Here is a 143,570-nt window from a genome sequence, read left to right on the forward strand (position 1 = left end):
TTTAATTAAGTCTCTAAATTCTAATTTGGTGCACATTGTTGGAATAGAAAGGGCTTGCCTCAAAAAAGCATTGGACTTCTCGCTACCACTAAATGCTCAATCAAGTCTAAGATATTAAAGTTCTAAATTTATATATATAATATTTTCTCTTTTAAGGAAATTACATCAAAATATAAGCCTAAGTATTAAAAAAAATATCCAAATATATGATAAAATATCTTAAAACCTTATATATCTTTATGAAAAAAATCCTCCAAAAGCTTAAACTTGATGATTCTAGCTTTTTTTAGATGTATTAATAAAAGAACCATCATCAGCACATATATTGAATACTAAAAAAAATAAAAGAATAGAGGCCACAAAAATATCTTTCAATCTTTAGAAAGAAATCCATATAGTATGGATTTAAGTACAATTCACTCAAATTGATCCATAAATAAAATTTGCTATTTAAGCAAAAAATTATGGTACCAAAATTTAACTTTAAGAAAATAGTTGCTTAAAAAAATTATGTTAAAATTAAATTTTTAAAAATTTACTTACAAAAAATCTTCTTAAATTATATATATATATATATATATATATATATATATATATATAATACCAACCTATGTATATATAAACAATGTTCAATTGACATATATTTCTATAATTTTTCTTAAATAGCCAAATTAGAAATTTGAAACATAGAGCAACATAGAGCCTAATAATTCTCCTTCTAAATACATATATTTTCACAAACATATATAATTATCTTAATAAAAAATATTAGATAAGAAATAAATAAAGATAAATTTAATAATATCTTATAGAAAATCTTTTAAGAAGCTATATATCTATCAAGGACATGAATTAGAAGAAGATGCATAAACTTGAAAATTTTGTATCAAAAGAAAAGTGGCAAAATAGAAATAAAGTAGCCTGTATATTAAAAAGAAACTGGAATGGCCATTGCCAAATGACAAAAAAACTAGAGACTCTTAATCTAGACTAAAAGCAAGAAAAGAGTTGACAAGAGTGAAGACGGCTTCACTCTTGCCTCTATATATACTGTCTAATTAAGAGCTACATGGCAATATTCTATAAAACCTCTAATATGTGTTGACTTTACAAGATACATGCTTTAGTTTATAAGGCAAGTTTTTTATAAGTGGGCTACATAGTTAGCTTGTTCTTTAAGCTACTAACATGTCTGATACATGGCTAACTTGTTGATCACGTTTCTAATCTAAAAATTCAATTAAAGACACTTATAAAGTCAAAACAGATCTATAAAGCTTCTAAGAAGCTTCAATAGAAGATATTATGGAATTGATCTATTTTTATCTATTATTATCTGAATCATGTAAGTAATTATTGGTTTACATATGTATGTTTGTGACATTACTCCGTCTTTTAGGAATGAGTTCCACAAGTAGTGGTCTTCATACATTGAAGAAATTCAAGATATGGCAAATTATATTTGTCACATACTCCAATCTTCATTCTCTTCAAAGGTAGTTGATAAGCCCTCTCAGCCATTGATTGTATTCCAAATCAGGGCAAAAAGACCACCTTGTTATTTGGTTGTTGTTGAGGCCATTGTAACTTCTTTCAAATAAAACATTTGGAACATCGTCAAGAGTTGTTTCTATCTCTAATAAAATCACCAAACAATGGGAGTCTCTTTTAAAGTCGTGATACCAAATATGTTGTCGTATTGTAATTTATTCATAGTGTAAAAAAAATGGTTATTATATTGATGTTATTTAATAATGACCTTAGAAAATAATGAATTATTTTGTATAGAAATCTTAAATAACTTGTGTAAGTTTTATAAGTAAAAGTAGAAGTATTAGGATTATTTAATATGAAAGATGTAGAAAGATATGGATATTGATATTATAGTATTGTGGCCTTAGGCCATCTACGTGGATAGATAAGGCAAGGATAAGAGGATCTTCACTCTCATTCGTTGTAGGTCATGATCAATGAGCTTCAAGGGGCTGTCCGAAAAAAAACCGAAGGAGAGGCCACTTCTTTGGGAGAATTCGAGGATTTAGAGGAGAGATTCAGAAATCTTGTATTTTGGGCTATAATTTTGGTATATAAAGTTTATTATTTGAGTTTTTTATGAAGAAGTTAAGGTTAGTTGAAGTTAGGGTGTGAATTGTTTACCGACTGTCACTCTTTTAAGTATACAGAAAGTTGTAGAAGGTTTTCTACAAAACAAAAGGTGTTTTTGGAAAGCTGGTTTGAAGGAATACAATTTTTTTACAAAGATTGTTAACTTTGAATCTGCAATGAGAGAGTTATGGCTGTTTAAATCTAGATGTGAAATTTGTACCTATTGTCACTCTTTCAAGCATACAAAGAGTTATAAAAAGGCATTTAACAATCAAAAGGTGGAGTTGAAAAGCTGACTTAAAGCACTTCAACTATTGTGCAAGATTTGATGAAATTAGATTTGAAGTGAGGAAGAAATGGCTGGTCGAAGTCAAAGCTTGCAAATTAAGATAGTAAGTGAACTAAATTGTTGATGGTTATATTTTGAGCCATTTTTTTTTAGCATTTTTGAATGAATTTCGGCTCAAACTTGACAAAGGTGTAGTTATAATATTGAGAAGCTACAAAAAAAAATCATATCATTTGAATGTTGGATTTGTAAGAAATTACAAAATCAGTACATAAGTGTTTGTAAGTCAATATGTAAAGGCCGTGCTACTAAAATTGTGTTATCTAGAGTTTTGTAAAGAATCAATAGTTGAAAATTAGATTTAAAAGAGTTAAGGGTACTACCTTACTTCTCAAATAATTTGAGCTTAATCTAATGATTGCATTGAGAATTATCAAATTTTAAAATTTAGTGCATCAAAGGGATTTGGTATTGAAGGAATTTTGGTATTACAAGGATTTTAATACTACAAAAAGAGTTTTAGAAATTACAAAATATTTGAAAATTATTGATTGATTTTACTATTATTGGAAGTCTAATAATTATTATTTATTGCTACAACTTTTACTATTATTGGAGGTTCAATAATTATTATTTATTACTATAATTTTTACTATTATTAGAGATTTGATAATTATTATTTACTACTATAACTTTTACTATTATTAGAGGTCTAATAATTATTATTTATTGCTATAACTTTTACTATTACTAGAGTCTTGATATTTGTTTTTTATTGCTACTATGTTTAATATTATGGAAAGGAATAAAAATAAAATTATAAATAATTTTGGAGTATTTTTTATCTTATGATTAATTGAAGATTTAATATCAGCCAAAAGTCCAGTGTTTTCTCAACGCAAGCTCTCTTTCCCTCGACAACATTGTATCTCGCCATCTATTTGAGGAAGGACATGACATTCTTCAGGATCTTCATCTTGATTTCATCGTCTTGATAGTTGCAATAATTGCAATGTCTCATCTAATAAGTCTACAAATGAGAGCTCTTGAATTGAATCTACTAGTTGTTGATTTTCTATCTCCTCAGCATCACAAATACACTGAAGCTACAAAAAAAGATTGAAGGTAGAATGCAATCTTCCATAGACCTTGTTTTTTATAGCAAAGACTTACTATTCTTCATCTTGATTTAGATGGATGTCGTTGATGAAAAGCCTCCATTGCCTTTATTGCATTTGTAAGGTTCTTTATTGGCTCCTACTTGCGCTCACTAATATCATATTTGTGCCAATGAATAAGATATTTTAATTTATTTTGGCACCACCTTGAATCTAAAACTTCTTCTATTTCGAACTCTTCATTATTGTCTACTTTTATAAAAAGAAGTGGAGCTTGTTTTTTTCTTGCTATATTCAGTCTTGTATGATTCAAAAAGAGACACATGGAAGATAAGATGGACCTTTATTATCCTAGTAGATGTAATCGATAAGTAATTGGATTGATTTATCTACAAATAGAAAAAGGTCCAAGTTTGTATTAGTATAACTTATCACAAGAACGAATAGTCTAGATATTATGACAAAGCAATCATACCTTATTATCCATTTTGAATTGTGGTTGTTCCTTTCCATAGGCATCTGCATTGATCTTTTGTTATTCTTGAGCTTCCTTTAATTGTACCTTCATTGTTGCATGTAGCTCTGAAAAATGATTTGCTAAACCTTTTGCTGCAAGATTATCAACTTTTGAAAAGTCAAAAGTATCAAGTCATAGATGGTAATCATAATTGGCAAAGAAAGGTGTTTGTTACATAGAAGAATGATTCGTATTATTATAAGTAAATTCTGCCAATGGTAAAAGGATTCTCCAATTATCTTGTTGATAATTGATGGTACACCTTAAGTATTGCTCTAAAACTTGGCTTATGTGCTCTGTCTGTCCTTCAATTTGAAGATAAAAGATTGAAGAAAGCTTTTTGTCCATCTTTAAAATCTTAAAAAGATTTTTCTAAAATCTTGATAAAAATTGAGTCTCTCTATTTGATATAATATCTATCGGCAATCCATGATATTGATAGATATTGTCACAAAATAATTTGGTAATTTCTTCACATGTGATAGATTTTGTGTAAGGTATAAAATATGCCATTTTAGTAAAACAATCTACTATCACAAATATAGAATTATATGAACTTGAGACTGAAAGATCTATAATAAAATCCATAGAAATAGAAGACCATGGTTGTTCTAGAATAGATAATGATTGAAGAAGTCCATAAAATCGATGCCAAGGAGTTTTTAAACTTAAACAAATGTCAAATAATTAAACAAAGTCTTTTACAACCTTCAACATTTGTGGCCACCAAAAATCTCTAGATATTAGCTTCAGAGTCTTATTGTATCCAAAATATCCTATTGTTGGAAAGTCATGATGTGCTTCTCTTTTTGGCACATTTAGGCATCTTTTGAAATCAAGTAGAACTCAAACTTTAGAAGTAACACAAGACTTAGAAGAAGTATTCTTCATATCAAAAATGAGAGGATCAGAGGACATACTTGATTGAATTTGTTTGAAAAAAGTTTAATCAAGAATTAATGTTGATTTCATTACTTGAAGATGAAATTGTTCTAGCTTCAATTAAATTGTCTTTTGTTGATCAAAAGTTGCATTTCTTTCTTTAGATGCAAGATAAAAATATCTGAAAAGGGCATCAAAGAAACTTTGTTGTTTTTTTAGCCGATAAGAGGTATCAAACTCAAATCTTAACAAAGATATACTCCAACGAGTCTTGCAAAGATTCAAAATATAAGCTGGCATGAAATATTCAAGGTTCTTGTGATCCATATACATAGTGACTAGATTAGAAGCGCCTTCTAGATAATGATGCCATTCTTGAAAAGAATCAAAAATTATAAAAAGCTCTTTGACATAGACCTCATAATTAATCTTGGTTGATAAAAATTTCCTAGAATAAAAAGCTATTAGATGAAATTTATCATCTATTCTCATTTATGATTATACAACATTCAAAGCAAAGTCCAATGTATCTGTTTCTATAAAAAAATGCCTTAGAAAAGTCAATGTAATACAAGATTGATGCAAAAAGAAAAATTATCTTTAAAGCTTTAAATGTTGCTTCTACTTCTTAATTCCATTGAAGTTTGTCTTTACAAGTCAAATGTGTAATTAGAGCTGTAATTTGATAGAAGTCTTTGATAAAGATGCGATAGTAATTGGCAAATCTCAAGAAACATTAGACATCTTGGATCGTTTTTGAGATCTTCCAATCTATATTCATTTGAATTTTTTTAGGATCCATCATAAGTTCATCATTTGAAATGATGTAACCTAAGAAACCAACTTAAGTAATGTGGAATATATACTTTTCTATCTTGATATAGAATCTCATATTTCTTAATTTTTGTAAGACATGACAAACATGAAGTTCATGTTCTTCTATGTTCTTAGAATAGATGAAGATATAGTCTAGATAATTGACAACAAAATCGTCCAAAAATTCTCAAAAAAATATCATTCATAAGATATTGAAAAGTTACTAGTCCATTTGTAAGTTCAAAAGGCACGACATTATATTCAAAATGTTTTTATTTGTTTCAAAATATAGTCTTCTATTCATTTTCTTTTTTGATGTGTACCAGATTATATACTCTTCGTAGATCTATTTTTGTCTGGATCTTAGCTTGATTCAACTGATTAAAAAGTCCAAATCTTAAAGATAGTGGATATCTATTTTTGATGGTGATCTTGTCAAGTTATCGATAATCAACACACATCCGCAATGATTCATCTTTTTTTTTCACAAATAGAATTGAGGCTCCTATTGGAGATTTGGAATAGCGTATGAAGTTCTTGGTTAGATTTTTTTTCAATATACTCCTTGAGTTCAGCCAACTCATTTTGTAATAAATTATAGATTGGTCCAAATGACGGTTATACTCCTTCTTGAAGGTCAATTGAACAATCATTGACATGATGTTTTGGAAGAGTATCTGTATTCTTTTTCTCAAATATATCTTGAAAATCCTGATATTAGCTTAGAATACCACTTGAAGTCTTTGCACCATTAGAAATGGGTGTAACATATATGATACAAAGTAATCCTTCTTCTGCAGTATGGAAGAAAGCTCTTGCATCTACAAACATAGGTTAAATTGTACTAGACTTGTGATTTTTTATTTAATTAACTAAATTTTTAATTATACTTTTAAAAAAGTCGAGAATATAAGAAATCTAATCTATTTGATGATTGTATTTTTTTTACAATGATAAACTTAAAATGATTGAATTAGATGAAGATCTAATGATATTAAATACTACAAAGCTATTATGACCATTAGTTATTACTTCTATAGGAAGGATTTTGTGAGTAACATCTTCCAAAGACAACGGATAATCATCTATGACTTCTATGTGAACAAGTTTAGTTTTCTTTACTAAAGATATGTTAAGTCTATTAGCAAATTTTTCATGCTGAGGCTCCTAAATCTAATAATATAAAGGCTTTGTAATATATAGGTCTTCAAATAATATTTAATGTAAAATAAAGAGAGGATTCTGAAATGAAAATAGGACCTTCATTGGTATTATATAAGGTTCCAACTGCATGATTCCTATTATAGTTAGATAAACTTCTTTTCAAAAATATCATCTTCTTTGACATTTGTACTCTTCATTTTATAATTGCGTTGCTTCTTTGAATGATGTTGAGCAGTGTGCTTAGATTCTCCACAATATGAGTATAATCCTTCCTTACGGTGACAAGTCTTTTCTTTCTTAGTAAGAGATTTGAAACATACTACATCAATTTGCATATCATCTACTTTTGAATGTATGTGTTGAGGAGGTATTGGTGTTGCCATTGAATTATAATAACATTGAGGCCTAATTGTTTGACTCTCAAATCAAAATTCAAAAATTTGATTGTCACATTTCACAACAAAGTCAATTATTTGACTCAATGTTTGAAGATCAGATAAGTTGAGGATCAATTTATTTACCTCATATTATAATCTATAGAGAAATTGGCTAATCAATGCAACATCATCCCACTTGATATCAATTTTAAGTTGACAAAATTATAAAGCATATAATGTTATGGATCAATTGCCTTGTCATAAAATACATATCATGTTGGTTCCAACATGAGTTGCATCATGTTCACCATACATAGATCAAAACTTTGCTAGAAAAGCCTCCAAATTATCTAATATTGGATCTTATTGTTCAAGAAAAGATGAAAACTACGATAATACTAAACTTGAAAGAAGTGTACTAATGAATCTAACTTGTGATCTTGGAGTTTGATAGCTTTGGGATTGAAGTTCAATCACAACTTATACTTAATTGATAAATCTTCAAAACTTGAATCTTGTACTATCAAATTTTTCAGACAAGGCAACTCTTGGTTCTCTAGTACTGAAAGGATGTTCTATCATAAGAGAAGGAACATGATTGGGTACAGATATTGAAGCAGCTCTAATCATATCTATGTCTTCACTTTCTGCCATTCTTATTATTGCTTATGATGGTAAACTGAATTGATTCATCCAAGTATTAACTCTTTCAATTGTTCTTGCATTTGTGCCATTGCACTCTTCATTTTAAGAAGCTTTGCCATAATAATAATTAGAAAATAAATGTCTAATATTACTCAAGATAAATAGAAGAGGAAACTTGAGAACAAAGAAGATAATAAGAATAATATTAGTTTAGAAGAGGATAATCTCTAACTTCTAATAAGCTATTATTTTATTTTAAAAAAAATAATCCACTCTTAATGAAGAAAAGATAAAGCTCTAATATTGTAAGTATATTCTTATCAATTTGATAAGAATATGAACTAAAAGAAGATGCATAAACTTGAAAAATTTGTATCAAAAGAAAAGTGAAAAAATAAAAATAAAATAGTATGTTTATTAAAAAGAAACTGGAATGGCTATAGCCAAATGACAAAAAAACTAGAGATTCTTAAATCTAGACTAAAAGCAAGAAAAGAATTGAGAAGAGTGAAGAGGGCTTCATTCTTGCTTCTATATATACTATCTAAGTAGAAGCTACATAGCAATGTTCTATAGAAACTCTAATATGTATTGACTTTGCAAGATACATGCTTTAGTTTACAAGGTAAGTTTTCTATATGTTGGCTATATAGATAGCTTGTTCTTTAATCTATCAACATATGTGATACATGGCCAACTTATTGACCACGTTTTTAATCTAAAAAGTCAATTAAAGATACTTATAAAGTCAAAATAATATCTATAAAGCTTTTAAGAAGCTTCAATAGAAGATATTCTAGAATCGACCTATTTTTACTTACTATTATCTAAATCATATAAGTAATTATTGATTTACATGTGTATGTCCATAAAAATAGATGCAAATTTGACTTTGTACATAATTGTGTTATAATATGACTATAAGATGAAAGATAAAAATATGGATTTTTTTATAAAAGAGCCTAATTAAAAGATACAATGAACCAAAAACAAACTCTTAGATTCAAAATCATGCATCTACAACAATTTTGGTAGTTTTTTATAGATCAAAGAGTGGAATTTGAAAGAAAAACTTTAAAAAAAAAATTTAGCATTAGTTTGAGTGATTTAGAGACATATTGAGCTTTTGAGAGTTTTTCAAAGTGAATAGTATATTCAAAGGTTTTAGATTTTAAAAAATAAAAAAAAACTTACATATTTGAGAATTTTGTGGCTATTATAGTAAATTTATCAATGAAATTTTGTAAGTTTGTTATTATGCTTGTTTTAATTTTTTTTATAAATTTTAAATCAATAAAATGATTAGATTAAAGGATATGGAAGTTTTATTATATTAAGGTCTTATATATTTAAATTTTAGGATTAGTTAGGTTTTTTGTGATTTTGAGAAATTTGTCGGTTTGATTAAAGTAAAGATTTGTGGGACCATTTTGAGCTTGGATATCTATATTTATGCTAATTTAAAAAGAAATTGAATGGCTCAACAAGGAGTAATTGTTGGATGAAGATAAATAATTAGATTAAAGAAGGAGAATGATTTACATCCAAGAATATTAAGATCTCTTTATTCCAATTAGCAAGTTCAATTTTTCTTTTAATTTTTTTTCTTGATGTTTGCTCAAAGATTGAAATATAAAAAAGTTTTAGTTAAAATCAATAATTCAAGTAATTCCTATTAGAGTTTCAGAATAGCTCTAGAAAATTGATTAAGATTTATTTGGAATTTATTTAGAATTTATTTAGGATTTCACTAGGATTTTATTAGGATTTTATTAGGATTTTACTTGAAAGTTTTTTGAGATTTTTTTAGGATTTTATTAGGATTTGTTTTGGAATTGCTAAGGACCAAATTAAAATTTAAATAAGATTTATTAAGAATTTTATTTAGAATTTTTATTTTTAGTATTTCTTTAATACTTCTATTTTAATATTTTTATTTTTATTATTTTTTAGAATTTATTAATTATTTTTTAATATTAATTTATAATTTTTTATATTTCTTCAAGACTTCTTTTAGATTTTATTAAAGTTTGATTATGATTTTTAAGGTTTAATTGAAGTTTATTTAATACACTATTAGAATTTTTAGGACTTTCTTGTTGCAATATTTAATCCACCTTCTAAAATCAAGTGCTTGGTGCATTTTCAAAGAAGAATTCACATAATATGGCTATATGTTTGTAGTTGATTTATAGGTTGAAAACTTTGGCTAATAAGTCATGTGTTGCACATGTAGGAAACTTATCCTGCAATGTAGATATTTGTCTCATAAGTTGGACATATATTAGACATAATTTTATTATAATATGGTCATTAGGTGAAAGAAGAAAAGAAAAATTATATTATAGAAGAGCTTAAATCAAAATATTTTAACAAATTATCTTAGAAATATAGTTAATAGATAAGAAGGTAGTAAAAATTAATAATTTTTAATACTCTCTTGTAATAATAAAATATTTTATTTATTTTATAAGACCATAAATAAATATAAAATAAAATTTATTAAAAAAATAAATCATATAGACAACTTTAAAAGAAAATTAAGAATAGATTTTAGGAAAATTTATTCCAAAGTATTTAGAATTGATACCCATAAAAGACCACTTGTGAATTAGAATCAAAATTAGATTCTAAGGCACAAAATTATATATCTATGGCAATTCCAAGGCTCTTTGATTGATTAAAGAATAGAATTTAAGAGCAAATTAGTAAAATTTTTTGAGAGTTGGTTTTATGCAATTTGGAGACATATTGAGTTTTTGAGAGCTCTTCAAAGTAAGAGATATACTCAATGGTTTTGGATTTTGAGAAATAAAAAGAGGTTTATAATTTCAAATATTGTATGAATGTGTAGAATAGATATTAGTTTTTTTTTGTAAGATATTGGTAAAATAAACTAATAGTCCATAGAATAGTCAGTTTAGGAGGACGGATGATTGATTCAGTTACTAAAAGTGGTTATTATAGGATTACAGTTAGAATCTGGAAATCAGTAGCAATTATATAGGAGATGTAGAAGTTTATCAGGGTGCCAGACTATGATAGTCATGAGTCGGGGTTAAGCTTGGTGCTTCGTCTTTTTTTTGTTTTTTTGTTTTCTTTGTTGTTGAAGAGTAATGGAAAGTTTTTGAATACTGAGAAGTGAGTCTGTGGAATAAAACAGAGATTGATTTATGAGTTATTGATTATGTAATTGGAGCACTGAGTGATTGAATTATATGAGAAGTTATTGGAAGATTGATTATGGATGGAAGATTATGATTGTTGTTAATTGAGAGTTGTGTGTGTGTGTTTTGATAGAGGAAGTCTGTGATTACAAGAATTCTGTGAATTCAAATTGGTTGGAGTGAAGTCTATTATTCCTAGTATTGGATGGAATTTATTGAGTTTTGAGTGATCTTTTGAGAGTGCAGGATTGCACATTGTGGTTATCAGTTGATGAAGGAGTATTGTTATTGGGAGGAAGCATTGTAGTGTTTCTTAATGTTTTAGTGGTTCAAAATACAGTTAATTGTGTGATCCTAACAAGTGAAATTCATGTGCTTAGTCTTTCTTTGTGTTCGAATTCTCCTATACAAGTTTATTCTAGAAAGAATTGTCGAATAAGTAAAACGGCAATTACATTTTGGCACCACTGCAGAGCATTACCAATAGCATTGAGTATTATGAATTAACTATCGGATGAGTAGATGAGAAATAGGAAGCAAATTCAATAGTATATAATGAAAGATTATGGTTATTAAGAATGAAAACATTGTAGTAAAGAAAAGAAGCCAGTTGAAAGAAAGATAAGAGAGAGCACAAGGAAGAAAATCATTGCAAAATGAGCAAGTACGCAAGTTAAAAAAGAAGCATGGATAAAGTTGGATTAAGCCATGGTTGCATCCCTGTCGACATATACGAGTATATCCAGAAGCTAATCGACATCAAATATTTCAGCAATATATACCGTTAAGAAAATTGCCAAGAGCACTCATAGAAAATTTTGTCAACAGCCCAGCGTATCTCTTGAGCTCGTTAATTACAAGTGGAGGAAATACAGAAGAATTGGGTACTGTGTTGGGTACCTTTCCAATAGCGGAAACTACCAATTCTGTAAAAATTGGTTCCGTAGAATGGCATAAATTGCTTATTAATAAAGGCCAATTTAGCATATTTCAAAATCTATCATTTTCACCTCCAATTCAACCAATAAACTTATTCGGGGCTAATAATAATAAATTGAGGAGGTTAGAAAGTTTGGAAAAGACAATTAGAAAAGGCAAAGGTAATTTTATTAAGAGATTAAGCAGCACTTTGTCCTCTTTAATGACAACGGGTGGTCTAACGGTTCCAATAGTAGTACAAATGGGTGACATGAGTGATCACACAACGAGCGTGGCTCCATTACCTACTTTTAAGGGTTTTCCGGGTGCGGATCCCAATCAACATTTGTCTCAATTTTTGACAGCATGTGTAGCCAATAATAGAAGAACCAAAGATATTTGATTACAATGGTTGCTAGCAACCTTAAAGGACACGGCGTTTGAATGATACAACCACCAACCAGTGGATCAATTTCTGAATTAAGAAGCATTGAAGAATACATTTTTAACCCATTTTCGGCCAATAGGTTTTGAGGACTGTCTTTGAGAGAGGTTAATGAACAACAAAATGATCCTATGGGAGGCGGTGGAATCGTATTATGGCCGGGTAGCTGATATACTCAAAAAATGGCCGAATCACCAAATGTCGGAGACATTTATCTTATCCATATTAATCAATGGTTTGCAACTACCAGAGTTAAAAATGTTTGTGAAAGAAGATCAACCCATTACGGTATCTGCATCCCTTAATAGAGCCAAGGTTTGGAAGGAATGCCATTATGATCAGATTTTAACTATGGGAGCTACGATGATTCCAATTCAAGGCAGTTATCAAAATCCGACTTAGAATGCATCAGTGGGTGCTTATCCATGGATGTTAGATATAGGGGCCAATTCCAGTGCCAATATTCAAGAGCCAGTTAATGTCACCCCATTGCAAGCTATATCACCGAACGTGACAACAGCATATGCTCCCTATTTTTCGTATCAACAACAAGCGTTAACTATGGCAGAGTTACCAATAATACCAACCCCAAAAGATTTCAATGAAGCCTTGTTGTTGAACCTGATGAAGAAAATGGAAGAAATAGTCGTCAATATAATCAAAGATAAGGAGAAGAGGTAAAAGCCTACCAATACTTGGACCAATGTTTGGTGCAGTAATTATAAGAGCCACGGTCAATTGATAACAGAATTTCCTTCACCCTCAAAAATGATGGATCAATGTACATTTTGAGGAGGAAAGCACTTAACAGCTAATTGTTGGAATTTGCAAAGGCAATAACAATTCAGTAATCAGACCATGATTCCACTAACTCACTAGAATGTGAATCAAGTTCAATCGAGAAATACGTTTGGATGGAATGGAAATTGATCTAATCGACAAAATTGAGCATTCAATAACTTTCAAAGTTCTAATTTTAATCATGGGTCTGCATCAAACCTCCCATAACTACGGGAAGGAACAATAGAGGTATCAGTAATATGCTCCGTTGACGTCATTGAACCAAGTTTCCTCCATTCCAATAAGACAACCAAGATCATTTTCTAATCCTACATGGAACAAGCCTGATAGGTATATATCAGTGGAGACACTCAATATGCCTGATGGGAGTGCAAGAAGACCACTTCATTATTTTTGTTGCAGACAGATTGGCCATTATGCTAGTGAATGTCCCAATCCCAGAGCTAGTGACGATTATGCACCAATTTGTGGGAATTGCAAGCAGTCGGGACATACTTATCAACAATATGTCAAGGACAAGAATTCGATGAAAAAATGATTCAGACAAGTGAGCCTTCACTCAAATAGAGGTAACAAAATATATATAAATAAGTATATATATTGAAAGAGAAACAGGAATGGCTATTGCCAAAAGACAAGAAAACTAGAGACCCTTGAAACTAGACTAGAAGCAAGAAAGGAGTTGACAAGAGTGAAGAAGCCTTCACTCTTCTCTCTATATATACTATCTAACTAGGGGCTACGTGGTGACGTTCTATAAGACCTCCAATATGTGTTGACTTTGTAGGACACATGCCTTGACTTACAAGGTAAGTTTTTCTACGTGTAGGCCACATAATAAGCTTGATCTTCAAGCTAACAACATGTGTGGCACATGGCCAACTTGTTGACCACGTTTCTAATCCAAAAAGTCAATTAAAGACACCTATGAAGTCAAAGCAGCGTCTATAAAGCTTCTAGAAAGCTTCCATATTAAATACTATAGAATTAACTTACTTTTATCTACTTTTACTTACTTCTACCTATTTGTATATATAATTACTAGCTTACATGATTATGTCCATGACATTACCCCCCCTTCTAGGGACGAGTTCCATGAGGAGTGGTCATCATATTTTGAGAAAATCTATGATGTAACAAATTGTATTCGCCACTTACTCTGATCTTTATTCTCTTCGAAGATGATTGATAAGGCCTCTCAACCATCGGTAGTGTCCCATACTAGAGCGGAAAGACCACCCAGTTATTTGATCATTATTGAGGCCTTCATAACTTCCTTCAAATAGAATATTTGGAACACCATCAGGAGTTGTTCCTACCTCTAGCACAATCACCAAACATCGCGAGTCCCTTCCCAAATCGTGATATCAAACACGTTGTATCTCGCCATCTATTCGAAGAAGAACATGTCGTTCTTGAAGATCTTCATCTCGATTGTGTCGTCTTGAAGGTTGTGACAATCATAATGTCTCATTCGATAGGTCAACAAATAAAGGCTCTTGAGTTGAATCCACTGGTTGTTGGTTCTCCATCTCCTGAGCGTCACTACTACAAAGAAGCTATGAACAAGAATTGAAAGTAGAATGTTATCTTGCCTAGATGTTGTTTCTTTTATAAAGAAGATTTTTATCTTGATTTTGATGGATGTCGTCGATGAAAAGCCTCCACCGCCTTTGCTGCAATTACAAGATTCTTTATTGGCTCCCATGTGTATTCACTAATACCATATCCATGCCAATGGACAAGATATTCTAATTTATTTTGGCGCCGCCTTGAATCTAAGACTTCTTCTACTTCAAATTCTTCATTATTGTCCACTTCTATAGGAGGAAGTAGAGCTTGTCGTCTTCTTGGTATGTCCACTGTCTAGTATGGTTCAAGAAGAGATACATGGAATACTGGATGGATTTTCATTGACTCCGGTAGATGTAAACGATATGCAACTAGATTGATTTGTGCAGAAATAGAAAATGGTCCCAGTCTTCGATAGTCCAACTTGTCAAAAGAATGAGTGGTCTTGATATTATGATGAAGTAGCCATACCTTATCACCCAAGACGAATGATGGTTGTTCCTTTCGATAGACATCCGCATTGATATTTTGTTGTTCTTGAGCCTCTTTTAACTGCACCTTCATCGTTGCATGTAGCTCTGATAAATGAATTATCAAATCTTTTGCAGCAGGATTATCTACTATTGAAAAGTCAAAAGTATCAAGTCGTGGATGATAACCATAATTAGCAAAGAAAGGTGTTTGTTTTTTAGAAGAATGTATCGTGTTATTGTAAGCAAACTCGACCAATGGCAAATGAGTTGTCCAATCATCTTGTTGGTAATTAATGGTATATCTTAAATATTGCTCCAAAACTTGATTAATATGCTCTTTTTGTCCATCAGTTTGAGGATGGAATATCGAAGATAGTTTTATATCCACTTTAAGAATCTTAAAAAGAGTCCGCCAAAATCTTGATACAAATTGAGTTCCCCTATCTGATATAATATCCTTGAGTAATCCATGATAGCGATAGATATTGTCAAGAAAGAGCTTAGTTGTTTTTTCACGTATGATAGATTTTGTACATAGTACAAAATGTGCCAACTTCATAAAACGATCTACTATCACAAATATAGAGTCATAAGAACCTGAGATTGGAAGATCCCTGATGAAGTCTATAGAAATAGAAGACCATGATTGTCCTGGAATGGGTAATGGCTGAAGAAGTCCAAAAGGTCGATGATGAGGAGTTTTCGATCTTGAGCAAACATCACATGAATGTACAAAATCTTTAATTGCCTTCCACATTTGAGGCCACCAAAAATCCCTAGATATCAACTCCAAAGTCTTATTATATCCAAAATTTCGTGCAGCTGAGAAGTTGTGACGAGCTTGAAGAACATGTAAACGTGCTTCTCCTTTTGGAACATATAGGCGTCCTTCGATATAGAGTAGGTTGTTCTTGAATTCAAATTTAGATGGATCATGAGATTTACAAGAATTATTCTTGATATCATAAAGAAGAGGGTCTAAAGACATACTTAACTGGACTTGCTTAAGAAAAGTTAAATCAACAATCAATGTTGATTTTATTGCTCGAAGATGAAATTGTTGTGGCTTCAAGAAAACCGTTTTTGATTGCTCAAAAGCTGCATCTCCTTCTTTTGGTCTAAGATAAGAACGTCTAGATAAGGCATCGGACAAACCTTGTTGTTTTCCTGGCCGAAAAGTGATGATGAACTCGAATCTTGATAAAGACATACTCCAACAAGCTTGGCGACGATTTAATATGGGTGTTGACATAAAATATTTGAGGTTCTTGTGATCCGTATATACGGTGACTAGACTAGAAGCGCCTTCTAGATAATGATGCCATTCTTGAAAAGAATCTACAATTGCAAGAAGTCCTTTGTCATGGATCTCATAATTGATTTCTGCTGCTGAAAATTTTCTTGAATGAAAGGCTACTGGATGAAGTTTGTCATCTGTTTCAATTTGTGATAAAATCACACCCAGAGCAAAGTTCAATGCATCTATTTCCATAAAGAATGCTTTGGAAAAAACAACACGATATAAGATTGGTGCAGAAAACAAATGTTGTCTTCAAAGATTCAAAAGCAACTTCCGCTTCTTGATTCCATTGGAGTTTTTCTTTACAAGTCAAACATGTAAGTGGAGCTGCAACTCGAGAGAAGTCTTTGATGAAGATCGGATAGTAGTTGGCAAATTCCAAAAAACATTGGACATCTCTTACTGTTTTTGGGATCTTCCAGTCTATAATAGTTTGAACTTTCTTAGGATCCATCATAAGTCCATCATTTGAAATGATGTAACCTAAGAAATCGACTTGAGTAGTGTGGAATACACACTTTTCTATCTTGACATAGAGTCCTACATCTCTTAATTTTTGTAACACATGATGAACATGAAGTTCATATTCTTCTGGATTCTTAGAATAGATCAAGATGTCGTCTAGATAACATACCACAAAATCATCCAAAACTCTCGAAAAACATCATTCATTAGATGTTGAAAAGCTGTTAGTGCATTTTTAAGTCCAAAAGGCATGACGTTGTATTCAAAATGTCCATACCTAGTTCGAAACGTAGTCTTCCATTCATCTCCTTCTTTGATGCGTACTAGATTGTATGCTCCCCGAAGATCTATTTTTGTATAGATCTTAGCTTGATTCAGCTGATCAAGAAGTCTAGATATTAAAGGTAGTCGATACATGTTCTTGATGGTAATCTTGTTGAGTCCTCGATAATCAACACACATCCGCAATGATCCATCTTTTTTCTTTACAAATAGAATTGGAGCTCCTGTCGGAGATTTAGAATGGCGTATGAAATTCTTGGCTAGATTTTCTTCAATATACTCTTTGAGTTCAGCCAACTCATTTTGTGATAAACTGTAGATTGGTCCGAATGGTGGTTGTGTTCCTTCTTGAAGGTCAATTGAGCAATCATAGGGACAATGTTCCGAGAGTGTATCCGCATTTTTTTTTTCAAATACATCTTGAAATTCTTGATATTGGCTTGGAATGCCACTTGAAGTCTTTTCACCAGTAAAAATGGGTGTTGCATAAATAATATATGGTGATTCTTTCATAGCAGCATGCAAGAAAGCTTTTGCACCTATAAATACGGGTTTAATTGAACTGGACTTATGACTCTCTACTTGATTAACTACACTGTTAGTTATACTTTTAGAGAAAGTAAGAGTTCGAGAAATCCAATCTATTTGAGGGTTGTATTTTTCTAACCACGATAAATCTAAAATGACTGAATTAGAGGGAGATCTAATGATATTAAATACTACAAAACTATTATGACCATTGATTATTACTTCTATAGGAAGGGTTTCATGAGTAATATCTTCAGAAGACAATGGACGACCATCTATGACTTCTACATGAACAGGTTTAGTTTTCTTTACTAATGATATGCTATGTCTTTTAGTAAATTCTTCATCTAAAAAACACGCTGAGGCTCCTGAATCTAACAAGGCAGAGACTTTGTAATGTTTAGATCCTAAAATAATATTTAATGTAAAACAAGAAGAGGGCTCTGAGGAGAGAATAGGACCTTTACTAGATGTTGTGCAAGGTTCCAACCGCATGGTTCCTATTGTAGGTGGACAAACTCATTTTCTGACATATTGTCTTCTTTCACAGCCATACTTCTCATTCTGTGATTGCGTCATTTCTTTGGACAATGTTGAGCAGTGTGCTTTGATTCTCCACAATATAAACATAATCCTTCTTGACGACGACGAGTCTTTTCTTGCTCAATAAGAGGTTTGAAACATACTGCATCAATTTGCATATCCTCTACTTCCGAATGTATGTGTTGAAGAGGTGTTGGTGTTGCCATTGAATTATAGTAACGTTGAGGTCCACTTGTACGGTTCTCAGATTGGAATTCAAAAAGGTGATTGTCACACTTCACAGCAAAGTCAATTGCTTGACTCAATGTTTGAGGATCAGGTAAGTTGAGCATTAATTTTTTTACCTCATATTGTAATCCGTAGAAAAATTGGCTAATAAGTGCAACATCATCCCACTTGATATCAGTTGTAAGTTGTCGAAATTGTGAAGCATATAACGTTACTGATCGATTGCCTTATCGTAAAATATGGATCTTATTAGTTGCAACACGAATTGCATCATGTTCTCCATATATGGATTAAAACTCCGCCAAAAAAGCCTCTAGATTATCCTATATTGGATTTCATCGTTCAAGAAAAGATAAAAACCACGATAGTGCTGAACCTGAAAGAAGCGTACCAATGAATTTAACTTGAGATCCTGGAGTTGGATAGCTTTGGGGTTGAAGTTCAATCACAAGTTGCACTTGATTGATAAAGCCTCAAAACTTGGATCTGGTGCCATCAAACTTCTCGGATAGGGCAATTCTTGGTTTTCTAACATTTGAAGAGCGTTCCACCATAGGAGAAAGGACATGGTTTGGTGCAGATGTTGAAGCAACTCCAACCATTTCTATATCTTCACTTCCTGCCAATCTTGTTGCTCCTTGTGGTGGCAAATTCAGTTGATGCATCACAAGCATTAACTCCCTCAATTGTTCTTGCATTTGTGCCATTGCACTCTTCATTTCGAGAAGTTCTGCCATGATAATACTTAGAAGAGAGAAGATGTCTAATATTGCTCAAGACAAATAGAAGAGAGGACTTGAGGACAAAAAAAATGATAAGGACAATATCAGTTTAGAAGATGGTAATCCGCAACTTCTAATATGCTTATATCTTATCAAGAAAAAGGGGTAATCCACTCTTAATCAAGATTAGACAAAGCTCTGATATTGTAGGTGTACTCTTGTCAATCTGTCAAGGACAAGAACTCGATGAAAAAACAATTCAAACAAGTGAGCCTTCACTCAAAGAGAGGTAACAAAATATATATAAACAAATATATATATTGAAAGAGAAACTGGAATGGCTATTGCCAAAAGACAAGAAAACTAGAGACCCTTGAAACTAGACTAGAAGCAAGAAAGGAGTTGACAAGAGTGAAGAAGCCTTCACTCTTCTCTCTATATATACTATCTAACTAGGGGCTACGTGGTGACGTTCTATAAGACCTCCAATATGTGTTGACTTTGTAGGACACATGCCTTGACTTACAAGGTAAGTTTTTCTACGTATAGGCCACTTAGTAAGCTTGATCTTCAAGCTAACAACATGTGTGGCACATGGCCAACTTGTTGACCACGTTTCTAATCCAAAAAGTCAATTAAAGACACCTATGAAGTCAAAGCAGCGTCTTTGAAGCTTTTAGAAAGCTTTCATATTAAATACTATAGAATTAACTTACTTTTATCTACTTTTACTTACTTCTACCTATTTGTATATATAATTACTAGCTTACATGATTATGTCCGTGACACAATATAATGCTCCGTTCAATTTCAATAATCGAGATCAAGAAATTCAAATCCAAGAAAAGATGGAGGAGATAAATCAAGGTCCTCAAGATTTTCTGATAAATCGGGTAGAATATGTCCAAGCCGTGCTTACCAAGAGTCAACAGAAACGGAAATGACCAATTTAATATTTAGGTGATCTTGAAGCAAAGGAACAATGTGAATCAATTACGGAGACATCTAATCCAAGTCTTGTTACGGGCCTCTTACCCAGTATAAGACCTAACTCGATTGAGCTACTCTATGAGGTACTGATTACGGAGGCTTCGAATCTGTTTCAAGCTATTCCGTTCTCTATGTTGTTTCAAAAAACATCCTTTCCATTGAAAGATCCTCTCAAAAGCAAGAGTTCCAAGGAAAATTCGTCTATTATTTCAATTCCGAGTCCAAGGCGGAAGAATATCTTACCTCAAGGAGTTAAACTCCAACTAATGAAAAAAAAAAGGGCATTGGGTATTACCCTAAATATGGAATCCTATGACATATTGAAAAATCTGGATGCTATTCCGCCTTCTATTTCTATGAAGCAACTTCTAGCGGTCACACTAGAGTGCCATTCTATATTGAATTCATCGTTAACACGACATACGTAATATAATAAAGAAGTTTGTGAAGTCAGTTTGAACCCTGATCCAAGTGCACCAACCATCGATGTTTCGATTGACGGTGTCATGAACTCTGGTGTTCAAGTGGATGGTGGTTCCAGTGTCAATTTAATGAATGCTCATATAATGGATGCTTTAGATTTGGATCACTTAATACCGACAACATTGATATTACAGATAGCAGATCATAGCTGGATTAAACCGATGGATATTTTACGGAGTCTTCAAACTATAATTGTTGGTATTGCATATGCAATCGACTATATCATCTTTCAGCTACAACGTTTGACTTTATTGTATCCAATTTTATTGGGACGATCTTGGCTTTATCAAGCGAAGGCCAAGAACAATTAGAATCGGGGTATCTTGACAATTGGCAAGGGCGACGATAAAATGGTATTATAAATGTACCCAATACACTATCATGGGAAGTCTCAATTTCCAGCATCTGAATTGACGTCAGACAATGAGCTTAGCTCCAATAATGATGCAGTTGCACCGATTACAGAGGCATCTGTGGAGGTAGTGCAATACCCTAGAGTGGTGTACAAATGTGGAGGTCCGAGAGAGTACTTGATATACTTGACAGATTCAGAAAACTCTGAGTATGTTAGTATTGATTGGATGACCAAGTATGATGTGCAGTATGTAAGTGCTCTAGATAAAGGATTCAATACTTCGTACATGTTGGATGTATCGATTGATTTTCAACCAGCGCGGGAATTGAAATAGAACATCGCTGTTGCACCTTTATGTCAAACTATTAACTTGGTGAGCATAGCAGAACCTTGGACAATTAAGGTCTACAAAGGTATAAAGGAGCAGGAGTAGACTTGTTAGATAGAATTTTTCTTGCATCATAAGTCCGCTTTTGCTTAGACTTATGCTGATTTAAAGGATATTCCCACTGACGTCTGTGAGCATCGGATCATTGTAGAGGAGAATGCTAAACCGGTATGGCAAAAGCAACAAGTCCTTAATCCTAAATATTCTCTTATGGTGAAGGAGGAATTGGACAAGCTTCTTGTAGTTGGTTTTATTTATCCGGTACCGAATAGTGAGTGGATTTCTCCAATCATCATGGTGCCAAAAAAGAATGGAAAAATCCACATTTGTCATGATTTCCAGAAACTTAATGCGGCCACAAAGAAAGATTACTTTCTGTGATTGTCGTTTTACTTACTCTAACTTATCTAATCAGAGTAAACCTGTATAGGGGAATTCGAACACAGGGAAAGAATACCGCATGAGCTTACACGTTAGGGTCACACAATTAACTGTATTCCGCACTACTTAAAACATCCAGGAAACACTACAATGCTTTCCACTTCCTAATAATACTCCACCATCACTGATAACAAACAACATGTAATCCCGCACTATCCTAAATGACAGGACATAATCATACTATAATCCAAATTCTGGAGTTCTTCACCATTAACTGCCTTCACATTACAGTGTTTCACACAAACACAGACTCATTCTCTCTGCTGAACTACATTCAGATTTCAGCATTCAATCTCTCTTCTTCTCATTCAATAACATATAATTCCATTCAAACTTTCATTCCATGATTCACTTCACAATATTCAGAAACTCTCAATACTCTTATTTCAAAGAACATAACAACAAAAGAAAAGAGGTAGCACCAAGCTTACCCCGGCTCACACTATCACAGTAATGGCCCCTACTTCCTCTCTCCCATCCTCCTTATGCTACCACGAGATACCAACTGCTACATCTCTAATGAAAACTGCTTTTCCTAACTATTCATCCATTTTACCTACTGAACTACCTTTTCAACAGTCATCTATCCCTGTTTACACTATGAACTAAGTATCTACAATTCAACAAATAACTACTTATTCTACATAGCCCCACTCCCATCTGTGCAGCGTCCTCGCAAACATAGAACCGATACATAACTAAAAAAAAACTTCTCCAAAATTTCTATTTATTTGATATATCCAATTGATCAATTACTACATTATCCATTATTGGTTCCACCGATTCTGGCTGTAGTGGTACGTCTTCATCCTCTTCCAATATTTCAAGCGACTCCTTTCTCAACTGGGCTGAAAGATCTTCATTGTATTCTCCCAATTCACGGATCTGAGCTTCCAGTTTCAGGATCTGGGCATCGCGAAGTTCCAACTGATGTTGCTGCGAACTCATCCCTTCTGGGACATCTTTAATCGACACTTGAGATTGGCTCCTCACAGTTAACTCTTCCGTCAGTTTTGACACCTCATTTTGTAAAACTTCAATTTCAGACCTCATTTTCCCCGTTTCACATCTCAATTGGTCACACAATAACGCTTTCTCTGTCGCCAATAACTCTGTCTTGTCCACTTCCGCTTGCAACTGGCATTTGAACTTCTCCCGTTCCAAATCCCATGACTTCCTATTCTGAATCAATTCGTCCCGTTGTCCTTCCACAATCCGTGAAATCTGTTCTTTTTCCTTTGTCCAAGCCTCATATTGGAGAACCAATTTCCGCTCCAGGACCAACTTGACTTCTTCAATTTCTTGAATCCTCAGTTCTTGCTCCCTGATTTTTTGATTTTGATCCGATATCCTTTTTTTACTGTCCTCCCAATCCCGTTTACTTCTGTCTTCGACATCCAATGCTCGTACCATACAATGTATTTGCGAAATGTGCTTCAATACGGCATTTTTAAGAGATACTCCTTCAGGGAATCGACCCTCTGGAAATGCCAACTGGTTGATATCTATCAATAATGGGACTTGATTCTCCTCTTCCACCGCAAGACCACTTGGAACCCGTCTCGCTTCGATAATCGGAGCTACCCCTTGAACCACTGTACGACTTGATTCTCCAATTTCGTGTATTACATCCGCTACATTGTGATTCTGTGCCAACAAATTTCGTTCTCTCTGCAAAGGTGCTGACACTGGTATAGGGTTTTCCTCTTCTGACGGTGGTTGACGCAATGTGTGCGCGATGACAGCATACACATAATTTGAACAAAGCAAGGATGTGAACTTCCCCAATTTGAACTTGGCTCCTATCTCCGCATGAATACGAGTAGCTACGTAAGCCGCCCAGTTGAACACCATCCCCTCAAACGCCCCTACTGCTGCATACAATAATCGTTTTGACACATATGTGGGGTGTCGGTACAATCCTAACCGCCTCAGCACGAACCGCAACCATTCCACATATTCTGGTGTAATCGCCTCCTGAGTCCGCCATCCTTAGCTCCTTTCAAAGGATGACATTCTTCCCTTGAAATATCTACCTGGGCTGAAATCGCCTGACTCATCAGTCCCAACTGCCATCTCTCCAATGGGAAGAAACAACACCTTTTCCAGGATTGTTTCATCAATCCCAATAATTCGCCCTTGAACGACACTCGATCCATCCTCGGGGTCGTAATTCTCAATGTATTCCTCCACTAATGACACATTGATTGATGGTAAACGCTCTGAATGGTGCAAAAACTGGAACAGCTTCGCAGTCCGAAAATCCCTTATTTTTCTCTGCGTCCAACAGATTTCTAACTTCATCGGCTCCATATTGGTAACGATTATCACAGCCGGTGGTTTTGCTGTGCGTTTAGCTCTCACATTCCGGCCACTTTCATCTCTGTCTACAGCTCTCTTGGTACTTTCAATCGCCATGACTCAAACGCTTACAGGTCCTAACCGTCAATGCCACTCTCCAGTCTGCCCGAAACACTAAAATGAGACACAAATAAGCAACAACATAATATATCACCACAGAATAACCCTTAGTAGGAGCCCCACTCCTATTCTATTACCTAGTGATGAGAGCGACAACATGGTACCCATACTGTCCATTTCTCACTTCCTTCGCATCTGACACAATAGTGATTACTACATATCCTTGCAGCCGCCTCTACGTCTTATACCATAATTAGGTCCCTCCTGAGTCCATTCGAAGTCCCCTCCCCTCAAATGAAATAAAACCCGTCCCGGGTTTTAGGTATTATATAACCGTAAACGATTTCCATTAATGCGGGTACTGAAACGATGGCCCGTGAAATCCTCCAATTGAACAGACCCATTGGAAAATCCTTCAATTACGCGATATGGCCCATGCCAGCGAACTTGAAATTTTCCCGGAAAATGGTTGAATCGGCTGTCATACAGCAATACCAAATCATTGGGCATAAAACACTTCGGCCGCAGTTTACTATCATAGTAACTCTTCCTCCGTTTTTGAGTGGCTTCCATGTGGAATAGAGCGACAGCCCGTATTTCATCCAATTCCTCCAATTTCATCAACCGAGAGTGTAATGACTCAGTGTCACTGAGGCGTTCGTCTAAGGCAATTCGTAAACTGGGAACCTCCAATTCGATAGGTAAAATTGCCTCTTGACCGTAAACTAATTGGAACGGAGTAGAGTGGGTAGTTACCTTATAGGCGGTACGATAAGCCCACAAAGCTGCAAAGAGTTTGGTCTCCCAATCAGTACCGGCCCCTGAAATTGTCTTAGTCAAGACTTTGCACAAAATGCCGTTGGTCTTTTCCGTTTGCCCATTGGCACGAGGATGGTAGGGAGTGGTCTTACGATGCTTGATCTCATATGTGGTCGTCAAGGCGGCGATGGTAGCATTGATGAAATGGGTGCCTCGATCGCTGACCAATTCCTTGGGACACCCAAAGCGAGTGATAATATTCTCATACAGAAAAGTTGCCACCGTACTGGCATTATCGGTGCGGGTAGCAATCGCCTCTGCCCATTTGGTGACATAATTGGTGGCGACTAAGATATACCGCTTTTGACCAGGTTTTGACGCTGGTGCAATGGGACCAACAAAATCAATACCCCATTTTTCAAACGGAACCTGGGCCAAGATTGGGACTAACGGCATGGCGGAAGTACCCGTAGGTCGACCAATTCGTTGACAAGGATCACAACGGCGAACGAACTGGTGGGCATCAGAAAACATTGTGGGCCACCAATATCCGGCCATTAAAGCCTTGCGGGCAGTGCTGTCTCCCGCAAAATGACCACCACAACTATCCAAATGACAACCTGTAAGTATCGACTGTACTTCACTGGGAAAGATACAGCGCCGTAAAAGACCATCGCGTCCTTGTTTATACAAAGCATCACGAATCATCGTGTATGGGGCACTCTTCAGAATAAGGCGCTTCTTAAGCTTGTCCGTGAAAGTCGGCGGAAAAGTATGGAAGGTCAGAAACTGAATAATTTCGCTATACTCGGGGGATATCACATCCACCACAAATAATGCGGCGTCGGGAAGATCATCGAGAACAGGCTCGTTGCCGAGAATATTAGACAACCGGGATAAATGATCTGCGTTCGCATGTTGCTTCCCAGGTCTGACAACCACCGTAAAATTGAACTCCTGGAGGAGTAAGACCCAGCGAGCAATGCGCCCACTCAATTGAGGCTTATTAATCAGATATTTGAGGGCATCATGATCCACATAAAATACAAACGGATACCCAAGCAAATAGTGCCGAAATTTTTTAACCGAGTATATCATACCCAACGCCTCTCGTTCAGTAGTAGTATAGTTGCGTTCGGCAGCCACCAATTGTCGACTGGCATAATATATTGGATGATCGAATCCCTTATCATCCTTCTGGCTTAACACCGAGCCAATAGCAGCATTGGATGCATCAACATACACATGAAATCGCTTTGTCCAACAAGGAGCCACCAATATTGGTGCAGAGACCAATTTTGACTTTAAGACCTCGAAGGCTACGGTACACTCCTTGGTCCAAAGGGGACTAGTACCATCGGACGGAGGTTTCTTCAGTAAGTTCGTTAAAGGTTGACAAATAACCGCAAACGAACTTATAAATCGTCGATAATAACTGACATGACCAACGAACCCTCGAACACCGGAGACTGTCTCCGGTCTGGGCAAGTTCATGATATGCTGCACTTTGTCAGGATCTGTAGCAATACCACGACTGGAAACAATATGGCCCAATAATTTTCCGGACGGAACACCAAATTGGCACTTCTTCGAATTCAACGATATTCCAAATTTGGCACACTGAGCCAAACATTTGCCTAAACAATGAAGATGATCTTGTTTGGTACTGAATGTACAAAAGTCATCTAAAAAGATCTCCATAAACAGTCGGAGATAATCTTGAAAAGCCTGAGTCATCACGCGTTGGAACGTGGCTGGGGCGTTACATAACCCGAAAGGCATCACGCGATAAGCAAATGTGCCCCAATCCGTAGTAAAGGTTGTCTTGAGCTGGTCTTCTTTTGCAATTTGAACTTGATTATACCCGGAGAAACCATCGAGAAACGAATAGCATTCGTGACCGGCGACGGCGTCCAATATACTATCCGTGAATGGTAACGGAAAGTAATCTTTCTTGGTGGCTGCATTAAGTTTTCGGAAATCTTGACAAATTCAGATTTTTCCGTTCTTTTTCGGCACCATCACAATTGGAGAAACCCACTCACTATTCGGTACCGGGTAAATGAAACCCACCGCAAGAAGCTTGTCCAATTCTTCCTTCACCATAAGGGAATATTTAGGATTAAGGCGATGTTGCCTCTGGCGTACCGGTTTAGCGTTTTCTTCCAATATGATACGATGTTCACAGACATCAGCGGGGATACCTTGTAGATCATTATAAGTCCAAGCAAAAGCGGATTTATGATGTAAGAAAAAGTCTGTCCAACAGGTCAACTCTTGTTCCTTAATACCTTCGTAGACCTTAATTAGCCGAGGTTCGGCCGTGGTCGCTAAGTTAATAGTTTGACATACAGGGTCAGCAACAATATTCTGTTTCAATTCCCGCAGTGATTTAAAGTTACTCGGTATGTCCGACATATGCGAAGTAACGAATCCCGTCTCGAGGGCACTAACATGGTGCACATCGTACCCAGGTTTCCAGTCAATACTTACATAAGCAGAGTTTTCCGAATCCTTCGGGTATATCAAGTACTCCCCCGGACCTCCACATTGGTACACCACCTCAGGGTGCTGTGCTGCCTCCACATTGGCCTCCGTACTCGGTACTTCTGTGTCATCATCGGAGCTAAGCCCTTCGTCCGACGTCAATTCAGATACTGGTAACTGAGACTCCCCGTGATAGCGTACTGGGTACATTTGTAACACCATTTTATCTACGCCCTTACCAATTGTCAAAGTACCTCGACCCCAATCGTTCTTGGCCTTCGCTTGATACAGCCAGGGTCGTCCCAATAAAATAGGGTACGATAAAGTCGAACGTTGTAAGCGAAAGACAATGTAGTCAATTTCATAGGCAATACCTGCAATTATAGTTTGAACACTCCGTAAAATACCCATTGGCTTAACTCGGCTATGATCTGCCATCCGTAATACCAATGTCGTGGGGACTAATTGTTCCAGACCTAAAGCATCCATTGTATCAGCGTTCATTAAATTGACGCTGGAACCTCCATCTACCTGGACGCCAGAGATCCGAACACCATCAATCGAAACATCAATGGTTGGTGCACCTGGATCAGGGTTCAAACTAACTTCACAAACTTCCATATTACGATGCCGATGTCTTGTTAGGGATGAATTCAAGGTGGAACGACACTCTGGTGCGACTGTTAGAAGTTGCTTCATAGAGATTGAAGGCCGAATAGCATCCAAATCCTTTAAAATGTCATAGGGTTCCATATTTAGGGTAATTCCCAATGCCCTCTTCCGTTTCATGGGTTTGAGCTTAACTCCGTGAGGTAATTTATTCTGCCGCCCTGGACTTGGAATTGGAACAGCAGATTGAGCTTCCTTGGGACTTCCTTTCCCAAGGGGATCTTTCAACGGGTATGATGCTTCTTGGAACTGCGGTGGGAACAGACCGGTTCGAGACGGAACTGAAGACTCCGTAATTGGGACCTCATTGGGCTTCGCAACCAAATCAGGGCTCAAGACTTTCCCAGTTTCCGGGCCTGAATGGGATTGGTCCGTAATTGGGTGTGATTGGCCCTTCGCTTTAGGATCTTCCAAATGTTTAATTGAGCCTTTCCCTTTTTGCTGGCTCCTAGTAAGAACGGTATGGACACATTCCACCCGATTTACTGGAGAGTCTTGAGGTCCTCGATTTATTCCCTCCATTTTTCCTGGACTCTGGATCTGCTGATCCCGATTATTGAAATTGAATGGAGCATTACATTGCTGATACGTATGCCCTGACTGCTTGCAATTCCCACAAACTGGGGCATAATCATCACTGGCTCTTGGATTGGGACATTCATTGGCATAATGACCAATCTGTCTACAACGGAAACAACGCAATGGCCTTTTTGCACCCCCATCAGGCATATTGGGTGTCTCCACCGGTATATACCTACTAGGTTTGTTCCATGTAGGTTGAGAAAACGATCCTGGTTGTCCCGGTTGTACTTGGTTCAATGGCATCGATGGAGCATATGGCTGATACCCATGCTGCTCCTTACCATAGTTCCGAGGATTTGATACAAACCCCTCACTATAAGTGGAATTCTGAAAATGATTGACTGCTCGATTTTGTCGGTTAGATCGATTTCCATGCCATCCAAACGTATTTCCTGTTTGAACTTGATTGACATCCCATGGAGTTGGTGGAATCATGGTCGGATTACTGAATTGTTGTTGTCTTTGCAAATTCCAACAATTAGCGGTTAAGTGCTTGCCTCCACAAAATGTACATTTACCCAACACTTGTGAAGGTGACGGGCATTCCGTTACCAAATGACCGTGGCCCTGACAATTACTGCACCATACATTGGTCCTAGTATTGGTTGGCTTTTGCCTCTTCTCCTTATCTTTGGCCATATTAACGGCCATTTCCTCCATTTTCTTCGTTAAGTTCAATAACAAGGCTTCATTGGAATCTTTTGAAGCTGATATTATTTGTTTTTCCGCCAAAGTTGACTCGTGTGTTTGATATGGAAAATATGGGGCATACGCTGTTGTTACTTGCGGTGGTAAAGCTTGCAATGGGGTAACATTAACTGGCCCCTGAGTATTGGCACTTGACTGGGCAACTGTTTCGATCATCTGTGGATAACTACCCACTGATCCGTTCAAAGCCGGATATTGATAATTGCTTTGAACTGGTATCATCGTGGCACACGCAGTTAAAAACTGATCATAATGGCATTCCTCCCAAACCTTGGCTCTATCAAGGGATGCAGATATCGTAACTGGTTGAGCTTCTTTTACAAACATTTTTAGCTCTGGTGGGTGCAAACCATTTATTAATATAGATAATATAAATGCCTCCGGCATTTGGTGGTTCGGCCACTTACTAAGTATATCAGCCACTCGGCCATAGAACGATTCCACCGCCTCTCCTAGGATCATTTTGCTGTTCATTAACCTTCCTCGAAGACGGTCTTCAAAACCAATTGGTCGAAAACGGGTCAAAAATGCATTCTTCAATGCTTCCCAGTTCGAAAATTGACCAACTGGTTGACGGTTATACCATTCAAACGCCGTATCCTTTAAGGTTGCTGGCAACCATCGTAACCAAATATCCTCGGTTCTCCCATTATTGGCGACACATGCTGTCAAAAACTGCGACAAATGTTGATCTGGATCCGCACCCGGAAAACCCCTAAAGGTAGGTAATGGAGCCACGCTAGTTGTGCGATCACTCACAGTACCCATTTGTACTGCTATGGGAACCGCTGGACCTCCCGTCGTCATTGAATTTGACAATGTGACACTTAATCGTTTGTTAATATAGTCTGCGTCTCTCCTAAATATATTTTCCGAACTTTCCACCCTGCTCAATTTGCTATTATTATCCTTGAACAAGTTTATTGGTTGAATAGGAGGTGAGAATGACGGATTTTGAAACACACTGAATTGGCCCTTATTGACCAATAATTTATGCCACTCTATGGAACCAGTTTTGACGGAATCGGCAGTTTCCGCTATTGGAAACGTACCCAATGGAGTACCCAACTCTTCTGTGATTCCCCCACTCTCAGTTAACGGTCTCAGAAGAAACCCTGGCCTATTGATCAAATTTTCAGCAAGTGCTCTTGGCAATTTCTCTAACGGTATATACTTCTGAAATATTAGATGTCGATTAGCTTCTGGGTATGCTCGAATATGACGACAGGCATGCAACCATGGCTTAATCCAGCTTTGTCTATGATTCCTTTTTAACTTTCTTTGTTGCTCGTTTCGCAACAAATTTCTTGCTTGCGATCTCTCTATTCTTTCTCTTGACTGCCGTATTTTCTTTACTGTTAAGTTCTCATTCTTAATAACCATACTCTTTCATTATATTCTTCTGCGACTGCTACCTATTTCCCATCTACTTCAACCGGCAGTTAAAACCTAACACTCCATGCTATTATCAATTTCCCCGGCAGCGGCGCCAAAATGTGATTGTCGTTTTACTTACTCTAACTTATCTAATCAGAGTAAACCTGTATAGGGGAATTCGAACACAGGGAAAGAATACCGCATGAGCTTACACGTTAGGGTCACACAATTAACTGTATTCCGCACTACTTAAAACATCCAGGAAACACTACAATGCTTTCCACTTCCTAATAATACTCCACCATCACTGATAACAAACAACATGTAATCCCGCACTATCCTAAATGACAGGACATAATCATACTATAATCCAAATTCTGGAGTTCTTCACCATTAACTGCCTTCACATTACAGTGTTTCACACAAACACAGACTCATTCTCTCTGCTGAACTACATTCAGATTTCAGCATTCAATCTCTCTTCTTCTCATTCAATAACATATAATTCCATTCAAACTTTCATTCCATGATTCACTTCACAATATTCAGAAACTCTCAATACTCTTATTTCAAAGAACATAACAACAAAAGAAAAGAGGTAGCACCAAGCTTACCCCGGCTCACACTATCACAGTAATGGCCCCTACTTCCTCTCTCCCATCCTCCTTATGCTACCACGAGATACCAACTGCTACATCTCTAATGAAAACTGCTTTTCCTAACTATTCATCCATTTTACCTACTGAACTACCTTTTCAACAGTCATCTATCCCTGTTTACACTATGAACTAAGTATCTACAATTCAACAAATAACTACTTATTCTACACTTTCCATTACCTTTCATGGACATCGGATAGACCTAATTATGGTATAAGTGTGTTAGAGTATAGAGGCAGCTAAAAAGATAGTTAGTAGTTATTAATGTGTCAAATGGGACAGAGGTGAGAAATGGACAGTATGGATAATATGTTGTCATGATCACTGGTAGTAAGAGAATAGGAGTGGGACACCAATTAGAGGTCATTCTGTGTTGTCATTCTTGGTTATTTTTTGAGATTGCTATTTCTTATTTTTCTTACATTTTTGAGCGTAGTAGTTCCAGTTAAGAGTTTGAGAGAGGGAGCATCATGGCAATTGAAAGGGCAAAGCGAGCTACAAACAAAGAGAATAGTGGCTGAAATGTGAGAGCTAGACGCACATCAAAACCACCTTTTGTGATAATCGTTACCAATATGGAGCTCATGAAGTTGGATATCTGCTGGACGCCAAAAAGAATAAAAGACTTTCGAAATACGCAGTTGTTCCAATTTTTGCACTTGTCAAATTGCTTACCATCAATTAATGTATCATTAGTGGAGGAATATATTACAAAGTACAACCCGAAGGATGGATTGAGTATGGTACATGTAGAATAAGTAGTTATTTGCTGGATTGTAGATACTTAGTTTATAGTGTAAACAGGGATAGATGACTGTTGAAAAGGTAGTTTAGTAGGTAAAATAGATGAATAGTTAGGAAAAGTAATTTTCATTAGAGATGTAGCAGTTGGTATCTCGTGGTAGCATAAGGAGGATGGGAGAGAGGAAGTAGGGGCCAGACTGTGATAGTGTGAGCCGGGGTAAGCTTGGTGCTACCTCTTTTCTTTTGTTTGTTATTTTCTTTGAATAAGAAGATTAAGAGTTTCTGAATATTGTGAAAGTGAATTATGGAATAGAAGTATGATTTTTATTAAATGGGAAGAAGAAAGATTGAATGCTGAAATCTGATTGTAGTTCAGCAGAGAGAATGAGTTTGTGTTTGTGTGAAACACTGTAATGTGAAGGCAGTTAATGGTGAAGAACTCCAGAGTTTGGATTATAGTATGATTATGTCCTGTCATTTACGATAGTGCGGGATTACACGTTGTTGTTATCAGTGATGGTGGAATATTATTAGGAAGTGGAAAGCATTGTAGTATTTCCTGGGCGTTTTAAGTAGTGCGAAATACAGTTAATTGTGTGATCCTAACGTGTAAGCTCATGCGGTATTCTTTCCCTGGGTTCGAATCCCCCTATACAGGTTTATTCTAATTAGATTAGTTATAATAAGTAAAACGACAATCACAGTACAAGAGTAAATTATCGAGATTGACGGAACAATCTTGGAAAAGGTACTGTATCTTCTCATTGGAGAAATTGCAATAGGAGCTGATGACTCAAGCGACTTTAGTCGAGGAAGATATTTTAAGGGAGGTATGTCGGCCTTTGAGAGGAGCCAAGGTTGGCAGACTGTTGAGGTAATTTCACCAAAACTCGTGGAATAGTTCTGTTTTGTAGTGAGGCGATTAGGATTGTATCGACACTCCACATATATGTCCAAATGGTTATTGTATGCAGCAATAGGGATGCTAACAGGGATGGTGTTCAACTGGGCAGTGTACATAGCCACTCGTATTCATGCGGAGATAGGAGCCAAGTGGAAATTGAGGAAATTCACTTATTTGCTTTATTTCAATTATGTGTATGCTATGATCGCACACACATTGCGTCAAACAATGCCAGTAGAAGAAAGTCATGTATCAGTGCCAATGCCTCCACAGAAAGAATGAAATTTATTGGCACAGAATGTTAATACAGCGGATGTAATATACAAAATTAGGGAGTCAAGTTGTACACTGGCACAAGAGGTCGTTCTTATTATTGAATCAGAACGGGTTCCAATTCGTTTAGCGGTGGAAGAGGAGAATGAAATCCCAATTTTGATGGATATTAATCAGTTGGCATTTCCACAAGGTCGATTGTCCGAAGGAATACCTCTTAAGAATGCTTTATTGAAGCACATTTTACAAATACATTGTATGGTGCGAGCATTGGATGTAGAGTGTAATAGCAAACTGGATTTAGAGGATAGTACGAAGGTGATATCAGAGCAAAATCGAAGAATTAAAGAGCAAGAACGAACGATAAATAAAATTGGGGAATCTAAGTTGATATTAGAGCGGAAATGAGTTCACCAATATGAATCTTGAACAAAAGAAAAAGAACACATCTTACGGATTGTAGAAGGACAACGGGACAAATTGATCCAAAATTGCAAGACATGGAATTTGGAATGGGAGAAACTCAAATGCTAGTTGCAAGCGAAAGGAGACAAGGTAGAATTATTGATAAAAGAGAATGAAGCATTGAGTGACCAATCCAGATGCGAAACGAAGACGTTGAGGTTCAAAATCGAAGTTTTACAAGCTGAGGTGACAAAATTGATGGAAGAATTAACAGTGAAAAGCTAGTCACAAGTGTCAATTGAAGATGTTCCAGAATAGATGAGTCAACAACAGCATCAGTTGGAACTCCATGATGCCCAAATCTTGAAACTGGAGCCTCAAGTTCATGAATTAGGTGAGTATAATGAATATCTATTAAACCAGTTGAAGAAGAAGTCGATGGACGGATTGGAGGAGGAAGAAGATTTGAATTTAGAATCAGATTTGGTGGAACCTACATTAGATAATGCAGCAAATGATTAATTGGCTGGGCCAAAGGAATTAGTAATTTTATAGAATTTTGTTAAGTAGTTTTTAGATAAGAATCACTTGTGTATTTGCGAGGATGCTGTAGAGATAGGAGTAGGGCTATGTAGAATAGATATTAGTTCATTTTTGTAAGATATTGGTAAAATAAACTAATAGTCCATAGAATAGTCAGTTTAGGAGGACGGATGATTGATTCAGTTATTAAAAGTGGTTATTATAGGATTATGGTTAGAATCTAGAAATTAGTAGCAATTATATAGGAGATGTAGAAGTTTGTCGGGATGCCAGACTGTGATAGTCATGAGCCGGAATTAAGATTGGTGCTTTCTCTTTGTTTTTTTGTTTTCTTTGTTCTTAAAGAATAATGGATAGTTTTTGAATACTTAGAAGTGAGTCTGTGGAATAAATCAAAGATTGATTTATGAGTTATTGATTATGTAATTGGAGTACTGAGTGATTGAATTATATGAGAAATTATTGGAAGATTGATTATGGATGGAAGATTATGATTGTTGTTTATTGAGAGTTGTATGTGTGTGTTTTGATAGAGGAAGTCTGTAATTATAGGAATTCTGTGAATTCAGATTGGTTGGAGTGAAGTCTGTTATTTCTGATATTTGATAGAATTTATTGAGTTTTGAGCGATCTTTTGAGAGTGCAGGATTGCACATTGTGGTTATCAATTGATGAAGGAGTATTGTTACTGAGAGGAAGCATTGTACTGTTTCTTAGTATTTTAGTGGTTCGGAATACAGTTAATTGTGTGATCCTAACAAGTGAAACTCATGCGCTTAGTCTTTCCTTGTGTTCGAATTCCCCTATACATGTTTATTCTGGAAAGAATTGTAAAATAAGTAAAACAACAATCATAGAATGTTATAGTATATTTACAATTGAAATTGTATAAATTTTCTTATCTTCAATGTTTTTAAGAAATTTAATGTCAATTGAATGGTTAGATTGAAGGATATGAGAGTTTTATTATATTAGGATCTTAGATTTTTGAAATTTAGGATTAATAAGAGTTTTATGATCTTGAAAAATTTACTATTTAGATTGATGTGAAATTTGGTAAGAGCAATTTGGACTTAGAAATATATACACCAACTAATTTGTGAAACAATTGAACTATTCAAAAAGAAGAAATCACCATTGAAAGTCCAACATCTACATTGGAAAACAAAGGCAATGAATATCAAAGAAGTTTAGGAGATTTTTTTTTTTAATTGATAAGTTTGATTTTGCTCAAATTTTGAATGCTTGTTAAATGCTTGTAAATTGAAATACAAGTGAAATTTGAGTTGAAATCAATAATTTGATTATTATTTATTGAGATTTTAAAACAGCTACAGAAATTGATTAAAATTTACTCTAAATTTTGTTAAGTTTGTTTAGAATTTATTTAAGGTTTGGTTAGGATTGAAGATTTATTTAGGATTTATGTAGAATTTTATTAGAATTTAGAATTATATTAAGATTTGGTGAGGATTAGTTTAGGATTTTATTAAAATTTATTTAGGATTTGATTAGAATTTAGTTAGGATTTGATTAAGATTGGTTTAGGATTTTATTGAAATTTGGTTAGAATTTTTTTTAAAATGATTTAAGATTTTATTAAAGTTTGTTTAGAATTATATTAGAATTTAATTAGGTTATATTTAAATTTTCTATTATTAATATTTTTTAAGAATTTTTTGATATTTTATTAGAATTTTTTATTATATATATTTTTTTTAAGATTGATTAATAATTTTTTTATGTTTCTTTTGTAATTTTTTAAGATATCTTTTAAATTTGATTAAAAATTAATTAGTATTATTAAGATTTAATTAGAAGTTTTTTAGAATTCTATTAGAGTTATTAGGACTTTCTTGTTACAAATTCTATTTTATCTTCCACAACCAAGTGCTTAGTGCATTTTTAAGCAAACTTCATAGAATACAACAATATCGTACAAGACATTGCCACATAGCTTTTAGTTAGATAGTATATATAGAGGCAAGAATAAAGTCCTCTTCACTCTTGTCAATGCCTTTCTCGTCCTTAGTCTTCTTTCAAGAATCTTTAGTTTTCTTTAACAACAGCCATCTTAGTTTAATATTATACCGTCTTTGGATAATTATCTATTCTTTTCAAGTAATGCAAGAGTATAATAAACTTTTGGTTCTTTGTGATATATATATCTTCAATCTTTGCATAAGATATAAAACATGTATAGTCCTCAAGATCAAGTTCTTCACATATGTACAAAAAGCAAGAAATATTGACAACAAATAGTATAAGAACAATGCAAACTATAACATCTGATATAAGCTTTTTATCTTAGTATTCTAACTTATGCATCAAACCAAGCAAATTGCTCAAATCTTACAAAACCATCCTTAAGTATTGTATTGGACCTTGTGTTTTTTAGTGCAACATGAGCAACCATGGTTTTCAAGAATGAAGAAGTTTGAAATGCCATTGTTGATTGACATAACTTCACATATGACAAGAAGAAACTACTGAAGTCTTTCTTTTATTCTTAGTTTGACATTTGCACTTATCCAACAGTCAAAATTCATCTTGGACTACATGCCAATAATGAAAGTGGCATAGATAAAAGAGTGCTTCTTACACAGTCCCAATCAAATAAAATTGTTGCATGAGTAATGGACTTATTGAAGTGGTTGTATCTTCAAATTTAAGATAAACCAAGTGGTGCTTTATGCAAACTCAAGGGTTTACGAATTGGAAATGTGATGGTAAAAAAAACGTTACTGATTCTTAGTGTTATGCAATTATGTAAGCATTAGATAAGCCAGCTATTCATGAGACAAGACAATTCACATTTCTCACATGCATTAAAACCCTAAAGCCAGTATTTGATGCCTAACGGAGTAGTGCAAGCTCTGACCTCAAGCTAATGCAAAGATATACTTGATTAGCAAACTTATGATTGATTGACAGGCAATAGAAGAACTTTTCAGTGTACAGCATATATTCGAGACTGTTCTGACGAATGCTCTTCTCCAAAATTTATGTTTGTACTTCTTCAATGCAATGACTTCCTCAGGGAAATTTTCAAAGCAAAAATAGCAAGCAAACAAACTTCATTCCTATTACCACCCGCTTAGAGCGCAGGCGTCGGTCAATAGGATGGTTCAGCACACTAGAAGATAAGTGAAGATCATCTGGCTATGGCGGCTCATCGGGACTGCCATAGACATAAAGTGAGTTTCATCATATATCATTCTGATGAATGAAGGACAACATTTTAAGTAGTGATGGAAATTTCACATAAATAAACTGTCTCCTCATTGAAAAATGTATGCTGTACATCAAATTCGAGGGAAATGATCATCTAAACAATAGATTGCGACACTTCCGACAACTGCTTAGTGGAGAGATTCCACCTAGCTTCCCATTTGGCGTCGTCGTCGGCGATCTCTGCCTCAATCCGGAAGTGGCGGTAGCACGTCGACTTGCTTACCATTCGTTTCCCTTCGCAAATCATGCACATGCACATCACCTTCTGCTTGCTTAATGGCACTTTCACTTTGGAACAACCCCGGCACATATGCGAAGGCTTTCTTGCACAATACCTTGAGCAGTTGGAGAGGCCGCTATCTGCAGAGCTGAGTTCATCACTTGCTGCGGTGGTCGTAAGGGAAGAAACTGATGACATCGTGTAGACTCGATTCTAATTTGCACCTGCGAAGACGAGGGATTTGGGTCAGAACTGGAACACAGTTTTATAAGCCCATCTGCAAGGTATTCCCTCCAGATTCGATGTCTTCATGGACTGGGAACCCAAACCAAGTACACTAGAGTTCCGAAAACAATTTGCAGCTATTTCGATGCTCGGCGCTAGCTGCTGTTTAAATATCCCTTCTCCATTGAAATTGGAAATGGTGCGAGATGTGAAGACTACACTCGAAGCCTGCCTTGGTTCTCGTCTTCCAATGCCAAACAACAAAGCGTGGGTTGATAGTCGGTCGATGGTCCATTTCTCACAAGCTATTGCCGAGGACATTAAGACACTGCCGCAGTCAGATGAACCCACCAATTGCACATCATGTTGAGTCCATGAGAGGAATCACAGTTCGAAGGAGACGACTTCGGAGATGTCTCATGTCCAATTCCAAAGATCAGGCCATTGGGTGGTATTCCAGATTCCAGATAAAGAATATTTCTACATGCCAACCAGATCATTTGTTTATGCTCTTTTATCTACAGGAAACTGACTTCTCATTCTCTGACATGTCCACGTTTTGTCGAATTAGTCTTTAATACCGTCTAATTTGAGGGCATACAAGCACGGCGACATCTTCTTTGCTCTTTTTATTGGTAGAAATGTAGATTTGTTTCCTTACATGTTTCTGTATACTCCAAAGCTGTGCAATTGGTGGTTTCGTCCCAAGTCCTTCAATCGCCACCACAGCGAAGGTAAGGATGGCGTGTCTGACGAGCTCGCAGCACGAGAGGATGAAGGGATGGAAACCCACGAATAGGTTGAAATTTGCAGTCGCTATCTGATGGATTTTGCGATATTTGACGAAGCTTGGCACTCTTTCTGACATCCTGCACTTCTACCTCGTCCTTGCATCGCAATTTGTGGTCCTCCTCCCTGTTGTAGCTCTATGATCATTCTCCAGACTTTCTATGAGGCACTTATGCTGAAGACCTTATGTTCAACGACAACAGACCTGGGTATGGCTCTTACAGTTTGTTTCCGGCTGAGAATTGAAGGTCTAATTCGAATCACACTACATTCCGTTTAAAGGAATGTCTTAATGAATGAAATGCTAATTTACCCCTCAAAGGAATATTTACAATTGGAGGTAGACGTCACGAAACTAGCCTTGACCTGTCGTCGATTAATCGATTTCCGTTGGTAGGCAAATTCAAGCTGAACGTGGAACTTTCCAACGAAGGATCTCGATCTCTGCAAATTAATTACATCTCATTTTCCTGTTTCTAAAATCACAAGTCAAGGAAGCAAAAGGTTCGATGCAGCACGAGAGTCTCCAATTAATTCATCTCAAGGCTTAACATGCTTCATCTGAAAACCTAACACCATTCAGATGTGCAGACTTCCTTCCAGCTGACCTTTGTTTGGTTACGTATCGTTTTCTTTCTGGTGCTTCGTACACCGAAACCTAAACTTGATGAACACCAATAAATGAGCGACAGCAATAACCCAGGACCAACATTACACAACGGCGAAGGTAAAACCTTTGGCCAATGTGAAGCAGTCGCCATTACAGTCGCCATTTCATGCGGATTTGCTCAAAATCGTCACGAATAATACCTAGTGCACAATTTTGCTCGTCTGCAGTCTTAACCTTACGATCTGACTTCAAAACTTCTGGAAGGTTGGGCAGATTTCACACCCTGCACATTCCATGGAGACCAATCGTAGACTGCACAACTGAAATGTGTTGATACAAGTGTGACTACGAAATCTAATTATAGAAGGTTGAGTAAAACCGGGAAAGCTTGCGCGAACCAAGTCTCAGATTCCAATACAACCCCATGGTCCAAGTCTCACTGGCGGGTGCGGTGACTTGCGTTGCAAAATTCCAATAATTCGTCGGAGTCCTTTGTTGTGTTAATCCAGCTTTCTAAATCTGACGGAACCGCTGCCAGTAAATGAACAGATCAAAATGCAAAATGAGGGTCATGGTTCATCTCACTGCATAATGGGGCCTTTCCGAGACATCAGAATCACCACAGTGGACACAAGAATCTTTGGTACAGATTGAGTCTCTTGTACGTGGGTCTAATTTCAACTCAGGGTTTGGCAATTCGTGAAGTGGAAAAGTTAAGCGTCTTCCCAGATTACTGAAAACCGATTGCTTTCGATGACGTCGTGGATCAATGAGCATGAGCAGCATAATTGCATACACAAGGAACTGAAGTGTGGTAAAGAGGGAAGATGGTGGGTATCCTCATCGGGCTTTTAACATTTATGGGATTTGATTCATATTGTCATGGTTTGTTACTGGTTTTTTAGATTTGTACTCAAACGTTAGGTCGAGCGCTCGCCTGCGCCATGCCATGCAGCGACACCACCATGCACTCCATGAACAGAAGCATCTTATCCCGAAACTCCTGCTCTGCGGCGTGCTTCGACTGCATCAGCTTCACCATAGTGCCCAACTGTGCTCCAAGCCCCCCAATAGTCTGACCCAGCAAGCTCACCGCAGGGGAGCACTGTTCCACATTGTCCTGGTGGCCTGGATTCATGCCGCGATGAAACAAGGGAACTCTCTCCACAACCAGGTTCTTGTGCAATTGCTGCTCACAATTATTGGTATTGTGAAACGACCCTTGGTGCACACCCATAATCATCTGCACTAGCTCCTCCTTACTTCCGGAATTGCTCATTTGACTGTCCCCCGAGTGCAGTAACGGCAAGTGGGAGTTTACGGATTGGAGTACCGGCTTGTGAGTATCTTGATCCGCGTGATGTGGTTTCTTAGCGTAATTCTCTCCGGGTATTGCATTCTGAGAAAGGGAATTGTTCAAGTGACTGCCGATTGGTTGCTGTTGAGGTGAGTTCTGTGGCATTTGGGTGTCGTCCATTTTGCAAGCATTTGCAAAGGGGTTGGGTCTCTTGAATGGAAACCACGGCTTCATGGAAGATGGAATCTTATTCGGATTCTCAGTGGTTTTATTTGTGAAGTCAGGAGGAGGGGCAACTTTGATTGAGTCGAAGGTAGTTGGTTCAGTGATGAGCGAGGAATTTTCAGGAGTTGGGTGTGGAGGTGGCTGGGAAGTCTTCACGAATGTTGAATGGGAACTATTATATGGCACTGTTCTATTGTTCCTCCGCAGCTCTGCAGCACGTCTTCTTCGAAGCTCTCGGGCTTGGAGCTTGAACCCATCAAACGTCTCTTGGGAAGACACTGGCTGTTGCTCGCTTGGAACAGGCCACGAGGTCTTGACTTGCTTTTCAGACTCTTCCTGTGGCTTCGATTCTGCAGAGGGACTTACGGTATCGACAGCAACCAAGGGATGAGACGATGGCGCTGAAGTTGAAGTGGACGATACACTTGGAGCTGACGGTGGAGCTGGCAGTGGAACAGATTCTCTGCTCAAACAATGCACAAATTAAGATGCCGTTTCATGCTTAATTTAATGTAAAATACTTCAATACCCACTTTCGTAGCAGACATGATATGTGCTTTAGTTAATAAACCATATATCTCAAAAAGTACCTGGTGAGCTCCACGTTGAGCTCAGTACATGCAACTTCCTTGTCCTCGAAACTAGTCGGAGACACATTCATACGATTAGACACAGACTCTTTCTTCTCATTCTGATGAGAGAAACTTTCTAAGCAATCAAAGATCTTCTTGTCAAATCCATCTCCCAGTGGAAGCTGGGGCCATTTGCTGCGACACTCCAACCTCTGTTCTCTAGTCAAGTCCCAGTAGTTGTTGTGATTATCTTCCTGCATGTTGAAGGAGATGATCTGGACCCTGTATTGCTCTAGCCTGTACCATCTCCTGTTGCAGCTCTCGTGGCTTCGATTGAACCCCTTCTCACGTAGCCTCTTCGCTACTTCATTCCAGTGCTCGCTTGCTGTATGGCCTTTAGAACCTTTTGCTCTCAGAGCAATGTGCTCCTCCACCAAAGCAATGGACTCTTGCCAACTCCATTGTTTTGCCATCGTTCTACCTGCACAGGTCAGAAAACAGTCATTACAGCCATTAGAAAACTTTACAGCGATTAACTAAAAAAGACATAAAAAAATTCGTGAAAAGCTAACACAAAACAAATACAAATATGATGCTCCCCGGGCTGACAAAGCTCACCTGCAACAGCTACAATAACAAGTGCAATTTACATGATTTTCCAAGGCAAGAAAGCATTCATACTCATGAAAGGAGGCCCTTACACAGGTCTGTGTCAAATTGAGTAACATGGACAATAATGTTGAATGATGTAGATACCCTCGCAGACAAGACCCAAAAGAAAAACTTCTCATGTCAGACGTCAAAGGATCAACAATCAACCAAAACGACACAATATGCAAGCCCTGATTCAACTCCCCAATCGAGCTGAACATGAACTGTGACTCTGTAAGCCATGTGATTCAGTAAGAACTGCAGATCGCACGACCACTAAGCATGTTAGTGAACACAGACCAACAACTCAATTGAGCAAGAGCACCTACCATGGAAGGATCAAAGTAGGCTTAACCATACACCCATAAAGCGTCAGGAGTGTACAACAACAACGGTTCAAAGAAAAAGATGACCTACAAAGGACGAAAGACTGCACACTCTACAAGCTCTGCACAAACAACAAAAACCTGCAAGCCATCGGGGATTATGAAGGAACCTGTGTGCATGCTACACCAAATTTCAAGATAGACTACGAAGAAGACGTACTCTGTTCACCAGGACTTTGTTCAGCTATGAAACGAGCTGCTGTTGCTGCTGCTGCTCCTGCTCCTATTCGTCAAGAGTAATGGATTTGTGAGTGTTGGAGGAGCTCCGGTGGATGAAGAAGGGGAGGAGGAAAGGCAGGAAGCCGCGAGATCGATGTGGTGGAGATGGAGGTTTTAGAGCAATTCCTGTCCTTTGAGGACCCAAAGGGTGCAATGCTCAAAGGGTGCAACACTCTCGAGCGTTACTGGGACACAGTCTTGTGCCCTTTCATCAACTTGGGCTGTGGCTCTCCATGTTCCCTTGCTTGTTCCCTCTCTTGTTCCCATGTTCCCTTTCTTGTTCCCTGTCTTGTTCCCATGTTCCCTTGCTTGTTCCCTCTCTTGTTCCCATGTTCCCAGAACGTGAAAAATCTGAGCCGCAGAGTTTTTACTGATGGAAATTGAGCTAATTGGAACATTCTTATAGTAGAGATGAATTTGGAAAAAGCATCATTGTTTTTATTTTTATTTTTTTTCTTTGTCTTATTGATACTAAACGGGGTTTATCTAGTTAAAAGCATTATTTGTAAAAATTTAAATTTTTATAAGTTCACTTTGAATATATTTTTATGGAATATATTTTTATAAAAATATTGTTGTTAATAACATTAGAATTGTTGTTAATAACTAGATTTTTTGGATATTGTTGATGATTCTAAGGATTTTCTATCAAATAATAGAAATTGTACAGTAATCAATAAGTACATGTAGCTTATAAAGAAAGCATACAGCAAGTATATTTCTAATTTGGAAAACATTAATTTTGCACACATTATTTTATGTAAAAGATTAGTTGTAGAATAGATGATATTTTGCAACATCTATAAAAATCAAAAACTTTTTAATATTATCTATAAATGACACAAAATTTTATATGTAAAATAGAAGGTGAAGCTTCAATTATATATGTAGAACATAAAAGCACTTACAAACCAATTCATAGTCATAAATATGTTCTTAGAAAAATTTAATGTGGTAATAATAAATAATAACTTTGCTATTATAGCAACTAAAAATAGCTCCATTACAACCATATCCAAGTATATTGTAAGTTTAGATGCAGCCAATGACATGATACTAATCAAATATTTATTTAATACTTGTAGATATATTCCACTAGTAAAGATATTTATAGTGGACAATAACATTATTGAAACTATTAAAATGGTAGAGAAATTGATGTTAATGCTAAAAAGATAAAAATGATAATTTCAATTTTATTCTTTTAATCCAAAATAAATAAAAATAATAAAAAAATAAAAAATCAATAATATTTTTTGTGGAAGATATTATGATTTATTTCAATATAAGTGGATAATTTGTAAAAGTTTAAATAAAAACATAGTAGCCATATGTGCAAAAATATATCAATTATATCTTATCACTTACAAAAACATAAATAGAATAGAAAAAGTGTAGACTTATTAATTAAATTTAATATATATGTTTATATATTGCAAAGTTAAAGACTTCAAGGCAGTTATTAAAAGTGCCTGTATATATAGAAGTGAATTGATGTTTGAGGAGTTTAATGTTTTGTGAAATAAAGTTAAAGACTTCAAGGCACTTATTGAAAGTATATGTATAGAGAGAGAGAGAGAAAAGTGAATTGATGTTTGAGGAATTTAATGCTTTGTGAAATATAGGAGCATTGCAAGTCAAACTTTCATATCATATACTTTATAACAAAATAGGCTTAAAGAGGTCTAAATTGTTGTATAGTAAATATAGCAAAAAGAGACTTGCATTATTCACACCTTAGCTATGAATTCTACTATAAAACATTAGTAAATGTAATACACACTTTCAATTGTTATTCTACAAATAACCTTGTATTAATGACATTCTAAAAAGTAAAGATTAAGACAAAATTAATTTATGCGTTTGTAAACCAAAACAATCATTAAAATCTATGATTTATGAACATAATGAAGGTGAAACATGAAAGTTGAAAGTATTTAAATATACTTTTAAATTAAAAATATATTTGAAATTTTGATTACTTAGGTTAATTAATGAGTGATTTTGGTTTTAAGTGACCCTAAACCCTAAAAATTTTGTTATAAAACTGGTTAGATAAATATGTTGACAGTTTTATAACAAAGTCATAATGGAAAATTTTGTAAACCAAAAAGAAAATATTTATTTTAATATAAAATTTTGAAATTAAGATAAGTAAATTTTATTAAAAATTCCTGTATCTAATATAATACTCAAAAATTAAAAATAATACCACTCTAAAAAATTTGTTTCACAGTTTGTAATCTAGTAAGCAGAGACATATTAAGTAAAAGAAAACTAATATATTCAATAATTATTATTTCTGAAAAATGGCTACCACTTCACTTGTACTTATAAAATAATAAATTGTAAAAGGAACCAGGTTTAGGTTTAGGGTCACTTAAAACCAAAATCACTAATCATTTTATCCTTTGTTAGGAAACTGGTTAGATAAATATGTTGACATTGTTGTAAATACGATTTTTATTTTTATTTTATTTATTTTCAACATCAAGTTTCATGCTAATGACATTTAAAGAGTTATGCATTCAAAATTATTAAAACAAGAAAAATATCATTAATGTATATATTTTTCCAAAATTGGGTGGCCTTTAATATTTTTAATAAATAACTACATGTGAGGAAATAATATTTCTTCTATTATATTAATTTTAAAATTAGCTTTTATTAACTTTTGGAGTTAGTATTTTTGTTTAGATGTTAAAAGCTGCACACATATTGGCAATTGTAAGATGCTTTAATACACGTATATATATATATATATATATATATATGTGTGTGTGTGTGTGTGTGTATTATTTTTCTCTCAATCACATACAGAAAAATAAATAAATAAATTCCCATAAGTGAAAAATCCTAAATTATGGCACTTACTACTACACTAGGCTTGGTGGCTATTTGGCCATGGCCTCACAATGACGACGCGTCCTCCAATCATATAGTCAGCGGTGGCGCCATGTCACGGGAATCGAAGACCGAGCCTATCATGTTTTTTTAGCTGCCCTAGGTCCATATGACCGTTTATGACGTGTCCAGAGGACCTTGTCATTGGGCCACTAGGGACGCGCCACGGCAGCAGAGCTCTCAGTCTCGCCAACCACGTCGCAACCACGTCAGCATGGGACCCCATTCCCGTCGAGAGAGGCAATCAGGATGATGGGATCTGTCGAACAAGACTCATCGGCGTCATCGCCCAAGCCGCAATCGCCGAAGCTCGCTTGGGGTTCGGCGCTTCTCCCATCTCGCCGCGCGTGGGCAAGCTTTGCTTCAGTCGGGAGAGAAAGAGAGAGAGAGAGAGAGAGAGAGAGAGAGAGCGAGAACGGAGGTGGTGAATCCGCTCGGGTTTCTACGAAATTGGGTTGGATTTTAGACAGCGTCGGTGTCGGCGCTGGGCTTGTAGACCAGATAGATCTTGCAAGTTCAGGGGGTTTCTGGGGGATCTGTGTTGTTTTTGATTTGTGGGTTGTGCCAGTTTCCCGTGAAGATCGTTTGCAAGCTGGGATACAAATACAGCCCTGGGTACTGGTACTCGGAGTTGTGGAAGGAGGGCGAGCCGGCAGATGTTAAGCCTGGCATCATGTTTATCGTAGATTGGTTTTATGGCTTTCTTGCGAGCATAGGTTTGTGGCAGAAGGAGGCCAAAATCTTGTTCCTGGGTCTTGACAATGCCGGGAAGACGACACTTCTGCACATGCTCAAGGATGAGGTCCTCCCCTTGCCAGATTTCTTCTCCTTTTTTTTCTTTTTTCCCACGGTTTGTGCCTGGCTGCCGCTAGAAATGTCGGTTTCTGTCTTCATGGCTTCTGTTGCTTCGCCCTGAATTCGTAGATCTATCATCATTCGTCACCACTTGCTTATGTCCCTAGTCGTTTTGGTTGCTTGGGTTATAATTTCTTCTAATCTTTGTGGGAGTTTAGTATCTTGCAATGTCTTGTCTCCTCCGATGCTGAATAGAGTTATCCGCTGTCGTCTGTGTTTGGGTTGCAGTGGTACGCTACTAAAACAGACTAGAATGTTTTACATTCTTGAATTAGGTCTGGAGCTTGGTATGGTCTCCCCTGGATGGATTGAAGAGTTGGTTGGAATTGAAGTGTCTCTCTTAGGTATTTATGTCGGATGACTCATGTCAGTTTCTTGTGAACAGAAACTGGGGCAACATCAACCAACGCAGTATCCAACATCTGAAGAATTGAGCATCAATAGGGTGAAGTTCAAAGCATTCGATCTAGGTGGTCACACGATTGCTCGACGTGTGTGGAGGGACTACTATGCTAAGGTTTTTTTCTAGTCTTATCCTTTGTTGATTCTAGTATCTTCCCAACATATGTGTAAACGTTGTTACATAGTCATGGCATTAAGCTTGAGTTTTTATTTGAGAACTTTATTACTACGTCTCCAGTCTTTTATTAAATTGCTCCTCTAAAATCTCTCTGATTGAGTGTTATTCCAGACATCCCGTGAGGTCATGAGGCGTAAGAAAAATTTCGCGCTGATTCAGTGTTAGAAAGCCTTACTAAGGCTGTAAATCAATAACTTTGTGCAGGTGGATGCTATCGTTTACCTTGTCGACGCAGTTGACAAGGAGAGGTTTCCTGAATCAAAGAAAGAACTCGACTCCTTGCTCTCGGATGACTCGCTCTCCCAAGTGCCTGTGCTGGTCCTTGGCAACAAGATTGACATCCCTTACGCTGCCTCCGAAGATGAATTGCGGTACACACTCGGCCTGACCATGACCACTGGCAAAGGAACGGTGAACCTGAAGGATAGCAACATCCGGCCCATTGAGGTTTTCATGTGCAGTATAGTGCGTAAGATGGGTTACGGCGAAGGGTTCAAGTGGATGACGCAGTATATTAAATGATTGTTTGCAATAGACAAGGAAAGTAATTTTTGGTGTACCAGGGCCATTAATAGTGATTGCAGTTTTGGTGGATGTGCATCTGAATGGGAATATTTTGGTTTCCGGACAGTTTTTGACCTTACGAATCATGAAGTAAAGTGAATCCTATGGATACCAGTTATCTAGATCTTGACTGCCCTTCGTAGCTAGTTCCCTAACTTATTTAACCATTTAACCTGTGCTTAATCTGTAAAATACTTGCATTATGTCGATAACAGTGCAACGTACAGTCTTCTGTGCAGAAATTAAGTAATTGTTGATGCAAGTAACTCAGATATACAACGACTTGTATCCACTGCTTCAACAATTTTTTGATCTTCGGTCAAACAAGTTGAAAGTGCGCTATTTTTGGCCTGTTTGTGAATGAAATTTACCAGTTCCAGAATTCTTGCTGAAGCAAAGAAGCTTCCAGCATTCTCCACCTGAGTGAATATAGATTCAGACTGCTTCAGTCTGAGAGGAAACCTAGATTCTCTCTATTCTTCAACTTGAAGGAGGATATTCATAACAATGTGCGGATTTCTCTCATCTGCCTCATTATATTGCCGATTGTGATACAGTTTAATTAGCCTTTGCATATATATACAGGTGTGTGTGCAATTTTATCATATACAAATGTCTGTTTGATTAATTGTTCATGAATGTTCTATATATTAGACTAAATAACTTTAGAGAAAATCTTGCTTAGTGTAATATGCTAATACTAAAAGGGTTCGCCTTGTAGAAGAAATTTCCAACCTTTGTTTTCTTTAAGAAAATTCATATATATATTAGTGATTTATTGCTTACTATTCTTTAATTGAGGGATTTTGAAGACTGAATAACTTGTATTGTAATACAGGATCAAAAGAAAGATTATATTATAGCTAGACTTACCAACTTAGATAGATCCTATGACCAATAATTTTACAAAAGTTTTAGGAGGGAACTTTATTCTTTATAACATGAAGTTCCAACCAAGGTTGGAATAGAGGTCATAAATAAATAATGGTGGTTTGATTAAGACTTCAAAAAGTTTTATTGAATCTCATGACTTTTTAATAAAAAACTACAAAGGCTGCAAGGGGTGCAGGGTGTTCGTTCTAACACTTTGTTCTCTTTAGAGAAAAATACATTCGAATTCTTTACATTAAATACTCAAGACCAAGGTATATATGATTCATAGTGTCTTTTTCATATCACAAGGATAAAAAGTCAACTTTAACACCAACGACCTTAAATCTTATACCATGCAATGCTGAGACATCATCATCATAATCATCAAAATGAAAAAAGCTTAAGAAAGACACATAGTTCCACAACCAAATAAAGAACCCAACATATCAAAATTATAGATTTAGAAAAAACTCCAGACATATGACATCTTTCACAGTTAGGAATTAATCATCTGCAAACAATCCTCAAAATCATGCACTAAAAGCACTTGCCACAGCACCTACATAGAGCAAATATAAAAATAACGATCCAACTCAATCGATGCACGTTAATTTTAGCCACAAGAATGCATCAACCACCTCAGACTTGATTAAAATAACAAATCTGTTTATAAATAGTGTCATCACAAATGCAAAGTTCCTCTCAGAACCACCAACTGAAAAAGCAAACAATTCAATCAAAACATACAAATAAATATAATAAATAAATAAATATATATATATATATATAACTCTCTCTGGGGAAAGGGAACAAGGGGGGACGTGAAGTGAAGCGTGAAAGAACCTTCGGATGGAGTCAAAGGGCGGGAGGGGGGGGGGGGATTCATTGTGGTGTGGACAACGACGGCGAGGGGGTGGGCCCTCTCCCATCGCGGGCCGGGTCGGGCGCCATTCCCCCCGCCCACCCGTGCTCCCGTCGTGAATCGATTCCTCCTCGGAGCCCCGCTGCCGGATCGCAACCCCTCCTCCTCGCCTTTCTCCTCCGCTTGCTGCCTTGCTTGTTGCGGAACGAACGAAGCCCATCGCGTTGTCGTGGTCGTTTCCAGGTACGCGTCGCGCCTTTTTGTGCCGCATCGAAGGTGCCATCGCGGAATTTTAGTTGGTAGGATTCTGAAGGAGGCTGATCTGTTATCGCTGAAGGGAAGTCTAGCTGTCTGATTTGTTTTTGAGGATGGTCGAGAAAAGAGGATTTTGGTTGATGGGGATTGCGGTGTGGGAGCATTTTCGTGATGTCGTGGTTCGTGGAGACTGAACGTGTTGCTCTTGCTACCGTTGTTGCATTGCTGGCTAGGGCTTTTTGTGCTGGATGTTGGTTTGTTGCTTCGGGTTTTGAAGCGGTGTTGATTTGGCGCGAAGTGTTTTTTGTTGTTTGTTCGTTTTCGTTTTCGCAGAAGTGAAGCAGGTCTTAGTATGCCGGCTTAGCGTTTTGGAGACCTGAGAGGATTATTTAAGTCCTGATGTGTTGATGAAGGGGATTTGTTGTTGCTATTATTGATTCTTCAATAGAGCAAGACTTTGGCCGGATTATCATTTTTGTTGTTTGTGAGTGTGATTTCTCTTTCTTCAACTGGTAGGTAGTGAACTCTCGTGATTTTTTCGGAGGCAATGTTTGTGTGAATGTTCTGGATTCTAGACATAACTTGGAGTTTGATACTCAGGGTTATCAAGGAGACCTGCCGAAGAAAAGAGACAGAGTCGTAATTAGCAAGTGCGACCTGTAATGTGATCTACCAGCCCAACCATAAACTCCCTGTCATTACAGCTGATAAGGAAGATTTGTGGATTTAGTCGGGACAGACATGGCGAATGGTTACAATGAGTACGATAATAAGATAGACTACGTGTTCAAGGTCGTTCTCATTGGAGATTCGGCAGTCGGAAAGTCGCAGCTGCTGTCCAGATTCTCCCGCAATGAGTTTAGTCTCGAGTCTAAAGCTACAATTGGAGTTGAGTTTCAGACGCGTACCATTGTAGTGGATCATAAGACCATCAAGGCTCAGATCTGGGATACAGCCGGGCAAGAAAGGTACGCTGATTATTTTTCTATGTTCAGTAATATCTCAATAAATTGCATTCAAGTTTCCAACTTGAAACTCAATTTTGCAAGTAATTCCCAGCTGCAAACTAAGTGTTCATGTCCCTGAGCGGTCTTATTCATAATCCAACGTTCTCATGCTTCAATTTCATCTCCAATTTGATCATCTTTCAAAGTTGTTTTTGAAACTTCAGCTTTTCTAATACAGCTTAATAAGTAAATTAACTTTTTCCACAAGTGTAATTCAACACCAGATGCAAGTCCACTTTGGATAATCAGCATTGTGATAACGTTGCAGCACCTCTCTAGGATATGTAGTTGTTTGCTTCTGGGTATTGATAAATTTCGATACCCTCTTTGTTTGCTGTTTGGAGACCTTGCTTATCTCTTATAAAATGTTGAGCAGGTACAGAGCTGTAACAAGTGCATATTATAGAGGTGCCGTCGGTGCCATGGTGGTTTATGACATCACAAAGGAACAATCGTTTGATCATGTATTAAGGTGGCTTGAGGAACTGAGGGCACACGCAGACGCAAACATCGTGATTATGCTGATTGGTAACAAGTCCGATTTGAGCAACTTACGGCAAGTTGAAACGGATACGGCAAGAGAGTATGCAGAGAAGCAAGGGCTGTCTTTTCTCGAGACCTCGGCCATGGAGTCAACAAATGTGGAGACAGCGTTCTTCACCGTTTTGTCTGAAATCTACAAGACTGTCAGCAAGAAAGCTCTTATTGCTGATGAAAATCAAGGAGGCGCCCCACTTCTACCTGGCACGAAAATTACCCTCACAGATAAGGACGACGTGATTGGGACTAAGAAAGCAGGATGCTGCTCGAGTTGATAATTTTTTTGATTAGTCTTGATGCTTAGTGGAGGTTGTGTACAGTTCACAGAAGCATAAGGATCAAGTTCAGTACAAGTTCGAATCTCGATTTCATTATTGGTTAGCTATCACATAGCTGATTCATTGAGTTACTGATTAATGCCTAGCTTTTTGTGTAGTTGTATGAGTTGCAACTTGGTTTGAGAAAATCCTTGGAGTTGGAGGGGGGTCTCTTGATAGCCCGAGTGAGTAGGTGTACGGTTGTAGTCTGAATCCTATGTTACGGCTCTCTCATTCTGCTCCAAGTTAAATCAGAAGTAGATGCTGTTTTTTTTTTTGGATAGGTTGTAATCCAGCTAGCTGAAAGAAATTGATGTCATTTCAACAAATTCAAATTCAAATTCAAATCTCATTACTTCAATTGCAGTCGAATGTATTGCAGGCAATACATGACGAGCTCTGCACGGTTTACAAAAAACTTGCTCATCGTTTGCCAATATAGAAGGAGTTGACTAAAATCTTATGGATGCTTCACATCTAAGACATCGTAGCTACTTGATTGACCCAGATTGAGCTGCTGGAGGATTGTGAAAACTAGACGACTAAGCTTGAATCAGATTTAGTGTGATTTCGCTCTGTGAACAAGTGATTGAATCAATCTGGTAGTGCCCTTGCGGACTTCTTCGACGGCAGCAAAATTTTCAACAAGGAGTATCGCAACGTGCTTAGGTGAGTCGCTTGAACGCGCAGTCTATCTATGTAGCATGATGGAGGAGAGGGTTGGCAGATTAGCACCTAACAGGTTTACAGAGACCTTGAAGGATTCTTAGGTTTCAAGAGAACAATCGAAAACGGCGCGAGGTAACCTTGCCGCTTCTGCCGCTCCGAAGCAATAGTCGTCAAGGACCTTGCTTCTGCACCACCTGCAATAATCCACGCTTGTGCACAAGCCCTTCTTCGCAATAGAGCTGCACTCGTCGTCCTCGAGCAGCCGGCGCCTCTGGCGTTCGGTCGTGTCTAAGCAGGTATGTTTGCTGTCCTCCTGCATGTAAGCCACTGGGGAGCATAGCTGAGAAAGGTCGCACCACTCGCAAATGTCCCCTGATTCTGCGATGCAATCCGCGCGTGTATTGTACCTGCAAAGCTCCTTCCCTTGACGTTGCACAAGCTCACATGCAGCTTCACGTGTGTGCGACATACACATGGAAGCAAGAAAGATAGCCTTAGCCGCAACCTCTACAGCCATGAGAACGAACCAAACGCTAAACGAAACGTCACCAATAAACTTTAGTGTCACAAAGAACGATTGCTTCGACAAAAGCCTAATGAGTAAAGCAATAAAGAAATCAGTTGCAGGTGCGTGTTGCACCGTGAGTTCACGGAGAGAGAGGAATATAGCTTCCAGAAGAAGCCCACTGAAATAGACGGGTTCCCAGAATGCCAGGAGTACTGGCGGAGGCCGTGCGTTCAAACAGAATCACGCAATTACACGTGCGAAGTTTTGAGGTAATTTTTGCGACAATCTGGCCGCTCCTGAACGCGCCTCTCGAGGTTTCATGAATAAATGGAAGCTTGAAAGTTGAATACGTTGAGTATCTCGGAATCCGTAGGACATCCTTGAGAAAGAGACACGCAGCGATCATTCTTGTTTGCGGGGACAGGGATGAGCATCTCTGGACAGCGGCTAACTTTGATGATAACTTTGCCTTCGACCTCGGAACCTGGTCCTTCCTATATTATCCATGACTAAATTGTAGTGTGTCTTTTCTGTCTGTGCCAACGAAAGTATAACACAACTAACTGGCAAAAGATGCTTAGAGTCAGCGGGTGGTCACGACATGCTTTGAGGTGAATGTAGTGCCCATCTACGCAGTAGCGTTGATTGAATTTTCGCAGGTATCCTGCAGGTGTTTTTTGTCATTTTCTTTTTCTTTTTGCTGTTGATAGTTGTTATTGATTCTGATTTCGCTGCGAAGTGTGCAAACGTTGCAGAAATCTTGTGTTGTTTTCTGTGGCAGATTTTTCCGTATTTATTTTTGCGGCGTTACCCAATCCAGTTCACACCTACGTACTTACGAGCACGATGTTTACAATGCTCGGTGCATGAGCGAATTTTCTGAGTCGCTCTGTGAGTGCCGTTCTTTAAACAAATTCTCGTTCATCGACCACGTAGCAGCTTGATCGAGATCTTTGGGATGCCTCGGAAAGGTATCCTGGTTTGTTTTCGTGTGAACACTGAGCAGTATGACTGTGTGTAGGAAGCCCATTATATTAGCAAGTTGTCCTGGTAGGATCCAATATGGTTTCGTCCCAACTTTGCGAGGTTTACCTAGGAGCTTTGCGAATGCTCCATGCATCAGGTTAAATATTCACAAGGATTTTGTGAGCTGTAGAGTGGCAATAAGTCTGGTGAAATTTGGAAAACCGCTATCCAGAGAGCCTGGGTGGCAACTTAGGGCATTACAAAATGGTTTGGGAGAGCAGAGTCCAGACGCAGGCGCAAGCGGGAATTTGCAAAGTTTCTATGCAACATGCGAAAAGGGACTGGAGCAAATTCTTGCCGCAGAGCTTTCGTCGCCTCTTATCAACGCCTCGCAGGTAGAAACAGATTCTGGGGGCGTATTCTTCAGGGGCACTCAATCGACTGGCTACAACGCTAACCTTTGGCTCCGCACTGGAGATCGCGTGCTATGTGAGCTTGCTCGCTGTCTTCTTCCACAGGGTAAAAGTCGCTTCGACCTTTTGTACGAGTTTGTGCGAGAAGCTGCGGATTGGCCCTTGCTACTTGTTGACGATAGCGCGCCCCTAGCACGAACTTTGCAATCAGGTGAGGAACTCCACATCCTTAGGGTTCTGGTTTTCAAGTTCTTCTGTTTCGTTGACATTGTTATTATTCTCGTGTAGATTGTCATATTTCAAGTGAGATCGGCAGCTCGTTGGCGAAGGCTGCAAGCAATGAATAATCATTCGTATCCCTCTCAGAAACGGCTGAGCGTCTACCAAACCGCTACAAGTTCAAAAAATTCATTGTACAAATCAGGTTATCGAACTGGAAGAGCACCAAGGACCAAAACTACGTGTCCGCCAGCGTCAGCAACGCAATTTGGGATGCTCTTCGTGACAGTTGCGTCGGCCAGTGGCCTGCACCAGCAGAGAGAGAAGACTTGACTGCGGTTCCTCTCTTTCTTGATGTAAACGAAGACACAGCCTTTCTGTACAGAGATATGAGCGGTGTTAGTCTTCACAGGCGGGGTTACCGGGATGTTATCGACAAGACTAAGCCAAACGAAGGACTAGCGGCTGCTATTTTGACACTAGCAGGGTGGAATCACAATGTGCATGGTTTCGGTGCCGCTAATAAGAATGATTCAGGCAAAGACCGGGTTCTTCTAGATCCATTTTGTGGGACAGGGACCATTCTGATTGAAGCTGCTCTTATGGCTTATGAGATTGCACCTGGTTTGTTCAGGCCACACTGGCCTTTCCAGGTAAGTTTCTGGGAATTTCTAGGTTCTCAATCCTGCCCACGTTTGTGCATTTTGTGAGGCCTCTGGGTGACGTCTGATTTCTGTCTACTTTACTCAGTAGCAGTGTAGAAATGTACTGCTATGTTTAGGCTTTGAAGCTCCAGTATCGACTTTGCAACGTCCTGGTTTTGTATGTGACCTCTTTGTCGCATCAATCTAAATCCTGTGTTGTGGCTTCAATTCAGACATGGCACGATTATGACCCTAGAGCATGGACAGAGTGCAGAGACGCTGCAGCATCAGTGCAAGCTTTGCCTGTGTCAGGTGCACGATTGATTGGGAACGACATGAACGATGGGGCTATCACAAGATGCAAGAGGGCTGCAAGAGCTGCTGGTGTGCTCCATCTGCTGGAGCTTAGCTCTGAAACCTCACGACACTATAAGCCTCCAGTTATCCCCTCCCTTGTTGTCACCAACCCTTCATGCTCTGCACCATTGACATACTCGAGGTTTGTTGTTTTCATGTTCTTTATCCTTGTACTACAATTCTTGAGCTGCTACATTTTTCTACAAGTTTAGATTCCAGACCACACGTGGAGAAAACTTTCAATCTTCGAGATTTATTACTTTTCACGCCAGACTTAGACACACATAAAAGTGCACCATGCCCACGAATTGAATGCTGTTGAATTCTTTGCAGTTTGAGAGGAGAGGACGAACGGCTTCTCACATTATGGCTGGGCTTCGGCCAGCTTCTGAAATCCCAGTGCCGCGGTGCGGATGTTTATGTCCTCTCCGAGAACGATTGGCTTGCGCATGCCATGCACATGGTGCCGGACAGCAAGTGGGATCTGCAACCCAACAAGCAGTGGCGTGGAAACCACACCGGTCGCAAGACTGATAAGATCTTCGGCTCCCAGGAACGCAAGCTCCTCCACTTCCATGTCCAGTCTCGGTACGCTCGTGGAGACCCTTTGACCAAAATTCCTTTCTCATCACTCTCCCCCAAAACTCCCATGCTTTGAAACGTTAGGTGCTCAAAGTCACTTGCAGCAGCAGAACTCTCTGATATGTGTATGACGTATTTATTTATATGATAAATTTAGAAGAATCCTCAACAGTTTGAGGATGGCATGCTGGTCCTTAACATTTAAGGTTTATCCATCACTTGTTAAGGTTATAATGGGGGGTTTCAGGCAGGTCTGTTTTGCGTTTGCAAATATTTCTGTTGATCCTGTCTTTCTGTTCTTTTACTTGGAAGCAGTGCTAACATTCATAAAGTTCTTTATTTGTTTTTTTCTTTTATTTTATTATTATCAAGCTCAGCAAAGCTCCATGTAGAAAAGACGATTATATTATATGTGTTGTTCAAGTGGAGGACAAGAGGAGTGGTGAAGGATAACAATTTGAAAGAACCCAAGATTCAAATTTTTATCAAGTGAATCATGTCAATTATTGTGAAAATTGTGGGACGATGTTGTTAAGTGTATTAGGCAAAACACTCAAAAAATCAAAAGTAATGTCCACTTTGTCCAATTTGTCATGCTTTGTTTGCCAATACCATGGAATTTTTGTGCACCGTGTTGGTACATATACAGAGGGCCATGCAGTTTTATAATTTCCGGGTGCTCTGAGCGATATAAGAGCATGTGGGCGATGTAGAGTCACCTTTGACTTGCTGGAGATAGTATTCAACACACCTCCATACACGATTGAAAGTGTCTGTTTGCAACCCCATTACGAGAATCTTCAGAAAACTTCCCTACTCAACAAAACGTCTAAGAAAACGTAGTGTGCAGATGATCGTTGAGCAAATCTCAAGAGCTTACCAGGTCATGGTGGCAATAGGCATCAACAACATGCTGCTGGGCTATGATTCACTAGAGGTTAACAAATTAAATACAAATTCCTCGATAGTAAAAAAATAACCTTATCCCAAAATACAAATTCCTCGATAGTAAAAAAATAACCTTATCCCAAAAGGCTATTGCAAACTATGGGTTACATAGAACTACACTTTCTTCTAAGGCTTTGTTTATATCAATCTCATTGAGGATGGTTACATGGATTCAAACATTTAGTATAAATTTCAACTTAAGAATAAATGTATTATAAAAACATGAAATCAATTAAATTTATAGCAAAACAAATACTCAAAAAGTCAATCTGAAAGGTGAGGAGGCATTACAATAGTGGAATCCAGCAAAGAAATTACAAAATGGGAGATATGACAGAGCAATCTCAAATGGAGGCTCAAATATCACACCTCTTAGGCCAAATAGCTACTTTGCAAGGGCAAATAGAAACCTCGAGGATAAGGAAGTTGACATCTGTTAGATTGAAATTGAGTAAGCCTAATACATACTTTAGGACTTCAAGACATGAAGATGTATGTCAATGGCTCTTCAACATGCAACGATACCTCCAATTATCTGGGGCAAATACCATGGAGGAAATTATATATGGAACCAGTTATTAGAGAGATGCGGCAGCTATTTAGAGGCAACATTGAGTTCAAAGCTATGGACTCAAGGTAGATTTTGTAATTGAGAAGAGTTTGAGACCGAGTTTAGGAATCAATTTCGGCCCATCAATGTGGGGAAGATAATGCCCAATTAGTTGACAAATCTTACACAATTTAGGTTGGTGCAAGATTATGTCTCCTAATTTAAGTTCGTATGTTTCTAAATTAACAATATTTTGGAAGTAGAGATGATGGATCAATTCTTATGAAGTTTGAAACGTGGAGTCCATCAAGAGGTGGAGCTAAGAGATCCACAAATATTCAAAGAGGCAATTTGAATTGCAAAGAGGGTTGATGCTATAGATTTCAAAAATCATGAAGCACGACCTATAGTACGAAGTCTTATGTTGCTATCTAATACTATGGCACAATAATCAATACCAATGGAGATTGGTGCCCTACAAGGATCATTGATACTTCAAAGTCGACAAATATTGGTACAAAAGAGATTGTATTTCTATTGTCAATAGCCAAGCCATCAGATTGGAGGTTATCCAAAACGTCAAAATTCAAGCACCAGCAAGACAAAGTAGGTTCTCAATCTTGAAATTTGTCAAGTTCATAATGAGACAAAGTAGGAAAACGAGGCTCCCTAGTAAAGGTGCCAAGGGCTAGTACTAAAGATAGTGACTAACTCTGAGAGATAAATGGCATGGCCTTGGACAATTATAAAAAGAATCAACTTGTGTAACTAATGAGACTGCTAAAAGGACAACTAAGTTAAGTGCTTGTAGTTTGTGGCTCTACGAAAAATAACATGTCAATTGAAATTACGGACTAGCTTAGAATTAAAATTAAGGCAATCAAAGGAGGAAGTATATACCTTGTAAATAACCAAGAGAACGTATTGAGTGAGACATGTGAAGAAAAACCTTGAGGTTGATTGACATTTATGTCTTAAGAGAGAGGTTCAAGATAACAAAGCTAAGATATGATGTTATCCTTAGTATGCCATGGCATGAGATGGAAAATAAGCAAGTTGATTGGATAGCAAGGATAATCTCCTTCAAAAATGGTAGGTGCAGAGTGACTCTTAGTACCTCCGTATCAAGTGAAGAAGAAAGACAACCTGCAATCAAAGACTTACTCATAGGGACAACCTTCATGAAAAAGCAAATATAGCATAAGCAACCAGTATGTATGGTAGTTCCAAATCTTGCATTAATAGTCGGCAAGACAATTGAAGGAGCAAAACGGGCAGAGCAATTCATACAGAAATATTGGGATGTCTTCCCAAGTGACCTATCTAATGGAGTGCCTCCTGATTGAGGTGTCTTCTTTCAAATAGAACTATTACTTGGAGCCAAATTAGTAAGTTGACCAATTTATTGCCTAGTATCAAAAAAAATTAAAGAGCTACAAAAGAAATTAGACAAACTTTTAGAAAAAGGCCTCATTCAAGAAAGCACATCATTATAGAGAGCTCATGTACTCTTTGGATCTAAGAAGGATGGTGGACTTCACCTTTGCATCGACTATCAAGGCTTCAATAAGCAGACTATTAAAAATGCACATCCACTTTCACATGTGGATGATTTTCTTCACTAACTTTAAGGTGAGACCATTTTTAGTAAATGAGATCTTTGGAGTGGCTATTGGCAAATACCTATCGCAAGAGAGGATGTAGAAAAGATAGGATTTTGTATGCGCTAAGGACATTTCAAATGGCTGGTTTTATCTTTTGGACTCACGAATTTTTTAGCCTCTTTCATAAGTCACATAAATAGATTGTTTTGGGACCTTTTGGACAAGTATGTAGTTGTTTTCATTGATGATATCCTTATATATAGTAAAACCCTTGAAGAGTATGAACAGCACCTACAAGAAGTGTTGTCCCGGCTACAAGATAATTGCTTCTATTACAAGCAATCAAAATGTAAACTTTGGAAGTCAAAAGTCACCTTTTAACACGGGTCCATAGAACATCCCAATTCTGAGTGTTACTTTTAAAAGATGCAGTTTTATGTTTATTTTAAAGGTTTTGAGCCATGTACAAGTTTTCTGGGCAATTTAGATGAATAAGTACTTTATAAAGTAAAATTCTTCATGAAGAAAATGAAATAAAGATTTCGTGGAGAATACAAAAGAATTTTCTATGGTGTACAATATGTAAAAATTACAAAAAAAGGAAAGAAAGAAAAAGAAAAAGAAAAATATATTTTTTTAATGTATATTTTTTCTTGTTATTGATGCAAACATTATCAGAGGAGTTTTTTGTTATTAGAGATAAACTCTCAATTGATTATTGCTTTTTCTTCCTTTCACATTTTAAACATATATTTTTATGTATTTATTTATTTATTTATTTATTCTAATCAAGAATTAGTCAATATTGTGTCACAAGTACCTTGCTTGTATTCATCAATCTCTTGCTAAGTTTGCAAATTTAATGAGTAACTATTTTTACCTTATTCTTATATGGTATTATCTCCTCAAAAAAATATATAAGGCTTTTAGTATTACATTCAATTTTTTGGACTTTACCTACATATTACTGTTGAATTGATGAGCATATGTGTTACATTTTTTTTTTTTTTTTTTTTTTTTTTTTTGTTCTAAATTTGTTGGTCCTTCAATTGCTCTCTATCTAACTCCCTTTCAATCAATTACAACTTTGCTTGTCTAATCATACACCATACATTTGTTGATTAACATAGCCTTTGCAAAGATCAACCAAATTGGCAAGAATGTATAGATGCTTAGAAAGTAAATTATAAAAAATATAGCATCTACCCTTTGTCATAGCAAGGACAAATAGTAGGAGTTGTATATATTACTACATAAGAACTGGCCATCTAAAATAGAATAGCTTCACATCCAACTAAAATAACAACTACTACTTAGTTTTCAAAATCTAATTTTTATTTCACTATAAGTAAAAGAAGAAAAATAATAAAACAACTTTAAGTTGAATCCATAACTTCAATAAATATCCTTTGCAAATTATGGTCCATCTTCTTCCTATTCTACTACCAAATTACATTCTTTGATGATGTATGTATTGGCTATATACTATTGGCTTTTTATTTCTTTGGATTTTTTTTTCTAATGCATTTTTTTCCTATTGACATCTAATGATGTAAATATTGATGCTAAATGCAAGTATTGATACTATTAATTGCCATTACCTATCACTACCTACTACTATTTACTATGTGGTATAAAGAAAAACAAACATATAAAACTATATACATACATACACATGCAAAAAAAAAATTAAAATTAAAATTATTTGTTAAGATATGTAATTTTAAAGTATTTTAGTTTAATTATTAGTCAAAAAAATCCTTAGAATAAATGTTGGTTCAAAATTTAGATTTAATATTAATCATTCTTTCCTTGACATAATAAATTTATATTATGCATTGATAATTTACCTTAACATATTACTCCCAATGATAATGTGTGTGTATATATATATATATATATATATACAAGAAACATAAAGAGTAGGGGATATATTACAACCAGAGTAAACCTGTAAGAACCATCACCTCGGTTGTGGCTGATTGAAGCTCACTCTTGTGCGTTACCGACATCTCCCTCGAAACTTCGGCATCCTGGATCCGAGCCAAACGCGACCCATTGCACAATCCAACTGCTGGGTAATTGAGGATTCTTCGCTATTTGCGCGTTGATCTCCTCAAATCGGCAGCTTTCTTACGCACGTCGATGCTCTGGGAGTCCATTCGACGGTGGGCCATTCCTGGGGCTGGTTTCTTCTCGTCCCTGGGTCGCAATGTGTGCCTTGTCGATGATGTTTCAGAATCTCAGCTTGTGGGCTCGTGTGTCAGCGGCCTTAGTCTTTACTTGCGTGGGTTGTGCAAGGCTCACGGTTTAGGGTTTGAGTTCCATGATTTGAGGTTTATGTGATTTGGAGGTGTTTTTGTAGGATTTGAGACAAGGATGCAGCGCCCATCAGTGTATCGCACCAACCGATTTTTTTGTGATTTGTGTTTGTTACGTGAATCCAGACGAAATATTGGCGAGATCGTGGACCGTTTTTAAAGTTTAATCCCATTGCCTCGGATTAGCTGTGCGGGTTTCCTTCGAGCAATTCTAGATGCCACGGTCTGCCAAGAAGCTACCTGTTAGCTAAATTCTTCCCGCCTTGCAGCGCTTTGTCCAGGTTCCTCACATTTTTCCATAATTCTCATAAACCCTGAATCTTGAATGTTGGTTGTAATTTTCGGTGCTTGGAGCTTATCCCGCACTGCATTTCTTTTTGGTTAGTTCTCTTTTAGGTTACACGGACGGTGGTTTTAGAACAGGGATGACTTGTGACGATTCTTGTTAAACTAATATGTATCCATGAACCGACTCCAGCTTTTAAAAACGAGTATTAGGGATCCTCGCATTCTACTCCACCGTGTAGCAATTGAGAAGTTTTCGTCAAAGATCTTATTTCAACCTCAGTATCAATCAGAACAGTTGAGGTTTGCTTGGTATACATTCTTCGAGTGGACAGTAGTTGTGTGGAATTGGTCGGAGAAGTATTCGGTGAGTCTGGTAAAGGTCAGGGTTTAGATGAAAACCCTCTCTTCCCTTCACCCAAATTTTGGCTTTTCAAGGTAGGCATTGAGGCGGTGGATCTTGATTGGGGCAAGTACCTCGATCTCCTCATGATAGTTGGCATTTTTTTGCATTTTTGAGCCACTTGGAGTCCTTGCCAATGTCCTGATGCCCACGACGCTGTTGGGGCGTGCCGTGGGGTTTGCAAACGCTTTGTATTCGGAATCATAAAATGCTCAGTCTCACAAGTCTGCTAAATATTTCTCCTTACCGTAGAAGCCTGAAATTCAACTGCCAACTATCTTGCTCTTGCTCTAAACAGCAAGATGCAACGTGGACGCTCAACACAGTGCAGAGACCCACCCTCGTGAAGTGGCAAAAGAAAAGCTATCTTGTGTGACCTTGTCGTGTGAGAATTGAGCGTAGAATTTGCAAATTTTGTGTTGGCACAACTAATGCCGGGCAGTTGTTGAATTCATGGAACTGATAGCTGGTTTTTTTACATGTTCAGTGAAGGAAGCGCTCATCACTGATTTGTAACCAGAGGGAGGCGTAGATGCGGAGGGAGTGATGGAAGGCGTAAGGGAAGAGACAACGTGGGAATTTGCGCAGTTGGGATCGGAACCAAGTGTTACCAGGAGGCTAAGTGAAGTGAAGAGGAGCGTGGTAGGAGTGTAATTGATGATTATGATCAGCGAAACATGAAGTGAAGAGAGGAGGGAAGGATTAATGGCGTCACAATGGCTGCTTGCGGTTCTGATCAGCATGACGGGAGCGTTGCTGCTGTGGAATCAGGCTCTGCTGGAGCCCTCTTGCGCGCCCGATTCCACTGCTCCTTTTGCTCCTTCGTTCAAAGTGGTTGTTGTCGCCGATCTTCACTTGGCAGGGCCTCGTACAGCGTGGGTGGATCGTGTGCGCCGTGAGTCCTTTATGCGAACCGTCTTTCAGGTGTCTGCACCTTTTCATTAGGTTTTTTTTTTTTTTTTTTTTTTTTTTGTTTTAAAGCGTTGGAATCTTATATATAAATGGTTGCCATGTGCTCTACTCCACCATGGTAGCAGCAATTCAGTCTTCTTCACTCTCCCTTCACGTCTGTAGTCCAAAGCCTTTCTCAAGTCATTGGAGCGCTCCAGTTTTTTATTCTTTCCATAGGCATCCTTGTTGAGAACTGAGCCCAAAGTTCACTTGCAGAAAGCCTACCGGAGATTGAATCCCGATGCGCTGGTTGTGCTCGGAGACGTGAGCGATGCTGGTCGGAAGTCGAACGATGCCCAGTGGAACGCAGTGGTGGCTCGATTCTGGGATATGGTTCGCCCCTTCGCGGCCGTCCCCATCCAGATTGTGGTTGGAAATCACGACGTCGGTGACCATCACGATCCTGGTTTCTCCCGGCGCCTGCCTCGCTTCGCTGCCTCATTTCCTGGCTTGGACGACACATGTGGGAGCCACTTCACCTGGCATGGGGTGGATTTTGTGTCCTTAAATGCCATGGCACTGCATGGAGATGGCTGCTCGGTTTGCTCCAGGGTGAAGGAACATTTGGAATCCACAAGCTCTGCAGTTCAGAGACATCACAAGGTTGTCAGCTCCACCATCTTAAATGTCTTAGGGTAGTGACTTTCGTCCGAGGTTTTGTGGCGTCCAGGTTGTCGTTGTATTACATCTCTCTTCAATATTCTGCCATGTTTAGAGTGACATGCGTGAAGTCCTTTTTGCTTGTCTGTGTGTTAATTCATTCAGGGCATAGCTTCAAGGATTTGATCATCAAGCTTTCCTCGGCGTTTTCTTGATTAGTTGCGTTTACCCTGCCTTTTGTTTACTTGCTCTTGCAACGAGTTGATGAATTCTTCGCGTTCTCTTCACTTAATTTCTAGACTCACATGTGTACATTTGAGCTTATCTCAGAAGTCTTATCTTTCGCGGTCCTATGCCTGGAGCTTATGAACGTAATGAGAAAATAACTAGGGTTTAAGATTGGTTAACGTGGTTAGTCTATTTTCTGATTTGCGAACCATCTATCTACCAGGAAAGTGGCCAAGAGCAAGATATACGAAGTCATAATATTGAGGGAGGAGATGGCGATGGAGTCGTTAAGCCTGTTCTCCTTCTTCATTTACCATTGCATCGTGCAGATGAGAATGCTTGCACCGTTGTAGACCTTCCACGTTGCGCACCATGGCACGATTTGGAAGGGAATTGTTTGGAAGTGGGTTCATCACCTCCACTGTATGTCCTGCATCTCCTCCATCTAAAAGTTTCTGTTTAATCCAGCAAAACAAAAGACTCCTTGTATTCCTTGAATGAGAGCCAATATGTGAGGTAATGGAAGGGCTTTGGTGATGAGCTTCTCTGGGACTTTAATCGGTCTTTGTTGTTTTATGTGGAGATCGTTTAGCTCAATTGTGGCCGGGACTCTTTGCTTAAGAGACTCATCCGTCAACCATGCTGTTTTGAATAAAGATTGTGTTTCCAGTGTGTATTTCGGCACATAGGGTAGTGTAGGAAGAATTGCTTATCATCTGATATTTGGGAGCTTGATTTTGCTCTGCACGACGCTGGACCAGAGTACCGCCTCAAGAAGACCCTTACAGAGTGGGCCAGGACGTATTATCGCTCGAAGCATCGGCGCAAGTTCTCCAGTCATTTCGACCACGGTACGTTGGTTTCATAATAGTTATGATCTTCTTCCTTTTTGATAGTATTTGAAGCGCAATCTCTTGATTCATGAACTTCGTTTAGACACTACTCCGATCATGTCCGCTTGTTGTAAAAACGTAGAAATACCAAGGTAAATTGGGCTAATGAGAGAGTTGCTTGTGAAGCAGACTGGTGTTCAGTGGACACACGCACCGCTGGTGTGACCTAGTGCATGCGGATGGCACAAGGGAGGTGACTGTGCCGTCGTTAAGCTGGCGCAACCGCGATGATCCCAGCTTTGTGCTGGCCACTTTTCAGTCAAACTCTAGCGCCTTCAGTATCCAGCGCTGCATGCTAGCTCGTGAGTCCACTGTGATTCTGTTATATGTGTTGTGGGGGTTCACCATGGTGAGCTGGTTGCTGGTCGCAGCATTCGTTATGCTCAGGCGGCTGAGGTCCAAGTCTGTGAAGCCGGAGTGACGCGTGGGTGAGTTCTCATGATTATTACACAACTGTAACGACTGGGGAGGGGGAGGTATCTATAGCGTAGGTTGAGAAGCCATGCTATTAATGGTTCAGGAAGTGTTACGAAGTTTATCTTCGCATTGAAGTGTTAATCACACTGCATTCTGAATTTAGAGTTGCAGTTCTCCTGCCTTCGGCTGTTTTACTTCAATTAGTGCATTACTCAGCAATTTTAAAGCCTGCACTACGACTTTTGCAATTCAGAGATGAAGTCGGAGCAAATGGAGACAGGGAAGGTGAGGAATGGCAAGGTAGAGATTGTTCACTGTAGGCTTTGCAAGGATTCACACCGAAAAACTTGCCCCACAGATTCCAATCTCCCCCTCATTAATTTTACATTTCAACATGTACCAAATAAAAAAAATAAAATAAAGAAAAAACTTAGATCTTTTAACAATCTGTGTATCAGCATTCTTATGGTGTTACACATAGCAAGCTCTGAAAACACTTCCAACAAGGAACGCTGAAATATTTTGGTCGTCTCTTCAGATTCTAGAATTGCGAAGTCAAGCACGAGTATCCTATTCCATGGTAGGGAAACTTGTCAAGCGCCTGAGATCTAGTGGGTTAGCAAACGGAGGGCCTACAACGAGGGATCGCCGAATCACTGGAACTGGGGCGATTGGGGACCAACCCACCAAAGAAGAAAACGTCGATCGTACAATCTCCGCTAGCGCAGCTCCGATCATAAAAACTCAGCGTGGTGCGCAGAGTGTTGGCAAAGCAAACAGCAGACATCAATCCTTGGAAAGTGGAATTCATCCATGCTCTCGCCACAACTGACTCAAGCTACCATGACACCACCACCAGTCGAAAGAGCAACCACACACACACAAGCATGCATTCATTCTTCCATTCATTCATTCATTCACTCACTTCACTCCAGACATCGACTGCCAACCTCTCTCGCAATGGCTGTAGAAATTGCCAACTTTACTCCCTCCCCCCGTTCCCCCCTGCTGCTGCACATGACTGGATGTGTTTTTTTGTTGTTGTTCTATTCCACTGTCAGAGAGAGAGTGAGAGAATGAACACGTCAAGGTGGTGGTGGTGGTGGTGGTGATGGTTATGGAGAGATTGAATGTCCGTCCGGATCTCTGGATCCTGATTGTATGTGTGAGTGAGTGAGTCAGTGAATCTATCGGGGAAGGTGGTTTGGCTGCAATATGTGCAGGTCTTCCCTTCTCCTCCTGGTCAGCCCTTCCTTTCCTTATAACAAGAGCCCCCCCCCCCACCCCCCCCTGTTTAACTAAACCGCATCATGCGAATGTCCTGTCTGGATGGGTTGGTGCAAAGCTGCACTTATGGTGACAATTCCCTGGTTTTGATGACAGCCAGACACAGCCAGCCAGCCCGACAGACTCAGTAAATGAGTGAATGAGTGATTTATTGAAGGATGGAAGGATGGATAGATAGATAGATAGATTGATAGATTGATAAATAAATAAATAAATAAATAAATGGAGGGGATGTGTGTTTGTGTGTTTCTTCATGAATGAATGAGGGGTCTGAATTATGAACTGATTGGGTGAATGATGAATGGATGGATGAATAGGTGATGGATGAATGGGTGGATGGATGGATGGATGGATGGAGCTGAGTGGCTGGATGGTGGTGGTGAGGAGGGGGGGAATTGCAGAAGGGGGGGAGGAGTCCCCAAGGCAGGGGGGGAGTGTATTGATGACGTGGAGGAAGGGGTGGTGGGTGGGTGCATTGTCACACCTTATGCCCTGCCTGCATTTAAATAAAATTTAACAAGTAAAGTGAAAGGCTAGTTTTGTTTATTATGTTTTTATTTTAGAAATAAAGGATATTTACTCAATGTGATAGAGGGTTTGTACTCTAGTGTAAGAATCTGTTAGGTAGGATTGGAGTTTTCATAGTTGAGATTTGAGTTGTTAACGTTTTTAAGAGAAAGAGATGTGTTTTTGGTGGAAGTATGTAAATAAATTATTTGATGACCAAGGGACAAACAAACGTAAAGGAATAATGTAAAGTTATGGTAATTTTGAAACAAAATGTATACTCCTGTTGAGAACGAAAATAGCTCTTGTAAACTTTGGAGTTATTATTATTTTTTTTTTCGGAAATAATAATTTGAACTTCATGTTTATTTTGCTTTATACGAGTAAGAGTAACTTTTGTGATTAGATGCTAGTACTTGAATTTATAAAATTAAAATTAATATCTATAATAATAATGATTAATTAGGGGATTTTTTTGAGTATCTGATATTATTTCTTCATTTTTTGTCTTTTGTTCTTAGTTCATCTTATTTATATTAAATTTTTATAAATAAGCTTGAAAAATACATTGACCATGAGTTTTTGGTTAGGCTTCAGTATACAGCATGTACCATGTATGGCTCAAATTGTGAATATTGAGTATGTGTGTGCAATGTGTATGGTACAGTCTATATTTGTTGCAACATGTGACAAATGAAAATGGAAAGTGAGTTTGAAACTAATATTAATAGTGGATAATAAAAAATTAATTCATTTTATAGCTAGACAAGGTTATAATTTATCTATTTTTGAAAATAAAAACTATTCTCAGTATCATGATGGTCAGATTTCAAATTTCTTTTTGAATATTCCTTCCTCGTATTGTGATCATGTATGTTATTGAATGATTTTGAAGTATGTGCGAAGTGAAAGATTTTAGGAACAATGTCATGTTAAATTACAAAGTTTCTTTTGTTAATTTGTTTATTTATTTTCATATCTGTGCCTAATATAATAGCAAACAAGGGATATGAATTTTTCATTTTTTGTGATTTAACGTCTTTTGGTTCTGTTGATAAAAGAAATTTGCACCAACAATATTAACACTTTTACTACAATTACGAAATGAAACTTACAAATAAAATAAGAAACCACAAAAATAAACTATAAATCAAAATTGTCATTGCATATTCGTAGAGTGCAATTGGTAGAATAGAAAATTAAAGTAAACCAACCTTTTTCCAACCAACCGTTTATTAAATAAAGATACCCAAGAGGACTTATGCATTTGTCATTCATTGAAAATAAGTTTTGGGAATTCATTCACAAGCCGCAATAGTTTAAACTGTTCAACACACACAACTTGTTTTTGCTCTTACAAATCCAAAGACACATATATATATATATATATATATATATATATGCCTTAGAATTTTTTTGGTTGTGACATATATATATATATATATATATCGTAATTTACTTATTTGCTATAAATTTCAACTTAACTTGAATAATTAAAGTGAAACCCAAAAATATGATTTCATAAATATGATTTCATGAAATTTCTATTCCGCATTATCAACTAAATCAATACTTTTAGAAGAAAGAACCGCACAGTGTGAAAAAGACCCAAATATATATATATCGACCAATAGGAACACAGCGTCAACTCCAGAGCCTGAACAAAGGAGAACCACTCATGGGAACGAACCCACTCCATTGGGCACGCGCGCAGGCCGGGCCGGGCCCACCCTCGAAGGCCCTGGGAAACATCGGGTGACCCGCCCCCTTCCCCTGTGCCACTGACTGAACGGCAAAGCAACAGCGGCGAGGTCGTGTCGCGGAGTCTCTCTCTCTTCTTCCGTTGCTTCTTCTGGACTTGCGAGGATCCGCCAGGCGACCACCAAATCCCCGATCGTCGCTGGGGTGGTGAAATCCACGCCCCCCGTCTTCCCCCGTTTCTGCTCGGTAAAATTCCCCTTCTTCAGCTGTTGCTTTATTAACCCACACCTCGTGCTTGTTGGATACACAACTTTTTTTTGTAGCTGAGTGAGTTGTCCGCGGCAGTTGCGGTTTCGACGAGGTGAGGAGCCCCCGTTTTTTGGAGCAGTTGCATTGCCGTAGTCGTGACGGGATTATGGTGTTCCCTCGTGAGACGTTGGGGAGTTTTTTTTTTTTTTTTTTTTTTTTCCAAGTTGCGAAGTTTGGGCTGTTGGATCCGATGGATCGCGTTTGTTTTGCAATTCTGGTGCAAATTGGTGCTTCGATCTTTTTGAGGTCGTCGCCATGGTGGTTGTTGTGGTGGAGGTGGGTATTTGGCTGAGGTGCTTTGTGGGCGCATTGCTCGCGGCTACATGTCTTGGCTTAGTTTGTGTAGCCTTTTTTTTTTTTTAATTTCGTTTTGTTGTTGCTGTTATAGTTGTTGCGAGTGGAGAGGGCTTGGAAACGGTTAGTGGCTGTGGGCAGGGCGTAAATGGTGTTGAGGACTAGTTTCCTGCGGGGGTGCCACGCTGTCATGTAGGCTTCGAACTTGAGCTAATTGAACGGTTTTGCATTGTCGTTACTGTCTATGTGTTCATCTGACCTTCTGGTTTGTGCTGTCGTTGTGGATAGAGGTTCATCTAATTGGTTTGAAATTGGATGAGCAATGGGTATGTGGACCCGCGCTCTGATCGTTACCCATGCCTTTGCTCCGCTTCGGGGCCTGTTTTTTATTCTCTTCTGGGTTTCCTTCTCACTTTAGAAAACCTTCAAAGGTAATGGTGCACAATGAGCCGATGACGGGTTCCGTATTAACTAGCGTCTCCGCTTTCGACAGTTTCGACAGGAGTTTTGGTAAAGATGGCGGGTCAAGGATTTTTCAAAGATATTCTCGACGGCGACGTCTTCAAGTACTATGCGGATGGAGAGTGGAAAGTGTCCTCGTCGGGGAGGTCTGTGGGCATTACCAATCCCTCCACGTTGAAAGTGCAATACAAAGTGCAAGGTCCGTAGCTGTTCTCTTCGTAATTTTTCAATACCCAGTATAACTTAAGTACAAGATGTGCAGTGTTCACCGACGGCTCAATGCGAGCATTCGTTGTTGACAATTTTGTTTCGAAGGTGAGGAAATCACGTGCATCGCGCAATTGTGGTGCTGTGAAAATGGCTCCTAACCATTCATTACGTTTACAAAATCGTCCTAATCCTCCGTACGACATCGGTTTGACCGCCGAGGGCTTGACGCAATTTGATCCTGTCGTTGAACCGTTGCTACTGTGGTTTAATCCACCACAATTCGAGCTTGCTCTCGTGGGAAAAAAATTCCTTAATTTTTTATGCTCTCAAGGAGCGTGGAGAATCTTGCAGAGTTGATTAAATTAGTGCAGCATAAGAAGAACGCGTTAACACCGTTTATGACCCTGTCAATAAACTCCTCTCCCTTTTGAATCATGCTTTCGAATCACTTTGATTAGAAAAATTGTAAAATCTCATTCAATCTTGAACGTGTGCATTCTACAGTACATGTAAGTTCTAAAGTATGATGATTTTGTCCGGCTGTTCCAGCCTGCACTCAAGAAGAGGTGAACAAAAGCGTGGAGAGTGCCCATGCTGCGCAAAAAATATGGGCCAAGACACCGTTGTGGAAGAGAGCTGAAGCGCTGCACAGGTTCGCTGGGATCCTTAAAGACCAGAAGAACCCCATTGCGGAGGCTCTTGTGAAGGAAATTGCCAAACCCCAAAAAGATGCCGTTACTGAGGTGAAAATTATCCCTCAACTATCGCCTGCTGTCTCCTGGAAGCTAAATTATATCCTGTATAGACTAAGCAAAATGTCTCCCTCTGTTGGTGCATCTACTTTTTCCTCTCTGATTTGGAAATTGAATAACAGTGGGCTTTTGCATCCAGGTCGTTAGATCTGGTGATCTTATTTCATATTCAGCAGAGGAGGGCATTCGAATCTTGGCCGAGGGCAAGTTCTTGGTGTCTGACAGCTTCCCAGGAAACGGCAGAAATAAATACTGCCTTGCTTCGAAGGTAACGAAGCTTTTTTCACACTCGGATTGTGTGGAGTAAGTTGTCTTCGATAGAAATCCAATTGCAACTTGTGGATTCTATTATTGATTTCATTAATATTTTTCAATACTCCCTGCAGATTCCTCTTGGCGTGGTCCTTGCCATTCCCCCATTTAACTACCCTGTCAACCTGGCCGTGTCCAAGATCGCCCCAGCTTTAATTGCAGGAAACGCAGTCATCTTGAAGCCTCCTACGCAGGGTGCAGTGTCTGCTTTGCACATGGTGCACTGCCTTCATATGGCGGGATTCCCGAAGGGGTTAGTTTCTGCAATCACAGGGAAGGGATCTGAGATCGGAGACCTGATGACTATGCATCCGGGCATCAATTGCATCAGGTAAAGTCTTACGAATATCCCACTTCCACAAATTTCATAATGAATATTTACTGCCTACTGCAACTGATCTTAACATTCCCAGTTCTTAAGGACTTGCCTTGGTGCGATTCTGGAACAGTTTCACTGGAGGTGACACTGGTATTGCAATTTCGAGAAAAGCTGGCATGGTTCCACTTCAGATGGAGCTCGGAGGCAAGGATTGCTGCCTTGTTCTCGAGGATGCTGATCTTGAACTCGCTGCGAACAATGTCATTAAGGGTGGATACTCTTACAGGTTTGCGACTTCATTCCTCTGACGCTAAAAACTATTTTCATAGTGCAGTAAATATTAAGAAGAAAATCACTGGCATGTAATTTTTCACGCTTGAGACTAATACCTTCATATGCCCTGGAGGTTTGCAGTGGACAACGCTGCACAGCTGTGAAGGTAATCTGTGTAATGGAATCAGTCGCGGAAGAACTAGTGACCAAGATCGTAGAGAAGATGACGAAGCTCAAAGTTGGTATGCCTGAAGATAACTGTGACATCACTCCAGTTGTCAGCCAGTCCTCAGCGAACTTCATCCAGGGACTCGTGGAGGATGCCAAGGCCAAGAAAGCCAAGTTCCACCAGGTACGCCCCAGATTCGATTAGTTTTCCGCTGCATCGGTTGAAATTTCTAAATTTGTATCTTTTTGGACAGAATTGAGCAGCAGATCACAATGACAATTTTTTATATTCTATTTTATGTTATTTTTCTTGATCCGCATGAAAACATCCGTTGGTGCTCTGCAGGAATGGAAGAGAGAAGGGAACTTGATCTGGCCACTTCTTATTGACAATGTCACAGCTGACATGAGAATCGCGTGGGAGGAGCCCTTCGGACCAGTGATCCCTGTCATACGGATCAAGACAGTGGAGGAGGGCATTCATCACTGCAACGCAAACAATTTTGGTCTTCAGGTGCCACCTTTCAACCCATGAAACAATTACACTGATTTTGAACTGCTTCGCACTCTTCGACAACTTAATTCTTAAATGACAGTGATGCTGAACGGTCCAGCAGTGAAGTGATCCGACGCATTTGATGTGAATTGCAGGGCTGCGTCTTCACCAAGGATATCAACAAAGCAATATTGATCAGTGATGCTATGGAATCTGGAACTATTCAAATCAATGCAGCGCCTGCGAGAGGGCCTGATCACTTTCCTTTCCAGGGCCTACGAGACAGTGGTATCGGGTCGCAAGGAATCACCAACAGCATCCAAATGATGACCAAAACCAAGAGCACGGTGATCAACTTGCCCACTGAGTCGTACACGATGGGCTAGATCACTTCGACCCTCACTGGTGGACGACGTAGCTGATCCTAGTTCCTGCAAGACGTATATCATCGTCGTAGTTTTCCAAGAAGAATTATTATCACTTCACACCTGCTCCAGACAATTCCACATACTGAAGAGCATGATTGCTGTCTGAAGTGTAGGACAGCTGTTTGGGAGGATTGGCATGGATTGCGAGAGTGATTTATAGAGCTCATCACTGACAGCATCTGTGGGTGTTTGTACATTCGCATACCTAGCCAGCCTCATGAATCGGACAGAACATAGGCCGTGGAAGTAGAATTTTGTTCAACATTTGCACATGGAGCAGCAGAGGAATGGCCAGAAATTGATGAAAAAAGCAACTTGGCTGCCGAAATCTCTGATTGATGAACTTGCACACATCGACTATGTACATACACTTTGGTTACAGGGTCCGTCTTGCATGGACAGCAATAACTTTGCAAATCCATCCGTTCCGCTCATCTTCACAAAGTTCTGGACAGTGTCTGCCAATCACCAGGCGAATACCAGTGGACTCGATTTCTTAACCGACATCGATACATCGTTCCTCTAAGGCATATCTCAATTCCTGCAAAAAAATAAAAAAATAAAAAGGCAAAAAAGACAAAAAAATCCGATGTATCAGCAAACCATCTTCACACACAGCGTTTTCTAACGCTGTTATGTTACTCGATCAGCAACTGTGACTAGGTCTCGTCCAAAGAGAACAACTAACCTTCCTCCGAGATCCTTGCACCGCACAACTGTCAACGAAGCCTCGTTGGGCGTGTGAGAACGCAGCCGCTAGAGTCAACGCGGAATCGAGCCAGGAACTTCGAAATGGCAAGATGCTTAACGGGTACTGCAAAAGTTGTTGTACCTGCAAAAAGTCGGAATCAATTCCAGGATCGAACTGTGCGCCAGCTAGACAGACAAGCGGTCAAAGGGCCTTGGCTCCAGTCTCGACTCACGTTTCCATTGCATCAACTAAGTTATCTGGGTGATGCGGAGGGAGCTGGGCTGGGCTTGTGCGCAACAAGGGGATTTGTCCAAGCTGGAGATTACATGCCCATTCCCATTCCTACTGACATCGCCACAGCCATCGCCCTTTCTTTCTTCCACTGCGTTCCTCCCCCGACCCCCACTCGAGGAGGCGGCGGCGGCGGCGGCTCCGAGCGCTGAGGTGGCGCGTGATCGTCGACGATCGTCATGAAACGGTCATCTATCGTCATCGTTGATGAACGTTCACGTTCGTCAAAGGAGGTCGTCGTCCACCATGATCGTCCACGATCTTCAACGGAGGGATGAGTAAAGGTGCGAGAATATACATAGATATACACACGAGTGTGTGTTTGTGTATTTACAAGCACTACATTGTGAGAAATATTTTCATTTAGAAAAGAAATAAATATATTAAATTGACATAAAATAAAATAAAAAAAATATGATTTTTGATTTGTTTGGCTTGGTTAATTTTTTATTGGATTATCTGAAAAAAATGTGTGTATATATATATATATATATATACAGAGAGAGAGAGAGAGAGAGAGAGAGAGAATTGAATCTTAGATATCTTTTACAACTCAAACTTCCACCAAAATCATCCCCAAGCCATATTTCGAAATTCCAAACAATATATAAATATATATATTTTTTACTACTAAAATTTAAAAATATATATTTATAGATCAACCATCACCAATCGAGACAACTAACGGACCTTCTTCTTGCTGATCCAGAGGATTCCGTGACTCTGTATGATCTGGGCAAGTGCTAAGACTACATAGGGCAGACAGGTAGTAAACGAATCATTACATTCTTGAAGAGATACCCAGGTGTGTTCGCCTTCCACAAGAATGTAGAGCCCGGGGAACTCCCTTGGTTTCAGTTTACGGCTAAGGCAAACCCAATCTGCGATGAAGAGCTAGAAATTCGCAATAATATGAAGGTGGAAGTCGTCACCAATTGAGGCAACAATGGCGGCAGGATGCCTTCGAAGGAATTCATAATCTAAACTAATCGCATGAGGTTTATCAGCCCAGTGAGTTACTGCGGGATCACCCCTTTGACTACTGCAAGTGATTCCTACCCACGAACATGCAGAGGACGCCGAGGTTCCAGTCGGGGAGCATCTCCTTTCCCATTCCGACTGGGCTGCCCCGCAAGAGGCCCGTGGACGGGAGATGGGTGCCGGGAATTGGGACGGGCAGGTCGGGGCAGGGGACTGGGGGCTGGGAACGGGGACGGAGGCGTAAAAGTTTGGGTCGATTTCACATTTCCCTATATATATAATAATTTTTTTGGGTAGGATTATATACAAAGTAGTACATACATGTATAAGATTGGACCCAATATCAATATTTGTTGTATTTGTTTAAGAGTCATGCGATTCTTACAAATTTTGAGATTTCTCAAAATTCATACAGTCAAATTATTGCTTTATTACAAAAAAGAACATTGAATTTTTCTATATTTATTTAATTCAGATTAGTAATGTAATTAGAAAAAAAAATCGTGTAAACATCTTTCATTAAGCACTACCAGGTGGATCAAAGGGATTTTCAAAGTATACTACATTGCTATTATTTGTTTATAAGATGATCAAAGATTTGTTCATGATATGAGATGATATACATCTATTCACAATAATTTTTCAAAAAATGATCAAATCAGATGAATTGGTTTTTTATTAATAGATTCACATATCATATAGTAATAAAAAACTGTGTTATATTTATACGAAGTTCATGTCAAAAAATTAAAATCAATTAATTATTTATTTATTCTTCCTCAATGAGTTACAACATATAGGAATGCAAATAGACTTCAGCAACGAATTTTGATATTTTTTTCTACGTTCAAACATTATTATACTGTTTTATGCTTAATCTCAAATTTAGGTATTTATCTATGATAAGAAAAAAATATGTAAAAAACAACTTTATTTATTAAACCAAAAATCAACTATGCTACTGTCATTTCAAAACCTTGATACCAATGCAACAGACCTGAAAACTATTTAGCAATAAGGTTTGTCAGATGCACTCTCTAGACGATCTTACCTCACACCAAAAAAAAGAGATGTTGCTTTCGATCAACAACAGACAATTCTCTTGAAGCCAAAGCATCTTCATCTTTGAGCAAAGAAATCAATACTAACTATTGATTCAACTTTCATTAAACAAGTTCAGTCAAGTATGTCTTCTGATCCTCTTATTTGTAATAATAAGGGAAATCCTTCAAAGTCTCATGATACTTCCAAGTTTGAATTCAAGAAGAATCTACTATATTTTGAGGGACGCCTATATGTTCTAGAAGGTAAAACTCGATTACGTGTTCTTCAAGTTCGTCATGACTTTCTAGTAGCAAGACATTTTGGGTACAATAAAACTTTGGAATTAATATCCAAGGACTTTTGGTGGCCTCAAATGTGGAAAGTAGTCAAAGATTTTGTACAATCTTGTGATGTTTGCTCGAGATCAAAAACTCCTCGTCATCAACCTTACGGATTTTTTCAGCCATTACCTATTTCAGAACAACCATGGTCTTCTGTTTCTATAGATTTCATCTTGAATCTTCCAATCTCAGATTCTTATGACTCTATATTCGTGATAGTAGATCGTTTTACTAAGATGGCACATTTTGTACCATGTACAAAATCTCTCATAGGTGAAGAAACAGCTAAGCTCTTTCTTGACAATATCTATCGCTATCATGGATTACCCAAGGATATTATATCAGATAGGGGAACTCAATTTGTATCAAGATTTTGGCGGACTCTTTTCAAGATTCTTAAAGTGGATATAAAACTATCTTCGACATTCCATCCTCAAACTGATGGACAAACGGAGCGTGTTAATCAAGTTTTGGAGCAATATTTAAGATGTACCATTAATTACCAACAAGATGATTGGACAACTCTTTTGTCATTGGCAGAGTTTGCTTACAATAACACGGTACACTCTTCTACAAAACAAACACCTTTCTTTGCTAATTATGGTTATCATCCATGACTTGATACTTTTGACTTTTCAAAAGTTGATAATCGTGCTAGGAAAGATTTAGCAATTCATTTGTCAGAGCTACATGCAATGATGAAGGTGCAGTTAAAAGTAGCTTAAGAACAACAAAAGATCAATGCGGATGTCTATCGAAAGGAACAACCATCATTCGTCTTGGGTGATAAGGTATAGGTACTTTGTCGCAATATCAAGACCTTTCGTCCTTGTGACAAGTTGGACTATCAAAGGCTTGGACCATTTTCTATTTGTACACAAATCAATCCAGTTGCATATCATTTACACCTATTGGAGTGAATGAAAATCCATCTAGTATTCTATGTATCTCTTCTTGAATCGTACAAGATAGTGGACATACCAAGAAGAAGACAAGCTCCACCTCCCCTTACGGAAGTGGATAATAATGAAGAGTTTGAAGTGGAAGAAGTCTTAGATTCAAGGCGACGTTGATATAAATTGGAATATCTTGTCCATTGGCGAGGATATGATATTAGTGAATATACATGAGAGCCAATAAAGAATCTTACAAATGCAGTAAAGGTGGTGGAGGCTTTTTATTGACGACATCCATCAAAATCAAGATGAAAACCTTCCTTATAAAAGAAACAAGATCTAAGCAAGATAACATACTACTTTCAATTCTTATTTGTAGCTTCTTTTTAATTGTGACGCTGAGGGGATAGAGAATCAACAACCAGTAGATTCGACTCAAGAGCCTTTGTCTATTGACCTGCCGGATGAGACATTATGATTGTCACAACCTTCAAGACGACGCAATCGACATGAAGATCTTCTAGAACAACATATTGTTCTTCGAATAGATGGTGAGATACAACATGTTTGGTATCATGACCTTGGAAGGGACTCTCAATATTTGGTGATTTCACTAGAGGTAGGAACAACTCTTGATGGAGTTCCAAATGTTTAATTTGAAGGAAGTTATGAAGGCCTCAACAATGATCAAATAACTGGGTGGTCTTCCCGCCCTGGTATGGGATACTATCGATGGTTGAGAGGCCCTATCAATCATCTTCGAAGAGAACAAAGATCAAGGTATGTGACGAATACAATTCGTGGCATCTTAGATTTTCTCAATATATGATGACCACTCCTTGTAGAACTCGTCTCTAGAAGGGGGGGTAATGTCAAGGACATACGCATGTAAGCCAATAATTACATGTATAAATAGGTAGAAGTAAGTAAAAGTAGATAAAAATAAGATAATTCTACAATATTTGTTATGAAAGCTTTCTAGAAGCTTAATAGACGCTACTTTGACTTTATAGATGTCTTTAATTGATTTTTTGGATAAGAAACGTCGTCAACAAGTTAGCCATGTGCCACACATGTTGTTAGCTTGAAGACCAAGCTAACTATGTGGCCTATACGTAAAAAACTTGCCTTGTAAGTCAAGGCATGTGTCCTACAAAGTCAACACATATTGGAGGTCCTATAGAACATCTCCATGTAGCCCCTAGTTCAATAGCATATATAGAGACAAGAGTGAAGTCTTCTTCACTCTTGTCAACTCCTTTCTTGCTTCTAGTTTAGTTCTAAGGGTCTTTAGTTTTCTTGGCTTTTGGCAATAGCCATTCTAGTTTCTTTCCTAATATACATATCAAGTTATTTTCATTTTATCATCTTTCTTTGAGAGAAGTCTCACTTATTTATTTATTTTTATCATGTTCTTGTCCTCGATACACGCCTGTGTTAAATGTCCAATCATTCCACATTTATGGCAAGAACGCATCTCTAATTTTTTTTTCTACTATAATTCATAATAGAACGTTTTTTCTTTCCACATAGGTAGAAATAGTCATGACTATGACTATCGTGATACTTATAAGCATGTTTCCCATGTTTATATAATTTTATTCATAGATTTTGAAATATTAAGTGCATGAGATATTCGAAGTATAGTTCTAGTAGGACGAGCTTTTGCATTGCACAAGAGTAGCTCATTTTGCTTCTCTGCAAGAAGTAGATAGGATATGAGATCAGAATGACTTTGAAATTTCATGTTCATGTATTGTTGTGTAAGCACGACAGATATAAGAAGAAATATAGAGAGAGTTCTCTTAATCATTTCTTCTTCAGAGTGTCACGGCCATAATCATGTAAGCTAATAATTACATATACAAACAGGTAGAAGTAAGTAAAAGTAGATAAAAGTAAGTTCATTCTATAATATTTAATATGGAAGCTTCCTAGAAACTTCTTAGATGCTGCTTTGATTTCATAGGTGTCTTTAATTGACTTTTTGGATTAGAAACGTGGTCAACAAGTTGGCCATGTGCCACACATGTTGTTAGCTTGAAGATCAAGCTTACTATGTGGCCTATACGTAGAAAAACTTGCCTTGTAAGTCAAGGCATGTGTCCTACAAAGTCAACACATATTAGAGGTCTTATAGAACGTCACCACGTAGCCCCTAGTTAGATAGTATATATAGAGAGAAGAGTGAAGGCTTCTTCACTCTTGTCAACTCCTTTCTTGCTTCTAGTCTAGTTTCAAGGGTCTCTAGTTTTTTTGTCTTTTGGCAATAGCTATTCCAGTTCCTCTTTCAATATATATATTTATTTATATATATTTTGTTACCTCTCTTTGAGTGAAGGCTCAATTGTCTGAATTGTTTTTTCATCGAGTTCTTGTCCTTGACAGATTCACAAGAGTACACGTACAATATCAGAGCTTTGTCTAATCTTGATTAAGAGTGGATTACCCTTTTTTTTTGATAAGATATAAGCATATTAGAAGTTGTGGATTACCCTCTTCTAAACTGATATTGTCCTTAGTATTTTTTTTGTCTGCAAGTCCTCTTTTCTAGCTTTCTTGAGTGATATTAGACATCTTCTCTCTTCTAAGTGTTATCATAGCAGAACTTCTTGAAATGAAGAGTGCAATGGCACAAATGCAAGAGCAATTGAGGAAGTTAATACTTGCAATGCATCAACTCAATTTACCACCACAAGGAGCAACAAGATTGGCAAGAAGTGAAGATATAGAAATAATTGGAGCTGCTTCAACATCTGCACCAAACTATATCCTTTCTCTTATGGTGGAACGCCCTTCAAATGTTAGAGAACCAAGAATTGCTCTACTCGAGAAGTTTGATGGTACCAGATCCAAGTTTCGAGGATTTATCAATCAAGTGCAACTTGTGATTGAACTTCAACCCCAAAGCTATCCAACTCCAGGATCTCAAGTTAAATTCATTGGTACGCTTCTTTCAGGTTCAGCACTATCGTGGTTTTTATCTTTTCTTGAACGATGAGATCCAATATAGGATAATCTAGAGGCTTTTTTGGCAGAGTTTTAATCCATATATGGAGAACATGATGCAATTCATGTTGCAACCAATAAGATCCGTATTTTACGACAAGACAATCGATCAGTAACATTATATGCTTCACAATTTCGACAACTTGCAACTGATATCAAGTGGGATGATGCTGCACTTATTAGCCAATTTTTGTACGGATTACAATATGAGGTAAAAAAAATTAATGCTCAACTTACCTGATCCTCAAACATTGAGTCAAGCAATTGACTTTGCTGTGAAGTGTGACAATCACCTTTTTGAATTTCGATCTGAGAACCGTACAAGTGGACCTCAACGTTACTATAATTCAATGGCAACACCAACACCTCTTCAACACATACATTTGGAAGTAGAGGATATGCAAATTGATGCAGTACGTTTCAAACCTCTTACTGAGCAAGAAAAGACTCGTCGTTGTCAAGAAGGATTATGTTTATATTGTGGAGAACCAAAGCACACTGCTCAACATTGTCCAAAGAAACGACGCAATCACAAAATGAGGAGTATGGCTGTGAAAGAAGATATTATGTCGGAAAACGAGTTTGTCCAGCTACAATAGGAACCGTGCGGTTGGAACCTTGCACAACTTCTAGTAAAGGTCCTATTCTCTCCTCAGAGTCCTCTCCTTGTTTTATATTAAATGTTATTTTAGGACCTAAACATTACAAAGTCTCTGCCTTGTTAGATTCAGGAGCCTCAGCGTGTTTTTTAGATGAAGAATTTACTAAAAGACATAGCATATCTTTAGTAAAGAAAACTAAACATGTTCATGTAGAAGTCATAGATGGTCGTCTATTGTCTTTTGGAGATATTACTCACAAAACCCTTCCTATAGAAGTAATAATCAATGGTCATAATAGTTTTTTAGTATTTAATATCATTAGATCTCCTTCTAATCCACTCATTTTAGATTTATCGTGGTTAGAAAAATACAACCCTCAAATAGACTAGATTTCCCGAACTCTTACTTTCTCTAAAAGTATAACTAACAATGTAGTTAAGCAAGTAGAGAGTCCTAAGTTCAGTTCAATTAAACCCTTATTTATAGGTACAAAAGCTTTCTTGCATGCTGCTATGAAAGAATCACCATACATTATTTATGCTACACCCGTTTCTATTGGTGAAAAGACTTCAAGTGGCATTCCAAGCTAATATCAAAAAATTTCTAGATGTATTTGAAAAAAAGAATGCGGATACACTCCCGGAACATCGTTCCTATGATTGCTCAATTGACCTTCAAGAAGGAGCACAACCGCCATTTGGACCAATCTGTAGTTTATCACAAAATGAGTTAGTTGAACTCAAGGAGTATATTGAAGAAAATCTAGCCAAGAATTTCATACGCCATTCTAAATCTCCGGCAAGAGCTTCAATCCTATTTGTGAAGAAAAAAGATGGATCATTGCGGATGTGTGTTGATTATCGAGGACTCAACAAGATTTCCATCAAGAACAGGTATCGACTACCTCTAATATCCGGACTTCTTGATCAGCTGGATCAAGCTAAGATCTATACAAAAATAGATCTTCAGGGAGCATACAATCTAGTACGCATCAAAGAAGGAGATGAATAGAAGACTATGTTTCGAACTAGGTATGGACATTTTGAATACAACGTCATGCCTTTTGGACTTACAAATGCACCAGCAGCTTTTCAACATCTAATGAATGATGTTTTTCGAGAGTTTTTGGACGATTTTGTGGTATGTTATCTAGACGACATCTTGATCTATTCTAAGAATCCAGAAGAACATGAACTTCATGTTCGTCGTGTGTTACAAAAATTAAGAGATGCAGGACTCTATGCCAAGATAGAAAAGTGTGTATTCCACACTGCTCAAGTCGATTTTTTAGATTACATCATTTCAAATGATGGACTTATGATGGATCCTAAGAAAGTTCAAACTATTATAGACTAGAAGATCCAAAAAATGGTAAGAGATGTCTAATGTTTTTTGGGATTTGCTAACTACTATCGGATCTTCATCAAAGACTTCTCTCGAGTTGCAGCTCCACTTACACGTTTGACTTGTAAAAACAAACTCCAATGGAATCAAGAAGCGGAAGTTGCTTTTGAATCTTTGAAGACAGCATTTGTTTCTGCACCAATCTTGTATCGTGTTGATTTTTCCAAAGCATTCTTTATGGAAACAGATGCATCGGACTTTGCTCTGGATGCGGTTTTATCACAAATAGGAACAGATGACAAACTTCATCTAGTAGCCTTTCATTCAAGAAAATTCTCAGCAACAGAATTCAATTATGAGATCCGTGATAAAAAACTTCTTGCAATTGTGGATTCTTTTCAAGAATGGCATCATTATCTAGAAGGCACTTCTACTCCAGTCACCGTGTATACGGATCACAAGAACCTCGAATATTTTATGTCAGCATGCATATTAAATCGTCGTTAAGCTCGTTGGAGCATGTCTTTATCAAGATTCGAGTTCATCATCACTTATCGGCTAGGAAAACAACAAGGTTTATACGATGCCTTATCTAGATGTTCTTATCTTGCACCAAAAGAAAGAGATGCAGCTTTTGAGCAACAATGAACGGTTCTCTTGAAGCCGGAACAATTTCATCTTCGAGCAATAAAATCAACATTGACTGTTGATTTAACTTTCCTTAAGCAAGTCCAGTTAAGTATGTCTTCAGACCCTCTTGTTCATGATATCAAGAACAATTCTTCTAAATCTCATGATCCATCTAAATTTGAATTCAAGAACAACCTACTCTATTTCGAAGGATGCCTATATGTTCTAGAAGGAGAAGTACGTTTACGTGTTCTTCAAGCTCGTCACGACTTCCCAACAGCAGGACATTTCGGATATAATAAGACTTTGGAACTGATATCTAGGGATTTTTGGTGGCCTCAAATGTAGAAGGCAGTTAAAGATTTTGTACAATCATGTGATGTTTGCTCAAGATCGAAAACTCCTCGTCATCAACTTTACGGACTTTTTCAGCCATTACTTATTTCAGAACAACCATGGTCTTCTGTTTCTATAGATTTCATCTTGAATCTTCCAATCTCAGATTCTTATGACTCTATATTCGTGATAGTAGATCGTTTTACCAAGATGGCACATTTTGTACCATGTACAAAATCTATCATAGGTGAAGAAACAGCTAAGCTCTTTCTTGACAATATCTATCGCTATCATGGATTACCCAAGGATATTATATCAGATAGGGGAACTCAATTTGTATCAAGATTTTGGCGGACTCTTTTCAAGATTCTTAAAGTGGATATAAAACTATCTTTGACATTCCATCCTCAAACTGATGGACAAACGGAGCGTGTTAATCAAGTTTTGGAGTAATATTTAAGATGTACCATTAATTACCAACAAGATGATTGGACAACTCTTTTGTCATTGGCAGAGTTTGCTTACAATAACACGGTACACTCTTCTACAAAACAAACACCTTTCTTTGCTAATTATGGTTATCATCCATGACTTGATACTTTTGACTTTTCAAAAGTTGATAATCGTGCTAGGAAAGATTTAGCAATTCATTTGTCAGAGCTACATGCAATGATGAAGGTGCAGTTAAAAGTAGCTTAAGAACAACAAAAGATCAATGCGGATGTCTATCAAAAGGAACAACCATCATTCGTCTTGGGTGATAAGGTATAGGTACTTTGTCGCAATATCAAGACCTTTCGTCCTTGTGACAAGTTGGACTATCAAAGGCTTGGACCATTTTCTATTTGTACACAAATCAATCCAGTTGCATATCATTTACACCTATTGGAGTGAATGAAAATCCATCTAGTATTCTATGTATCTCTTCTTGAATCGTACAAGATAGTGGACATACCAAGAAGAAGACAAGCTCCACCTCATCCTATAGAAGTGGAAAATAATGAAGAGTTTGAAGTGGAAGAAGTCTTAGATTCAAGGCAGTGCCGAAATAAATTCGAATATCTTGTCCATTGGCGCAGATATGATATTAGTGAACGCACATGAGAGCCAGTAAAGAATCTTGCAAATGCAGCAAAGGCGGTGGAGGCTTTTCATCAACCACATCCATCAAAATCAAGATGAAAACCTTCTTTATAAAAGAAACAACATCTAGGCAAGTTAACATTCTACTTTCAATTCTTGTTTGTAGCTTCATTGTAGTAGTGGCGCTCGGGAGATGGAGAACCAACAACCAACGGATTTAACTCAAGAGCCTTCATTTGCTGACCTGCCAGACGAGACATTACGATTGTCACAACCTTCAAGACGACGCAATCGAGATGAAGATCTTCAAGAATGACATGTTCTTCCTCGAATAGATGGCGAGATACAACTCGTTTGGTATCACGATTTGGGAAGGGACTCCGGATGTTTGGTGATTGTGCTAGAGGTAGGAACAACTCCTAATGGTGTTCCAAATATTCTATTTGAAGGAAGTTACGAAGGCCTCAACAATGATCAAATAAGTGGGTGGTCTTACCGCCCTAGTATGGGACACTACCGATGGTTGAGAGGCCCTATCAATCATCTTCAAAGAGAACAGAGATCAGAGTATGTGGCGAATATAATTCGTCGCATCATAGATTTCCTTAACATATGATGATCGCTCCTCGTGGAACTCGTCTCTAGAAGGGGGGGTAATGTCACGGCCATAATCATGTAAGCTAATAATTACATATACAAATAGGTAGAAGTAAGTAAAAGTAGGTAAAAGTAAGTTAATTCTATAATATTTAATATAGAAGCTTCCTAGAAACTTCCTAGACGCTGCTTTGACTTCATAGGTGTCTTTAATTGACTTTTTGGATAAGAAACGTCGTCAACAAGTTGGCCATGTGCCACACATGTTGTTAGATTGAAGATCAAGCTAACTATGTGGCCCACACGTAGAAAAACTTGCCTTGTAAGTCAAGGCATGTGCCCTACAAAATCAACACATATTGGAGGTCCTAAATAACGTCGCCATGTAGCCTCTAGTTAGATAGTATATATAGAGACAAGAGTGAAGGCTTCTTCACTCTTGTCAACTCTTTTCTTGCTTCTAGTCTAGTTTCAAGGGTCTCTAGTTTTCCTGTCTTTTGGCAATAGCCATTCCAGTTTCTATTTCAATATATATACTTGTTTATATATATTTTGTTACCTCTCTTTGAGTGAAGGCTCACTTGTCTGAATTGTTTTTTCATCGAGTTCTTGTCCTTGACACAGAGATGCTTTCTCCACATTATCATAATTGTGAGTTAATACTATACATTTTTACTATTAAAAGCATTTAAATTTAGAAAATCCAAGACACGTAAATATGTCAAATTATGATTTGCGTGTGGAAGGAAAATGGTCTTTTAATGATCAAACCTGGATTCAAGCTTCTTTCAAAGTTCTATAGGATCTTCCATTTTCAAGTATTGATATTGTAATGCAGGTACAAGATGACGTCAAAGGTGAAGAAGTGCTTTCCAACGAATAGCAGGAGGAATAGAAATACTTATTGTAAGAGATTCTTCAAATATAATGACATTCGAGAGTTGTTCTGCAAATAAATTTGCTTTTGCCATTTTTGTCCATAATAGATAATTGTTTCCATCTATAGTCATTGGTAGAAATAAAAGAGCTTGAAAATGTTGGGATGCACTGGTAATAGTTGAAACCATAGTAGAAATAGTTGAAGATATTGAAGCACTCATTATAAATAAATTTGTAAAGAAAATATAAAATCAAGTAGAAAAGTTGAATAAAACATACCTTTAAATATAAAGTCAAATAAAATGTTAAACTTGAACTTGAAGAATAAAAATATTATTTTTATTTTATTTAGTTTATTTAAGTTTAAGGAGAGATTTTGAATTAAGGTAGTATAACAGTAGTAGGATGGCAATAGCAGCGGTAGGGCGACAACGATAGCAGTGTGGCAGTAGGGGCAACGATGGTAGGGTAGGCGGCAGGGTGGGCAACAATGATCGGGTAAGCGACAGGGTGGGCAACAATGGCAGTTTCAGCGTTAGTGGCAACAAGGTAGTGGCAGTTTGGCAGAAACTCGGCGATTGTTCGGTGGCAATTGCGGGGCACAGCAAAAGCAAGGTGAAGCTGGTGTCACGGCCATAATCATGTAAGCTAATAATTACATATACAAATAGGTAGAAGTAAGTAAAAGTAGGTAAAAGTAAGTTTATTCTATAATATTTAATATGAAACTTCTTAGAAGCTTCTTAGACACTGCTTTGACTTCATAGGTGTCTTTAATTGACTTTTTGGATAAGAAACGTCGTCAACAAGTTGGCCATGTGCCACACATGTTGTTAGCTTAAAGATCAAGCTAACTATGTGGCCCACACGTAGAAGAACTTGCCTTGTAAGTCAAGGCATGTGTCCTACAAAGTCAACACATATTGGAGGTCCTAAATAACGTCGCCATGTAGCCCCTAGTTAGATAGTATATATAGAGACAAGAGTGAAGGCTTCTTCACTCTTGTCAACTCTTTTCTTGCTTCTAGTCTAGTTTCAAGGGTCTCTAGTTTTCCTGTCTTTTGGCAATAGCCATTCCAGTTTCTATTTCAATATATATACTTGTTTATATATATTTTGTTACCTCTCTTTGAGTGAAAGCTCACTTCTCTGAATTGTTTTTTCATCGAGTTCTTGTCCTTGACAGCTGGGCTGGATTAAGTATTCTAAGCAAATAGGGTAGAGAGTGGAATAAGTGGTCTAAGCAAGCAGCGAATGTGTGAGGGACTAGCAAGAAGAACAACAAGATTATGAAGTAGACACTAAACAAGAGTAGCAAGAAGAATCAAGACTAGAGTAAAAAAAATTGTGATAGTGTGTAGAAGAGAGTCGTGCTGATAACAAATTGAGAATGTTTAGAAAGACACAAGAGTAATAGTAAGTAATACACACACAAGAGTAGTAGTAAGTCATACACACAAGAGGGTTTCTAAGGAGAGAGAGCTTCACACATAAAATTCTATTGATCTGGTTGTGTCTTGTATACAAGAAGAGAAAAGGAGAGAGGATAAATAATATTTCTCTACTAAACTCTAAATATTGTAGCTATGGTATTTAATGTAGTCTACAGTAAATGTTATGGAGAGCACATGCTACATTTAATGATCTCAACAAAAACTATTCAACATTAACCATGTTGAAAATTCAATCTTTTGAAGTGGTTTACAAATTGAAAAAAAGAAAGAGAACAAACATAAACCAAAAAATTCCATGAATTTAATAATCATAAGAAGCCTCCTGAAGTATTTATTATTATTATTTTTCAATTTCAATGATTTTGAAGTCTTGCATCTATCATTACATGCAATACAAGACTTTAGAGCTTCATTTAGTTATAAAAATAAAATAAAAATTAAAAAAAAACAAAACTACATGTTTACTTCAAGTGAACTTATTTATGACTTTTTTTAAATTTATTTACTTTAAAAAAGTGAACTTATCTTTTTCATTTTGTCCCAAAGAGGAACTACTCACGATAACGTAAAATATTTCAAACGCCACGTGTGATGCCACTTCAACGAATATCCCCAAACCCTAGCTCGCCACGTACTCACAGCATACGAGGGGTCGCATCCACTGAGATATTGCAACGTGACATAATCGTAGCCTTCGATCAGACGACAGGCCACGATGATGCAGTCCGAAGTGTGAGTAGTAAATTGAGAGAGCTTTAGTGAAATGCTTGGTCAAAAAGGGCCGTGGCTCCTCACGAATAATTTCAGACCGGGCCGGGCTGGGGGTCGGTTCATGCGAGTACCCGAGGCCCGGCCCGTGACACGCTTTCCGCTTGGCTTGGCCTTGCCCTGTTTCAGGCCACCGATGGCCTCATTTGTTGTTGTTGTTGGTGTTGCCGTTTTCAGGGCATGAAGATTGCGAGGGCTTGGATCGGAGGAGATGGCGATACGACGTCTTTGTTAATGTTATTAAGGCTTGATAGGGTGAGGATTCGTGAAGCAGATCTGTAGGGAGAGAGAGCGAGAGAGAGAGAGAGGGGTGTGTGGTTTTGGTGAAGAAGGAGAGATGATCGAGGCGAGAGTGTTGCGTGATTTAGTGTTTTTTTGGAGATGTAGCATGTTGGTGTGATTGAAGGAGGTTTGGAGATGAAACCATGGCGTGGGCGAGATGGCAAGATGAGTTGTGGCTGTAGTGCGCTGTGGTGCTGTGCACATAGCAGCGTAGATCGGGGTTGAGCGGGAGCGTCGGTGAGGGAGTTGGTGGGATAGGGTTAGCAGTTGAGTGAGCATTGGTGGTTATGAATTTCTGCGAGGTTGGCAAGTGATGCCGGCCATGGCTTCTGTAGAAACTATGGCAAGGTCGCAGCAGGAGTTGCTTGAAGCTGGCCGGGCGAAGTTGGCGAGGTTCAAGGAGAGGAGCAATAAGAATAAGAATAGAAACAAGAACACTTCCCCGAAGCAGAGGGGTGCTACTACGGACGCGAAGATCAATGTGAATGGAAACCCTAAAGCTGATTCGTCGAGTGAAGTGTTTGCTAGTTCTCATCCTGATGTGATAACAGACGTAAAGTTTGGGAGAGAAGATGCACACAGTAATGGTATTGTGGTAGATCAGCCTTGTAAAATTGAAATAGAGCCAGTTGTGAAGATAAACGAGCAAGTAGTTGCGGATCAGAGAGGACAGTTTGTGCTGTCGGATATCTCCAAAAGGTTCGAGAATGACGATGAGGGCGTCCGGAAGCAGCTAGAGGCAGAAGAGCTCAGGAGGAAGGGGCGTGAGGCCGAAGAGGCATCGAGGAAGGAGCGGGAAGATGTAGAGCAGGAAAAACAGCTAGTGATTGTGGAGCGTATTACGAGGATTGAGCATGAAGCAGAAGAAAGGAAGCAGAAGCAGCGGGAGGCTGAAGAAGCTAAACGAAAGGAACGTGAGGATGCTGAAGACGCGAGAAGACAGGCGCTCATTGCTGAATTCGCTCTTCGAAAGGAGCGCGAAGCTGAAGAAGCTAAGCGGAAGGAGCGTGAAGCAGAAGAAATGAAACGGAGGCAGCTTTTCATTGCCGAAGTTTCGAGGAGAAAGCAGCGTGAAGCAGAAGAGAACAAGAGAAAGGAACGTGAGGCTGAAGAGAATATGAGGAAGGAGTACGAAGCCAATGAGGTGAGGAGGAAGCAGCGCGAGGAAGAAGAGGCTAGAAAGAAGGAGCGTGAGGATTTCTCAGGCCTTGAGCAGCACATCCAGGACCTAACCGAAGAAAAATTTGCGCTTCATCGGGAGCTCGCTAAAGCAAGGGCGATGACAGAAGAGTTTGTTTCAGAGCATTCTGCATTAGTGGAAAATTTTAATCATCAGGTATTATCACTTTTCATCGTGGATCGTTATCGTACCTACATTTTAGTAGCCTTGCTAGTCTAAGTGGATTTGTAACAATATGTGCGATTTTGGATTGGATAGAGTGCTTCTATGTTCTTCCTGATAACATCGACGAGCTCCCTTCGCATGTGCCACGTACATGACGGTATCTCCGCTTGGTCTGATTCAACCCTCGTTTCTGAAGTATCGATATATGGGCATGGAGCCACTCGTGGTTGTTAATGTCGAACACGAATTTGTGAATTAGGGTGAATCTTAAACGTAGTGCAAGGATTTGCGGATTTTGTCATTATATTAATGTTAAGTCCCAATTTACTCATTGCAGTTCTCTCTCTCTCTCTGGACTTTGTTTATTTAGTTTTGAATATCTTCTTTTCCTGGAAACGGCTTTTTTCAAGTTTATAATGCCGTTTAATTTGTTTAAGTCATTTTCATTGTAAGCGCAGGGTCAGCTGGTGAATCAATTGTCAGAAGACATAGAACAACTTCAAGAGAGGATGAAGGAACGGGAAGCATTTATAATGGCTCTGGTATCTGAAAGGGATAGGGCTCGACAAGATTCTGAAGCAGCTCGAGAGCAGTCCCAAACCATGGCCGGTGAAGTCATTGTTTTGGAAAATCGTATACGCACATTGCGGTCTCATGAGCTGAAAATGGAGAAAGACGTGTCCAATTTTAGTTCTGAGATGGAATCTCTAAGAAAGCAAGCTGCTAATTGGGAACAGGATCGTGCCCACTTGCAGACTCTGATTGATGCTTTACAAGAAGAAAAGAAAGTTCTTCAAGTTCGTCTTCGGAAGGTAGCGTCTGGTGAAAGAGAGTTTACTTATCGGAGTGAAAACTCAGAAGCGGTACAATTGAGACAACGAGTTTTGGCTGATGCTTCTACCTCCACTGATGATTTACCTCCTTCTCCACTGAAAATTCACAGTGATGGTCCTTCGACTCCTTTGGATTCTCCATCTCTCGACTCCCAGCACCCTAGTCGACGATTTGAGGAGCCTCTCTTTCGCCCAATCACCGCTCATTCATCGCAGCATAGGTTGACCACTGAGTTCTCAGTGCCTCCTGTTGTGGGACCCGCTTTGTCAAGTTTTATGTATCCTCCTTCACCTTTGGAGGCTGGATCTTCATCATTGCCGGCATTAACGGGTGACCCTCAAAGTGGTCGGTATCAAAGTATTGAGCTGCCAGCATCGTGTATATCCATACCAGCAGATCTAATGAGAACCATCAATAACATCAATGATATCATTGCCTCACTGGGTGAAGAGAGAATTGCCATCGTAAAAGCACTGAAGGCGGAGTCCAAAGGTGCTGCAGAATTGAGAGTCTTAAATGCTGATCTGTCTAGGAAGCTGGAAGCTACCACACAACAGTTGGAACTTGTTGTGGCTCAAAGAATGGCTGATGGGAGTTCCACTGGTGTGCCGACTGCTTCTAGAAACGCAGGAGCAGCTGCTTTGGATTATGTCGATGAAGGGGATGAAGTTGTTGAACGTGTGTTTACTTGGATCATGCAGCTGTTCCCTAACAGAACTTCAAGGCGAAATGGGGTGAAAAGGCTGTAGTCCTTGACAGTACCTGTTTGACGCTGTGATGATTGGTTTCTCTTGTTGACGAGGACCAGAGGGTACGGCCTTGAGACATAAATTTGTGGCGATGGATTCTGAACGGTGGTTACTACAGATCTGCATTTATGTTTCACAGAAAATTTGCACACTGATTGGAGGGCTTCTTCAGCAATTCATTCTTCTCATGTGCGCATCATAGATGAGAAGGCAAAGGTTTAGGGTTGAACATGTAATATAAAGGCCACTGGGAGCTGGCTTCAATATATTATTTTAGATATTCTCAAAAGAATAATTGACATTCTTTTTTCCTCGCTCTACATCGTGGTTCTCTTTCAATTATTTAAAATTGATCAGCTTTATGGCTGAAGCCTGTCTCCATGACCTCCACCAGTTCTTGATACAACGGTACAATTGGTTGGCAGTTAAATGCACTCTGTACGCTTCTGTATGTGCCCAGTCCTGTCTAGGTCGCATGTAAGAATAGTAACTCAATGCTTCAACCGCTACAGAAAGTTTTGGGGCTGACAAACTCTTGAGAGTCTTTCGTTCACTGCCAGCGAAGGCTTTCGCCTGCATTTGGGTCATACGAGACAAGGATCCCTAATGGCAGGTATGTATTTCTACCCAGATTGGCATTGCATGTGTCCTTCAGGGAAGAGTTCAGTGTTGGGCTTTCAGATAAGTGAAGCCTGCAATCTATGTTCATGAACCAGTTTTGACGTTTATTAATGTTTCTAAATTTCTGCTTTTCTGCATTGTAGTTCTCTGCACCATTTCAACCACATGTTATGCTCGAAGCAGGAGTGGTTCCAACTATTTACAGTTAATTTTATCACAGTTCTTTCGACACTGCCCTAGCGTGGCTTGTATGTCCAGGTTCGTAGCAGGTTCGTGTAGGAATTGTGGATTGAAGCCAAAGGAAGAGGGTTTCCATGACTTTGAGAAGCTGCTTCGTCATCTGGATGCTCTGACATGGCTACTGTTGTCAATTTGATGATTCTATTAGTTGCACAACGAGAGAGAATACTCAGAACAGATTCTACTACGCCCCCAGTAACAGCCTATCTAACCCCTTGAAAGAGTAAATGGCCGTCGAAAAATACTCTTTTCAACCAACCTCTTCAGCGGAGCTCGCATAGTATTACCCTCAAGAGGCAACGCAAGAAATGCCTTCTACGGGGTTCACCAACCAATGTACATGAGTGTCGCCTTTGCCATCAATAAATTGAGATATTCGACACATGGTTGAGTTTGGTGGTAAAGTTACTTCCAGCTCAACAATATCTAATTCCCGGATGAAAGCGAGTTCTTGCCTCCCGGCTCATTTTGATGCAATGAATTTATTCGATAGGTTTTCATTCCGCAATTGCAAGTACTGCATCGCGACCGTCCACTGTCTGACAAAATTTACGCAAGGCTCTCAACTCTACTCTTGGTACCAAGTTACCCAATTGCTGTTGAGTTGGGCCCATCTGGTTGGTCTTTCATGTGATTGTCCTTTCACCAGTAACACGCTACGAACAGGCGATGGACATAAGTTGGATGTTTGAGGTACAACTTTTTCGTGTAAGTTGGATGTTTGAGGTACACAATCTCTTTTTTCCACCTCCGATACCTTGGAGCTGTTGGTTATGCGATATTGATGGATCAATGCAGCAGGAAGTGACCAACTTGTTTCCGCTTCAAACTACGAATAAGACATCAGAAGTGAGTTGCAAGTGTCTTGTCATTGATGTCCAACATTACTTGTTTGTCAGGTATTCAGAGATTGACGTCGAGTTCCAGTAGCCTGGGATTGAAGCCATTGGAGAAATACCGAATCCAAAACTGTTCTTGGAATTGGTAAATTATTTATTTGTTGCATCAAGCCAAAGTTGGATAGAACCCGACTCTAAATAATATAAAAGCATACATTGGTTAAAATAGAAATATGATGTAATTTACTGAAGGCAATTATTAGATGTTTTAGCAGACCTAAAGTAATCATTGAATGTAATATTACGTTGCAAAAATTTGTACTCTTTTGGAAATTTTTCTGGGTAGTTCAGTACAGTGACTTCTACATCAATATAACTGTGTATTGATCATGATGAAGAATTTCAATCAAGCCATTGACACATCTCTATTCATACGTCGAGAATGAGAACTTCATTCCTAGAAGCCTGTGAAACCAAAAATAGTTCCTGTTTGTGTTTACGTGTGTGTGTGTGCAAATGTTGAGCATTTCCTCATGGAATTAGAACAATCATTGGTCTGCACCTGTCATGCGTAGTCTCACCAACACGACACCTCGTAGTCTGTCCCTCACCGGTGGTGATGTAACACTTGTGTTGTGAAAAGCCCAGATCTGATCTCATCTGTCAGACGATGATTGCTGTCGCCGAGCCACCGGGTGCTCTTCAGAGTGGGTGGGTAACTCCAGTCGCTAGGCTGACCGCGACTTTTTTTGTCCAGCACTCAGTGCTCATCAGCACCTTTGGCCCTCAAGCTGTGAGCTTACTTCGTCGTGCACTTTGACCGAGTGCTCAGAGAAACAGTGACGCCGGAGTTCGTCGCAGAAGCCAATAAGCAAGCACTTAAGTGTGTGCTCCGATTCCTGTTTTAGGGTTTCGTGATAGAGTCCAGTACTGAGCATGGTCCCTGATCTTATCACACTGCTGGGGATCATGTGACAACCTCCACGGACACTCATCTTGTGACACTATCATGGCGCAACAACAGTTGCAGATGGAAACAGTAGCTCGCTCCGCGACATGCCTGTAGTCGTGGTGCATGGGAGCATTCATATAGAGAGAGTGCTCCAAGGAAGACGAGCTCCAATTCCATGACATGAGTCTAGGGATTGCACGCCAGCGAAATCGATGATTCGGAAGTGAATGGAGTTAGAGCCTAGCACTTACCTCATTGTTGGAATCGTTCGGTTTCAACCCTAAAAGAATTGTGTGTGTGGAAGACGACTTGCGAAAAAGGATAAGAGTTAACAGGCTAGTGATCATCTTCCGTGCATTAGCCTGACAGTAACACGAGCTTGGACGTCACCTGGGATTGGTGACCTTGGCCGCACTTAGTCCTCCATTGTCACTCTCAGTTGTACCACCTGAATTATTGTTTGTTGGATTGCTCAGCTGGCGATTGTTTTAAAAAAATGTAGGTACTTTTTCTCCTCTTCTAAGGAGGAAGAGGGAGTAAAACTACCTCGAATGAAGACGCCTAAACGCGTACCTTTACTGTCCTATAGTTTAATTTCTTTTGAAAGAGGACTTCAAAAACATAGAGCTCGCGGAAGGTGTAACGCATTCCAAGCATCTGTTCTATCAATCCGTATATGTAGAGCAGTATATAATTTGCTGCTTCTGTGTTCACAACGTCCGGCGAAGCGGATTGCAAACTGTTTCCACCGTAGCCATCCGCAAAGAGTCACGCATGTTATAAAGGAGGCTGCATAGTGAAGCCAAGGGCTGTGGTTGCAATCAGCAGCTCTGTCAGGAGAGTGTAAGGAAAAGAATTCAATGCAGCCAGCCACCGAGTCCACCACCCTCCACCAAAATCAGCCCTTGTACTGACCCTAGATTCAGCTCATTTATGTTAAGTACCTCAAAAATCTGTCGCATCTCACTCGAAAATGTGAGCCACGTCAACCATCGGTGTAATCTAAGCCACTTCTTGGTAATCTATTAAATCGGACTTAATAATCCAAAATTGTTTGGGTTCTAAGGTTGTTTTGAGAACACAACATGAGGAACCAAAACTACTGCCATTACTGCAAATACTACTACAACTACAACTACAACTACTAGTTTTACAGTACAGTAATGGAAGATCAGGCTCAGCGAGAGAAAATAGCAATTTATGTGAGAGCCAGGAGGTTCAGAGTTTACCCCATTTCAGTCACGTGTGTATACAAGTGGGTTTGGTCCCCAACCCTGCAATACCAAAAAGTCGTCCAACGTGAGATAGACCGGCACTGGTGGCTCATAAAGAGGACGAAGCAGGGCATATCGAAGAAGACCAGCTTGGTTGTTAATGACATGTCAACCTGCATTAAATGAGGGAGAGTTCATAACAGTCATGAATTGCTGTAGGGATCAATTGCCTCTTCAGTCGTCTTGCCCACCGTAGCCAGCTAGGGGTGACGCGTCTGGAGGTCACGCGAAATGCTGCCTCTTTTTCCATGCATGGCGCTATTCGACTCGTTGTGACGTTTACAGTTACTGAGGCTGCATGTCCACATTTATGCTGATGATGAAGTCGCTTGAGGATATATAGTCTGTTATTGGATGATTGTTTTGTTGTAAGACCGGTCTCCCTTCTTTGATTGTGCAGTACCGCGAATTAGTGATGAATGAGGACCTAGCGACATGGTTTAGCACAGTGCTCATCATGCAGACGAGATTGGTGTAGAAAGAATTACGGCTCCTAACGTGCCGGAAGTTGACAGAGGCTTCGGGACGCCTAGTTTTGTGCCGCCCTGTTGAATTTCCTGGATTGAGGAGTTGGGTTTGGTGCAAGAATACACAGAGAGTGCCCAAATGGCGAGCTGGACAGTGACATTGCTGGTGGGTGCAGCTGTTGCAGTGGTGGTTACTAATCTCGCGGCGGTAACGGATGCAGAGCTGCAATACGGGTACTACGATAGGGTGGGATGTTTTGGGGTGGAGAATAGAGTGCGAACTCTGGTGCGGAGGAGCTTCATCGCTGACGTTACAGCTAGTGCAGCCATGCTTCGCCTTGCCTTTCATGACTGCCAAGTTGGGCCGGTAAGACCTGGATCCACACATTCAAGTGCAGGGCAATGGCCGTGCCCCATTTCATACTTTTTTGTGATTGGTTTCTGACAAGCTTTCTATTGAGATGTGTTCCTCTGCAGCTGGACTTCCTGCAGGTACGTCATCTCCGCTGAGGTACCAAACTCTGCAGCTGAGTTGCCTCGAAGTGCATCCTGAAATTGCATCTGTTGTATGTTGTAGTCTGCACATCGTGACGGGAAGTCCTGATTACACGTTAAATGACAAGTTCTATAGCCTCTCGCCTAACATTTTGTGTAGAATTTCCAGAAGTTTCAATAAGTGTTCTCATCAAGAGCAGTCTTCACTACTCGCCTTACAAAAACTTCACACGAGAGTAGACGAGATGAACGACTCAGGGTGAGAGAAGTTCTGATAATTATGATGAACTTCTGGAAATTTTTGAAATCGACAGTGGTTCTGAGTCAGTCGCAGATTGTTTATATACAATCGAAAGTGAAAGACACACGTTTAATAATACTTGCATTCCACATCTTTGCATCGATTGAGAAGATTACTGAATGCTGCGCACCTTTTCGAAGATATTCTATGTGGTACTGAGGTCGCCTCATGTGATATTTCGTGCTAGTCAGTTGAACATAATCACTGAGCTGAGATAAAGAGCTGTATGACTTGTTTCATGATTTGGTTCGCCCGTTGACACGGCTTTTCATTTTTGAAGGGAGGTTGCGATGGCTCAATCATGATAGAGGGCAATGGAGGAGAAATGTCGTCTGGGAACAATTTTGGCGTCAAGCGCCTCGACATCATCAACTCTGTGAAAGCCGATATGGAGAAGATGTGTCCGACCACAGTTTCATGTGCTGATATCATCGCAATGGCGGGACGTGACGCTGTTGCCTTCAATGGCGGCCCTGACATCAAGATTCCTCTAGGCAGAAAGGATGCCGTTTCCTCAAGCGCTACTGAAGCAGATGCTAAACTTCCTCCAGCCACCTCCAGCATCGACAGGGTTTTTAATGTCTTTGGCGCATTCGGCATGACTCATGAAGAGAGCGTTGCCATTTTAGGTACGAATGCAGATTCAAGTTTTGTGACATCGATGTTCTTTATCAAGTCGTTTTACTCTAGTCAGTGTTTCTGACTCGAAGTCCTTTTGTCTGTCCTGCAGGTGCGCACACCATTGGTGTGGGGCACTGCAAAAGTATTCAAGATCGTCTGCAATCCAACAGCCCAACTGCTCCAAACAGCTTAGTTTTCCGTACTCAACTCACTGCAGCTTGTGCAGTGAATGTCTTCAACATCGCCGTTCTGACCAACGACGCCACTCAGTTCACTTTCGACAACCAGTACTTCAAAGATATTCAAAACGGACGTGGCCTCTTCACCGTCGACAATCTGCTCAGCATCGATCCACGCACTGCTCCTATCGTCAACACCTACGCTGCTAACAAAGGTGCCTTCTTCGCGGCATTCCAATCGGCGTATGTGAAACTGACCTCGCGAGCACTGAAAGGCAATCAAGGAAGCGTAAGAAGCACCTGCCTGCATTAAGCGCTATGGAATTCAAACCCTAATACGTTGAATCACTCGATCCGAATAAGCCGCGTTAGACAAGCATTTTCAAATCTCCTGTCAATGCCTTTCAGAATGGATCATCAGTTTGTTGACAATTAAAAATGAAGAATCAATAACAATGAAGAATCATAACAAGCTGGTGACGATGACAAAACGATGAAGAAGTATGTTCATCAAGTTTCGGTATATTTGGAACATATTCCCGAGAAATTTGTTATGTAATCTAGCGCTTATTGTGTAAGTGTTGTGATTCTTGAGAGGGATTCAACCTTGGAGAATGATGATAGCTTGCTATTGATTCCTTCATGTTCCTATCCGTGGTCTACTGCGAGGCTCGAGTCTACTGGTGATCCATGGGGCGACGAGCTTATGGGATTGCTTACATCTTTGTACCGAAGCTTCTCTGATTACAATATTATAGTTATTTCCCTCTCCTTGATAACATAAAATGATCTGGTTTCACTTTCTATCTAGCGATAAATGTCGCAAACCTAATTTTCACAATCCAATGAGAAGTAGCTTCTGGAGGAACAGATGGTCACAGGTAATCAAAACCTTCTTACCGTCTTCACCTATATTTCAGCAAGGGAACTTCCATACTGCGTAGAGTTGAAGAACTTTGTAGACGGAGGTGTGATCTCTCTCTCAGTCCCGATTGTCTGCGAAACGCTCTTTGTCCACATAATCAAATCGAATGCAATCCTCTCTGTTTCTCTGCCCTCTTCATTACGCAATAATCCAGTCCAGACGACTGAACTTACCAGGGCTGTCATCACCCCGCATCTGATCACAGAGCCTTATGCCAAAAAGCAGACGATAGATAATTCGGTAGAATTAAAGACCGCGTGTTGACAAGATTCGCATTACCTTACCAGCGTCCATGCAGCACGCGCTGATCCAAACAGGGAGGCAGTGGGATATTATCCCGCCACGACCTGGCAGGGAAACGCAGGCATTGTCGGGAGCAATTCAAGACCGTGCAGGTTATTATCGACTCTGCGAAAGCAATCCGACTTCACGGTCTCCTCTTTTAATTGCACCTATTGCAAGGCACATATATGAGAGAATCTTCACACGCCGAAGGCGATGGCATGGAAGTCTCCTTTCTTCCAAGGGAGGGGGCGTGGCTGCGGGAACACATCATAACCTCGATTACTCAGAACGTGTAGACTCTGCACCTTCAACTATGAAACAGTGGATCGATCGACAGCTTCGGACTCGACGAATTTGCAAGTCTCCAGCGCCAGTTCAATCGCACTGAGAAGAAGGAGCTACGGCGCGTCGGAAAGCGGAAGGCTGCGAAGGCAGGTAACGGGCCATTGCCATGGACATTGTCAGAGCAAGAGCAAGTGCATGGAAAGTGGTCTGACAGCAGCAATTCAATGGCTGCAACGTGCCTTCCAGCCATTTCTTGTCCTCCGCTGGACAGGGAATTTGCTGCATCACCTTCTTATTCTACAAAAAAGCACACAAGTATTAATCATAGATGTCAATAATATTCAAAACTTTTGTGGTATGGCTGAGGATGTGTTTTGGACGTTTTTTTGTTTGTTTAATCTCTCTGCAATCATATTCAATATTTGTTCTTTTATTTCAATTGAGTCAAATTATGTGACTTTTTTTTTATTTATTATATATATTTATTTATACACACACATGTGAAGTTATTGTAAATTTGAATTAATTTAATATCTATATATGTATATATATATATATATATATATATGTACATATTAGAAAAATAGTTGCATGATGTTAAGAATATGACTTTTGGTTTTAATTTGACTGTTTTATTTATTTTTAAATCTAATTTTGAAAGAAAATTATTTTAAGATTTTACATATTGATTTGTATAATATTGACTCGAAGCTAGTTCAACCAAAGTCAGTTTTATGTAAGAATGCTCATTGTTGTATTAGCGTTTTAATTTGATTTACAAGTATTATAAAATCTCATGGTTATCTTTAAAATCAAACACTTGGATGGTGTTATTTTTAGTCTGGCTTTCAATAAAAAGTTTCACAAGTCCATTATTACTAAATAATTAAATAGTGTTATCTTCGTTTCTATTTCTTAATTTTAATTGTACTCAATGTCCTATATTTTCTGCACTTTTTCACATTTCTAAACACTTCATAATTATTTATTTATTTTTGTTAATCTCTTCGTTGTACATGACTTCTACATAACTTGATAAAATGTATGCATCTCTAAGATAATAAATTCTTCTAAAATAATTACTTGTGTCAATTAAAATAATATTTAAAAAATATGGTTGAGAAGAAATATTTACAATTGGACAATAATAACAAATGGTCTTTAAAATAATTACTTATGTCAATTAAAATAATATTTAAAAAATATGGTTGAGAAGAAATATTTACAATTGGAAAATAATAACAAATGGTCTTTAAAGATAACTATGAAGTTTTATACTATATATATATTTTTTTGTATTTTTTTGGCAATATTGTTTTTTAAAAGAAGAAGCATTTGTCATTAAAAAAAATCGACTTTTTTGTAGTTTAAAGTAATTGGAGCTATATTTAATTATAACTATTTTTTTTAATTCTAAGATTATGTATACTCAAATGATAGAGTATAAAAATTGTATTGCCAATATTACAACTTAGAGTTATTAAATTGACACTTTCATTCAAAATTGGGTTAGAGTTTTGCTCAATAGGCAAGTTAATGTATCTACTTTTAAACTAACAAAAGCCTTGGATTTCATGGAGAAACACTTATTGCAAAAATTGCTTAGTGCAACATTAGAATTGCAGATTTTGTAGAGGCAACATTTTAAATAAACATTGAGCATCTTGGAGAAGGGGGGAGGAGGCACTTAAATATGAATACTCCTCTAAAGACAATTTATTCAAAAGTATGTAGTCTTTTGCTTACTTTCATCTTGCTTTGTGTTTTTAAAAGAAAAAGGAAGAAGTTGATTATATTTAGGCATTGGAAAGGATTGCAACATTGTTCATGAATAGTCATGAATAGTTCATGATCCTTGAACTATTGTGATTGATGTAGAGCTTGCACTCATGGCTATTATAAGATAAGTTTTTTTATAATTGCAATTCTTCTTTGCATATGATATATCAATCAAAATTTCCTGTCACAATGCAAGTAAGGTTTTTTTTCGCAAATAATTGGATGATCATTACCTAATACAAGAACCTTGTAATTGCAAGCTGCTCATTTGAGATTTTTGAATGTAATTGAGAGGAGTTTCAACAACATTGTAGTGGTCATCAAACAACCACCAACTACATATGGACAACCTAAATTCTTTTAAAGAAATATTTTGTCACCATGCAGTCCTTCTAATATCTTTATTTTGGTAATATTAACACCTTACATGTTAAAGGTAGTCATGCAATGTTAAAAAAATGATTATAAGTACCTACAATGGACTCCTATAATGTGTTGAGGAAGATAATAATGTACATGGAGTATTAAAAGAGGGAGTTGGAAGCTAAGATTGAAGATGAGAAGATGCAGATTTAGCTTGATTTTTGAGGGAGTTTTTATGATTAAGTAGTAAAAGGATCTTGACATTTGCCTTGATGAAGGTTCACAGGTTGATGTCTGCATTGGACATAAATAATGACAGTATAGTAATTTGAATTATACAATTTACAACAATCCTTGGATTGCCATGCAAACATTGGCTTAGTCAAATGCTTACAATAAATAGTGCTTTGGATGTGAATAACTTGCATCCAAAGTGGTACCTTGATACTCTTCCTTCTTTACCACTTCTACCACATCATGTCCTTCAATAACAAGTTCCAGATATTTTCTCACTCCTCCAACAACTTTATGAAGTGTTCTTGTCCTTGGGCCCAAATCAACAACTTGCAGTACAATTAATTTTGATGGAACTTGTATTTTAAAGGTTTTGAGCTTTGAATGATTCCATCTCACAAAACATCACACATGCCCCTGAAATTTAATTACAGCTACAGATCATCACGAGATCATCCTGAAGGCCTCAATTGAGCTCATGAACATAAAGGCACTTCCCCACATGGATGGCCAGTGCTCCCTTCTCTTGGCACACTGCCGGAAAATCTGCGACGACAGTGGGGGAGGGGGCCTTTATTTAGAGGGGGGCCTAGGCAGTGCAGAAAAGAGCCGCTCCGGGCTCTAGTTCAAACTAAAAAAACCTGGAATTTGATAGGTTATCAAGTTGAGGGGCTCACAAAAGGGAGGGATAGATTTGCTATTATCAAGATTGAGGGGTATTCTTGATATTTCGGGAAAATTTTGGGGCATGTGTGATATTTTCACTTTAATTTATAGCTGTGTGTCCCCTCCCACCCCCTTGACATTGTAGAAATTCCACATTGGATAAGGTGATTCCAAAACTCTTGTGGAGCTCCCAGTCTCACCACATACTGGGAACTCGCAGTTTGATTGAAGAGTTCCGAATTTTAGAGTTTCCAGAAGATGAATCCCGTGAGTCATCGCACAAGACGCGGAATTTTGAAGCTCGGATTCATGTTTATGTGATAGATAGATGGGACGATGCGAGCAATCCTTTCCGGCATTCCAGACCATAATCTGAGTCGCCCTATGTCCACCGAACAACTCTTTTGTCAACCATGTCAGGTGGGTCCGCACCATCGCTGCAGTGTCTTGTGACGGATGCTCGGTGCTCCTGCGGTTGCCAGTAGTGTGCACACATGCCATCCATTCAAGTTACAATGGCATCACCATTTGGATTGCTCCCGTTATAGAGCGTCCTAAGCTGGGGTTCGATCGAAATGTGGGCCAGACGGATAAGAAATTGAAATGTTTGCTCATGTCAGAAGGATATTTTTTTACCAGTCGTGAATGCGTTCAATCGGTAGCTGTTCGAATGCAGCCCGAATGTTCGATCTACAGCCTTTGAGGAGCGGAGCACCGAATGATTCGGTTTGTTGATTGGCTGTTTGGACTACTGATCGGCGTCTTTGAGGTTTTCGATGGTGGGTTCAAAGCTGAATTGTAAAGTTAAGATTTGTGGACTGTTCGCTGATTCTCGATAATGTCTCGTGATGTGGAGTTTAAAATTGAAGAAGAGGGAAACTTCTTGTTGGAAACTTGGGCCAGCAGTGAAGGATTTCATGAAAAACCTTAATAAAACTAGCGACTCACATGGTGCTCTCCTACGAATTGCCGACTGCTGAATGCGAAATTCGGAAATGGCAGAAAATGGGCAGACTGGTTATCACTTAGACCACGCAATTAAGCAACCTGTTGCACTGCCCTGCGCTATTTGGACTGCGGGTTGCACCAACGACGCTGTATCGCATGATAGGACGAATATCATTGCGTGGGTCATGGTCCAGGTTTCTGGCTTCGACGTTATGGAATCGAACATGCGCAGTTTAGAGCAGAACGTGCTCAATTCCATTGCGGTCGCTGCGAGAGCCAACATCGGGCTCAGGACCTTGTTCGCGTTTCATACCATCACCTTCGCCCTACTCACCATCTCTGACTTCAAGCGCTCCCACGGATTCGATAGAGTATTCCACTCATCGATTCTATTGCTGAGTGAACCCATCGTTGCCCACTTCAAAAGAGCCCAGTTTATGGTGTGACATGAAGGTGCATGTTGACCGAGATTCAGCTGCTGACAATTTCGTTTGGTGGGAATCAGAGTTTTGAGGCTTGTGGGTTCAAGGGTATCTTCAAGCCATTATTATGTAGTACATCGCTCTTGCTGGAATCTTGACACATGGAAACTCTTATGCTATATTCCCGGTTGGTAATCTTACCAGACACCAGTAGAATCGGTGGTCTAGTCTTCGGGACCAGTTATGAATCACCGCTGCTGTGGAGCTTTAAGGCGGCGCTGTGAGAAAGAAGGAAATTGGAGGATTAAATACTTGACCACGCAGTTTTTTTACAGCTTTAGAAGTATCATCAAGGAGTCTGCATTGGAGTTCAGCCCCCCAGCAGCTTCAGTTTCTTATACAATACAAGGACTACATCATTCTCAATTTCAACGAGGATTTTTTGTCGTGAAGTTGAGCTCTGAGTACTTTGGTTAATTACATCGTGTCTGAAAAATTGTTCATAAAAACCTCTGAAAGTTTCATGAAAATGGGATCAGCGTAAGTAACGAAGAACCTAATAAGCACGCCACTTCAACTCACACCTTGGGCAAGGAGTGAACCACTATGATTGCCAAAGCTTTTGGTCCATGTCATAAAGGACATGTTCAGTAAAAAATGGGGCCCATCTGACAAACTAGCTCTGTGAATTGCAGTTACCTCGGATGGATAATTCTCAGATTTAAAGTTTGAAGTAGTTTATTTTGTTGCAAGACCAACAATGACGGCGAAGAGAACAATTTGACGTGGCCGGAATATTTCAGCTTGTGCAGCAACTCTTGAGTCTGTCTAGTTGAGATCAGTGAGAACTATCGTAGGAAAGACCAAGATAGCCTCGAAATTTTATTAGCATCAATTAATCATGCAGCTTTGACACTCGGCTGATCACAGCGATCTCACAGTAGGATAAGCCGGGTGTCACGCCAGAGTATCAACCCATCCACATTGCAAGCTGCCTGCAATTGAAATCGTACAACCGCCGTGGGACCCGAAAAACAATGCGCTGGCATCGTGAAAAGGATTGTTCACACTTTTAAGTGCGATAATTTGCGCATGACTTGAACTCGCAAGTACTGTCGACTCTTCCCAACCGTCCTGCAGTTCACCAGTCACGAGGGACTATCATTATCTTTTAGCTGAGACCCATCGATGCTTCGACATTCGTCTTCGTCAATGATATAAGCTGTGCTCGCTTTTGTTTGGTGATGCCATTGCTGCATCTTGCAAGATAGGGGGTGGGAGGTGGAGCCGCAGTGATTAATTAGGTGCTGGTAGTTCAATCACGAATCAGGTGACGACGAAACATTCATTTCTGTTTGCAACGTCTTCCTTCTTGTGTTGATTCCCTCTCGTTTCTTTCCTAAAACCTCTTCACGATTCACGGTACAAAGAACTGACTCGATCAAACAAATGTTGTGAAATTAGCCTGCAGATTTCGTGTTTCAGTTGCGTTCCTTGTGGGTGTGGTCATCGCTTTAGTCGGACGTGGGATCCATTGGATGCAGCGTGGGGTGGGGCTGTTTAGTTCGTGAATTGGTTCCTGCTTGCTGTTGCTACGAACATCTCAATTCTTAGCGGACGCATCAGAGATTTCCAGATCGACGAGCGCGACTTCTATAGTTATTAGAATTCTCAGAGGATAAAGGCAGTAGTCAGGTAGATGATTAACAATCACTTGGGGTAGAATCTGGTGAAGAAGGGACTGTTCTAATTGTGTTCTGTTCGTTTGTCTCTCAATTATAATTTTATTTCTTTATTCTCCTTGCAGCAATGGCAGAGAATGGACAGAAGGAGCTTCACGATGGCCCGGACATCGGCAAGCACGTCACCCACCCTCCGGCGCCCCACTTTACCCGAGTCGCGAACCCGGCGCCCTTGGGGCTCATGGGATTCGCCCTAACCACGTTCGTCTTGTCGTGCTACAATGCAGGCATCTTCGGGATCTCCGTGACGACGCCCCCGAACGTCGTCACAGGGCTGGCGCTCTTCTACGGCGGCCTGGCCCAGCTCCTCGCAGGAATGTGGGAATTCAGAACGGGCAACACATTTGGAGCCACTGCGTTTACCTCATACGGAGCCTTCTGGCTTTCCTACGCTGCGATTCTCATCCCCTGGTTCGGCGTGCACGACTCTTACCTAGGCGGCTACGAGCGCGACGTGGCGCCCGCGATCGCCATCTTTTTACTCGGTTGGACGATCTTCACTTTCATGATGTGGTTTGGGACGTTGCGGGCCAACGTCGTCATCAGCGCCTTGTTCGCTTTTTTGACAATCACTTTTCTACTGCTCACCATCGCCGAATACAAAGGCGCAGAAGGTCATCGCATCAAGCGGGTGAGCACCAAATCTCTCTCTCTCTCACACATACACCTCTTTTCAGCCCATATTTGTTAAATTGCTTGCCCAGTCAGCATCGTCGAGCTGATGGCAGCAATCCTGATGGGGTCCAGTCTAGATCATGTGATCGATAACTGTCGAAGTTGTGGTGGCTGTGTTGTCTAGGCTGGAGGATTCTTCGGCATCTTCACCGCCATCATCGCGTGGTATCTCGCATTAGCTGGATTGTTGACACGCGAAAACTCTCTCTTCACTCTTCCGGTTGGAAACCTCAACAAATGCCGCCATGGTTGAGCTTCGCGATGTGAGGAACTCGGTCTCCGTGTTCGCACCGCAGGATCTGCACAGCAATTCTGACTACACTTGAAGACGCCGCATCACATGGGCGTCTGTCTCCTGTACCTCACTCACTCAGATTGTTGTGGTCTTTTTTTTCTCTCTTTTTAATTTTTTAATTTTTTATTTTTGCAAAGTTTATTTTATTTTATTTTATTTTGCCTTTCTGTACAGTGTGGGATGCACCCAGCTGAACAACTTCGAATGCTCATAGTTGACACGGTGTAAAGTTATTTCTAGCATTAATTGAAGTATTTGGGAGGACGAATTCCCTTCTTTAGAACATGCATGAGGTTTAGCAACTGAAAATGATTTTCACATTTGCTGTGTTGGGTTGAATCACCTTTTTTTTTTTTTTTTTTTTTTTTTTTTTCCATAGATGCTTTGCTTAACGAATTTTTGTGGAAAACTGGTAGTTTTTTTGTGCCGAGTGTTGTCTACCTGTGAATAAGTAGAAGAAAAACTTGTGGAAGAAGTGTTGTAAGGGAGTTCAACCACTTGGAAATAACATCCACTTGCTAAAAGGTTTAGAAGTAACAACTTGGTCACAGCATAGTGTTATTTTCTTTGTTAAGGAATATTTACAACCAATTATTTCATCTTATACATTGGATATTTAACAAAGGATTTAAGAAGTTTAACATGAATTTAATTGCAGTGCTACAATATAGTGTTTATTATTTAAGAGAACAAGTAATAAGAAATGGTAGATTTGTGCCAAATTTTACAAATCTTGTACAGTATGCTCCAACATTTGAAAATAATCAGTTGAAATACAAAAATATTTATTAAGATAGGAAAACGTTTCTGCACAACTTACAACATTATGGTATAAATATTGAAATTTTGTTGAAGTCTTTCAATAATGTAATTAACTAAGAATTTTTATACTTGAATTGTTTTAACAAAGAATTATTATTTGACATACAAAAGAACTAATTTATACCATTATAATAATATATACTACCATGATTGTTGATAATTAATTCTATTATGATCTTTCATATAATTTCCAAAAGACCTTAAAATTACCACAAATTTTAATATAAAAATTCAATAAATTATATTCAATTACATTATTAGATCAAAACATAAAGAGAATGTACAACGTAGATAATTAATTAGATAAATCCTTATAATTTATTTATGAAAAATTGATTGTAAGAATAATTAAATTTAAGAATAAAATTCTCAATCAGATTTGAGTATAAAATAATATTAAATAAATTAATTTGGAATCTCTTTAGTAAGAACTCATATTTTACATATTTTGATTCAATGTGGCCTTTACATGACCATAAAACTATATCATTAAAGATAATCTAGTTATAAAAAAATAAAATAAAAATTAAAAAAAACAATTTTTAATTCATTTTTGTATTATTTTAAAACAACAATAAATGATATCTTTAATTTTTAATTTATTTTTTTGTTATTTTAAAACAACAATAAATGATCTCTTTAAAGAGAAATTGATTACAACACTTGGAATATTGAATCTAAGAATTAATAAAATTATCAAGCTGCAATAACTAATACAAAAGTGCTAAAAAAAAACTTTTATTTTCTTTGTGGAATTTTTAATTAATATGTACTAATAAAACATATGAATTTTTAAAGTATAGATTTTTTTTTTTTTTTTTTTTTTTTTTTTTAATAATATGATTATCAATACATTCTTTTCTTTTCTTACATTATATCACCTATGGTCTATTTAATTGAAACCAAGGATAAAGATTTTATAAACAACATCAATTTTTTTCTATTAAAAGAGAATATTTAAAAAAACTATATATAAAGCTATCATGGACATACATATTTACTCTAATATTTACCTATAAGATTAAGTAGAAGTAGGTAAAAGTAGATTAATTTCATAATATTTTTTAGACAAGCTTCCTAGAAGCTTCATGGATGTTGCTTTGACTTTACATATGTTTGTAGTTGATTAGTAGGTTAGAAACTTGGCCAACAAGTTAACCACATGTTGGTAGCTTGCAAAACAAATTAACCATGTGGTGCACATATAAAAAACTCGCCTTATAAGTTAAGATATATGTTTTGCAAAGTCAACATGTTTTGGAGATTCTACAAGACATTGCCATGTAGCTCTTAATTAAGAATATATATGGAGGTAAGAGTGAAGCCTTCTTCACTCTTATCCATGCCTTTTTAGTCCTTAGTCTTGTTTCAAGACTTTCTAGTCTTCTTGTCTTTAGTAATAGCCATTCTAGCTTAATACTATATCATCTTTGAGTGATTTTTTAGTCTTTTTAAGTAGCACAATAGTGTATTGAGATTTTTTTTCTTTGAAATTCATGTCTTTGACATTTTTTTACAAAACTAGTTGAAAAAAACTTATTTCAAAAATTTAAAGATGCATTACATTTAGTGAGCTTTAAACTCTTAGGTAATTCATTGCAAATTCTTTAAATTCCAAGCAATTGAAGTCATTGAATAGATCCTAATAAGGTTCCTATAATTATAAATAAAAACTTTATGCTTCTTTTTTAATTCAAAATAACTCAAACTTTGCTTAATCAAAGCCCTTCACCACTCTTTTACAATCTTTCCACAATAGATATATTCTAGGCTGATGTCTATGCCAAACAACATAATACTAAGAAGATCAATCAAACATTGGCCTGCTTTGCTGTACCTCTCAATTATCTAGTCTTTTACTAGGTAATAGTAATACAATATTCAATGTCCTTAAAGAATACTTCATAGAAGTAATTTTATTAACAACATAAGAAATAATGCATCACTCTACAAAATCTCTTAATACATTGAGCAAACTCAATAGAAACACCAAGAAGGTCTGAACAACTAGTATAAAAATTTGAATCAAACTATCTCTTTGAAAGTATTGAACTCAATCCATCTCTTTACTTTGTGATCAAAATAAAATAGAGTAAGTAATTTATAGCCTAGAGATTGAGAGAAGGTATTGAAGTTGTCAACATTTGTTCTATAAATCAAAAAATCAATTTGTACATCCATCATTCTTTTGTTCCATGTCTATTAGATTATTTGTAGCTCCATTAGTGGTCACTACTCTCTTTTGGTACTTAAGACCACCATATGTACTACCTGAATAAAGTAAAGTAGTTTATATTATCAAGTTTTATACTTTAAAGTTTATTGTATTATATTGAATATGCAACCAAAAGTGTATAGGACATCATAGGATCTATCCTTCATGATTGCTCATATGCCTATATTACTATGCCTCTATTGTTGTCTATTTCTTCTTTCACCAGTTTTAAATCTCAATAAGAGAGTTGATTAGTTTTTATATTATTTTTTTTTTAATTTTGTCATTTTTGTGGTTCATTTTGCTATGAATGTCTTTTGAGTTAGATTTGGAAGAAGTAAGTCTAAAGGTCCAAAAAAGTAGTACATTTTATATCCAAATAATTTTTAAGTGATCCTTAATTTACTGTAAGTTGTTGTTTCTCTCTTATCATATATTATTACCACTCCAAGATGTTACTTTTTAATTGAAGTAAATATCAAATTTTCTTTTAAAAAAACTATAACTTAATTTTTATCATGTTTATTTTTCTAACTTAAGAAAATATTTTTCTATTAGGGCTCTAAATGTTAATTAAACTAGAATTCTTGTATTTCTTTGATATTATATCTTCTATCAAATAATTTTTTCCATCATTCTAATGCATTTCAAGTATAAAAGAGTGTTGTTTAAATTAAAAATGACTTCATAAATAATAAAATAAAAAATTAGATTTTGAAATTCAGTAGCAAGTATTATCTTCATGATACATTAAAGAGGTCTTGTATGTAAAGTATGAATGATACAATGATCTTATAGACAATAGCCATTTGAACCAAGCTTATTGCTACTAATGGAAGTAATGAGAATTTTTATATGCATTATTAAAAAAAAAAAAAAAGATTTATGCTATAAGGACTTAATTTAAAGGTTAATACATAATCAAAATAAAGATAATCTTTTAGAAGAAAAAAGAAATCAAAAAGAAGAAGATAGTATTATTAAGACTAATGCAAGTAAAAACCTCATAATAAAAGAAATTAAAGCAATTTTTTGAAGTAATATAAATTTCTTGTTAACAGTCTAATACAAAGAAGAAATAAAGAAATAATAGAAGCTCCAAAGATTCAATTCAAGGAAAATAATCTTACAACTCTTTTTCACAAAAAGTTAGAAAGAAGAATAATTATTTTATTAAATCGGATTAGATAGTAAATTTTTTATATTTCTTGTAAAATAAAATTAAAAGAAATATTAAGCTTAAAAATAATATTAAAAAAAATTTGAAAAATAAATTAGTCTCCTACAAAACTTTCTTTGTAATTTAAAAAATTAAAATAAATTTATATTGGTTTATATGAAAAATACTAAAAACTCAAATAATTAAAAATATTAAGAAATTATTAGATTTTAAAAAATATTGGTATTAAATTTTTTAAAAATAATTGTATTTAAATTTAGAATTATGAAATCAAAAAATAAATAAAATATCATATAAAATAAAAAATAATTTTTACTTCAAATAAATTAAATATAAAAATAGTATAAATAAAATTTAAAAAATAAAGAAATGATAAGGTGCTTCTTTGAATTTTTAAAAATAATATTATTAAATTAGTTAGACTTAAAATATAAAAAGTTCAATTCTTTTTTAAAAGATAGTTGCTTGAGTATAAATAGGGTTTATTATAATGACAAGATTTGATTCAAATTGATAATGTCTTGTACATTGATTACAATATTTTAAGCTTATATAAAAATTATATATATATATATATATATCTATTATGTTTAAAACTTTTAAAATTAAATAGCTTATATTCAACTTAATTAAAATACTGCAATTACATATAATGAATTATATATAATTTTAAAATCACCATATTATTTTTTTTGATAATATTAATTTTATTCACAAGTGTATATCTTATGAGGATATTGTGCCTACTCTTATATCCCATTAAACTATTATCAAATTTTTCTATTTTTTTAATAATATAGCCACCTTTGTTTGTCATCTATACTTTTATTTCTTATTTTATATTTATAATCTTTAATCTCTTTAATACATATATATATATATATATATATATTTTAATCTCTTTTAATTCCTATATCTTTAATTTACATTATATTTTCTTTTTTTTTTGTACTTTGCTATAATTCTAAAAATCTAAATTGAAAAGGTGATTTTTTAAAATCTTATATTATTTTACATATAAATATATTCATTAATTAATATAATTAATATATATATTCATTAATTAATATAATTGAATTTAGAAACATTACATGATATTATTAATTTAAAAAAGTTTTTTTTACGAAATATGATGTATCTATTAGATTCTTAAATTAATTCCATATTTTTAAAGATAAATATATTAAATTACTATAATTTTTAAAAATTTTCTTATATTTATAATTAAAAATATTAATAAAAAATATTACTTTTAGAAACTTTTGTTAACTTCTTTGCCAAAGTGGTGTCTTTATGTCTTTATAAAAGAAAGTATCATGTAAAATTTTATCTTATATATTAATAGTCACCTAAAATGTCAAGGACATAAATCTTAAAAATAAAAATCCTTAATATACTCTTGTGTCACTCAAAAGAACTAGAAAGTCATTCAAAGATGATGTCGTATTAAACTAAAATGGCTACTGTCAAAGAAAAAAAGTCTAGGAAGTCTTGAAATAAGACTAAAGACTAGAAAGGAATTAAAAAGAATGAAGAAGGCTTTATTCTTGCCTCAATATATATTCTTAATTAGGAGTTATATGACCATGTCTTTTAGGATCTCTAAAATGTGTTGACTTTGCAAGACATGTATCTTAACTTATGATGCAAGTTTTTTATATGTATACCACATAGTTAGCTTATTTTACAAGCTATGAACATGTGGTTAATTTATTGACCAAGTTTCTAACCTACCAATCAACTGCAAATACATGTAAAATTAAAACAATGTCTATGAAGCTTCTAGGAAGCTTATTTAGAAATATTTATGAAATAAATCTAGTTTTACTTATTTCTACTTAATGATGTAGGTAAAGATTAGAATAAATATATATGTTCATGATATTATCTCTCCTTTTAGAGACAAGTTCTATGAAGAATGGTCTTTATATGTTGAAAAAATCTAAGATACAATAAATTATATTTGCTAAATATATTCTGATCTTTGTTCTCTTTGAAGATGGTTAATAGGTCTTCTCAACCATTAACAATGTCTCATAACAAGGGGAGAAGACCACCCTATTATTTGGCCGTTATTTAGGCCTTTGTAACTTCCTTCAAATAAAACATTTGGAACACCATGAGAACTTGTTCTTACCTCTAATAAAATCACCAAATATTAGGAGTCTCTTCAAAGGTTGTGATACCAAATATGTTATATTTTTCCATCTAATTAAGGTAAAATATGTTATTTTTATGAATCTTCATCTTCATTACATTATTTTGAAGGTTGTAATAATTGCAATGTCTTATTTGATAAATCAAGAATTGAAAGTTCTTGAGTTGAATCTTCTCGTTGTTAGTTCTACATTTCCTTAACATCACAAATATATAGAAGCTACAAACAAAAGTAGAAGATAAAATGCTATCTTCCTTCGATCTTATTTCTTTTATAGTGAAGATTTGCTATTCTTTATCTTGATTTTGATCGATGTCATCAATGAAAAGCCTCAACTCTCTTTGTCGTATTTGCAAGATTTATTTGCTAGTTCCTATGTACATTCACTAACATCATATCTGTATCAATGAATAAGATATTCCAACCTATTTTGGCACTGCTTTAAATCTAAGACTTCTTTTACCTCAAACTTTTGATTATTATCTACTTTTATAAGAAGAGGTGGTATTTATCTTCTTTCTTAGATATTCATTGTCTTATATGACTTTAGAAGAGACACATGAAATATAAGGTGGATCTTCATAGGCTCTAATAGATGTAATTGATAAGCAACATGATCGACTTATTCTCAAATGGAACAAGATCTAAGCCTATAATAGTTCAATTTGTCACAAGAACAATGTTGTGTGGTAACATAATTATATGGTAAAAAATAAAAACATGGATGTTGTTATAGAAGAGCCTACTAAAAAGATGTAGTAGAAAATAAGAATAAATAATAGTAAGGTAATAAAAAGTTTAGTCTTAATATGCGTTTTAAAGAAGAGACTTCTATTTGCTTTGTAGGAGCATAAATATTTCAAATAAAAATAAATAAGACAAGTAATTAATATAGAAATATTTAGAAAGGAATTACTAATAGATTTAAGTAAAAATTATCTAAATTTATCTAATATTAATATCCAAAGAGGATCGGTTATCAAGTAGGATCAAAATTAAATCTTGAGACACAAAATTGCATACCTATGGTGACTCCAAGATTCTTTGGTAGAATGAAGAAAGAAATTTGAGAAAAAACTTGCAAAGAGATTTTAGGACATTATTTTTATATTAATTTAGTTAATATTTAATTTTTTAGAGATTTTTAAAGTTAGTAATATTCTTGATTGGATTAGATTTTGATAAATATAATTATGTTTATAGAATTGAGGATCTCTTGAATTTTGTGGTGTGTATGCAAGTAAAATTTGGGCACTATATTGGTGTTTTAGTTGTTAATGTGTAAAAATTTTGAGGTCAATTGAATAATTAGATTGAAGTTTGTGAAGGTTTTTGTGGCTTAAGGTCTCAAAAATTGGAATTTGAAGGTTAGTAAGTATTTTTAAGATCTTTAGTAATTTTTTTGTTGGATTGAAATATATATTTTTTATCTGAAGACTAGACTTGATTTTTCATAATTTAAATATATTTTAGAGGAAATTCAATGGTTCAAGAAGGAAATATTGGCACTGGAAGTTCAACATTCAGATTGGAATAGTAGGCTAGTTAATACCCGAGTAGAATTTAGGTTCAATCTTCTATTTGGTAAGTTTAATCTTCTTCAAATTTTGTGTGCTTGTTGACAACTTAGTTGTTGAAAGGTGTGTAAAATCTTAAGCAAGTTCAATGACACAATCAATAAATATTGAGGTCCTAAACTACTCTAAGATTAGATTAATTAGATTAGGATTTGATTTAGGATTTAAGAATTTGTTAATATTTAGGATTTGTTTAGGATTTAATTAGAATTTTAATTAGAATTTAAGTAAAGAATATAAGAATTATAACTAGGATTAAATTAAGATTCAATTAAAATTTATTTAAGATTTATTTTGAATTTTATTTTAATACTTTAATTAATATTTTTTAGGACTTCTTCAAGCTTCTTTTATAATTTCTTTGAAGTTTCTTTGAATTTTATTAAAGATTGATTAACATTGTTAAGATTTAGTTGGAGTTATTTAGGATTTTATTAGAATTAAAATCTTTTTGTTGTAATACTCCTTCTATCTTCAATAATAAGATACTCGGTACCTTCTCAAGCAAGGCTTCATATAACATGACAACAAGTAGTCTTGATATTATGATGGAGTAACTATACCTTATGACGTACATTGAATTGTGTTTGTTCCTTGTAATAGGCATTTAAATTGAACTTTTGTCATTATTGAACTCTCTTTAATTGTGCCTTCATTATATCATGTAACTCTAATAAATGATTTGTCAAATCTTTTGCTATAGGATTATAAACTTTTAAAAAGTCAAAAGTATCAAGTCATGGATGATAATCATAATTGATAAAAAAAAGGTGTTTTTTGAGTAAAAAAATATACTAAATTATTGTGTGCAAACTTTTCCAATGGCAAAAAAATTGTTCAATCATCTTGATGATAATTGATGATACACCTTAAATACTGTTCTAGAACTTAATTCACTCCTTTTGTTTGCCTATCAATTTGAAGATGAAAAGCTAAAGAGATTTTTATATCTATCTTTAGAATCTCAAAAAGAATTTTTCAAAATCTTGATATAAATTGGATTCTCTTATCTGATATAATATGCTTAGACAATCCATAATAGCAATAGATATTGTCAAGAAAAAACTTAGTCATTTCTTTACTTGTCATAGATTTTTTATATGATTCAAAATATATCATATTAATAAAATGATCTACTATCACAAATATAGAATCATACAAACTCAAGATTAAAAGATTTTTGATAAAATACATAGAAATAGAAGACCATGATTGTTTTGGAATATGTAATAGCTGAAGAAGTCCAGAAGGTGAATGGCAAGGAGTTTTAGATCTTAAACAAATATCATATAATTTTACAAGGTCTTTGATTAACTTTCACGTTCAAGGCGACCAAAAAGCTCTTGACATTAGCTCCAAAGACTTGTTATATCTAAAATGTTTAGCTGTTAGAAAGTCATGATGAGCTTGAAGAATATGTAATCATGCCTTACCTTCTAGAGTGTATAATTGTCCTTCAAAATAGAGTAGCTTATTCTTAAATTCAAACTTGAAAGTATCATGAGATTTAGAAGAAGGATTCTTGATATCATGGATAAGAAGATCAAAAGATATACTTGATTGAATTTTTTGTTGAAATGTTGAATCAACAATCAATGTTGATTTTATTGATCAAAGATAAAAATATTTTGGCTTCAAGAGAATCATTCTTTGGTGATAAAAAAAAAATCTCTTTCTTTTGATGCAAATAAAAATATCTAAAAAAGACATTTGACAAGCTTTATTGTTTTTTGAGTTGATAAGTAATCTTGAAATCAAATCTTGATAAAGACATGCTTCAATGAATTTGGTAATGATTCAAAATATGTGCCAACATGAAGTACTCAAGATTCTTGTGATCTATATATATGGTGACAAGATTCAAAGTATCTTAGTTTTTATCTTGGATCAAAAGAATAATCTCAATAAAGATCTTTATTGCTCAAATGTTTTTAGAATGGAAAGCTATTCAATGGAATTTGTCATCTACTCCCATGTATGACAGTACTACACCTAAGACAAAGTCAAATGCATATGTTTCCATGAAAAATACCTTTGAGAAGTTCACATAATATAAAATTGGTACAAAAGTAAATTCTTTTTTTAAAGCATCAAACTATGCTTTGACTTCTTTACTCCATTCAAGTTTGTCTTTACAAGTCAAATGTGTAAGTGGAGCTGTAACTTGAGAATTGTTTTTGATAAAGATGCAATAGTAATTGATAAAGCCCAAAAGTATTGCATGTCTCTTATTGTTTTTGAAATCTTCCAATCCATGATAGTTTGGACCTTCTTTGGATCCATCATTAGTACTTTGTTAGAAATAATATATCCTAAAAAGTCAACTTGAGTAGTATGGAATATATACTTTTTTAACTTGGCATATAATCCTGCATCTTTAAGTTTTTGTAACATATGACAAATATGAACTTTATGCTCTTCTGTAATCTTAGAGTAAATTAAGATGTCGTCTAAATAATAAATAAAAAAATTATTAAGAAACTTAAAAAAGACATCATTTATTAGATGTTGAAAAACAACGGATACATTTGTGAGTCCAATAGACATAACATTATATTCAAAATGCCTATACTTGATTCAAAATGTATTTTTCCATTCATCTCCTTTTTTAATATGTACCAAATTATATACTCTTTATAGATTTATTTTTGTATAGATCTTTATTTAATTAAATTCATTAAAAAGACTTAAAATCAAAAGTAGAGGATATCTATTCTTGATGGTGAACTTATTGAGTAATCAATAGTTTACATACATCTACAAAGTTCCATTTCTTTTCTTCATAAATAAGATAGGAGCTTTGTTTAGAGATTTAGAATGATATATGAAATTTTTAGCCAAATTTTTATCAATGTATTCCTTGAGTACAATCAATTCATTTTATGATAGGCTATAGATTGGTCCAAATGGTAGTTGAACTCCTTAAAGATTGATTGAAAAATCATAACGATAATACTTTGAAAAAATATCTATATATATTTTTTCAAAAACATCCTAGAAATCTTGATACTGATTAAGAATACTACTTGATGTCTTTTCACTATCAAAAATAGGCATGGCATATACAACAAAAGTTGATCCTTCTTTTGTGGCATGCATGAAAGCTCTTGTACCTATTAGTAAGGATTTGGATGTACTAGACTTATTTATTTCTACTTGTCTAGCAAGATTTTGGATTAAACTACTAAAAAAATTAAGATTATAAGAAATCTAATCTATTTAAAAATTATATTTTTTTTAATAAGATAATCTTAAAATAATTATATTGCATAGAGATCTTATCACATTAAATATTATTATGCTATTATGATTCTTAATTTTTACATCTATTCTTTATATAATCTTTTCTTTTATAGACAAATCAAACAAATTCAATAAATTAAATTTGATGAGGGTAATCTCCAACCTCTAATATCAAATAAAAATTTCTACAAAGAAAGGTAATTCACTTTCTGTCACGGACATACACATGTAAAGCAATAATTATCTATATGATTAAATAAAAGTAAGTAAAAATAAATTAATTCTATAATATCTTCTATAGAAGCTTCATAAACATTGCTTTGATTTTATAGATGTCTATAATTGATTTTTTAGGTTAAAAACGTGGTCAATAAGTTGGCCATGTGCCACACATGTTGATAGCTTGAAGAACAAGCTAACTATGTAGCCCACATGTAGAAAATTTGGCTTGTAAGCTAAGGCATGTATCTTGCAAAGTCAACACATATTAGATGTCTTATAGAATATTACCACGTAGCTTCTAATTAGATAGTATATATAGAGATAAAAATGAATCTTTCTTCACTCTTATCAACTCTTTTCTTGCTTTTAGTCTAGATTTAAGAATCTTTGATTTCTTTGTCTTTTGGTAATATCCATTCTATTTTTTTTTTTAATATGCATACTATTTTATTACTATTTTGTCACTTTTCTTTTAACACAGACTTTTTAGGTTTATATAACTTCTTCGAGTTCATGTCTTTGATAGATTGACAAGAGTACAATAATAATATTAGAGCTTTATCTTCCCTTGATTTAGAGTAGATTACCTCTTTTTCTAGATAAGACATAAGCATATTAGAAGTTACGGATTATCTTCTTCTAAATTAATATTATTCTTAGTATCTTCTTTGTTCTCAAGTCTCCTCTTTTGCTTATTTTGAGCAATATTAGATATTTATTTTTTAAATATTATGATGGCAGAGCTTGTTGAAATGAAAAGTACAATGGCACAGATACAAGAGCAATTATGGGAGTCAATGCTTGCGATGCATCAACTCAATTTACTACCACAAGGAGCAATAAGAATGGCAAGAATTGAAGATATAGATATGATTGGATCTACTTCAACATATGTACCTAATTATGCCCCTTTTCCTATGATGGAACATTCTTTCAATACTAAAAAACCAAGAGTTTCCATGCTTGAGAAGTTAGATGATATAAGATCTAAGTTTTGAAGATTTATCAATCAAGTACAATTTGTGATTGAACTTCAACTCCAAACCTATCCAACTCTAAGATCATAAGTTAGATTCATTAGTACACCTCTTTTAGATTTAGTATTATCATGGTTTTCATCTTTTTTTGAACAGCAAGATCAAATATTAGATAATTTGGAGATTTTTTTTAGCAAAGTTTTGATCCATGTATGAAAAACATGATGCAATTCATGTTGCAACCAACAAGATCTATATTTTATGACAAGGCAATTGATCTGTAATATTGTATGCTTCACAATTTTGATAACTTGTAAGTGATATCAAGTGGGATGATACTACACTTATTAGTCAATTTTTTTTAGATTATAATATGAAGTTAAGAAATTGATGCTCAATTTACCTGATCCTCAAACATTAAGTTAAGCAATTGACTTTGCTGTGAAGTGAGACAATCAACTTTTTGAATTTTGATCCAAGAGTCGGTCAAATAAGCCTCAATGTTACTATAATTCAATGGCAATATCAACTCCTTCTCAACACATACATTTAAAAGTAGAAGATATGTAGATTGATGTGATATGTTTCAAACCTCTTATTGAGTAAGGAAAGATTTGTCGAAGTCAGAAAAAATTATGCTTATATTGTGGAGAATCTAAAGACACTACTCAACATTGTCCAAAGGAGCAATGTAATTATAAATTGAAGAGTAAAAATATCAAAGAAGATAATATATTAGAAAATGAGTTTGTTCCAGCTATAATAAGAACCGTACAATTGGAACCTTATACAATATTTAATGAAGGTCATACTCTCTCCTTAGAACCCTCTCCTTGTTTTATAATAAACATTATTTTAAGACCTATACATTACAAAGCCTCTACCTTTTTAGATTTAGGAGCCTTAGCATGTTTCTTAGATGAAGAATTTACTAAAAGACTTAGCATATCTTTATTAAGAAAAACTAAACCTGTTCATGTAGAAATCATACATTGTCATTTGTTGTCTTCTAGAGATGTTACTTACAAAGCTCTTCCTATAGAAATAATAACCAATGGTCATAATAACTTTGTGGCATTTAATATCATTAGATCTCTGTCTAATGCAATTATTTTAGGCTTATTGTGGTTAAAAAAATACAACCTTCAAGTAGATTGAATTTCTTGTACTCTCAAATTTTCTAAAAGTTTAATTAAGATTAAAATTAATCAAGTAAAAAATCACAAGTCTAGTATAATTAAACTTATGTTTTGTAAATGCAAGAGCTTTCTTGCATATTACAAAAGAAGGATTATCTTATGTCATTTATGCCATATCCATTTCTAATGGTATAAAGACTTCAAGTGGCATTCCAAGCAAATATCAAGAATTTTAAGATATATTTGAAAAGAAAATGTGGATACTCTTCTAAAACATCATTCCTATGACTGCTCAATTAATCTTCTAGAAGGAACACAACCGCTGTTTAGACCAATCTATAATTTATCACAAAACGAGTTAGCCAAACTCAATTCGTATATTAAAGTGAATATAGCCAAGAAAATATGCCATTCTAAGTCTCCAACAAGAATCCCAATTCTATTTGTGAAGAAAAAAGATGGATTATTGTAGATGTGTATTGATTATGAAGGATTCAACAAGGTTATCATGAAGAACAAGTATCTACTACTTTTAATATCTACAATTTTTGATGACTTGAATCAAGTTAAGATCTATACAAAAATAGATCTATGAGGAACATACAATCTGGTATACATCAAAGAAGGAGATGAATGGAAGACTACATTTCAAACTAGGTATAGATATTTGAATATAATGTTATGCCTTTTGAACTTACAAATGCACCAAAAACTTTTTAACATCTTATGAATGATGTTTTCTAAAAGTTTTTAGATGATTTTTTTGTCAATTATCTATACAACATGTTGATGTATTCTAAGAACACAAAAGAATATAAACTTCATATTTATCATGTATTACAAAAATCAAGAGATGCCAGATTCTATCCTAAGATAGAAAAGTATATATTCCACTTTACTCAAGTTGACTTCTTACATTACATTATTTCAAACCATGGACTTATGATGGATCCTAAGAAAGTTCAAACTATTTTGGATTGGAAGATGTCAAAAACGATCTGAGATGTCTAATATTTTTTAGAATTTTTCAACTACTATTGGATCTTCATCAAGGACTTCTCTCAAATTGCAACTCCACTTATACGTTTGACTTATAAAAACAAACTTCAATAGAATCAAGAAGTCAAAGCAATATTTGAAGTTTTAAAGACAACCTTTGTTTCTGCACCAATCTTATATTGCATTGACTTTTTTAAGATATTCTTTATCAAAACAGATGCATCAGACTTTTTTTTTGGATGTTGTATTATTACAAATAGGAATAGATGATGAACTTCATTCAATAGCTTTTCATTCCAAGAAATTTTTAGCAGCAAAGATTAACTATGAGATTCACAATAAAGAGCTTTTTGTAATTATGGATTTTTTTTAAAAATAACATCATTATTTACAAGATACTTTTAATCTAGTCATTGTATATATAGATCATAAGAATCTTAAGTATTTCATGTCTATTTGTGTTTTGAATCATTGCTAGGCTTGTTGGAACATGTCTTTGTCAAGAATTGAATTCAATATCACTTATCGATCAAAAAAATAATAAGATTTATTTGATGCTATTTCTAGATATTTTTATCATGCATTTAAATAAAGAAATGTAGCTTTTGATCAACAGAGGATAAATTTATTGAAGCTAGAATAATTTCATCTTCAAGCAATGAAATCAACATTGACTATTGACTCAACTTTTTTCAAACAAATTCAATCAAGTATGTCCTTTGATCTTCTTATTCATGATATCAAAAATACTTTTTTTAAGTCATGTAATACTTCTAGGTTCAAGTTCAAGAACAACCTACTTTATTTTGAAGGACGCCTATATGTATTAGAAGGACAAGCACGTTTACGTGTTCTTCAAGCATGCCACAACTTTCTAGCAGTAGGACATTTTGGATACAATAAGACTTTAGAGCTAATATCTAGAGATTTTTAGTGGTCGCAAATATGGAAGGCTGTAAAAGACTTTGTTCAATCATGTGACATTTGTTCAAGGTTAAAAACTCCTCAGTATTGACCTTATGGATTTCTTCAGCCATTACCTATTCTAGAACAACCATAGTCTTCTATTTCTATGGATTTTATGACGGATCTTTCAGTCTCAGGATTGTGTGATTCTATATTTGTGATAATAGATTTTTTTACCAAGATGGCATATTTTTTTACTATATACAAAATATATTATACGTGAAGAAACTGCCAAGCTCTTCCTTATCAATATCTATCAATATCATGGATTGCCAAAAGATATTACATCGGATAGGAGGACTTAATTTATATCAAGATTTTGGAAAATTCTTTTTAAGATTCTAAAAGTGGACATAAAGCTTTCTTCGGCCTTTCATCCTCAAATTGATGGAAAGACAAAGCCCGTTGTGAGCTTTCAATTATACTCTAAAATTTAATTTTTTTTTATTTTCCTATTTTATGATAATTGGATATATTAGATTAGGATTTATATAAGTAAAATTTAGTTTTATAGAATTTTTAGGATTAAAATCCTTGATGGTATAAATTATAGTCTAATTCCTTGAATTAAGTTAATTAAGACTAAAGTGATAAGAGTTACAAAATTAGAATAATAACTTAGTTAGTTTAATAATTTAGAGATTATTAGTCATTACTATGAGGGTTGATTAAAAGCCTATGAGTGCACCTATAATCATTCACATGATTTAGGAGTTGGAATTATAATTCTCTAAAAGATTTAGTAAAGTTAGCAATGATAATTTTGAGTTTTCCTCCGAATTCGACAAGTTCAAGTGGTTTGGTAGTTCTTCTAATTAATGGAAGTCTTTTTAATGCAATGGTGGCACGAGATTTATTCCGTGGAGTGAAGAAAATAAGATCAGTACCCTCTCCTTCAAAATACAAGTGAAGCAATGAAATTCTCATTTTGAAGAATTTTACAAAAAAAATTACCAATATCCTTGTAAGTAAAAACTTCCATAAAAATTATAATTGAGCATGGATTGAGGCATGTGAGTAGTCGATCTTAGCTTAGAAAAGTGTTTTGAATATAGTGGTAAAGTCAGATTTACCAAAAACTGATTTCTTGACCACTTACAAGAGCCATCAGTCTTGATAATGAGATTGGCTCTTAGATGAATGAAAGTCATAGATCTAGATTAGGGATCTTAAAAAACAAGGGTGGAGATGTAGCCACCCTTCTATGAGCCTCCACTCAATTATTTAAGAGAGGCTTGGTTTTCCAAGCCTTCTCTCTTTCTTCTTTTGGGTGAAGAGCGAAGCTATGCCAAAATTTGGCCAAAATCCTAATCTTAATTTTATTTAGAATTTAAATCTCATTGTGAACCTTGTGATTGTATGTGTATGGATTTTGAATTATGAAGGATGGTCATTGTAATTGTCATGTTATTTATTCTACAAATTCCTTTAAGAATAAACTTGTATAGGGGAATTCAAACTCAAGAAAAGATTAAGTGCATGAGCTTATAAGTTAGGGTCACTCAATTAACTGTAATCCAAACCATTAAAACATCAAGAAACACTACAATGCTTCCTTTCAGGAACAATATTCCTTCATCAACTGATAACCACAATGTGTAACCTTGCACTCTCAAAAGACTGCTTAAAACTCATAAATTCCCATCCAACACCAGAAAAACAGGCTTCACTCCAACTAATCTAGATTCACATAATTTCTGTAATCACAGACTTTCTCTATCTAAAACACATGCAACTTTCAATAAAAAACAATCATAATCTTCCAATTATAATCAATCTTCCAATAACTTCTCATATAATTTAATCACATAAAATTCTAATTATATAATCAATAATTCATAAATCAATCTCTGATTTATTCCATAGAGTCACTTCTCAGTATTCAGAAACTATCCATTACTCTTCAACAACAAAGAAAACAAAGAAAAAACAAAGAGGTAGCACTAAGCTTAACCTCGGCTCATAACTATTACAGTCTGGCACCCCGATGTTGGGGTAGAGAGAGTTTGCCTCAAGAAAACGCTGGGCTTTTGGCTATCACTAATTATTTAATCAAGCTTGAAAATAAGGGAAGCCCTAAGTTTATATATAAATTTTCCCTTTTTGAGCAATTACACCAAATACACAAGCCTCAAGTAACCAACAACATCCAAAATATGATAAAATCCTCTAAAACCTTGTATATTCTTTTGTGGAGATTTTTCCAAACTTCAACACCTCATATCACTTAATCCGACCGTCCAAACAAACTCAAATTTTACATGAGGTACTAATGTATTTTAATTAACTCTTACAACAATTATCAACCACAAATTCATTGCGGATTTTAAGATATCTTGAAAATCCTAACAGTCGCTTCAAACCCTTGTCTTTATATACCTATGTGTAATTTTCTTCATATCTCACATAATATAAGTTTAAATGCCACGAAATTTATATTTATAGCTTTTTAATATAAAAGTTTATATTCTTCAAAAAATTTGAGCCAAAAATTCGTCCGAATACTCAAGTTATTGCTCCAACCATTACTACAAATAAAACATCTTACTTATTGCCTTTGATTTGGAAGCGCCACCTTTAATTCCTTATAACACCTTCATATGAACTCCAAAAGTAATAATTCTTTCATAAAAGATGTAGGCCTTGTAATCGCTATTCCACTTGCACCTTTCGATCTTCAAAAGCTACTGTAAAACTCCTAGTATCTTCAAAAGAGTAACAATATATTTTAAATTAATACCTTAACTTCAAACGGCTATAACTTCTTCACCCTAACTCCAAATCCTCTATTTTTTGCACACAAATTGTACTCCAAATCCTAAACTCTATAACTCTAGCTTGTAATCTCCAAATGCATTCTTTGAAGTCGCCAAAATTCTTGTTAAGGTCGTGGGCAGCCTCCTCAAAGCCCATTGGACATGATATTCGACCAATAGGGATGAAGTTTCCCATTCCTTGCCTTCATCTGACCATGCCTTGCTTTCATCCCTCCCAATTAGCCTCTTCTTAGTTTAGATTTTTATCTTTAGGCTTCCACCTTCTCCCAAGGCTTCATACTAAACATTTAGGTCTTATATATTTTTTTTAATGTCAAAATCAAAACAAGTAAAGAAATAAAGTAAAGTTTTTTATACCAACTCTTTTTAATTTAATCTACTAACCACTCTTACACACATCTAGATTTATTAACATATAATATATTTTAATTAATTTTTACATATTGTAAGCATTTACAATATGACACCGGCTCATGACTATCATAGTCTGGTACCCCAAAAAACTTCTACAACTCCTATATAATTCATTCTAATTTCCAGATTCTAACCGTAATCCTATAATAACTACTTTGAATAACTAAATCAACCATCCGTCCTCTTGAACTGACTATTCTATGGATTATTAGTCTATTTTACTAATATCTTACAAAAACGAACTAATATCTATTCTACGTAGCGCCACTCTTATCTGTGCAGCATCTTTGCAAACACACAATTGTTACCTATCTAAAAACTACTTAACAAAATTCTACAAAATTACTATTTCCTCTGGCCCACCTAATTGATCATTTGCTACATTATCTAATGTGGGTTCCACTGATTCTGGTTCTAAATTCAAATCTTCCTCCTCCTCTAATCCATCCATCAGCTCCTTCCTCAACTGGTTTGATAGATCTTCATTATATTCACCCAATTCACGGACTTGAGCTTCCAGTTTCAAGATCTGGGCATCATGGAGTTCCAACTGATGCTGCTACTGACTCATCCATTCTGGAACATCTTCAATTGACACTTATGACTGACTTCTCTCTATTAACTCTTCCGTCAATTTTGCCACCTCAGCTTGTAAAACTTCGATTTCGAACCTCAACTTCTCCATTTCGTATCTAGATTGGTCACTCAATGTCTCTTTTTCTTTCGTCAATAACTCTGCCTTATTTCCTTTCACCTTCAACTGGCATTTGAGTTTTTCCTATTCCAAATCCCATGTCTTGCGATTCTGGATCAATTCGTCCCATTGTCCTTCTATAATCCATAAAATGTGTTCTTTTTCTTTCGTCCAAGCTTCTTATTTCTTTAAAAATCAGATATGTAATGTTAACTTGGATTCAGCATTTTCTTAGAGTATCCGTTCTTTCTTTGTGATTTTTTTCCAGTTCAGCACTGATATCACCTTCTTGTTGTCCTCCAAATCCCGTTTGCTACTGTCTTATTTGTCCGTAGTTCTCTTTGTACTTTCAATTGCCATAACGCTCTCTTTTTCAAGCTTTTAATTGGAACTACTATTCTCGAATATACTAGAAACACAAGAAATGGCACTCCAACCAATCCAAAATAATACCACAGAATGACTTTAATTAGTGCCTCACTCCTATTCTTTTACTACCTGGTGATACTGACAACAGATTATCCATACTGTCTGTGAAAGGTAATGGGAAGTAATCTTTCTTGGTGGTTGCATTAAATTTCTAGAAATCCTGACAAATTCGGATTTTTCTATTCTTTTTTGGCACCATCATGATTGGAGAAACCCACTCACAATTCGGTACTAGGTAAATAAAACCAACTGCAAGAAGCTTGTCCAATTCCTCCTTCACCATGAGAGAATATTTAGGATTAAGGCAATGTTGTCTTTGTCGTATCGGTTTAGCGTTCTTCTCTAAAATGATATAATACTCACAGACTTCAGCGGAAATACCCTTTAAATCAGCATAAGTCCAAGCAAAAGTGGACTTATGGTGCAAGAAAAATTCTATCTAACAGGTCAATTCCTAGTCCTTAATACCTTTGTAGATCTTAATTGTTCGAGGCTCTGCTATGGTCGCCAAGTTCATAGTTTGACATAAAGGTGCAATGGCGATGTTTTGTTTCAACCCCCGTGCTAGTTGAAAATCAGTTAGTAAGTCTGACATGTGTAAAGTATTGAATCTTGTGTCAAGGGCACTAACATGGTGCACATCATACTTGATCATCCAATCAATACTAACATAAACAGACCTTTTCAAATCCGTTAGGTATATCAAGTACTCCCCTCGACCTCCACATTGATACACCACTCCAGGGTGTTGCGTTGCCTCTATGGGCACCTCCGTAATTGGTACAATTACGTCTTCATCAGAGCTAAGCTCATTATTCGACGTCAATTCAAATGTTGGAAATTGAGATTCTCCATGATAATGTATTGGGTACATTTGTAATACCATTTTATCTCTGCCTTTGCCAATTATCAAAGTTTCCCAACCCCAATCGTTCTTGGCCTTCGCTTGATAAAGTCAAAGTCGTCCCAATAAAATTAGATACAAATGTTGTAGCCAAAAGATGATTTAGTCAATTACATATGCAATACTAATAATTATAGTTTGAACACTCCGTAAAATATCCATTGGTTTAACGTGGCTATGATCTGACATCCGTAATACCAATGTCGTGGATACTAAGTATTCTAAATCTAAAGCATCCATTGTATCAGCGTTCATTAAATTGATGCTAGAACCACCATCCACTTGAATGCCTGAGATCATAACACCATCAATCGAAACAACGATGGTTGGTGCACCTGGGTCAAGGTTCAAACTGACTTCACAAACTTCCTTAATACGTTGTCGATGTCATGTTAATGATGAATTTAATGTAGAACGATACTTTGGTGCGATTGTTAGAAGTTGCTTCATAGAAATAGAAGGCCAAATAGCATCCAGATCCTTCAAAATGTCATAGGGTTCCATATTTAGGGTAATACCCAATGTCCTCTTTCTTTTCATTGGTTTGAGTATCTTTCAATGGAAAGGACGTTTTTCAAAATGGCATAGAGAACGAAACAACTTGAAACGGAACCGAAGCCTCTATAATCGGGATCTCATTGGGTTGCCCAACCGAGTCAGGTCTCATACTGGATAAGAGACCCATTTTAGGACCTGGATTAGATGGCCCCGTAATTGGATCAAATTGGTCCTTCACATCAGGCTCACCCAAATGTTGAATTGGTCCTTTTCCCTTTTGTTGACTCTTGGTAAGAACGGCTTGAACACATTCCACCCGATTTATCAGAGAATCTTAAGGACATTGATTTATCTCCTCAATTTTTCCTTGGTTTTGGATTTATTGATCCCGATTATTGAAATTGAATGGAGCATTATATTGCTGATAAGTATGCCTCGACTACTTGTAATTTCCACACAGTGGCACATAATCGTCACTAACTCTGGGATTGGGACTTTCATTGGCATAATGATCAATTTGTCTACAACGGAATAATGAAGTGGTCTTCTTGGACTCCCATCAGGCGTAGTGGATGTCTCCACTGGTATATACTTATTAGGCTTGTTCCACGTAGGATTAAAAAATGATCTTGGTTGTCCCATTGGAACGGAGGAAACTTGCTTCGATGACACTGGAGGAGTATATTGCTGATATTTCTACTGCTCCTTTTCCTAGTGCTTGGGATTTGATGCAGACCCTTGATTAAAATTGGAACTTTGAAAGTTATTGAATACTTGATTTTGTCGATTAGATCACTTTCCATTCCATCCAAACTTATTTTCCGATTGAACTTGATTGATGTCCCACTGAGTTGGTGGGATCATGGTTTGATTGCTGAATCATTGTTACCTTTGCAAATTCTAACAATTAGCTGTTAAGTATTTCCTTCGCAAAATGTACATTGATCCATCATTTATGAAGATAAAGGGCATTCTGTTACCAAATGACCATGGTCCTTATAATTACTGCATCATACATTGGTCCTAGTATTGGTAGGCTTTTGCATCTTCTTCTTATCTTTGGCCATATTGATGGCCATTTTCTCTATTTTCTTTGTCAAGTTCAACAACAAGGCTTCATTGGAATCTTTTGAAGTTGGTATTATTGGTAACTCTACTGCTTGTTGTTGATATGGAAAATATGGAGCATACGTTGTTGTCATGTTTGGTGGCATAGCTTGCAATGGGATGACATTAACTGGCTCCTAAATATTGGCACTAGAATTGGCTCTTTTTTCTAACATCCGTGGATAACTATCTATTGATCCGTTCCAAGTTGGATTTTGATAACTGCCTTGAATTAGAATCATCGTAGCTCCCGCAGTTAAAAACTGATCATAATGGCATTCCTCCCAAATCTTGGCTCTATTAAGAGATGTAATTATCGTAATTGGTTGAGCCTCTTTTACAAACATTTTTAGTTTGGATGGGTGCAATCCGTTGATTAATATGGACAATACAAAAGCCTTTGGCATTTGGTGATTTGGCCACTTACGGAGTTTATCTGCCACACGACCATAGTATGATTCCACTGCCTCTCTTGGATCCATTTTGCTACTCATTAATCTTTCTCAAAGTCGATCCTCAAAACCAATTGGGCAAAAATGGATTAAAAATATATTCTTCAATGCTTTCCAATTGGAAAATTGATCCATTGATTGACGGTTGTACCATTCAAATGCCATGTCCTTTAAGGTTGCTAGCAACAATCGTAACCAAATATCTTCGGTTCTTCCATTATTGGCTACACATGTTGTCAAAAACTAAGACAAATGTTGATTGAGATCCGCACCCAAAAAGCCCTTAAAAGTAGGTAATGGAGCCACACTGGTTGTGCGATCACCTACGTCACCCATTTAGACTGCTATTGGAACTGCCGGACCACTTGTCGTCATTGAAGAGCATAATGTGCCACTTAATCTCTTATTAAAATTACCACTGCCTTCTCCAATTATTTTTTCCAGACTTTTCAACCTCCTCAATTTACTATTATTATCCCTGAATAAGTTTATTAGTTAAATTAGAGGTAAAAATGACGAATTTTGATATACGTTGAATTAGTCTTTATTGGCAAGCAATTTATGCCATTCTATCGAATCAGTTTTTATAGAATCGACAGTTTTTACTATTGGGAAGGTATCCAACAGAGTATCCAATTCTTCTGTATTTCCTCCATTTGTAGTTAACAAGCTCAAGAGATACGTTGGGCTGTCGATAAAATTTCCTGCAAGTACTCTTGGTAATTTTCTTAACGATATATATATCTGAAATATTAGAGGTCGATCAGCTTTTGGGTATGCTCGGATATGCCGACAGGCATGCAACCATGGCTTAATCCAACTTTGTCGACGCTTCTTTTTTAACTTGCGTTCTTGCTTATTTTGCAATGATTCTCTTGCTTGTGCTTTCTCTTATCTTTCTTTCATTTGATGTTTTTTCTTTACTGCAATGTTTTCATTCTTAATAACCATAATCTTTTACTATATACTTCTGAATTTGCTTCTTATTTCTCATCTACTCATTCGGCAGTTAATTCCTAACACTCAATGCTATTGTCAATCCCCAGCAGCGGCCCCAAAATATAATTGCCGTTTTACTTATTCTACAAATTCCTTTTAGAATAAACCTGTATAGGAGAATTCGAATTCAAGAAAAGACTAAGTGCATGAGCTTATAAGTTAAGGTCACTCAATTAACTGTAATCTAAACCATTAAAACTCCAAGAAACACTACAATGTTTCCTTCCAGGAACAATATTCCTTCATCAACTGATAACCACAATGTGTAACCTTGCACTCTCAAAAGACTGCTTAAAACTCATAAATTCCCATCCAATACCAGAAAAATAGACTTCACTCCAACCAATCTGGATTCACACAATTTCTGTAATCATAGACTTCCTCTATCCAAAACACATACAACTCTCAATAAACAACAATCATAATCTTCCAATCATAATCAATCTTCCAATAACTTCTCATATAATTCAATCACATAAAACTCCAATTATATAATCAATAACTCATAAATCAATCTCTGATTTATTCCACAGAGTCACTTCTCAGTATTCAGAAATTATCCATTACTCTTCAACAATAAAAAAAACAAAGAGAAAACAAAGAGGTAGCACCAAGCTTAACCCTGGCTCATGACTATCAAAGTCTGGCACTCCAACAAACTTCTACAACTTCTATATAATTCCTCATGATTTCCAGATTCTAACCGTAATCCTATAACAACTACTTTTAATAACTAAATCAACCATCCACTGTCATATGGCGTGATTTGCTATCTAGGAATACACCAGGTAACTAGCTGTAGAAAGTTTAGGTTTCACTTTTATATTATGCCTTAGCTCCCAAAAATCCTCTTTGCTTTGTATAAAAACTCAAAATATATTAAAATCCTTCAAAATATTTTTCTTTCCGCAAAGACCTTTTTACATCAGACTTTAGGATCTCATATATCTCGATTCAACTGTTCAGTTCGTTTCAAATTTCGAAAAAAGATAGATGCTATTCTTAACCCTTACCACAACAAAAATGAATTGTACATCTATCACCGATCTTTCAGCATCTTAGAAACCCTAGCAGGTGCACAAAACCCTAATTTACAAGCATCTGAAAACTATTTTTTCTATATCTCAAAAACCCAAACTCCAAATTCTATAAAACTTATGTAGAAAGCTTTATAACAAGATTATACACAATCTTGGAAATTTTGAGTCATAACCTCGTCAAATTGTCTAAGATATAGCTCAAATCACAAGTACAAGTAAATCGGGCTACTTACTATATCTCAAAAACCCAAACTCCAAATTCTATAAAACTTATGTAGAAAGCTTTATAACAAGATTATACACAATCTTAGAAATTTTGAGTCATAACCTCGTCAAATTGTCTAAGATATAGCTCAAATCACAAGTACAAGTAAATCGGGCTACTTACTACCCTTAGATTCCAAGCACTGACTTCAACTGCTAATATCTCCTTCATCAAAGCTTGAAATTTGACAGTCAGTAGATATAAACTATAGCCGAAAAAGTGCTCTCTCCAACTCTAGTCGCCGATCTTCATTTGCTATCTGTATGCTTGCGCAATGCCCCAAAGAGTGACAGTAGGTCCAAAAACTAACACCTTAACTTTGAGCGCCCATAACTTCTTCATAAAAAACCCAAATGACACAAAACTTGCACCAAAACCATAGCCAAAAACATAAACCTTCTGCCCCTTCCCTTAAATACTCGAATGGCCTCGAGAAACTAACCCTAATCCCCCTAATATGGCCTTGGGCAGCCTCCTCAAAGTCCATTGGTCTTGATTTTTGACCAATAGGAATGGAGATTTTCATTATTCATCTCCATTCATCTATATTGGTGCCCTAATTACTCCCTTTGCTACCAAAATCCTTCTTAAATCCTTTTTCTTATAAGATTTACATAATTTATGCTCTAAGCACCAAATAGAAGAATCAAAAGAAGTTTTCAAAGGTCACCAATGTCTAACAAAGGTGATTCTAAATATTTAGAAGTTACTATCAACCAAAACCAATCTTAAAAGCCACTATCAAAAGGAAATTAAAGTTATACAAATTCTATAGTAATCTTTTTAAACAACCTCTTCTCAAGGTAATAATCAAATTATATTCTACAACCAACTAAAATCCACTAACATGGCTCTCACCATATTGCTTAATAAATTATATATTAAGTATATAATTACATTATTTTCATATAGTAGCCGAACCACAATAAGACACCGTTGTCTTGAACTGACTATTCTATGGACTATTAGTCTATTTTACCAATATCTTACAGAAACAAATTAATATCTATTCTACAGTCATTAAGTTTTAATATATGCTTTATTGAGGTAGATAGCTCCCTCAACCTCCAAAATATCCCAAAGATTTCAAGGGCCTCGGATTTTCCTCGATTAGTCACTCAATTTTTTTTTTCAATGTGAAATTCTATATAATTATAGATTTTGTTGTTAACTTTCTGACAAGATAAGACTCGCTTGATTTGGAATAAAAAAAAAAAAAAATTGATGAATTTTTGAGTGTGAGGGAGTCTATTGCTTTTGCAGTTTGGATCAATCGAGTTTGGAAAGGAATTTTTCATTGCATAATAATTGGCTTCATTTAAAATTTTGGAAGCATCAAGTTTTATAAGTTAAGCTCTGAAAGGCATAATTTTTGTTGGATTTCAAGACAATTTGAATTTTTAGTGAATTTCTAAGTAAAGAGAGTTGGATCACTCAACTTCAAAGGAGGAATTCTTACAATTGGATCATTAGATTGCAACGAAATTTTTTGAATCAAAAGCGTCATCAAATTAGCCTTGCAACTAGCTAACAATCATTGAAATCAAAGTTGATTACAAATTTTGGCAAATTTTGGAATAGAAGGGGATCACTGCCTTTAATCCTTGTTTGTTGTAAAGGTACTTTCGCTTTCACCTCTCTTATTTTATTTTTACTATTACCTTCAAAGTGACTTGTAATCTCTAGATTTCACCTTTTGGCTAATAAATTTTAAGTTTTAACTTTTAACCTTTAATATTTTTACTTAACTTTCAACTTTAAGTTTTAATTTTAATTTTTAAACTTAACTTTTAATTTTAATTCTTAAACTTAATCTTTAATTTTAAATTTTAAATTTAAATTTTTAACTTAATTTTTAAATTTATCTTTTAACTTTAACTTTTTAACTTAATTTTCAACTTAAACTTTTAATTCAAACTTAAGTTTTTATTCTTACAATCAATTAACAATAAAAATTTAATTAATTATTTTTACTATGTTTTCATAGTAAATTTTATTTAATATTATAATTTAATATTAGTAACAATTACTTGGAAGGTATTAATTTGAATTGAACTACAAACATTCATATTTAAATTAATTCAGTAATTTTACAATTGGAAGTCCTTCCATTCCACCCTTTGAACCTATTGTGTGGCATCAATTTAATGAGTAGTGAATTTGGGGCTCACATCTGTAAACCAAGTTTTGGAATAATATTTAAGGTATATCATCAATTATCAACAAGATGATTGAAAAAACTTCTTGTCATTGGTAGAGTTTTCTTATAATAATACAATGCATTCTTCTATGCAACAAACACCTTTCTTGACCAATTATGGTTATCATCTATGACTTGATACTTTTGACTTTTTAAAAAATAATAATTGTACGATGGAAGGCTTGGCAAATCATTTGTCGAAGCTATATGTGACAATGAAGGTGCAATTAAAAGAAGCTTAAGGATGACAAAAGATCAACGCAGATACCTATTGAAAGGAACAACTATAATTCAATGTGGGTGACAAGGTATGGTTATTTCACGGTAATATCAAGACTACTCATCCTTGTGATAAGTTGGACTATCGCTGTCATAATATGTGAAGTCTTGCTTGAGAATGCTCGGGGCACCTGACTATGGAAGGTGGAATGGAAATTGCAACAATAAAATTCTAATTCTAATAGAATACTAATAATGTTAAACAAGCTTTAATCAAATTCAAAGAAACCTCAAAGAAATTTCAAGAAACAATAAGAAATCTTAAAGAAATATTAGAATAAACACAAATATATCTCAAATACATCAAAATTCAATCTTAATTTAATCCTAGTTAAAATCCTATTGGACTTCATTCAAACTTTATGCCAAAACTAATTAAATCTTAAATCCTAAAAAAATCCTAATAAAATTCTAAACCCTAAATCAAACTCTAATTAAATCCTAAACAAACCCTAAACCAAATCCCAACCAAATCCTAAATCAAATTATTAATCCTAAATCAAATCCTAACCAAACCCTAAATCCTAAATCAATCCTTAATCAAATCCTAGTAATTCTTACAATACATTTAAACCACAATAAATAATGAATAAACTATTAATCTTAACTCAAATTTTTCATACTTCTTAAAAACTAAGTTGAAAACAAGCACAAAAAGTTTTAAAAGAATCGAAATTACCAAATAGACGATAACCTCAAAAATGTACTCGGGTATTAGCCGGCCTCTTTCTCCAACCTTGATGCCAATCTCCCAAAGCCAATATCTCTTCTTTTCTCTGTTCAATTGATATCAAAATTCTCATGCACATAGAAAAACAAGTCTCATATCCTCTCACACAAATTTCACTCCAATCCAACTAGCGAATTGCAAGAAATCTTAAAAATCCTCACTAGACCTAAAATATTACCTTCTAGTACCATGATCCACTTAAACCTCAATAATCCTCAATTCAATTGTTATATCGAGCTTAAATTTACAACACATATTGAATACAACTATAACCATTAACTTGCAAAATTTCATCCATAGATCTATTACAAAACTCTTGAAATCACCCAAAACTTAAATCCTATTTTATTTCACAAAACTCAAGTCATCTAAAACAAACCTTGACTTTGTAAAGCTCTTATAAGGTCAATACAGATCCAAATCATCCAAATCCAATGCTCATAGAAACCTTATCTAATCTTCTATCAAACTCCATTGTTTGATCTACCAAAGAGTCTTACAGTCGTCATTGAGACTCGGTTTTGTGCCTCAGGGTCTGATTTCGACCTTGGTTCATAACCGGCCCTCTCTGGATATCAACATCTAGTTTTTCTAAGTAATTTTTACTAGAATTTATTCTTAACTTCTTCTTAAAGATGTTTACATTATTTATTTTTCCAATCTACCTTATTTTGCCTTATTTTTGGCCCTACAAAGTAAGTAGAAGCTATTTTTTTTTTTAAAAGGGTAGTATTACTACTAAAAGTTTTATTACCTTCCTATCTTTTATCCATATTTTTCTACTTTTTCTTTTAACTTGGCTCTTCGATAATAAGATCCATATTATCATCTTTCACTATATAGTTGTGTTACAACATGATGCCGCAGGCTTGGACCTTTTTCTATTTGTCGACAAATCAATCCAATTGCTTATCGATTATATCTACCAGAGGCAATGAAGATCCATCATATCCTCTATATATCTCTTCTTAAACCATACAAGACTATGAACATACCAAGAAGAAGAGAAGCTCCACCTCCTCCTATAAAAGTGGACAACTATAAAGAGTTCAAAGTAGAAGAAGTTTTAGACTCAAGGCGGTGCCAAAATAAATTGGAATATCTTATCTATTAGCATGGATATGATATTAGTAAACACACATGGGAGAGAATAAAGTATCTTATAAATATAGCAAAGGTGGTGGAGGCTTTTCATTGACAACATCCATTCAAACTAAGATGAAGAATAGTAAGTCTTTGCTATAAAAGAAATAAGGTCCAAGGAAGATTGCATTCTACTTTTTATCTTTTTTTGTAGCTTTTGTGTATTTGTGCCACTAAAGAAATGGAGAACCAAAAATCAGTTGATTCAATTCAAAAACTTTCATTTATGGACTTATTAGATAAGACATTATGATTGTCATAACCTTCAAGATAACAAAATTGAGATGAAGATCCTCAAGAATGACATATCTTTCTTCAAATAGATGGCAAGATACAACGTATTTGGTATCATGATCTTAGAAGAGACTCTTGATGTTTGATGATTTTATTAGAGATAGGAATAATTATTAATGATATTTTAAATATTTTAATTGAAGGAAGTTACAAAAGACTCAACAACGACCAAATAACAGGGTGGTCTTTTTGTCCTAGTATAAGACACTATTGATGGCTGAGAGGGCCTATCAACTATCTTCAAAGAAAACAAATATCAGAGTATATGACAAATACAAATTGCCGCATCTTCAATTTTGTTAATATATAAAGACCACTCCTCATGGAACTCGTCTCTAGAAGGGATAGTAATGTCATGGACATACACGTGTAAACAATAATTACCTATACGATTAGATAAAAATAAGTAAAAGTAGATTAATTCCATAATATCTTCTATAGAAGCTTCATAAATACTACTTTGACTTTATAGGTGTCTATAATTGATTTTTTAGATTAGAAACATGGTCAATAAGTTGGTCATGTACCACACATATTGGTAGCTTGAAGAATAAGCTAATTCTATGGCCTACACATAGAAAACTTGTCTTATAAGTTAAGATATGTATCCTACAAAGTCAACACATATTAGAAATCTTATAGAACATTGTCACATAGCTTCTGGTTAGATAGTATATATAGAGGCAAGAATGAAGCCTTTTCACTGTTCTCAACTCCTTTCTTGCTTTTAGTCTAGATTTAAGAGTCTTAAATCTAGAAACTAAAAGTTTCCTTGTCTTTTGGCAATAGCTATTTCAGTTTCTTTCTAATATACATACTACTTTATTGCTATATTGTCACTATTTTTTTAATATAAATATTTTAGGTTCATGCATTTTCTTCCAATTTATATCCTTGATACTTTTTTTAAGAAAAAAATGAGTGTTAAAAAATAAGATTGTTTGTTTAAAGGTGGGTAGTCTACTACCTTCAAAATATAACAATAGAAGTGGGATAATCCACTCACTTCTAAAACAAGACAAAAATAATAAGTTTGCACTCTTATCAAACTATTAAAGATATGAATCTCAATGAAAGAAATCCTTAATATATTCTTATGTCACTCAAAAGAACTAGAAAATCACTCAAAGATGATGTGGTATTAAACTAGAATGGCTATTGTCAAAGACAAGAAGTCTAGGAAGTCTTGAAACAAGACTAAAGACTAGAAAGGCGTTAAAAAGAACAAAGAAGGCTTTATTCTTGCCTCCATATATACTCTTAATTAGAAGCTATATAGCCATGTCTTTAAGGACCTCTAAAATGTGTTGACTTTGCAAGACATGTATCTTAACTTACAACACAAGTTTTTTATATGTATATCACATACTTAGCTTGTTCTACACGCTATCAATACGTGATTAACTTTTTGATCAAGTATTTAATCTATCAATTAATTAAAAATACATATAAAATCAAAACAATTTCTATAAAGCTTCTAGAAAGCTTTTTTAGAAATATTTATGAAATAAATCTATTTTTACTTACTTCTACTTAATCATATAGGTAAATATTATATCCTTGATATAAAGTGGCTTTTATTTTATTCCTACTTCTTAAATATAACTAATAGTTTATCTTATATTATTGCTCTTTTTATATGTATATAAATAAAAAATTAACATTATATTATATATTATATATATTTAAAAATAAATAATAATTTAAATAAAATATCTTAAATAATTTATAATATATAAAATTAATAAATAAAGATAAGATTATATTCTAAATCAAATTATATTAATATATTATATAATTTAATTAAAAATAAAATAAAATATAAAATATAAACATCTTAAAAAAATAATTTATAAATAAGCATATATCATACAATTGTAATAAGTTATGTGTATATATATATAATTTGAGTTTATATTATATTTGCATTTATATATATATATATATATATATATATATATATATATATATATATAAATACAAGTACTTGTATATAACCTAATATTTTTCTTTGATTTTTTATTACAATAAAATATTTTTTTTAATTTGTTAATATTGATGCATTATATAATTGTAAAAAAGAATTTCATAGAAAAATTTAAGAATAAAATTAGAATTTTATTAAAAAATACTTTTAAAAAAAATTCTTAAAGAAATATTATATTCCACTTAAAATCAAAATTTCATGTAGATTCAATGCATCTACTAATCCATAAAAGCTTGTGAAAGCTACAAAAGATGTTAAAAATGATTTAGAGAGAGACACAAGAGTAACTAGAAGTAATGTGCACCCACATATAAAATACACACACATATAAAAGAAGAGAGAGTTTCTAAACAAAATTATGTATTGATGTAGTTGTCTTATTTGTATCGAAGAGAAGAAAGAGAAAATAAGCAATTTCTCTTTAATACATTCTAAACTTTATAGCTACAATATTCAATGCAACTACAATGAATGTTATGGAAAGCGTTGCCTATATTTAATGCTATCAACACTCCTTGATTATTATAATATTTATATAACATAAAATTTATAAAGAGTTATAATCTATACTTTTGTATAATCTTGTATGATTAATAATTGTTGTTTCATTAAAATCTTATTTAGAAAAACCTTATTATATTCAAAGACAAAAAATATAGATAGAAGAAAAAGAATATAATATCTTTTTTTAAAATTATTTAAAGAATTCATTAATTTTTTTGCTGAAGAAAAATAAGTCGCCTTATGCCAATGCTATAAATAAGTTGGTCATGTTTGTACAAAGAAAGAACTTTGGTGATGAGATCAGCAAGATTATTTTTAAATTCATTTTTTTTAATTTTAAGTATTTGATTAATAATCAAGTCATGGATATAACTAAAATATTTTGGATAAATATGCTTTGTCTTGTTGCCTTTGATAAAATTGACTTACATTTGTATAATACAAGTACTATTGTCTTCATACAAAATAGTGAGAAAATAATCAAATAAAAGTCCATAGATTGTCTAAATGAGTTTATCAATTGATCGCAACCAAATATATTCCAAAATACTTCATATGAGGCAATAATTTTTGCATGGTTGGATGAAATTATAGTTATAATTTTTTTATTAATTTCTATGATATTGCAATATTATGTCTTAAGAATAAATAGCCTATTTGAAATTTAGATGTTGCAATATCAAATTTATAACTTGCATCACAATATCCAATAAATTTTAGATTCGTAGATTTTGTATAATATATTTTCAAGTCTTCAGTGCCTTTTAAATAATGTAATAAATATTTGATGCCATTCTAATGTCATAGTATTGAACATGCATTATATCTTGCAAGAGTACTAACTGTAAATGTAATATCTAATCTTATAGATGTGGCTAAACATAAAAGAGCTCCAAGTACTTCTACGTATGGATATTAATCTTCCAATATTCCCTCCTCCTCCTTGCACGGACAATATAGATCATTACCATTATGACTACGTCCAACCATTTGTATTGAAAATAGATAAGCATCAATCATATTGAATCTTTACAAGATTTGTTTAATATACGTTAATTGATAGAAAAAAATGCTACCATATGTGAAATGCTTAATTAGAAGACCAATTTAGAAAGATATTTTTTCTAATATTTTAATCTCAAATTCACAAATAAATAGGTTAATAGCTGCAATGTATACAAAACTAGTAACCATTTAGTTAAGATCATCAACTTATATAGCGATGATTACAAAATCAATTTTTTCTTGTTTGTTAAATAAATAAAGAATTAATGGAATACTTATAAACTTATTTGTAATTAAATAATCTTGTAAATGTTAATACTATATGCATCTAGATTTTTTAGATCATACATGACCTTGTGTAATTTAATATTATAATATCATTATAGAGTAGGTGTATTTGGAGTTTTTATTTCCAAATCAAGTGGAACTTTTATATAAATATTTGTATCAAGAAAATCATACAGATATATAATTATCACATCTATGAAATGCATCTCAAGAGTAGCATGGATTGCCATTCTAATAATATATCAAAATATAATTGAATCCATGACTAGAAAACATGTGGATTCATAATCAATGCAAAACTATTAGATAAATTCTTGGGCAATAAGACGAGCTTTATAGCAAATTTATTGATCTTTAACATCTCGCTTGCATACTAATACCATCTTATATCCTACATGGCAATGTGTAAGAGTGTCCATAATTGGATCAAAGACTTTTCTCTTATGAAAAGAAATATATTCCTTTTCAATGGCATTTTTCCATTTTAATAAGTCAAAGTAATACATTACTTCATTAATGATTTGAGATTTAGGATCTTCTTCCTCATAATAAAAAGTTTTTGCAATCATGGATGCAAATGATTCATTTATTATAATACATGGTCTATCCCAAATATTGTTTGTAGTACAATATAGAATAAATAATTTTGTACTCAATTTGATTTTATTCCTTATAATATGAAGATTTTCTATTACATGACGTGAAGATATAATTTTAATAGATATATTACCATTAATTGATGGTTTGATAAGTTTAGTAGGAATTTCCATAGAAACAATACCAGAATCAATGCATGTTATAGCCTTCTTTTTATATAGTTGCTTATTTAATCCACGAGTCTTTTTGGTTTTTGATGTTGTAAACTTAAGTATATTAGTTAATGGTATTGTAATCTCAGTAAGTGTATTTTGAGTCTTATTAATAGAAACTCTTAATACAATTGACACCGGCTCATGACTATCATAGTCTGGTACCCCAAAAAACTTCTACAACTCCTATATAATTCATTCTAATTTCCAGATTCTAACCGTAATCCTATAATAACTACTTTGAATAACTAAATCAACCATCCGTCCTCTTGAACTGACTATTCTATGGATTATTAGTCTATTTTACTAATATCTTACAAAAACGAACTAATATCTATTCTACGTAGCGCCACTCTTATCTGTGCAGCATCTTTGCAAACACACAATTGTTACCTATCTAAAAACTACTTAACAAAATTCTACAAAATTACTATTTCCTCTGGCCCACCTAATTGATCATTTGCTACATTATCTAATGTGGGTTCCACTGATTCTGGTTCTAAATTCAAATCTTCCTCCTCCTCTAATCCATCCATCAGCTCCTTCCTCAACTGGTTTGATAGATCTTCATTATATTCACCCAATTCACGGACTTGAGCTTCCAGTTTCAAGATCTGGGCATCATGGAGTTCCAACTGATGCTGCTACTGACTCATCCATTCTGGAACATCTTCAATTGACACTTATGACTGACTTCTCTCTATTAACTCTTCCGTCAATTTTGCCACCTCAGCTTGTAAAACTTCGATTTCGAACCTCAACTTCTCCATTTCGTATCTAGATTGGTCACTCAATGTCTCTTTTTCTTTCGTCAATAACTCTGCCTTATTTCCTTTCACCTTCAACTGGCATTTGAGTTTTTCCTATTCCAAATCCCATGTCTTGCGATTCTGGATCAATTCGTCCCATTGTCCTTCTATAATCCATAAAATGTGTTCTTTTTCTTTCGTCCAAGCTTCTTATTTCTTTAAAAATCAGATATGTAATGTTAACTTGGATTCAGCATTTTCTTAGAGTATCCGTTCTTTCTTTGTGATTTTTTTCCAGTTCAGCACTGATATCACCTTCTTGTTGTCCTCCAAATCCCGTTTGCTACTGTCTTATTTGTCCGTAGTTCTCTTTGTACTTTCAATTGCCATAACGCTCCCTTTTTCAAGCTTTTAATTGGAACTACTATTCTCGAATATACTAGAAACACAAGAAATGGCACTCCAACCAATCCAAAATAATACCACAGAATGACTTTAATTAGTGCCTCACTCCTATTCTTTTACTACCTGGTGATACTGACAACAGATTATCCATACTGTCTGTGAAAGGTAATGGGAAGTAATCTTTCTTGGTGGTTGCATTAAATTTCTAGAAATCCTGACAAATTCGGATTTTTCTATTCTTTTTTGGCACCATCATGATTGGAGAAACCCACTCACAATTCGGTACTAGGTAAATAAAACCAACTGCAAGAAGCTTGTCCAATTCCTCCTTCACCATGAGAGAATATTTAGGATTAAGGCAATGTTGTCTTTGTCGTATCGGTTTAGCGTTCTTCTCTAAAATGATATAATACTCACAGACTTCAGCGGAAATACCCTTTAAATCAGCATAAGTCCAAGCAAAAGTGGACTTATGGTGCAAGAAAAATTCTATCTAACAGGTCAATTCCTAGTCCTTAATACCTTTGTAGATCTTAATTGTTCGAGGCTCTGCTATGGTCGCCAAGTTCATAGTTTGACATAAAGGTGCAATGGCGATGTTTTGTTTCAACCCCCGTGCTAGTTGAAAATCAGTTAGTAAGTCTGACATGTGTAAAGTATTGAATCTTGTGTCAAGGGCACTAACATGGTGCACATCATACTTGATCATCCAATCAATACTAACATAAACAGACCTTTTCAAATCCGTTAGGTATATCAAGTACTCCCCTCGACCTCCACATTGATACACCACTCCAGGGTGTTGCGTTGCCTCTATGGGCACCTCCGTAATTGGTACAATTACGTCTTCATCAGAGCTAAGCTCATTATTCGACGTCAATTCAAATGTTGGAAATTGAGATTCTCCATGATAATGTATTGGGTACATTTGTAATACCATTTTATCTCTGCCTTTGCCAATTATCAAAGTTTCCCAACCCCAATCGTTCTTGGCCTTCGCTTGATAAAGTCAAAGTCGTCCCAATAAAATTAGATACAAATGTTGTAGCCAAAAGATGATTTAGTCAATTACATATGCAATACTAATAATTATAGTTTGAACACTCCGTAAAATATCCATTGGTTTAACGTGGCTATGATCTGACATCCGTAATACCAATGTCGTGGATACTAAGTATTCTAAATCTAAAGCATCCATTGTATCAGCGTTCATTAAATTGATGCTAGAACCACCATCCACTTGAATGCCTGAGATCATAACACCATCAATCGAAACAACGATGGTTGGTGCACCTGGGTCAAGGTTCAAACTGACTTCACAAACTTCCTTAATACGTTGTCGATGTCATGTTAATGATGAATTTAATGTAGAACGATACTTTGGTGCGATTGTTAGAAGTTGCTTCATAGAAATAGAAGGCCAAATAGCATCCAGATCCTTCAAAATGTCATAGGGTTCCATATTTAGGGTAATACCCAATGTCCTCTTTCTTTTCATTGGTTTGAGTATCTTTCAATGGAAAGGACGTTTTTCAAAATGGCATAGAGAACGAAACAACTTGAAACGGAACCGAAGCCTCTATAATCGGGATCTCATTGGGTTGCCCAACCGAGTCAGGTCTCATACTGGATAAGAGACCCATTTTAGGACCTGGATTAGATGGCCCCGTAATTGGATCAAATTGGTCCTTCACATCAGGCTCACCCAAATGTTGAATTGGTCCTTTTCCCTTTTGTTGACTCTTGGTAAGAACGGCTTGAACACATTCCACCCGATTTATCAGAGAATCTTAAGGACATTGATTTATCTCCTCAATTTTTCCTTGGTTTTGGATTTATTGATCCCGATTATTGAAATTGAATGGAGCATTATATTGCTGATAAGTATGCCTCGACTACTTGTAATTTCCACACAGTGGCACATAATCGTCACTAACTCTGGGATTGGGACTTTCATTGGCATAATGATCAATTTGTCTACAACGGAATAATGAAGTGGTCTTCTTGGACTCCCATCAGGCGTAGTGGATGTCTCCACTGGTATATACTTATTAGGCTTGTTCCACGTAGGATTAAAAAATGATCTTGGTTGTCCCATTGGAACGGAGGAAACTTGCTTCGATGACACTGGAGGAGTATATTGCTGATATTTCTACTGCTCCTTTTCCTAGTGCTTGGGATTTGATGCAGACCCTTGATTAAAATTGGAACTTTGAAAGTTATTGAATACTTGATTTTGTCGATTAGATCACTTTCCATTCCATCCAAACTTATTTTCCGATTGAACTTGATTGATGTCCCACTGAGTTGGTGGGATCATGGTTTGATTGCTGAATCATTGTTACCTTTGCAAATTCTAACAATTAGCTGTTAAGTATTTCCTTCGCAAAATGTACATTGATCCATCATTTATGAAGATAAAGGGCATTCTGTTACCAAATGACCATGGTCCTTATAATTACTGCATCATACATTGGTCCTAGTATTGGTAGGCTTTTGCATCTTCTTCTTATCTTTGGCCATATTGAT

General features: G+C 36.2%; 11 protein-coding genes and 2 long non-coding RNA genes across 23 annotated transcripts; 10 read left to right on the forward strand and 3 right to left on the reverse strand.

Moving 5' to 3' along the window:
- Positions 1-37,665: 37,665 nt before the first annotated feature.
- Positions 37,666-40,282, reverse strand: LOC141044553 (uncharacterized). Its single transcript, XM_073529145.2, has 2 exons — positions 38,887-40,282; positions 37,666-38,224 (listed from the first exon to the last, which is right to left on the reverse strand). Exons 1-2 carry the CDS (start codon positions 39,091-39,093, stop codon positions 38,066-38,068), a joined length of 366 nt encoding a protein of 121 aa, XP_073385246.1. The 5' UTR covers positions 39,094-40,282; the 3' UTR covers positions 37,666-38,065.
- Positions 40,283-40,434: 152 nt separating this feature from the next.
- LOC112273067 (uncharacterized) lies at positions 40,435-43,140 on the reverse strand. Its single transcript, XM_024501414.2, has 3 exons — positions 42,916-43,140; positions 41,737-42,199; positions 40,435-41,609 (listed from the first exon to the last, which is right to left on the reverse strand). The coding sequence occupies exons 2-3, from the start codon at positions 42,189-42,191 to the stop codon at positions 40,538-40,540; spliced, it is 1,527 nt and encodes a 508-aa protein (XP_024357182.1). The 5' UTR covers positions 42,192-42,199; positions 42,916-43,140; the 3' UTR covers positions 40,435-40,537.
- Positions 43,141-46,185: 3,045 nt separating this feature from the next.
- Positions 46,186-47,999, forward strand: LOC112272985 (GTP-binding protein SAR2). Its single transcript, XM_024501252.3, has 3 exons — positions 46,186-46,680; positions 47,119-47,250; positions 47,518-47,999. Exons 1-3 carry the CDS (start codon positions 46,552-46,554, stop codon positions 47,833-47,835), a joined length of 579 nt encoding a protein of 192 aa, XP_024357020.1. The 5' UTR covers positions 46,186-46,551; the 3' UTR covers positions 47,836-47,999.
- Positions 48,000-49,659: 1,660 nt separating this feature from the next.
- On the forward strand, positions 49,660-52,092 carry LOC112272984 (ras-related protein Rab11D). Its single transcript, XM_024501249.3, has 3 exons — positions 49,660-49,855; positions 50,468-50,835; positions 51,251-52,092. The coding sequence occupies exons 2-3, from the start codon at positions 50,609-50,611 to the stop codon at positions 51,687-51,689; spliced, it is 666 nt and encodes a 221-aa protein (XP_024357017.1). The 5' UTR covers positions 49,660-49,855; positions 50,468-50,608; the 3' UTR covers positions 51,690-52,092.
- Positions 52,093-53,427: 1,335 nt separating this feature from the next.
- On the forward strand, positions 53,428-56,578 carry LOC112272983 (uncharacterized). 2 transcript variants are annotated; one of them, XM_090245297.1, is made up of 5 exons: positions 53,428-53,567; positions 53,690-54,498; positions 54,654-55,159; positions 55,384-55,649; positions 55,841-56,578. In XM_090245297.1, the coding sequence occupies exons 2-5, from the start codon at positions 53,916-53,918 to the stop codon at positions 56,163-56,165; spliced, it is 1,680 nt and encodes a 559-aa protein (XP_090101423.1). In that variant the 5' UTR covers positions 53,428-53,567; positions 53,690-53,915; the 3' UTR covers positions 56,166-56,578. The 2 variants fall into 2 exon arrangements, with proteins under 2 accessions (XP_090101423.1, XP_024357016.1); XM_024501248.3 differs by having other exon boundaries at positions 53,447-54,498.
- A 4,563-nt stretch (positions 56,579-61,141) lies between these two features.
- Positions 61,142-65,735, forward strand: LOC112273677 (uncharacterized). 3 transcript variants are annotated; one of them, XM_024502721.3, is made up of 7 exons: positions 61,142-61,359; positions 61,639-61,793; positions 62,688-63,124; positions 63,368-63,754; positions 64,203-64,402; positions 64,741-64,830; positions 65,002-65,489. In XM_024502721.3, exons 3-7 carry the CDS (start codon positions 62,906-62,908, stop codon positions 65,291-65,293), a joined length of 1,188 nt encoding a protein of 395 aa, XP_024358489.1. In that variant the 5' UTR covers positions 61,142-61,359; positions 61,639-61,793; positions 62,688-62,905; the 3' UTR covers positions 65,294-65,489. The 3 variants fall into 3 exon arrangements, with proteins under 3 accessions (XP_024358489.1, XP_024358490.1, XP_024358491.1); XM_024502722.3 differs by having other exon boundaries at positions 61,152-61,379; XM_024502723.3 differs by adding an exon at positions 65,543-65,735 and having other exon boundaries at positions 61,280-61,793; positions 65,002-65,300.
- LOC149987294 (uncharacterized) lies at positions 65,439-66,803 on the forward strand. 2 transcript variants are annotated; one of them, XM_090245204.1, is made up of 2 exons: positions 65,439-65,574; positions 65,828-66,803. In XM_090245204.1, the coding sequence occupies exons 1-2, from the start codon at positions 65,545-65,547 to the stop codon at positions 66,119-66,121; spliced, it is 324 nt and encodes a 107-aa protein (XP_090101330.1). In that variant the 5' UTR covers positions 65,439-65,544; the 3' UTR covers positions 66,122-66,803. The 2 variants fall into 2 exon arrangements, with proteins under 2 accessions (XP_090101330.1, XP_090101329.1); XM_090245203.1 differs by having other exon boundaries at positions 65,463-65,589.
- Positions 66,804-68,879: 2,076 nt separating this feature from the next.
- Positions 68,880-73,135, forward strand: LOC112272971 (NADP-dependent glyceraldehyde-3-phosphate dehydrogenase). Of its 4 annotated transcripts, none has more exons than XM_024501222.2 (10): positions 68,895-69,030; positions 69,482-69,579; positions 69,881-70,048; positions 70,609-70,802; positions 70,951-71,079; positions 71,198-71,454; positions 71,573-71,728; positions 71,857-72,067; positions 72,230-72,397; positions 72,535-73,135. In XM_024501222.2, the coding sequence occupies exons 3-10, from the start codon at positions 69,904-69,906 to the stop codon at positions 72,763-72,765; spliced, it is 1,491 nt and encodes a 496-aa protein (XP_024356990.1). In that variant the 5' UTR covers positions 68,895-69,030; positions 69,482-69,579; positions 69,881-69,903; the 3' UTR covers positions 72,766-73,135. The 4 variants fall into 4 exon arrangements, with proteins under 4 accessions (XP_024356991.1, XP_024356990.1, XP_024356988.1 ...); XM_024501221.2 differs by lacking the exon at positions 68,895-69,030 and adding an exon at positions 69,094-69,145; XM_024501223.3 differs by lacking the exon at positions 69,482-69,579 and having other exon boundaries at positions 68,880-69,030.
- A 14,612-nt stretch (positions 73,136-87,747) lies between these two features.
- On the forward strand, positions 87,748-91,349 carry LOC112273325 (uncharacterized). The gene is made up of 2 exons (XM_024501963.3): positions 87,748-89,371; positions 89,839-91,349. Exons 1-2 carry the CDS (start codon positions 88,349-88,351, stop codon positions 90,961-90,963), a joined length of 2,148 nt encoding a protein of 715 aa, XP_024357731.1. The 5' UTR covers positions 87,748-88,348; the 3' UTR covers positions 90,964-91,349.
- A 134-nt stretch (positions 91,350-91,483) lies between these two features.
- Positions 91,484-92,206, forward strand: LOC149987295 (uncharacterized). The gene is made up of 2 exons (XR_016498783.1): positions 91,484-91,576; positions 91,728-92,206. It is a non-coding gene; the product is annotated as an uncharacterized LOC149987295 (long non-coding RNA).
- A 2,510-nt stretch (positions 92,207-94,716) lies between these two features.
- On the forward strand, positions 94,717-97,738 carry LOC112273326 (peroxidase 29). Of its 2 annotated transcripts, XM_024501966.3 has the most exons (4): positions 94,724-95,257; positions 95,533-95,723; positions 96,433-96,781; positions 96,883-97,738. In XM_024501966.3, exons 2-4 carry the CDS (start codon positions 95,685-95,687, stop codon positions 97,263-97,265), a joined length of 771 nt encoding a protein of 256 aa, XP_024357734.1. In that variant the 5' UTR covers positions 94,724-95,257; positions 95,533-95,684; the 3' UTR covers positions 97,266-97,738. The 2 variants fall into 2 exon arrangements, with proteins under 2 accessions (XP_024357732.1, XP_024357734.1); XM_024501964.3 differs by having other exon boundaries at positions 94,717-95,723.
- Positions 95,533-96,435, reverse strand: LOC149987296 (uncharacterized). The gene is made up of 2 exons (XR_016498784.1): positions 96,283-96,435; positions 95,533-95,934 (listed from the first exon to the last, which is right to left on the reverse strand). It is a non-coding gene; the product is annotated as an uncharacterized LOC149987296 (long non-coding RNA).
- A 6,381-nt stretch (positions 97,739-104,119) lies between the features above and the next one.
- Positions 104,120-105,856, forward strand: LOC112273084 (ammonia transport outward protein 2). 3 transcript variants are annotated; one of them, XM_073529159.2, is made up of 4 exons: positions 104,120-104,189; positions 104,324-104,554; positions 104,667-105,232; positions 105,401-105,856. In XM_073529159.2, exons 3-4 carry the CDS (start codon positions 104,669-104,671, stop codon positions 105,527-105,529), a joined length of 693 nt encoding a protein of 230 aa, XP_073385260.1. In that variant the 5' UTR covers positions 104,120-104,189; positions 104,324-104,554; positions 104,667-104,668; the 3' UTR covers positions 105,530-105,856. The 3 variants fall into 3 exon arrangements, with proteins under 3 accessions (XP_073385260.1, XP_024357229.1, XP_024357231.1); XM_024501461.3 differs by lacking the exon at positions 104,324-104,554 and having other exon boundaries at positions 104,120-104,281; XM_024501463.3 differs by lacking the exon at positions 104,324-104,554.
- Positions 105,857-143,570: the final 37,714 nt, after the last annotated feature.

This window comes from Physcomitrium patens, chromosome 20, assembly GCF_059467195.1.
Source record: "Physcomitrium patens ecotype Gransden chromosome 20, ASM5946719v1, whole genome shotgun sequence".
Classification (NCBI taxonomy): Eukaryota; Viridiplantae; Streptophyta; class Bryopsida; order Funariales; family Funariaceae; genus Physcomitrium; species Physcomitrium patens.

What these genes read in the sequence shown, in the direction of transcription:
- LOC149987294 (XM_090245203.1), top strand. Translation starts at nt 65,545, where the DNA reads ATGAAGTCGGAGCAAATGGAGACAGGGAAGGTGAGGAATGGCAAG. An exon ending in GGAAGGTGAGGAATGGCAAG is followed by an intron (nt 65,590 to 65,827) that starts GTAGAGATTGTT and finishes TCGTCTCTTCAG; the next exon opens with ATTCTAGAATTGCGAAGTCA.
- LOC112273677 (XM_024502721.3), top strand. Translation starts at nt 62,906, where the DNA reads ATGGCGTCACAATGGCTGCTTGCGGTTCTGATCAGCATGACGGGAGCG. An exon ending in TTATGCGAACCGTCTTTCAG is followed by an intron (nt 63,125 to 63,367) that starts GTGTCTGCACCT and finishes GTTCACTTGCAG; the next exon opens with AAAGCCTACCGGAGATTGAA. An exon ending in GTGGGTTCATCACCTCCACT is followed by an intron (nt 64,403 to 64,740) that starts GTATGTCCTGCA and finishes ACGCTGGACCAG; the next exon opens with AGTACCGCCTCAAGAAGACC.
- LOC112272984 (XM_024501249.3), top strand. Translation starts at nt 50,609, where the DNA reads ATGGCGAATGGTTACAATGAGTACGATAATAAGATAGACTACGTGTTC. An exon ending in GATACAGCCGGGCAAGAAAG is followed by an intron (nt 50,836 to 51,250) that starts GTACGCTGATTA and finishes AATGTTGAGCAG; the next exon opens with GTACAGAGCTGTAACAAGTG.
- LOC112273325 (XM_024501963.3), top strand. Translation starts at nt 88,349, where the DNA reads ATGCCGGCCATGGCTTCTGTAGAAACTATGGCAAGGTCGCAGCAGGAG. An exon ending in TGGAAAATTTTAATCATCAG is followed by an intron (nt 89,372 to 89,838) that starts GTATTATCACTT and finishes TTGTAAGCGCAG; the next exon opens with GGTCAGCTGGTGAATCAATT.
- LOC112272983 (XM_090245297.1), top strand. Translation starts at nt 53,916, where the DNA reads ATGACTGTGTGTAGGAAGCCCATTATATTAGCAAGTTGTCCTGGTAGG. An exon ending in AGCACGAACTTTGCAATCAG is followed by an intron (nt 54,499 to 54,653) that starts GTGAGGAACTCC and finishes TATCCCTCTCAG; the next exon opens with AAACGGCTGAGCGTCTACCA. An exon ending in GGCCACACTGGCCTTTCCAG is followed by an intron (nt 55,160 to 55,383) that starts GTAAGTTTCTGG and finishes GCTTCAATTCAG; the next exon opens with ACATGGCACGATTATGACCC.
- LOC112273084 (XM_024501461.3), top strand. Translation starts at nt 104,669, where the DNA reads ATGGCAGAGAATGGACAGAAGGAGCTTCACGATGGCCCGGACATCGGC. An exon ending in AAGGTCATCGCATCAAGCGG is followed by an intron (nt 105,233 to 105,400) that starts GTGAGCACCAAA and finishes TGTGTTGTCTAG; the next exon opens with GCTGGAGGATTCTTCGGCAT.
- LOC112272971 (XM_024501223.3), top strand. Translation starts at nt 69,904, where the DNA reads ATGGCGGGTCAAGGATTTTTCAAAGATATTCTCGACGGCGACGTCTTC. An exon ending in AATACTGCCTTGCTTCGAAG is followed by an intron (nt 71,080 to 71,197) that starts GTAACGAAGCTT and finishes TACTCCCTGCAG; the next exon opens with ATTCCTCTTGGCGTGGTCCT. An exon ending in CAAACAATTTTGGTCTTCAG is followed by an intron (nt 72,398 to 72,534) that starts GTGCCACCTTTC and finishes TGTGAATTGCAG; the next exon opens with GGCTGCGTCTTCACCAAGGA.
- LOC112272985 (XM_024501252.3), top strand. Translation starts at nt 46,552, where the DNA reads ATGTTTATCGTAGATTGGTTTTATGGCTTTCTTGCGAGCATAGGTTTG. An exon ending in TGCACATGCTCAAGGATGAG is followed by an intron (nt 46,681 to 47,118) that starts GTCCTCCCCTTG and finishes TCTTGTGAACAG; the next exon opens with AAACTGGGGCAACATCAACC. An exon ending in GGAGGGACTACTATGCTAAG is followed by an intron (nt 47,251 to 47,517) that starts GTTTTTTTCTAG and finishes AACTTTGTGCAG; the next exon opens with GTGGATGCTATCGTTTACCT.
- LOC112273067 (XM_024501414.2), bottom strand. Translation starts at nt 42,191, where the DNA reads ATGGCAAAACAATGGAGTTGGCAAGAGTCCATTGCTTTGGTGGAGGAG. An exon ending in CTCAACGTGGAGCTCACCAG is followed by an intron (nt 41,610 to 41,736) that starts GTACTTTTTGAG and finishes TTGTTTGAGCAG; the next exon opens with AGAATCTGTTCCACTGCCAG.
- LOC112273326 (XM_024501964.3), top strand. Translation starts at nt 95,496, where the DNA reads ATGGCGAGCTGGACAGTGACATTGCTGGTGGGTGCAGCTGTTGCAGTG. An exon ending in ATGACTGCCAAGTTGGGCCG is followed by an intron (nt 95,724 to 96,432) that starts GTAAGACCTGGA and finishes TCATTTTTGAAG; the next exon opens with GGAGGTTGCGATGGCTCAAT. An exon ending in AGAGAGCGTTGCCATTTTAG is followed by an intron (nt 96,782 to 96,882) that starts GTACGAATGCAG and finishes TCTGTCCTGCAG; the next exon opens with GTGCGCACACCATTGGTGTG.
- LOC141044553 (XM_073529145.2), bottom strand. Translation starts at nt 39,093, where the DNA reads ATGTCAGAAAGAGTGCCAAGCTTCGTCAAATATCGCAAAATCCATCAG. An exon ending in TTTGGAGTATACAGAAACAT is followed by an intron (nt 38,225 to 38,886) that starts GTAAGGAAACAA and finishes TCGTCTTCGCAG; the next exon opens with GTGCAAATTAGAATCGAGTC.